The sequence below is a fragment of the Rhinolophus ferrumequinum genome, chromosome 2, assembly GCF_004115265.2.
Source record: "Rhinolophus ferrumequinum isolate MPI-CBG mRhiFer1 chromosome 2, mRhiFer1_v1.p, whole genome shotgun sequence".
Lineage (NCBI taxonomy): Eukaryota > Metazoa > Chordata > Mammalia > Chiroptera > Rhinolophidae > Rhinolophus > Rhinolophus ferrumequinum.
Genome location: NC_046285.1, coordinates 65,635,298 through 65,779,476, shown reverse-complemented (window position 1 = coordinate 65,779,476; position 144,179 = coordinate 65,635,298). Strand labels below are relative to the sequence as shown.

General features: G+C 36.1%; 1 long non-coding RNA gene, 1 other non-coding gene and 1 pseudogene across 2 annotated transcripts; 1 reads left to right on the top strand and 2 right to left on the bottom strand.

Annotated features, from left to right (window-relative positions):
• Positions 1–20,292: 20,292 nt before the first annotated feature.
• LOC117038119 (BCL2/adenovirus E1B 19 kDa protein-interacting protein 3-like) lies at positions 20,293–20,925 on the bottom strand (annotated as a pseudogene).
• A 63,105-nt stretch (positions 20,926–84,030) lies between these two features.
• LOC117038127 (uncharacterized) lies at positions 84,031–121,894 on the top strand. The gene is made up of 3 exons (XR_004425631.1): positions 84,031–84,160; positions 121,099–121,247; positions 121,567–121,894. It is a non-coding gene; the product is annotated as an uncharacterized LOC117038127 (long non-coding RNA).
• On the bottom strand, positions 84,178–84,281 carry LOC117014909 (U6 spliceosomal RNA). Its single transcript, XR_004421643.1, has one exon. It is a non-coding gene; the product is annotated as a U6 spliceosomal RNA (small nuclear RNA).
• Positions 121,895–144,179: the final 22,285 nt, after the last annotated feature.

Genomic DNA, 144,179 nt, shown 5'->3' with positions numbered 1-144,179 from the left:
TGGGTTATTGTCAGTCTTCCTAAATTGGAATCAACTCCAACAGACAGGAATTTTTGTCTGCTTTGTTCATTTTCCTATTCCCAGGACCCGTAATAGTTCCCGGCATTTACTGGATAGATGAAATGGATTAAAATTTCTTTAAAAGGACATACATACATTACTAAAGGAGACTATTGTGGTGGCTATCTAATGTGTCAACTTGGCTAGACTGAACTACATTTCTCAAAATTCCCTTTCTTATATGTTTTCAATAAGGATGGGCCGCAGTATAGCTTCTAGTGGGAGATTTGCAGGATGGAAGTGAAGCAGCAGCTATTTTATAGCCAGAACCTGTGTTGCTTACCTTCTGGCTCACTTTATTAGTGTGAAGCCCCAGCCATGTCTGCAACTGCTCTACCTTCTCCATTTAGTTTTCCCAAGTCCGACGCCAGCTATGTGTTTTAGCTCCATGACCAAGGGCCCTCGCTTCTTCAGGATATACACACCACCCAGGTCAGAGGCAATAAGAACATACAGTTTCTTATAGTTTGTTCTCATGGGCTCAAATCATGCTTGTGAATTTTAACTTGTCTTTGATCTGATCCACTTTATACCAATCTTCCCTTTCTAACTCCTTGTCTTTGACTTCAAGCTGCAGTGTCAAACTAAAGACAATAATAGCAATATAGAGACTTAGTAACCATCTCCCAGAATTGTGTAAGATCAATTCCTATTAAATATAAAAAAGTCTCTATCTATCATCTATTTCTATCTATCTATCTATCTATCTATCTATCTATCTATCTATCTATCTATCCATTCTACTGGTTCTGCTTGTCTGGATGCTAAATGAACTTTACCCACTAACTGATAGATTTTGGTATTTAGAAGTAGGATGCTGCCATAACGAAACCTAAAATGTGGGAGTGACTTTAGAATCAAGCAGTTGTAGAAGTTGGAAACACTATACGTATTTTGAGGAGAGTGTTGGTGAAATCTTTAAGTGCTTTGAATGACTATTTGTAGAATTTTGAATTTTGTGGAGGCTCACGGTGAGGACTTAAAGGAATGGGAGGAAATTCTTATTGCAAAGTGGAGTAAAGGGCAGGAATTTATCAATACTTTTGCCTGCAGTAATATGGAAAGTAGAAAATGTGGCTAATGACCTGGGGGATTTAGCTAAGGAGATTTCCAAGCAAAGTATTTAGGTACCACCTGGTTTCTTCTTGCCTCTGGAAGTAAAATGTGAACTAAGAGAAAAAGATAGGGATAGAGACAGACAGAGAGAGACAGAGAGAGAGAGACACACACACAGAGAGAGAGAGAGAGAGAGAGAGAGAGAGAGAAAGAGAGAGAGAGAGAGAGAGAGAGAGGCACTCAGGGACTATTAAACACAAAGAAGCCAGGACACCAAGACATGATGGTTTGAAAGACCTTGGGTTCTTCAGATGGTCCAAGATGCTAAAAATAAAATAAAAAAAAAGCTCTGAGTAAAAAATCAAATCCAGGACAATGCCAGGAAAACATGTGAAGGAAGATAAAATCCAGGGTGTGGCCATAGAATCTCAAAAAGATCTAACTTGGACCTTAGAAAACCTTCAGTCATACTAATGGTAAAGGGATTATGAGTGTGCCACAGAGATACTCTCAATCTAACAATAAAGCTTCAAGGAAGTTTCAGGGCATCGCCCCTCAGTCATCTCAACAGAAACCCAAGGTTTATCCAGAAGATGTTTGTAGGAGTGCCTTTTGTCTACTGGATTTGACCTCAAGAAGTTTCATAGGGGACACACCAAGTTCTCAAAAGAGATATATTTAGAAACACACACCAGTTTAGACTAAGTGGGACAGAGATAGTATAGAATGAGGAAAGACTGACCTTTGAATCCCCAGAATTTTAACCCTTTCTACCTTTTGTGAAAATGGAAAGATAATTTAGATGGTGGATCTAAACGCCCAGAGGAGAGAGCGGGGAAACATGAAGAATTATTTTAGATAGGATACTAATCCAGGAACTTCCAACAGTTGTCTAGCTCAATTTCAGAATGACTGTGGACCAGTAATTTCCCTATGTCTCCCACCCCCACTTTGAACAATACTGTCTATGCCTGTGCTACCATTGTATGTTTTTTTTCTGAGGGGGCAGACAAGTTGTCTCCTTTGTTTCACAAGTCTGCAAATAGTAAGGAAATGTATTTGAGCAATTGCACTTAAGGGTTTATGACTGACGAGGCTCATCCACACTTGGAACTGATGCAGATGATAAGATTCTAGATTTTCAGCTGATATTGTAGTGAGATGAGAATTTTGAGGTCTTTGGGGGCAGTGAGTATGTCTTACATTTGGGAGGGGCATGAATCGTGGGTTGGTGGGTAGAAGATGTACTGCAGGTAATCTCTAAGGTGGTCCCCAATGATCCCTGCTACTTGGAATTCACACTCTTTCTTGTGTGGTCTCTTCCTGTTGAGTGTGGCCTGGACTTATTAACTCACTTCTAACAAGTAGAATACAGCAGAAGCGATAGGAGGTCAATTCTGAGATTAGGCTATAAAAGACTGTGGATTCCATCTGGGAGGCTCCTCGCTCTCTTTTGAATGGCTCACACTGGAGGGAACCAGCTGCCGTGTCATAAGGCAGCCCTGTGGTGAGTTCCATGGAAGTTAGCTTGAAAGTGGACATTCTGCGGCCTGCCAACAGCCATGTGAGTAAGTCTGGAAGCAGATTCTCCCCAGTCAGTACTTGGGATGACTGCTACCCCAGCCAAAACTTGATTGTAGCTCACAGGAAAACCTGAGCCAAAACTAGCCAGGCAAGCTGCTCCTGGATTCCTGATCTATAAAAACTGTTGGATAATACATGTTTTGTAATTTCTAGCCTCTAAGTGTTGGAATAATTTGTTATGCGGATATGGATAAAAAATACATTTATTTCGTAGAGGATAGACTGTACTAAAGTTTCTAGTTGTTATTATGCAATATTTTATGAAGTGGCAATTCCAATCCGTTTAATAGGATGACATTTTCAATCAAACCTTTAGTCAGCATTTGAAGAGGGGCAACCTCAAGTTTGGTATCCCACATCTCTGCTATCTTACTTGATCTTTTGATTAATTAATTCCTTTAATTATAAAATGATTGCTAAAAAGGGCATTCAGGCGTGATGTTCCCTTGTGTCCTTGGAATCCTCCCAGGTCAGAATGCTTCAAGATAAAATAGGTTGAATTAATATGTGACAGTAGCTAACCTTTTACGGCATGCTTTATCTGTACCAGGAACTGGGAAAATTGCTTTATATAATCATTTTAGATAATTCTCATACCAACCCTTTGGAGTTGATATCATTATCATTCCTACATTAAAAAGACTTGCCCAATGTCAGACATCGGTAAGAGATGGATCTGAAATTTGAGCCCATGCCTGCTTGATTGCAAGGTCTGAGCTCTTAATCACTCTGGGCAAAGAAGATCTATTCCCTTTGCATAAACAGGCTAATAAACTGTAATGGTTGGAGTCTCTTCAAGGCCCAGTACTTACCAAACAGAACCAGGGTAAGTTTCTTTCCTTGTCTTCACAGATGTAGCCTAAGAGGGGTTTTGAATCCGAACAGGCCTCTTTGACAAACCCGAGCCCATGATGTTTTTGAAAGAGGCGTGAATGGCTAAGCTGAAATAAACTGTCACCAGGTTATAGCTTCTGCCCTTAAGAAAACTTTAATGGATCTTAAATGTTGTTCTGAATGTTGTGGGAGATATTTGAACTGGCCAGTTATATTGATTTTCAGGATCAGGGGTACATGATCCTAAGGGATCAATCTCGGTCTACAGAGACATGTGGTTGAATATAATAAAAACTCCCTGCCTATGTCTGTAACCAAAATTACTACCTCTTTGTTCCTCACTAAGTTTGCATGTGTGGTAAGTTTTTATGTGCCAGAGCCTTTACTAGATGTCTTATGCATCAAGGGTGGTTCTGACAAGTGCCATTGAATCATTTTTTTGTTCTTTTTAAAAGACAATTGAAATATAAAATACAATGGATTATTGATATTAATAAGTGTCTTTGTTTTAGAGAAAGCAGATCTTTTTTAAGAATTTGGCATTAGTACAATTTTTGAAAATGGAATGTTGGTTAAGCTGCTTAACTAAATATTTATTTTTATTTGCCTTTTCCCCTCACTAATTCTACAACATACTTAATTTCTTCGAAATTCAATTTGTTATATCTCTCACTTTTAAATTGCAGCATAATTTTAGAAAACAGTCCATGTTTTTTGGTTGAGTTACTCAGACTGCATTCAGTCACAGGGTGATGGCCAGGCCAAATTTTATCTTATCGCACCAGAGTTTTTAAGTCATTTCCAGTTTTCTTATTTTTTCTTTTCAAACTTTCTCTTGAAAGGAAAATTAATTGGGAAACACCAGCAAAGCTTTTTCCTTCCTCTTTTGGCTACTTAACTGCCAACTGCCAATTCTTTTTGAATTCTTTATCTGATGTGTACAAGATACAGGAAAGTTGTGGCTGTTTCTGGAGTTGGCAATAGTTAAATGGAATTATAGAGGGTGACTCAAACCATTTGGTAGAGTCTTTCAATTATGCACAGCTTTCTCTGAGACATAAAAACCTCTTGAAGGATTAGCTTGCTAGACAGAATTACCATTCTGGAAGATTTGTGTCACATTTCAATGATAAAACTATTAAAAAAAAATGCTCTTTGTAAATAATCTCTAAATTCTTACAAACATCCAAGCTCTTGGGGGCCCAGAATCAGGAAACAAATTTGCATAGATTAAATATACACATACACACTTGTGCATTTCAACATCTCTCAGTTGTGTTATGATCCTCTCTGAAAAGTATCATCTGTATAACTGTACTGTCTTTTCAAAAAACACTGTGACACAGACCATGAAAATACCATTGTAGAACCTTTATTTTAACCGCTGGTATATCGATCGCATCTATATTAAGGTGGCAGGTGAATCAACTTGGTTAAAATCCAAGTATGTTTTATGTACCTTTTCCTCAATACACTAGTGTGAAATATAAAGTTGTTTTTTTTTTAACACCTTAAGGGACTTAAGTCATATATTATGAACAACTTATCCTATGATAACTCTTCTGATAGGTTCTCATACTTTTTTGTAAATGGGATTTTGTACATTGCTATTGAGTTACTTACATCAAAAAATTCCCTGAGATTAAGTATTTTTTATTTTTTTACCAAATATCTGATCTGCTGGTTGAAATTTCTTGTTTTATTATGTTTCTACTTATTAGGATTTCAAGACATCATAAAGTATTAATGCTGAAAATTAATGTAGAGAGAATTTTGTGTAGCTGGTTAATTTCTCATCAGAAATAGTCCAGAGAGGTTGAATAATTTTGCACATTTAGCTGATAACAGACCACTATAACCAAGGACCAAAATGGAACTCAAATACTGACTTCTCTGTGAAGATGGAGTCCATGTCAAGCAAAAATCTGACTTGAGATAGTCTCTTTGCAAATTAGCCCAATAGTTGTCTATAAGGCCAAATGACCTCAGCACTCTGGCTTCCATCATAACATTTCATAAAGAAGAAGTGGTAGAGTGAATCTGTGCCACTCCTCCTTACCTAAGCCCCCCTTAAGCAGGCTCCCACATTTCAGCTTTTCCATCTCAATATACATTGGGATGAGACATTTTGGAGAGGTGGGTGCTGAACATAAAATGCTCTATGACAGAAAAAAATTCAGAGAATATGCTTGTGTGAATCTGAGAGCATGTGTGTATGTCTGGGATGAGGGTGGGCGAAATGGCGAGGTAGGCGGAGGGGGAGAAGAGAGCGATGATATTCCTGGAAATAATTTGCTCCCATGTCACCCCGGTAAAAAGCATCTCCCTTAAATCAAGCAGGCATAATGAATGGTGTGATACCCAGTAGCCTGCACGGTTATAAATACATGGCCTTTCATCCTGGAGATGACCCATTACCACTCACGAAAACAGTCTGTCACTGTGGTACTCTGGGGCCATTCATTTGTCATGACCCTTTTGGCGACGTGACTGGGATTTCCTGAAACCATACTCAGATCGCTGCTCAGTGAGTTTTCTGCATTAATGCCTTTCGATTCTTTTCTTTCAAAGGTTATCATGTCTTGGGTGTGTGTGTGTGTGTGTGTGTGTGTGTGTGTGTGTGTGTGTGTGTGTGTGGTGTTCCTCAAAGACAAAGACCAAACAAATAGAATAAAAACTAAGCTTGACTTTGCTGGAAACACAGCTTCTTCACAGAGTGAAGGTTGGCTAAAATTTAATCTTATGATATCAGGAATGTTCAAAGTTTACAGTTTAATGCATGTGAGGTAAGAAATTTTAAAAAGCATTTAAAAATTATCTCATCATTCTCAAGTTTTGGATTTCACGTCATGAAAGGCAAACTTTAACACAGCAATTGCAGCAAAGCAGAGCCTTCTGATTTGCTGGCTGCTTCAAATAACAGTTGTCCCTTTGATAATATTGACAACTATCTCCTTTCACAATCTAGTGCTTCTCCTGCACTTTGTAACATATCCCATCTGTTTTGGGGCCTCTGTCATAAGGAAGCCTGGAAGAGTGAAGAAAGGCCTGATTGATCACAGGGTCCTATCAAATGTCAAAGCTGGCCCTGGCTGACCTCCCATCTATTCAGAGCTGCTTTGATTTAATCTCCAAACTGGCTGCTTCTCCAGGCTGTGAGTTCTATCTGCAACCCATGTGTCAGCATTGAGATATGACCTGCTTCACGCTCCATTCATCTCATTTGAAGGACGGAAATTAAACTGGAGGGTCGAAGAGGGGAACTGCTCAAAATACACACACATTAACTGAAGCCTTTTGTGTGGGTGCATTATAGGAGTTTGAACAACCATTAAAAATTATATTAAAATGAAATTGATCCTTACTCCACTGAAATGGTTTAGAACTTTTCCTCCCTTCACCACCTGCTTAATCTATTCTTCTTTCTTCCCTCCCCATTTTGTAGTAATCATATGAACCTGATGTCATTAAGGTTCAAAGTGAAAGGAGAGAAAAATTTATAATTTTTCAGTTTCTTTAAAATGGTGTCCTTTAAAAAATTAATTTATTGCTTTCAATTTTCACAGTAAATATTTCAAAAAATGGAGATACAAAATCTGGTAACCAGACTAACAGAAAGGTAGATTGTTTTGTTTAGCATTGTTGACTTGTGTAACTTTGTTTCAAGTTTTTCATGAAAAATTCAATTAAAACTCAAACTTTGGGGATAGTCAGTCCTATAGCTGTCATTACAGGACATGTTGCTGCAGTATAAATCTGGATACCCTCTGTTCCATTTTTTTTTTAAATTTCTGAACTCTTCTTGCTCTTTTTATTGGAATTTTTTATACTATTAATCAAGGCTAGTAACTAAGAGAAAACTTGATTCCTTATAGATTTGTTTGTTATAAGTTTAAAAGTAAACTTTTCATTTACTAGAAGTGTCCCAAAACTATGAGAATAATAGAATTATATTTTAAGTATGGTGGGAAAGTTGGCTGTATTTATTTCTGTGTTTATCCATTTGCTCATACATTCATATATTTGTTACTTGAACTCTCTACTGTAATGATATTCAGGGAGGAAAATGTTTTTTTATTTTTTATTTTAAAAAGTATACTGTACAATGATAGTACAATAGTAGTACATATTAGTACAATAATAGTGCATATTCAATATAGAATTAAAAAACAGAGCAAAGACAGGAGAGAGAGAATGAGAGACAGAAAAATGAGAAAAAAACACAGAGAAGGAGACAATAGCAAATACTATTGATGAAAGTAACCAACATTAATACTTTAGTGTTTTTCCTTTCTTTCTTTCTGTCTCTCTCTCTCTCTCTCTCTCTCTCTTTCTCTCTCTCTTTCTTGGTGGGTATTTGTACTTTTCTTATTTTATTTCCCTTATATGAAATCACACTGTTTCTGCTTGGGAGATGACTACATTTTTAATTTTTCTGGTCATCATCTTTTATGACTATATAATATTATTTTGTATGGAAGTGTTTATTTTATTTTGTCAATATTCTATTGAAGGCCATTTAGGTTTTCTGAATTTTTCACTACTATAAATGTTATTATATAAAAAATATTTTTATGCTTCTTGATGTTCTCTGAAGTTCTCTAATTTTGGGAAAATGGTGTGCCTAATTTAATATTTGTAGTCAAAACTCTCTTTTTCTTCTCTGGTTCTTCATTTGAATACCCATTTGGAAATAACTTTCCTTCCTAAAACATCAGATGTGTTTTCTTTAGTACGTACTGTTTATTTGTTTCATGCTTAATATATTGCAAGACAATGAGTACTATAGTGATCTTAATACTATTGTACATGAACTGTTCCATGAGACTTAGTGGAAAAACTTTCAAACTCTGGTTATATGGAGAAAAAGGGTTTTGAGCATCTGAAGCATTTAAAGAATGCCATTTAAGCATCTAGTTTTGCAAGTGAGGAAGCAGGAGAACACAAGATGATTGTATCTCTCTTGTGCTGTTTCTCAGTAAAATCTCTCTTCCTGGATATCGTTATGTAAATATCTTATTAATCAAGACAGAAAGTGCTGAAAAAAATACACTTTCTAAGTTAATTTATTCTTTACAGTGCTGGGTGGGAAATGGTTTTGTGCTTTAATACAGTATTTTGCAATACATCTTTTTGCAGTGATGGAAATGTTTTATATCTGCTCTATTCAATATGGTAGTCACTGGCTGCATGTGGTTATTGAACAGGTGAAATGTAGTTAGTGCAACAGAGGAAATGAATAATTAATTTTATGTAATTTAAATTTAAATCAATTAGCCACATGTAGTCAGTGGCTACCTTATTGAATAACACATCTTTAATAGTTTTACCATTATTTCGAACCATTATAATAAGTTTGTGAAGCATTGTAGGTGTTTACCCATTAGTCAAATTCATTTCATTGAAGAATAACTATTAGATGATGAAGAACTTACAATCTTGGAATATAATAATAAGAAAAAAATAAAAACTGTGCATTGAGAGACATTTTTCAATTTCTTTCAGAGAATAAAATTAAAAACTTCAATACGGTGGAACCCTTAGAATAGCACGATCTGGGCTGAGGACCTGGCTTTGACACTAACCATCTATTAACCAGGGATAAGTCACTTTTGGTGGTCTTAGTCACTTGATATTCATGATAAGGGCATTGGAATAAATGATTTTCTTTGTTCTTACTGTAGATAAATTATATGAATTTTGTCTGTCTTATATTCAGAATCAAATACTATTTTCCCCTTCATATCTTAATAATGTGTTATAAGCATCCAGTGCCAGATACATTGTAGCTTCTTAATAAGTATTTGTGGAATGAGTGGATGTACTTTTGTCTGCCTGAATCAATAGTTTCCTTCACTGCCCGTTCTTAGAGTTTGATGTTTTTCACACTCAGACGTGAACAAAGTTTTTAATCATGGATGGCTTTGACACAGGAGAGATATTTTGCTACACAATGGTAGGCAATCACTGAGCACACCCTTTTGCTCTCAAGTTGCTAAAAGGGTCTACTTCCAAATGGCCAAGGAAGTGTGAGATTCCAGAACTTGGCTGACCTTCCCAAAGCAAACCACTCAGGATGCTCCCAAAGGTCTGGATCAGGTGCACCAAGGTGATGATAGGAAGGCAGGAGAGGGGCCAGAATGTAAGCCTTAATTAACTGCCTGGGACACTCATCATATATGGCTTCTCAGAAGAGGAGTTTCCATACCTCAGCGATATGAACTACCTTGATCACTAAAGTCCAGAATAATTAAACTTTCTTTAATATTCTGACACTTATTATATATTCTCTTATTAGATATTTAACATTTTACCCTCTTGGGGATATAATTAACTTTTAATGTGTTGATGTCTTTTTAATCCAATGAAACTGTTAACTTTAGTAAGGACAGAAGTGCTCTACTTCTATTCCTGGAACACCGTCCTCTGTGTCTCACAAACCCCAGCCCAGTGTACCCTACCCTCCCACAATCAAACCTATGGGGAAATGCTGTCTACACCAAAAAGTACTGTACAGACATCAGTAGGTGTTATTATGGTATTAATTGACAATGTAGGTAATTTAATAATTACCCTTATTTCTGGTACATACTCTCCTCCAGGAACACTGCAGCTGGTTAAAATTTTCCAGGCTCACTATAGATGCCCTGAAATCTTCGCAGAATTTTTAGGACTTTAATTCTATAAGAATATCTAAGGAAAATTCATTATACTTTTCGCTGAGAAGAGATGATATTAAAAATTAATGACCATTTCAGTCCTCTGGGATGTAACATAATTCAGCGCAGGGGAGGCGGTCTGTCACTTTCTTTTTCAAGGGCAATTCACAACAACACTTTGAGTGAAATAAATCCCCGAAGCTTGATGTTCTTCTCCCCGTTGTAGAATGTGAGTGTTGACATATCCTTTTAAAAGTAGCAGTATTTCATTTTAAATTAATGCATGTGTTTGCAAAAAAAAAAAAAAAAAAAAAGAAGCAGTGTGTGGTAAAACCTATATAGATGTTCATATCCTTTACTTCCATGAATTTCACAACTAAAACTGTTCTTAAAGAAATAGCTCAATAGAAAAAAGAAATCTAAGGGAATGGATATCTTACTTGTGCCTTATCTACGATAAAAACAGCAATTGAAAACAATTTAGATGCACCATATTAGGGAAATGCTTAAAAAAATTATATTATGCTAGCAAGAAACTACATTAGTAAGATGTTAACGGTTAGTATTTTAAAGCCTATACACATACATGGAAAAATGTTTATGCCATAAAGTCAAGTTAAAAAAAAAAAAAGCAGAATACAATGTTTGTACTCAGTGCATGAGATGTTTATGCATAAATGACAGTAGCATTTCACAAATGGAAAGAGTTGTTTTACCGGGTAGAAGGTGTATATTTTGTAAAGAGCACAGGCTTTGGATTATAACGAAGTTTGAATTCCAACTCTGCCACAGGCTGTGTGACACTGGCAAATTATGGAACATCTCTGAATATCCATTTTCTTATTACCTGAATTTTTTGGTAAAAATTAAATAAGCAAATCCACTTAAAGAGCCTTGGATGTCTAGGAGCTCAGCACCATTATTTCCCTTTCTCCTTACTAAATACTTCAGACTTTGTTGGGGTAAGAAATTTTATTCAGATTGATTGATTTTTATGGGAATTTCAATATTCTTGTTTTTGACCCAAATAAGATTTTTTAGCAGGCTATTAGAAGTTAATGGTTAATGTGATAACTCTTCTGTAATTGGTTAATGATCTTTATATTTGAGTGTATTTCAAAAGTATATTAAATATCCTGGATTGGAGGTCAATTTATATATACAATTGAAAATGTAACAGTAAGAATGGTATCTATTTGTGATGATTAACTGTATGGGTCAACTTGATGGTCCTCAGGGGGCCCAGATTAAACATTATTACTGGTTATGTCTGAGGTTGTATCCAGATGAGATTAGTGTTTGGATTAGAGATTCAGTAAAGTGCATTGCTCTCCTCAGTGTGGGTGGGTATCATCCAATCCATTGAGGGTCTAAATCAGCGGTGTCCAAACTGCCGCCCGCAATCCATTTTTAATTGGCCCGCAGCAAATTCCAAAAACATATTTAGTTTACTTAAATAAACCAGGTGAGGCAATACGTACTTCACCTCGAGTGAGTGGCCCGGCTGTTTGTGTATTTTACCACATATGGCCCTTGGTGAAAACCGTTGAAAAAAGTTTTCAACTGGTCTAATAGTTTTCACCTGGTCTAAACACCCCTGTTCTAAATAGATCAAATGGTGGACAACAAAGAAATGTATCCCTTTTCATCCCTTTTTCCTGCGTTAGTGTTTGAACTGGGATATCTCATTTCATCTCATCTTTTCTGGTCCTTGCGTTGGGATTTATGCCATAGGCTCCCATGGTTTTCAGGCATTTGGACTTGAGCTGAATTACACCATCAGCTTTCTTGGGTCTCCAGCTTGCAGATGGCAGATCATAGGACTTCTCAGCTTCCATAATTGCATAAGCCAATTTCTCATAATAAATCTCTATCTATCTATCTATCTATCTATCTATCTATCTATCTATCTATCTATCTATCTAATCTTCTATAGCTTCTGTGTTTCTGAACACTGACCAATATAGATTTGGGTACTGAGAGTGTGAAATTGTTTCTTTAATTAGATTTAAAGGTTCTAATGACTCTATTTTTGGTAGTAAAGAGAACACTGATGGTACACAGTGTGAATGGTTTATAGAATACAAAATATCTGCATTGGATACTCCTATTCAATTATTCGTAAGAAACAAGTAGCTAGGTGATACTTTCAAAAATTTTTGAAAAATAAATGAAAATAATGACATTGACTGATTGTTCTTAGTGTTGCTGGCAAAATGGCAAAAAACAAAGATGAGCCCAGGTATTCAAATTCCCACATCAATCGCTGCCTAAATGACCTAAGAACTTCCATTATTTGAGCCCTGAAGGACCCTTACCTCCCGTAGCCACAGGGCTGAAATTGCTGCAAATCAGATTCAAAACCTCATTATGGGACTTGTTGAACTACAATGCAAGTTGAACTTCCCAGCTCAAAGGGTGCCCGCTGATAAAGTGCAGGCCCTTATTGGAAAGAATGGGATCATACATTGGGATAGTGACCTGTGTGAAGACTTTAATGACGCTAAGGACATTGAGCCATTAAATTCTGTCATTCTTCTTTACCGGTCTCCCCATCCCCAGCATAATTGGCTTCCCCACCCATAGTAACATTGGCCTTACCACTTCTGTCTGAAGGGAGAAACTCTACATTGTCTATGAAAACTATGATGGCCTCCCTTGAGGTAGCCATGCAAGACAATGCTGATTCTCCTCAGGACTGACCAGCACCACCACCACCATCTTTGCTTCTAGACCTATATAACTAGATTCAAGTCCCAGTAGGACCCTAAAGGTGCGGTATGATGTGTGACCAATGAGAAGGTGTGTTACCCTCCAAAAGAACTACTGGAGTTTTCTATAATAATTTATACACATAGAAATTGAGGGAACATGTATGGGAAAGGATACTAAGGGTGTGGGATCGTGGTAGAAGGAACATAAAGTTAGATCAGGCTGAATTTATTGACATGGACTCACTAAGCAAAAACTGTAAGAGTTTCTTTTGTTGGCTGACTAAAACATGGATTGAAAAATGACGTACTGTGTGTGAATTAGAAATGCTGCACATGCTTTGGTTTAATGTAAAGGAAGGGACTCAAAAGCTTAGGGAGATTGGAATGTTAGAGTGGATTTGTCGTTTAAGGCATACTTACCCACACTGGGAAGGTCTGTAAGAAATATCTTTCATTAATACTGTGAGAAATAAATTTGTGAGAGGAGCCCCAGCATCCTTGAAAGTGTCTGTGATTGCTCTTGTCGTAAGATAGACTTCACAGTGGGAACTGCAGTCCCTGAATTGAGAAACCTAAATGCAATTGGAGTAATTGGATCCCAGGGTGGCCTGAGCCAAGTGATAGCACCAACTGCCAAAGGTAAGGTGGGCGTGTTTACTGTGATGGACGGCAGAGTCAAAGCAGCCTTCGGAATAATCTGACTCAAGCCCATTTATGACATTGGTTAATTAATGTTGATGTTCCTGAAAATTAAATAGATAGGAAGCCTACTAAATTCTTGCTTAATCTGTATCAGCAGAAAAATTCTAGGTCAAGTGAACAAGTCTAACCTGAATCAAAAATCAGACAGTCATGGCCCCATCAATCAATTCCCAGACTTGAACTAGTTTACAGACCAGGAACCCTTTGAATGAAGGGGAAGCTGGGTCCCCTTGAGGTAGGATCCCAGTACACTATTAAAAAATGTATACTGCCAATCTTTCTCTCAGCCTTCCATGAAGGGACGTATGACCTTTTTACCAGGGTAATGGTATGGGAGGGGGGAAATAAAATAATCAGAACTTTCAGGGATTATTGGACACAGGCTCTAAACTGATGTGAATTACAAGAGACTCAAAACATCACTGTGGTCCACCAGTCAGAGTAGGAGCTTATGGAGATCAGATAATCAATGGAGTTTTAGCTCAGGTTCAACTTACAGTGGGCCCAGTGGGGCCCTGAACACGTCCTATGGTTATTTCCCAGCTAGTTCTAAGATACATAATTGAAATAAACATACTGAGTAGATGGCAGAATTCTCACATTGGTCCCCTGACCTATGGAATAAGGGCTATTATGGTGGGGAAGGCCAAGTGGAAACCTTTAGAACTGCTCCTATCTAGCAAAATAGTAAATCAAAAGCACTCCCACGTTCCTGGAGGAATGAGGCAGAGCTCAGTGCCACGATCAAGGACTTGAAGGATGCAGAAGTGATGATTCCCACCGCATCGCCATTCTACTCTCCCATTTGGGCCCTGGGCAAAAGACAGACGGATTTTGGAGAGTGACAGTGGATTATTGAAAGTTTAACCATGTGGTGATTCCACTTGCATCTGCTGTACCAGTTGTAGTTTCATTGCTTGAGAAGATTAACACTTCCCTGGTACCTGGTATGTAGCTACTGATCCGGCAAATGCCTTTCTTTCCCCATCCCTGTCCATGAGGTCTGCCAAAACCAGCTTGCTTCCAGCTGGCATTTTCCTTCCACGAGGTATCACTCTGGTCCATTACATTGGTGACATTATGCTGATTGGCCTAGTGAGCAACAAGTAGCAACTACTGTAGACTTACTGGTAAGACATTTTATATGTCAGATGGTGGGAAATAAATCTGATTAAAATTCATGGGCCTTCTGCCTTAGTGAGATTTCTAGAGATCCACTGGTGTGGGGCATATAGAGCTATACCTTGTAGGTGAAGGATAGGTTGTTGCATCTGACACCTCCTACAGCCCCAAAAGAGGCATGATGCCTATTGTTTCTCTTTGAATTTGGGAGGCAACATTCCTCCCTTGGATGTGATGCTTCAGTCCAGCCCATGTACCAAGTGACCCAAGAAACTTCTAGTTTTGAGTGGAGTCCAGAACAAGAGAAAGCTCTACACCAGGTCCAGGCTGCTGTGCAAGCTTCCCTACCACTTGGACCATATGATCCAGGAGATCCAAGACTGCCACCTGGCCACTTGGGGCTGCTCATGCTTCTGAATCAACAGGCAAAGTGAAATACCTTAGCTTAATACAGGGTAAGGGTTTCAAAAAAGGGAGGCAAGGCAAAGGAATACAAAAGCAAAAAAGGGATTCAAAGAAGGGAGTTACCGTACTGTCTGGAGTGATAGATCCTGACAGATCCTGATAGATCCAATTTACCAAGGGTAAATTGGACTGCTGCTCTGCAATGGAAGTAGGGAAGAGGGTGTCTGGAATACAGGCGATGCCTAAGGCATCTCTTAGTATTAGCATGCCCTGTGACTGAGGTCAATGGAAAACTACAACAACACAGCCCAGGTAGGACTGCTAATGGCCCAGATCCTTCAGGAATGGAGGTTTGAGTCACCCTACCAGGTAAAGAACCACGACCAGCTGAGGTGCTTGGTGAAGGCAAAGGGAAAGAGTAATGGAAGAAGGAAGTTGCAAATACCAGCTATGACCATGTGATTAGTTACAGAAATAAAGACTGTAATTTTCATAAACATTTTCTTCTTATTTTGCCATAAATACATGTGTGTGTGTATAGGATTTCTTTCCTCTCTGAATCTGTTATCATGTAGTATAAGACGCATTGACTTTATATCATAGCGTTTAAGTATTACTAATTGTACATCATCGTATTCAAGTTACAGAATATCAAGGAGAACAGTGAACATCACTCAAGAAATTTACCTTCTCTTCTGAGGAAGGGGTTAGTGAATTGTCGGTTGTATACAGGATAGTTGTATCATGTGAGGCAGAATTATGACCTTGTTATTGTCTTTACTTGGAGATTAAGTATGGTTTAAGAAGACGTATACGGGTGCCAAGTTGATAAGGGGTGGACTCATGACTGTTAATTTTATGTGTCAGGTTGCCTGGCTGTGGGTGCCCAGATTAGACATTATTTCTGGGTGTGTGGATGAGAGTGGGTGGGCATCATCCAATCTGCAGGTTCTGTTTCTCTCGAGAACCTGATACATAACTGATCTCAGCTAAGCACTGATGCAATGTACATTCATTTCCTTCATATTATGGATGTTAAGTTTTGAAAAACTTATTTTGTACTTTCTATTAACCTTTTGGGAGTTCCTTCCCATGGACTTGAGGATGGAATGTCTCCCAAATATAAGGCTACGCAGGATACCCAGAAACTCACTACATAGTATACATTAGTGTTTAAAAGCAATTGCTCTTTTAAATGCAAAAAGAAGGGTGACACTGGACAGAGTGACTTTTGCCACTTGGCAGTAGGGGCCAGAGAAGACAAGGGAAAGATCAAGCAAGAGTATTAAAATTCTTTGTCAAGGGAGGCAATGCCTTGTACCCATGCTTAATTACAAAAGGAAGTTAGGAACAAATGCATGCATATTATTGCATGTATTAATGTAGAGTTTAATTAGTTTGGAGTAAATTAATGGCTGCTTGCAATATTTCTGGCAATTTGTTATAAGATGTGTGATTTTAAATTGGTTTCTTGAAAATGCTGGATAAAACATTTTAATTCACACATTGCTTTAGGAATTGACTTGGGGATAATAAAATATAATGAAATGTTTTACCTCAGATGGATGTAAGTTCTATTTGCTCTGCAATTTTTTTTTAACTTGAATGCAAATAATGAGAACACTGTTAGGATATTAGAAGAGCTGTAACTCTTTATAAGTTACTCATCTCTCTCACCACTGGGCAAACTATAGCTATTCTAAAATTCTATTTTCTTGTAACAGTAGTGAACAAGGAAAATCCTCTAAGCCTCTTTTATAAAAAAAAATTATGTGAAACTGAAAAGCAAGGAGATATAAAAATCTGTCGACTCAGCAAAGAAATTACCATAAGAGTAGAAATCAGGACTTTGGCCCACTAAGAAGATTTCCTTGACTTCTCAGCTAGTTTGTGATAGCAACAAGATTACATATGACCAGTTGTCAAATGGAAATGTGTCAGTTATTTATTTATTTTTTTAAAGATTTTACTGGGGAAGGGGAACAGGACTTTATTGGGGGAACAGTGTATACTTCCAGGACTTTTTTCTGTCAAGTTGTTGTCCTTTCAATCTTAGTTGTGGAGGGTGCCGTTCAGCTTCAAGTTGTTGTCCTTTCAGTCTTAGTTGTGTCGGGCGCAGCTCAGCTCCGGGTCCGGTTGCTGTTGCCGTTGCTAGTTGCAGGGGGCACAGCCCACCATCCCTTGCGGGAGTTGAACCAGCAACCTTGTGGTTGAGAGGATGCGCTCCAACCAACTGAGCCATCCGGGAGCTCAGCAGCAGCTCAGTTCAAGGTGCCGTGTTCAATCTTAGTTGCAGGGGGCGCTGCCCACCATCCCTTGCGGGACTCGAGGAATTGACCTGGCAACCTTGTGGTTGAGAGCCCACTGGCCCATGTGGGAATCGAACCGGCAGCCTTTGGAGTTAGGAGCATGGAGCTCTAATCGCCTGAGCCACCGGGCTGGCCTGTGTCAGTTATTTTACCTAACATGAAAATTAACTGCAAGTAATTCTGGGGGGCGGTGGTGGGGGGAGTGATAGTTATTCTTCCAAGGTAGCCAAGAAAAATAAAGCAAAAGTATTTCTTAGCATATTATTTTTAGATTTGTTAATATTATTTCCCTGCTCTGACAGGAAAATAATGTATCTGGGATCATTTCAAACAAAAGGAGTTCTAAGCATATGAAACCATTCAAAGAACATAGAGACCCTCCATCTCATGAAATTAGAGTGGTATTGGCTCTTCTTCCTTCCTTGCTTGTTGGATGTTCATTTCCTTTTGGCTTTTTTCATTCCAACTAAAATTTTTCAGCTTTTAGGAAGAGATTCACTCACAATTACCTCACTCTCCATTTGGAAACTTCCTTTGCTATTATTATTGTTATTATTATTTGCAGTTGATTAGGCAACATAGCCTAAAAAAGAATTGTTGACTAGGTTATGACCCAGATACTCAGAATTTATGCCAAATTACCAATCATATTAGTATTGGCAAAGCAATGTATTTTTCCTCCAAGACCTCTGTTTTACCTTTCTGTGATTTTTTCCCACGTTTTATGGATTCCTTTCTGAGTTATCTAATCTCCTTATGTCAATTCTTTTCTCTCACATTCAACCAGAAATACATTTCTGAGAAAAAGCCTTTTCTAAATCCACCACCCTTGTGTTTGTTCTCACTGAAGTTTGTACTTCTATTATAGAGCTAACCATATTATATATTGCAATTTTTTACACATGGATTTGATTCTCCCATTAGACTGTGAGCTTCTTAAAAAGAACTGCATTTTATTCTTTTTGTAGCTTTGTTATATTCATGCACACAGTAGGTACTCAACATGTGTTGACTTGTTTAAACTAAGGTGTAAATGACTAACAAAAGTCATTTTTTCACTGGTAATACATTTGAACAAGTGGTTATAGAGTTCATCTTGGGGACTTGAGCATTAGTAAGTAAAATGACTAGGTTTTCTTTTCTTATTTTGCGTTTAATCAGTGGAGCCATTTTGGCACATCTAAAATCACATCACGAGAGTATCTTCCTCTTCTGATTACCTCTAAAGCCATCTATGCATTCCTGATTTTTTATTTCCACTCTCTCTCCAGCAGTTTCAGTCCTGGTTATTAGCTGGAAACTTAGAGACCTTTTGGGAGTGGGGTGAGGTATGTCTTCTTTTGTTTCTTTTATTTGTATTTGTTAGTCTGGTATGCTTTATTTAATGAGTACATTGTTAGTTTTAAAATTAACAATCGTTTTTAAGTATTCAGTAGTAATATCTATAACATAAACAGTAATTATTTATAGTATATAAAATATATAATAGTATCCTTTAGAATCATACTATGTGTTCTGAAATCCAATAATTCTAATTGAAATAATTGGTAATCCTGCTGCTTTCTAACAATTTGGTCCTAAAGCTTCACATTTTAGAAACACAAACAAAAGGTGTATCACTGAAGGAAGTTGTTGAGGGTTCTGGAGTTTAACCTAACTGCAGATGGCTACAAAAGAAAATGACCAGTGCCTGCAGAATCACAGGAATCACAGGAAACCTTGGGAAGACCGTACAGTAAATATTAAAAAGGGAGAAATCAGAAGAAAACAAATGGCATCTTTTCAGAACTTTGTCAACTGTTCCCACAAACCAAGTCTTTTTCAAAGTTGCACAAGTGCTTGGAATAAATCTGAAACAATTATTTTCAGAGTTGAAAGGCTTCAGAGTATACGTGATGCTTCCTAAAACAAGAAGCCTGCATTTATACCATAAACTGGCCCTCTTTCCAAAATCTCTTATTAGGAAAAAAAGAAAAAATAATAAAAAAAAAAATGTTAAGAGTCATGAAAAATTCACATGCGGCTAATAAACATAAAACTACCAAACACACAAAAAAAATCTCAAAAGCAATTTCATATATTTCTAGGCCTGAGACGTTCCTTATCAGAAATAAAGAGTCTACACCATAGAAAAGACAACATTACAACATACTAGTATTAAAATCTGCTGCTGTATTTTAGTTCTTATTCTATTTCATTCCTATTATTTATATAGCCTGCTTCCTACAAATTAAAAGGCACCTTTAGGAGGCTTAGACAAAAAGTGTCTCCAAAGCTGGTTTAAAATAATTTTTTATTGCCTAGGATATATTTTTTTCTTGTGGCTTGTGCTTTATTTTTCTTGTTTTCTTTTTTAATAACTATAAATTCAAGCTTAAGGAAGCTTACCTTTGTCTTGAAAAACAAAACAAAACAATTAAACTTGTATATCATTTGCTAAACTGATCTTGTTTTAAGAGAGAGATGGGAGTTATCCTGCAAGAGTAAAATTTATACTATGAATGATGCAGGTCTAAGTCTGGTGGTACTAAAAGGAGACAATAGCATTGTGACAAAATTATTATCTGCTGGTGGCATTTGCGGTAAAGAAGCCCTCGCAAATTTCTAAAAACAGTAAACTCTGTTAGGAAATTCTAAAGTGTCTTACTGGCCAGAAAAGGAATAGGGTTAGTAAAATGCCTCAACAGAGTTTGAATAAAATGCTGGATTTAAGAGTTACTGGAGCTTGGGTATGTAAAAATAGGGTTGTAAGTTGGGTCATGCTTATAATGGTTTCAAGTTCAAATAAACTACTGTGACAATATACCACTTCACAGGTCACACGCTTTCCCAGGGGCCTTCTTTCCTTCAGTAGGTGCTGGCAGAAGGTGTGCTCAATATAGATGCCCGGTCACAAAACAAAAACATAAGAAAGGCAGACAGAAGGAATGAACACCTAAAGAAATTCTGCAGAGAAAATACCCCCTTTCTTCATGGCTCCACTTTTCCTCATGCTTAAAGAAATGGCACGTTTAGGGTGCCTGAAGTAGAACTCCTTAGGTGTAATGTTTTCAGGCCTACTGGGCCAGTCTACACTTTTCTTCAAAGCATCAGTTTCTTCTCTCTTTCTACAACTTCTTCTTCCGACTGAGAGCTACGGTCCCTGCTGGTGTGCATTTCCACATCAAACATAATTTGTCCATCTTCTTATGGGGAAGGGCTGTCACAGTGAGAGCAGCCTCTTGAACTACTCTGTCCCGATTCATGTTGTATATCCAAGAGAATCTTCTCCATGTCTCCATTGTGGATGGAGGATGAGGAAGGGATGTGTTCCAGCCCCCCATTTTCCGCACTGCCATTATCATTGCCATTGGTGCTGTTCATGGATAGCTCCACCCAGGGACTGTTGAGGCCGGCTGGCTGTGGCAAAGCCTGTTCCCCTTCCTCACAGTTGTTATTGTTGTGCAGGGGTGGCAGCTGTTCTACTAAATGAGACGACATTGTCGGGCGGCTGGAAGAACTGTGGTGGCAGCTGGACCGTCTCCAGTTCTACGGCAGCAACACAACAAGTCGAGTCCCCAGCCCCTTGTTTCCCTTTTTCACAAAGACTTTTCTTTAATACTATTTAAATACCTCACTGCCACCCTCTCAATGTGGCAGGGAAGGTAATATAATATGGTATCATTTTTTTAAAAATTAAAGTTCAGAGATTCTGAGTTCCTTGAATTTATTAAGATGGAAAACCAGATTTTATATATCCCACCTCTTCGTCCTCCAACTTCAGTACTCTTTCATCCCATAACTTTACACAGCATGTCATTATCTTAGGATATTTTCTGAGTAAGCTTAGAGGTCAAATACATGGTATTGGACACTATAGAATGGTCTAGTTCAATAATGCTGCATTTCAAATCTAAAAGATCTTCATGCCCATCAACAGACTAGGTCTACTTACCTAAGTTTAAATAGTTTATTAATTTAATTGATTTGTCAGTACAACTGATCTCTTTAGGTATAGTGATTAAAATAATTTGTAGGCGTGAAGATTAAATCTATGGCCATATTAAATTGTGCCATAATCCATAGACTCATTTTGGTATGCTTAATACCAGGTACATTTATATGACAACAGTTAAATTGGACAATCTGTGACATGTACCTTCAGAGACATATGTTATCAATGATTAACTTGAATTTTCAAGACCCATCATTAGGAGGTTATTAATAACTCCTATACTTTCCTTATTCTTATAATATGGTATCACCATGTTCTATGATAGACAACTCAATCTTAGTAAATGGACATCGTTAAGAGATTAATATATATGACACAAACAGTCTTCACTTGCATATAGAAAAATAAACTTACAGTATCTAAAAGAGATAAATAAACCAAAAGATATCAGCCACAGTAAAAAGATGAGCACCTAAGCCCAATATGGGAGTATCTACTTTTTATCTTACTGGGATCAAGATCATTTAAAGGGTAAACATAGCACTTGTTCCTGTGTTCCCATCAGAAATCTAAGGTTGATATTCAGATGTGGACTCTGAACCTTGCTTAACTCAACCAACCATATCTAGTTTGAGCCTTTGTAATCTGGCCAACCCACTGGTAACCAAACTTTTTAGGTATTGACCACCTGATCCTGGCTTGAGCCTGATTATTCCGTTTTGCTGTCTGGCAATAACTACTCGCAGTCTGAGTTCATCTCTACCCAGTCTGCTTCATTTTGGAGTGAAAAAAATGGCAATTTCAAATTCCTCTTTCTTCTCTAGACATTTGACTTTGGTCCCTTCTGGCCAATCCTATGGCATTCTCCTTCTACATTACTTGGAAATCTTTTGACTGCATTTATGAAAGCCTGATTTAGACTAGCATGAACTAGAACAGAGTGTATCCAAACCCGAAGAATAATTAGTACAGGGATATAAATTGCCACTGACATTTTTTCTCGTTTCTGCTTCTCTTTTCATATCTACTTCTTTCTTCTTTCATGTTGCAGACTTGATATCTGTTTTTAAGTTGTCATGACAAGAAATGGTTTCTGTATCACTTCCCAGGAATTCATCACTTCTTTTCAGGAGAGCAGCTAAAATAAGCAGGAATCTCTTTGACTGATTTCAGATTTGCAGAGAAGATTGATTTGCTCAGCTTGGGTCAGAGCTTACCCCAGGCCAATCAAATATAACCAGGAGTGGGGTCACATTAGACTATCCGGGAAAGCCCGATAGTAACCATGTGAATATAGAAGGATTTGATGTTTGGGGGTGTCTACCTAAAAAGAAAAGGCCAAAAACAGAGGCAGCAAGCATTTATCTAAAATTAAAAAAAAAAAAAAGTTATTCAGGAATCACTGATTCAGGCTGAAGCCCAAATAGTGTTCCGATTAGGAGACAAAGGCAAGGGGTAGTTATGAAAAAGGGAAGGGAACAACAATAGAAGGAAGGCGTTTCTACTGGTGCAAATAACATAGCATAATGATGTTAATTCTAAACAATGTTTTTAAAGTTTTAGTCTGGTAGCCATCTTCCCATAGTCATATCTGCTTTCTTGTTATCTTTGCAAACGGTTCTTTGTGACATAATGTTGCCTTAGGCCCAGTCCAAATGTTATTTTACTGTGTTTTAACATTCCAAAGGTTTGAGGCATATGACATGCAAGGCAGTTTTTCTGACATGGCAACTCTGGCTCCATTTTAAAGTGGCTCTGCTTATATTATTATGTTTTTTTACAGGGAGTAAGTAGTAGTTTCCAGAACAAATGAGACAGTTCCCAGGGGAGAGTCTGTGCCCTATACAATAGCCTCTATAATACTTCTCTCTCAACTATTACATAACTTTTCCCAAGAATCATAGGTCTTTCTAGTCTGTGCTAAAAGTGACTAAAATTAAACTGGTTTGATGCTACTTTGCTTTAAATCTTAGCTAGGTAAGATTTTGAACAACTATCTTGTCTTTTGAAAGTGAAATATTATTTTTTCTGTCTTCAGCTGTCATAATTAGTTCAAGAACATAACTTCCTCAGTTAGCATTTCTCTCTTTTAGACAGAAAAACAAAACTCAGTTTCCTGGCTGTCTCTCTCTTCCTCTGCTTTACCGTCTCCTCTTAACTGAGGAACAATTCTAAATAAACCTGTGGTCATTACTGATGTCAACCTTGCCACTGTCTCCTCACCTAAGAGTCGCAGCCTGTCACACCATGTCACTCTACCCATTTCCCTCCTTTGAATGAATGTTTCATTATCCCAAAGACAGTATATTATATGATATCTACACTTTACAATTTGGCATTTTGCTAAATATTACACTTTCATGGGGCTTTGGTCAAAACAGGGGTTCTTTCTTTTGATCTTGTATTCTTCAGTAGGCAGTGCCCTTTCCTTTTCTGAAAACTACTGTCTGATGACAAAATTTTAGTCACTCTCTAGTTGCCTTCCACAGATCATTAGGTGACACAGAGGTAGCAACACGGCCATAAAACACTAGTTTAATGATTGTTGATGGACTCTAGTTAAAATATCTTAACTTGAATTATGATTAAAGGCATAAAAACACTAAGCAACATTTCAAACACAATGGAAAATTGTATAGTTGGCCATAGTAATTAATAACAATAGAATTAATTGTTAGACTCTTCAAGCTATAAACTCTTGATAAACCGAACACAATCTTCAGGCATATGTTAACTTTCTGATTTTGTTTTGGTTCCCAATTCTAGCTGCATATAAGAAATAACTGGGTCATTCTTTAAAAACACAGATTCTTAAACTCTACTTGAGACCTACTGAATGAGAATCTTTGGGGAAGGGATTTTAATGCTCCTCATATCTTGATGGTCAACTAAATCACTGATTTCTATTGTAGCTCAGTTCATTTCTTTAGGTGAATTCCAGGAAGTCATTTTACTCACAGATGTGCCATTGGCAAAACAGAAGTCAACTTCACTGGTAAGCCTAGAGAGAGTTAGTTACTCATCTGTGTATCCCCATATCCCCAGTCCCAGGTTGCTCTGCCACCCTCATTCTTCTTTGTTTCCACTTGACACCCTTTCAGAAAATCATCCTAGAGTCAGGGCTAATGCAGGCAAGTTTGAGAAGAGAGAGAATGGCTCCTCTCCACACCTAAAGTATGGGCAGATTTGAGAGGGGAGAGCCATTCTCCACTTAGCTGCAGAGTCTCAGGAGGTGCATGTGAGAGGGGCACTGAGTAGCAGTGGCTGCCTGTCTCCTAGCCTCTTGGACCTTTTCCTGTCTTCAGCCAGAACCACTTGCATTCCTGCCTGTAGCTTTAGCCCCACCCCATTCTTTAAGACCAATCCGATCTTGGACATGAACATGGCTGGAACTTTATCCCAATCTCAGAAACATCACTTCCAGCCAGGCCCTGAAGTTGTGATCTGACTCTGATAACCAGATTTCAGACTCACTCTATGTGTCAGAGTCTCCATCTTGGCAACCTGTCTGATACTCCAGTCTTTCCAGATCACAGTTCTCAAAGCGTGATACGAGAAATTCTTCACCAGGGTCTTCTGAGTTACCTATCAAAAATATGGATTATGAGTCAACATCCAGATCCATTGAATCAGAATCTCTAGGGCAGGAGACTAATAAGTGCATTTGAAAATAAGAGAGCAGTCAAGACTTTGCATTGGAGAATCTCACAGATTCTTTAATCTAGAAATTCTGGAATTCCATACATCTCTCTGTGACTTATATTTCTGATCATTTTCATTATCATTATCATTCTGACTTTTTGGTGAAAGTGGTATAGCACAATATTTGTACATTTCTTTTTTAGCAGAGACATTCATAACGTATCACCCTAAATTTAGTTGGCAATATATTGTGCATATAAAATTTTTGGTTGCAAGATTTCCTAATACCCTAATCAAACATATATTTTGTATTGCATTCTGGGAAAAATTGATCATGTTACTAATCATACCCATCCAGAAATATTACAAAATGCAACTTACTCTATGAAGGGCAATTATTATTATTGTTGTAATTATTTATATCCACATTAAGAGAAATGAGTATGAAATATTACTACTAATAATTTAAATGACTGTAATAATATCAACAGCTGGAATTTTCAAGGCACCTTTTCTTTAAAGGACCCAAATATGATGAATGAAAATGAGTTAAGTTTTAAAAATAATTTCCTAGGTGTTTTTCTACTTACTTAGTTATAAGAAAAATATATTTACCTAAAATATGCTACCTATGTGGTAAAGCAATTGTTTTCTCAAAGCTGAATACAAATTAGAAAGTTAGGGTAAGAGCTTTATTTTATGTCAGATCAAGTAGTTGTAAAATACCTTCATGAGAAGTATTAAGAACAAATGAAGTTATGATATTGCAAAATAACCAGATTTGGCTTTAGCAACCCCCACATACATCAATATTTAAGTTATATAACAAAGCTAACATTTCTGCAAAATATCCTTTGTATCAAGGCTGACATGAGTTGGTATTGGTACCATTCAACTATAAGGCACAAATTAGAAGTGACATATATTCAGAGGTTTTAAATCTGGGAAGGAGTTTTATACCTTGACTATATGTAAAGGATGTTTCTGTTTTTATGAGTGCTAATTATCAAAAATGGTAACATAACTCATCTGAACAGCCTAGAGAAACTCACATGCAATTTCTTACCTAAGTGTGCTAGGGTAGCATACACTGATACCAAGAGTGAATAAGGTTGATTTTTTTCAAATAATTGTATTGTTTAAAGGAGATGGTGAGATTCTTCGAAAAATCTATTTGGTGAATTTGATAATGATAATGATAACAATATTTTAAATATGCCACAAACTAACTTCTTTGTGGCTGGATTGCATTGTATGTATTTATTTATAAAACAATATTATGTAGATATAATATATAGAACCATATATAAATATATATAGTCATATGTGGTTATAACAGTTATGTGAGAATATAATAGTAGATATGGAGATTTTTTTGAGGTAGTAGAAATGGTTCTTAAGTGGAATTGGGAGAATAACATCTAATTTTTGTAATCTTTCATATGCAGCATGTTTCTGTCCTTGAGACAGTGTTGATTTGAATACCTAGAATCTTTTGTAATAGGATTTTCTTTAGTCATATAGTTCAGAGACTTCCCCTAACCCTTGCGGTTACCATATTCAATGCTTTAATTAAAGAGGAAGGATCTAAAAGGGGAAGAGTTCCAGAAAACCTGGTGTATGTTCAAAGGTCAGCAGGTGCACTATGCAAATGCATCAAGGCTGAAAGACCATGGCCATTGTCAAACCAGCAGTCCTTGGAGTGGCCCTAGCGAAGACCTCCCCATTCATTCATCTATGCTTTCCTCAATATTATGGACATCTACTATGTGCAAGGCACTGTGCTGGGTGCAAGTGTTACAAGGAAAAGTGAAGTTTTCACTTCAAGGAGCACACTGACTAGAGGGAGAGACATATGAATTGATACTTCAGTACCAGATGGAACCTGTGATATAGCATCATGACTGAGCACAGACTTCAAAGCCAGACTGCCTGTGTTTGAATCTCACTCTATCATTAATTAACTGTGTGACCTTCTAGGAAACTTAATCTCTCTTTCCTCAGTTTTATCACTTGTAAAATGGAGATGTCTATGCTAATAGTTTATTGTGAAAATCAAATAAATTAATATATGGGACATATATTAATATGGTTGAACCACATTAATTAGGTTGAGTCATACAAAATTGATGGTTTGTGGTCAAAAACTGTTGAATAAATAATACACAAAAAGTTCTAATCATGAAACATTAATAAATTGGACTTCATCAAATGTAATACTTCTACTCATCAAAATGCCATTCTGAGTGTGAAATGCAAGCTACAGATGGAGGAAAATTGTCAGCGGTAGTAAGACACCAGGGATCGCCTTGAAACAGAGTCAAAAGTCCCATATGGTCAGCCTACCAGGAGCAGACAAGGGACAGCATCCCATGTAATGTGGCCTCCCTCACGCCAAGGCAAATGGGTCAGTTTCGCAATGAGTCCCAAGCCAGGCCTGCGGTTGCAGCCTCTGCGTTGGAAACAGAGCCCTTCCGTTTGTGCTCAGCCTGTGGTGAGGGCTGTCTTTCTGTGCCCAGTGTGATGATTGTCACTTTGCAGCAATCAGGGTGGTACAGGCTTGATTCCAGTCAGTCTCATCAGAGAGCAGGTGTTTGCTGTGGCCTCTACCTGCATGACCCATACACTTGATCAGCAGCTGTGATTCTTTTCCACAGTTCTCCGCCTCTAACAGGGATCTCTCTAACCTGCCAGTCTTAGTTTTCCAAGTGACAGATGAAATAGCGAGGTTACTGGCAACAAAATAAGAGACAGTAAAAATATAACCTGGGTCCTCAAGGAGATGATTTTCTAGAGTTCTGAGAATGGCCTTGAGTCCCAACCTCTGAGGAGGCCACTGCTTTCTGCCCTCTTCCATTTTGAGTTCTGGATAGCGGGTGCTGAGATTGAACAGTCAGAGTAGGGCAGGGGGTGCCATCAAGTTAGCTTAGCTGAACCATCAGTGAACTAAACCCAAGTTTTTAGAAAAATTTCCTCCCCCAAAGAGATAGCTGCTACTTTTTCATGTAAAGCCAAGATATCACTGGTACCATTGCCATTTGACCAGGAAGCTTGTTCGGCCCTTCCTTCCTTGTTTGTTATTGAATCTGACTTCAACCCCCACCCCCCACCAATGAGGCTATCAGACGAGAATTCTATAGCCTCAATTTGTCAGATGTTCAGAGGTCAGCCGTCCAGGAAAGCCCAGAAGCAAGCTAATAGCTGCTTTTCAAAAGGAGTATCTGGTGGCCATGTTGGAGAGGAACCACCAGGTAAGAGCTGCTTTGCTTTGCCAGGGGCTCCAATTGGTGAAATCATCAGTGATAGGGACGTTTTGCTCAAAGAGCTCATAGGTGCTGTGGGGCCTCAGGGGTGCAAAATGTGCCTTAGTTTGCGAGACAGCTTCCCACATAGCCTCATACATTGAGTCCTTCTTTTAAAAAAAGTATTGGTCTGCAGTTTAGCTGACATGAAAGACCAGGCAGAAGGCCCAGATGAGACACGGCCTCTCTTCAATATGCAATACAAAAGGCGCTAGCCTTTTTTTTTTGGATGGTGGGAGTTTGAAGAAAGAATATTTTTTCCTCAACTCCCAGAGGAAATGACCATTGTAAATGTACCCACATTCTCTCAAGAAACTTTGTTTGGTGCGCATGCCCCCAAATATTGTTTTGTGAGTGTCAGCTCTCCTACCCCGCTTTGCCCCACTCCCCCCACCTGCTGTTGGAGGTCCTGGCTTTTGTGGCTGAGCCTTTGATTCTCTAACTAATGGGGCATTATCTAATGAAAGCTTTGGGTAGGGTCACTAGTGCTAAATCCTGGCCCACCCCCTGGTGCCAAAAGTCAGGAGAGTGTAGGTACAACTGGGGGCTTGGAAAGCTAGGTATGCCACACTGCTACTTCTCTACGAGCCACTCTTTCTAAAATGGAGGATCCCCCCTGGCACTCAGGGGTAGTGAAGCACATAACATTAATTTCTCTACATTCAGATGTAGAAGCCAAACAACAACAGTGTATTAAAATGTATAAAAGCTCCACTCACAAGGCTACTTCAGCTTCCCTTCCCCACTGTGAACCCTGCCCAAACCTCATTAGCTGAATCTGGGTGTCTTTTACTTCCAAGAGTCTAATAAGGACCCTAGCTTGGTTGCCTGTCTCCAGGGGTAAAACAGTTTGAGTCTCTTCCCTCCCCAATCTTTGGGTCATTTTTTAAAATTATGTAGCAGGTCATCTTCATCAATATTATAAACCCCATCTAGGACAGAAAGTGCCTTAACAATTGTCAGGGCCTCATCTATGATTCCCCACGTGTTGTACCTGCCCCTCTCCTGCCCCCCAATCGTATGTGGAAGTCCTAACCCCGAATATATCCTAATGTGATAGGCCCTTTACAGGCACGTTCAAGTTACAGTGAGGTTATTTAGATGGGCTTATAATCCAATATGATTGGTATCCTTGAAAAAAGGGAACACTGGGACACAGACACACACACACAGAGAAGATGATATGAAGAGACACAGGGAGAAGACAGCCATCTATGAGCCAATGAGAAAGAACTGGAACACACCTTTTCCTCATAGTCCTCAGAAGGACTAAACCTATTAATACCTTCATTTTGGACTTCTCGGCTTCACAACCATGAGACAGTATTTTTCCGTTGTTTAAACCACCCAGCTTGTGGTAGTTTGTTATAGCAGCCCTTGCAGACTAATACACCATGGGGATTAGACTTTCTCCAGCAAGTCTTGCCAAGAGGGTAAAACCTCTCTTGTAGTAGCCAAGACCCACTGCAAAATAACTCTTGAGACCTTTTACTATTAGCTCGGAATGAGTCTGAGGTTCACATTGTAGACTGTAGGAAGGGATTGAGCCTTAAGAGACATTCTTCCTGAGTTAGCATCATCACTTAAGTGAACCAGCTCTATTTCTAACACATCACCTGTTTTCTGCCCCACATGGTCACAGATTTTCCCATTTTCATGCTCAGCACAGGCATATGTCTCTGTAGCTGTTATTTGAAAGGGGTGGGATCTTCTTACAATGGAGTGCATCAGATGAACAGAGACATCCCCCTCCCATAGGAAAAGGAGCAGCAACTGGGACAGCTGTCACTGCACTGATTTCTGGTACCCTTATACCCACTCTTTCATCTCTGTCTTATTAACAGGCAGTGAAGTGAAGGACCACTTATTACCTATTGGACCATATATGTTCAGAGTTTTCTACTGATTTCCGTGGACTTTCTTTGTATCTCATTAACTGGCCCACGAGGCCTTCATGTTTTCTACTCCAGAAAGCCTAGCCTTTGTGGACATCCCATCCTTGTTGCCTTCCACATACTTGAAGCTCCTGTTTCATAGAATTTTTTGAGAGCCTTATCTCCATTTCTTGCAACTATCTCTAATCTCTTGTTGTGCTTCCATATTTTAATCTAGTGTTCATTTGGATTTGTTTTGGTTGATACCTACAAGCACATATTGTGCTTTGAGTAACATTTGTAACATTGTGGTAACATTTCTCAAAGACGTACTATTAATACAATGTCACAACTAGGATCTTGATATTGATACAGTCAAAGTACAGAACAGTTTCATCACCATGAAGATCCCTCATGTTGCCTTTTAGGTCCATATCCACCCACTTCCTGCCCCACTTGTGCTCCCTGACCCCTGGCAACCATAACCCATTCTTCTTTTTATAATTTTATCATTTCAAGAATGTCATATCAGTGGAATCATAAAGTGCATAACCTTTTGAGATTGGCCTTTTTTAAAAAAGGCCAATCTCAAAAGGTTATGCACTTTATGATTCCACTGCTATGAGCATAAATTGCATGTATCAATAATTTGTCCCTTTTTATTGCTGAGTAATATTCCATGGTATGGATATATTATAGTTCAGTTTGTTTAACCCATCACCCTTTGAAGGATATCTGGGTTATTTCCAGTTTTGGGTTATTATGAATAAAGCTGCTACGAACATTAATGTTCAGATTTGCAACAAAACATACTTGAGATTTTGTTTTATTCAGGTACAATGAGGCTAACAGATGAGGAGACATTGCCATTGAAAAAATAGTGTATTACTCAGTTCCCAAGAGAAGGGGAACACACCATGCCGTGCAGGTCATAGGAGAGAACACTAAGGTCATCACAGGCAGATAGCAAGGAGGGCCTTTATCATAGTTTTCAAGGGAAAGAATGGGCAAGACAGCTTAAGCAGGTGAACCAGGTTAGGACTGGCTACATTGCAAAATTGCAGTGGGCTCCAGGGTGCAGAGGCTGCCTAATCACTGACCCCAGGGTGATCAGGGCAGGGAAATAGTGTCTCAGAAGTGTAAGAGCAGCCACAAAGCAGACACGCAGGTGGGGGGTTGGGGTGTTGGATTGTTTCATTGGCATATGAAAAGGAGGCTCCTGGGAGAGTGCTTTGCTACTCTATCTCTATGAATATGCAAACTATTAACTAACCATAGGAGGGGAGGTCCATCTCTACTAGTGAGCAAGGCCCCAGATGTCAAAACATCAGATACAGAAACTAGAAAATATGGTTAATTGTAAGGTTTTTGTGTGAGTTTAAGCTTTTATTTCTCTGAGTGAAATGCCCAGGAATGCAATTGCTGGATTGTAGTTGCATGTTTACGTTTATATGAAACTGCCAAACTATTTTCCAGAGAGGCTGAATGATTTTGCGTTACCACCAGAAATGTAGGGGTGATACAATTTCTTCAGACCTGTAGATGTTAAGAAGTATATTGTTCTTTGTGTTCTTAACATTTTAAGCTTTTATGTTTCATAATAATGTGTTTTTATTGAATGAGTGCAATCTGCAATACACTGAGCTGGGACCTATGAAAGATCCAAAGGTGACTGGGAAGATCATTTTATTCCAGGAGCCTTCATTCCCCAGTGGAAGCAAGCCTGTAAATGAAAGAGAAAGAATAAAAAAAGGTGGTACATGGGCGTTCAACCAATATACAGTATAGGTGTGTGTATGGGAAGGGGCCATTGATTCTGGGGTTGTCAATGGGAAGCCTGATGTAGGTAGTAACAAAAAGTAGGAAAAGCACCCAGCATTAAAGATATTCCTTGTGGTGGTAGCACTGGGGGTGCTCTGATGAGATTAGAACACTAAGGGTATGGAGGGATGGGTCCAGCAGTTAAAGTGAGAAACATACTTGAATACAGATCATGAGCAAACTCAAATGACCTATGAAAGAGCTGTACCTTATTTCATAGCTAATGGGAAGTCATTGAATTTGAGAGGATAGATACCACTTGACCTGCATTGTAAGACATTGACAAAGTTATATTTAAAAGCTGGGAGATTAAAAGTGGAGAGATTGGAGGAGAAGCTATGTATTGTGACAGATGAGGTGAGAGACCCTGAAAGCATGAACTCATTGTGTCAATGTGATGCTTCCTTTCATTTTTTTTTAAAGCCAACAAATAATTCATGTTCCTCGCAAGCAAGTCAGAAAATAATGGAAATCAAGGAACAAAAATCAACCATAATATCCTTACTCAGCCATAACTATGGTGAACATTTGGTATTATTTTGTTAAGATTTGTTTGTAATCTATTTGTATATATGCATGTATGTGTGTAATTTTGAGCAGATATTGGTCATGCTATATGTAGTGTTTAGTTTTTTATCTACTATATATTATGCCATCTTTTTTAGGTTGATAAATGTATTCATTCAGAATCACTTGATATTATTTCCATTGTATTAAAATACCACAACTTAATTAACAACCCCTGCTCCCACTGAAGGGTATTTAGGTAGTTTTGTTTTCTTTGATTTTATTTGATTTCTTGCTAGTTCTAGCAGTGTTCTTTTTGTGCAAACACTTTACAAATTTGAAATCAAGTAAGATTCAGTTTTCCTCTCTTGCCTATGCCCATGGAAGACAGAGTGGGGCCTCCAGATTAAGACATCCTGAGATGCTCAAGACCCCTTTCTACTGGCATCCCATATCAGGTGGCCTTGTCTCACCTCTCAAACCCTGAAAATAGCATGCCTTAGGTTGAGTTAGAGCCCAATACACTTGTGATTTTCTAGATGCTACAAGGTCTACTCAAGTTCTTGTGCCCCATGTTGAGTTCCCCAAACTGGACTGAGCAGTAAATTATCCAGGGTTTTTTCTATAAATTAAGGTGCTAACGACCAACCATGAAAGACTGATTCAGTGGATCTGGGGTGGAGTCAAAAAACTATGTTTTTTTACTCTTCCTCATGTAATTTGACATATAGCCAAGGTAAAAGCTATGATTCTGGACCTCTCTTTCCACACTTTTACTGGCACAACTCCCTCCACGGGCTCTGAGTTTGCTAAAGTGGTTACAGAGTGCTTCATGCTAAGTTGGAGCTGAGTGGTGATGGCTTGAGGTGCTTCTTCATGGAAAGTTCAGTATCTTCAACTGAAGGGAGCCAGATTCTTGCTGAGCACTTATAGGTTGAGAGCAGAGATAGTTTTGAGAAGAGAAGTTTTTGTAAAAACCTTTAAATCTGGGATATTCTACCAGGTGTTGGTCTTCTGTTTTCCAAAATTATTTACTGATCTCTCTAATTGCCCAATAACGCCTTTGCCATCCCTACCAAGAAGGAGATAAAAATGGACACGCAGATGTACATGAGCATCTCTTTTCTGAGCCCATATTTTACATGGGTAGGGTTGGTACTGTTATCCTGAAGGAAGAAGACAAAATGGATGCATCTCAGAGTAGAGGCAATAGGACACAGACAGGAAGGCGCAGTATACTGAGGACAGATTCTACCTACTGGGTTATTTTGGGGGCAAGGCTCTCAGATACTGCATAAAGGACATTGTCCCAAGAATCATGTAAGAAACTCTGCAAAAGTGTGGTCTCCACACCATCAACAGAAGCTGTGCCACCACTGGACACTGGGTGGAAATCCAAGGTGTGTGCCTTCTTTCCATGCCTGGCTTTTTCATTCATTCCTACCAGCTCAGAGTAGAGACATGTGCTCCTCACTCATGACTCTTTCCTTGCTCCCATTAAGATGAAGATATTCTGTAGATATCTCTGTAATCAGTCTTTGCCCTACGCCCCCAGCTCTGCTTTCCTCCTTGGATCTCTGTGAAACTGACATACATTTGCTCCATAATTCTGACTTCACTTGCCTGAGGAAACATCTCCTCCTCTATGGCCCAGATCCAATCTTTTGTGAGTTTCATCACAGAGGGCTGACATTTTCTTCTATTTGCAAAGGGGAGAACAGAGTGTAAAGCTCCAGCCACGTTTCTCCTAAACCTCTAGCAAATTGCTTGGAATAGGTTATTTTTCCCAGTCTCCAAAGAAAAATGTTAGCATTTTATAAACACTCAGTGATACCTGGAAAGCATCAGATTAAAATAAAATGGTTAGTTACACTTTAAAAAATGGAGACTGATATGCAGCATCAATCTTCATCTCTCAAAATCTGCGTGTCAATAATGTGGCATAAGAAACGAAGTTATTGCAAAAAAGGATGTTGTTACAAGAGAGGATCGATATGTCCTATTTGGGAATCAACACTGTGACTTCATCTCATCATTTATAATGTATTAGCTAAAAGGTCTAAACTGTCTGAGTCAGGAGACATGCCTTGAATCCTCTGCATGAACATTTGAAGAGATGTAAGTAATGATAGCAACATTCATTTGTTACCTATTGTGTCTAGGTATTCTGCTTAAGTCACTCTCATTTAATTTCACATCACCGGTAGGAAAGTCATAACACCCCCCCATTTTATAGGTGGCAGAAATCTCAAACAGAACCTCTAGTCAAAGCCAACACTGAGCAGAAGATATTTCCCCGGGGCCTCTGCTTTAGCCCACACACCACCATGGAGTCCCTGTGGTTCAGTCATTCACGTAGCCCCAGGTTTCTCAGTTTGCCCTTGGTGTGCCTGCAGCTGTATTGCTTTCTCTTATTCTTCTCTTCTTCCTCTCTACTTTGTATGAGATTAGCTGGCAACACCTGATGCAAGCCCATCAGCTCCCATAGACTTGATCATCAGGACCATTGTTGGTGGTTGTTGGAGAGGTGAATACTGGGACTAAAATAGGAAAAAATAAAAACAAAACAGGTGATAAGGGACAGAGGTTGATTTGGCAAATCTGAGTGCTCAGAAAGAGATGTGTGTTTACAGAGTAAAACTGAATAAATCAGGATGGTTCTATTCCCAGCACCTAACCTGCTGTGTTTTAGGAGGTCAAATACTCTTTTCTACTAAATTAAACATACAGAGAAGCATCTTAATGGCATTTTGAAGATATGTAAAAACAAACTATAAAGAAAAAAAATTACTTCTATTTCTTCCATCAACAGGGAACCATTCTTAATATTTTAGCATCTATCCCGAAGAGAGAGTGAAAGAGAGAAAGATTGTGCCAGGTAGAAAAAAGATGAAAATACTTCATAAAATAAAGATCATAGATTATACATAATTATCGTGTGCATGTGTGTGTTTAGTTTTGAGCATTTTCTGATGTCATCATCCTTTGAAAACATGTTTTTAATGACCTAATAATATTCCATTATATGAGTAAAATTTATTTAATAATTGTCCTATTTGGGAGCATTTGCATTATTTCAAACCTGTTTTCTCTCATAAATAATTCAGTGAACATCCTTGAATTTGTATTCTCATCCACATTTTGAACTGGTTCCTTATACTTAATCCTAAGCTTATGGTTATGGCGTTTTTATTTTTCAGTTTTTATTACCAGCACTTGTTATATGTCAGCAAATTACTTTCCAAGAATTTGGTGCTAATAAATACTTCTACCAGCAGTACCAACAGTGTTTAAAAGAATGACTAATTTTGTATTATTATTTTTAAAAATTGACACTTGTGAAAGCCATTATGTAATAGTTTTATATTTTCTTTAATTACTGAGGTTGAACGTTTTCCAAACATTCATTAGCAGTTATGTCTTTTTTGTAAATTACCTGTTCATGTCTCAAGTCACTTTTCTAACAGATTTTCTTCCCATTGACCTTTAAAAAGGTATTGAATGTTTGGATGTCAATTTTTTTTTTTTGCCAATTTATAATTCGTCTTTTAATTTTAATTAATAAATTTTAAGGTATATTAAAAAGCTAAATGTAAAATAAATGGAACCAAGAGAACTAGGTGAATTTTGAACTAGGTGATGAAAAATATTTTAAGTATAAAAGTTATAAAAGAAATAAGAAAGAGAAAGATCAAATAGCAACCAAGTGTAAAACATTTGCTTTTCAAAACAATTTCAAAAAACATAGTATGTGATAAGTAACTGTATGTTATGGATAAGTATGTTATGGAACTGAACATAAATACAATTGCCATATTTGAAAAACAAATATATAATGTCAAATTATATTTGGAATTAGCTATTCTAGCTTATATTTTCACTTCCCACGACACAATTATGATAATGAATCAATTACATATTATAGAGTGTTCATATAGCAGTATGGTTTGCAACAGTCAAAACCTGATAAAAAGTGTTTCACATATTAATTAAACAGGGGAAAGGAGAAATTTGCATTTTCACATCCTGGGACACAACAGATCAGTGAAAATGAATGAGTTAGAACTGCACAAATCACTATGTGTGAATCATATAAATATAATGTGAAACAAAAGATAGCAAGATACACAGAATACATATAGTGTGATTCCATTTAAATAAAGTTAGTGTAAAACTAAACAGTAAACTGCTGGGAACACATATATGTCATAAAACTATAAAGAAAGGCCAAAAGAAGGATAAATACAATACACTATTTTTTTAGATTACTGTTTCTCAATGCTGTCTGCACACTAGAAGTAACTGGAGGGCTTTTAAAAAGGTATTGATGCCCAGGCCCAACACAGAACAATTAAATTAGAATCACTTTATTCCATGGATAGCTGAGACTTATAGTAAACAAATACTTTGTGCATCACTGAGGGAATTAGGGTCATCCTTTCTCAGGATGACCTCAAGTTCTTTGCTTCTGCAATTACTCTCTTTTTGTCCTACAACTTTAATTTCCTCCTCACTTTTGGGTTACTCTCTTTGGCATATGCACATGCCTTAATGTTAGCCATCTTTAAAGAAATAATAAAACAAGTTTAAAAAATTCCCTCACATTATGTCTTCCTCTGTCCATCTACTAACCTATTTTCCCCCCTCTGGTTTTATAGCTATTGTCCTGGAAAGTATTGTCATATCTCCTCTTTCTACTTCCTTCTTTCCATGTCCTCTCAGCCATTCTGGGGATGCAGTCTCGCATCCCCAGAATGGCCCCCAAACAGCTTTCATTAAGATCAGCAGCAGTGACCTCCATCCTACTAGACCCCTATAGTCAATTCTTTGACTTCACCATGTTCAACCCTTCAGTGGCTTCTTAACACAGTTGTCACATCCCCCTACTTTTCCTCCTGCTTCACTGTCCCTTCTTGTGCTGGGTTCCTCCTCTTCCTGACCTCGACATGTTGGCTATGTCCACAGCTTCATCCTTGGCCCTGTTCTTTAACTGCCCTGTTCTTTATCCTGAGACACGATGAGATATTTCACTAGATGTAATTCTGGGCTCAATCAGGATCATAATTTCCTTAGATGAGCTCATCCTGTCCCGTGCCTTTGCGTATCATCTATATGTTTTTGGCTATTAATCATTTATCTTCATTTTTGATGTCTCTTCTGAACTTGGACTAAAATATCCAACGAGTCCACATATATACCCCTACAAACTAGTACAGATTTTAAGATGTTTGGGCTTAGAGTTTTTTGACTTTATTATGGTGTGAACGTGATATGCATTCAGGAGAAACCGTATTTTGTATGTGGAATTTTGATCTTTTCCTGGGCTAGTGATATGTGGTATGAAACTCTCTTGTGATGCTGGACAGCAGCAGTGAGCCATAGCTCCCAGTCGGCCATGTGATCCCGAGGGTAAACAACCGATACTCTACAGAGTGGTCGTAAATGCATTTTTTTATTTTCTTGCTTTTTTCAACTTACAATGGGTTTATCAGGCTGTAACCTCATCATAAGTCAAGAGGCACCTGTGTTTAATTTCAACCCCAAACTAATTTCTACCATTCACCCAGTTGCTTAGGACAAACAACAGTGACATCCAATTTATCGACACATTTTCTAGATGGGCTTTCAAATTATAAAATGAACCAATCATTCCACCATATCTATTGCTATTATTTTAAGGTAAGGCAAGTCTGCACTAATGCAAGTCTCCTAGCTGCTCTTTCTTCTTCCACTCTTCATCCCCTTATAGTCTTCCTAAAGCAAATTGACTAGATCTAGTCACTGTCCGCGCTCTCATGTCGTTTCTTACTACTCTCACCTTGGTTGTTACACTTCTGACTCACTGCCCTTCTTCCATCCCTTGGATATGCCTGGCCCCTTGAGTCTCAGTGTGTGAGTGCCAGTTCTTCCCTCCGCCTGGAAGGCTTTCCTGTTAGAGTCTGCCTTAGCGGGCTCCTTCCTCGGAGTGCTTCAGTTCTTAGCTCATATGCTGCCTCCTCCTCAAAGGGCCTCCCTTCATCGTTCCAGCTCGTAATGAGTTTGCCCAGACCCACCCTCACACTCACTCTCTATCACATTAACCTGTTTTCCCTCTTTTATAAAGTATCACTATCTAAGGTTATTTAATTTGTTTGTGTATGCGTATAGTCTCTTCCCTGCTTCATCAGAATATCACCTCCAAAAAAGTGGCGACATTGTGTTCATCTCTGGCTGTACCCTTCATATTAGTGCAGGGCCTGACAAATGGTAGAGTCGCAATAAATATTTCGAATGGATAAATAAATAATCAAGCGTACCAAACTTTCTACTCTTTAATGTTTTTTTGTATTTTATGCTTCTGCTGGATGAGATTTTTTTCAATGTTATTTGCAAGTCTTCTTGATCATTTCATAAAATGATAGTGTGACAATTCATTTCCTGAATATTAAAATTTTGATTTGCTCCAATATTATTTCTTCACTGAAAAACACATAAGTGAGGATATGCTCATAAAACCATTTCTCCCATGTCTGAGGCCCCGCATCTCAACATTTCCCTGCTTCTGGTTTTTATCACAACCCCCCATATATCTATTTCCTGGCACGGTGGACACCCAGATGTTTGTCATTCATTTGTCACCCTTGCTACACTGATACTTTCCTACTTTTCCCAAGTGTCACTCTTTTTCTTCATCATCCTTCATGAATTTTGTCTACTCTGTATAAACATGCATTTTTTTAGCATCTCTCTAAGATCTGAAAATAAGGGCACATCATCAGAAGCATTTTTGTTTCTTTCCTATCTGACTTCCCAGCTTTTGCCCATGTGGGCACATCTTTTGAAAGAAAGCTTAGGAGGTTAATATTGACAATTTGAACCAGATGGCGTGGAGATGCTCTGAGATATTTCACTAGATGTAATTCTGGACTCAATCAAGATCTTAATTAACAGCGTTGTTCTTATTTATTATACAATTGTCATTATGTGGTGTTACACCGATTATGCTTCCTACTTCAGCAGTTCTTTGGGTGAACAATTCACTTGAGTATAACTTGAGCCTAATGCAAAATGTTATTTTAAAATATAAGTGTACCTAATTTAAATGTTCCTGAAGTGAATTAAATGGCAATTTTGTGCTGTTCTTAAGAGAAAGGATTTACACCTACACTGTAAATTATAAAGCAAGCTGCAGTGTTCTTAGCACCCACTTCATGCTGTTTCTGTTAAGAATTCCCAGAAGGGTCGCTTAGAATGTACTAGCAATTAAGTGAGTTACAGTATATTCTAAAGGATTTTATAATACTTCAGGGAAATAAAAATAAAACACAAAATATGTATTTAAATTAGAAAGAAGTTATTTGAAAAATTAAAATTAGGATTTATCTGATGGTTCATTTTTCATATCAACGTGGGATTTCTGCCTCCAATCCCTATTGAGCACTTCAAAAGGCAACATTTAATGATCAAAACTGTGTTTTTCTGGGTGGCTGAATACAACATGTCAAAGACCAAATGTCATCCTTGACTCAAGTATTTGTGATACTTGCAAAAAAATAATTCGGCTGTTATTAAGGTAAAATATGATTATATTACCATGAAAATAAAAATATGACTGCAACAAATTACATAAGGAGTATATTATTGCTCTGTTGTAATAAAGTAGACATGATATAGAGTAAAGCTTCATGGTTTATTATAGCATCGGAGGAAAGGAGTCATTTCTCTGACAGCATCCTCCCTCTCTCCTCGCCTGCAAGTGTCGGTCCAAATGTTGAAATCTTGCTGAGATTTTTCAGGCCATGAGCACTGAGACTTCAGACACATTGCCCACAGCCATTGACACCTTCCTGGATTTACACCATTTCTGAATAGCACTTTTATCCCCCTTTTCTTTTGTCACTAACCATAATGTGTCCCTATTTTCCATTAGCTGATGGGACTCTTCAGCGTGGGGACTGTAGTTTTATCTTGGTATTAAATTTTCCACTCTAAGATTTGCTTGTAGTAGATCCTCCCTGGAATCTTGATGGGATTGGATTATCTCTGGGCAGATATTCTGTTTGTCTCCAGCTGCCTCTGAGGAAGGATCACAGCCCCTTTTCTCCCTCTCTCTCTCCCCCATGCTAGTTCTTAATACTATATCTACATACCTCCTTAGTTGTTTGGCTTAAACTGGTTCCTGCTAGCTGACTCATGAAACAGTGCTTGTGCCTCTAGGTAGAGTAGGTTAGGAGTTTGTGTCTTCTGAAATCTCTCATCTCCTGATATACGTCTCTTAAATGTATAGGTTCATCCTACCTTGTTTTTCCCTCCATGCTATTTGTCGAATAAACCAGGATGTTTGTCTTGTCGAGTTTCCCACAATCTGGATTTTCTGACTGTATGGCCATGGTATTGTTCAATATATTTTTTTCTCCTATAATGCCTATAAATTAGGTACTTAGTTCTGGGGGCTTGAACAGATTTGGATATGAGATTTTGGCAAGAATACTTGTTAGGTGATATTGTATACTTCCAGTAGGAGCACATAATATACAGTTTTCATTTTGTGTATATGATGTTGGTAGTCATTGATTAGAACCAATGTTTCATTAGGGTTTGGAAAATATTAATATTATAATTCTATTATTCTCTATTTACTTATTAGTTGAAATAATTAAAGAAAAACTTCCACTCTCTACTATTGGTTATAGGGAAAGCAGGAAAAATATTTAAAATTGTATTTCTTGGTTATCAAAATAGTGATTTAATCCCACAGCATCTTTCAAAGGTGACCGATGAATTATTTTCTGTGTATCATTATGAATTCATAGATTTAGGCAATTGGATATGCATCAATGCATCACAGCTATTATCCCACTAATGCTCAAATTTCCTCTTTTTGGCAAGTGGAAGCTTCTTCCGTTGGTTCCTGAATATACGTATATACCAGAGCCACAACTTAGTGACTAATCAGCCTGAGGATAATGAGTACATTTTTTCACCTTACTAAATCTACAAGGGAAGCTAAGGATAATGTGGTGTCACCCTAAGGGCTGCGGAGTTCTAACTTTTTCTGTGTTTCCATAACTGACACACCCTCTGTGAGTAAAACATTTTGTCTTTAGAAATGTTCATACAGTTAATCTGGCCTTAGTCAATTCCTGGAAGCCTAGGAGTCATTCTGTCTCTTTGAGGTAACTCTGCATATTTCTGCTCTGCTCTGCTTTGATCTCTCAATTTAACTCTCAGAGCTAATCTTATGCTCTCGTTTCCAAGTTTTGTGGGCATCGTTTTATAACTCCCTGTATTCACAAGCCTCAGAAGGAGTTTGAGTTCTTTTCCTATCCCTTTGTAAGAGTAGGCCTTGGTGTTAGTCTCTTTAAGAAAATGTCCCTGAAACGTACGATTTAACACATTCCTTCCAATATTACTCTGTGTATACAGCTACATGGCAACGATGGTGTTTCAATACTTTCAATCCCGTTAAGAGCTGTTCATGATGATTAGTAGAGTAGGTTTTGCTCCTGTAGTAGCTGTTTTCAGCCTATAGAAATAGGTAGGATTTAGGCAGTAGTTTTACAGTAATGAAATGAGATATGAATACTCTTAAATCTTTTATTATTACCATTATAGTTTTATTGAGACTCGGAATTTAAATGTGCTTTGGGCAAAAGAGCCAATTAAGTAGTAGAGAGAAGAAGAAATTATTTTTTATTCTTGGTAACCAAATGCAGTAGATGTTTTTTGATTTTACGTTTAAAGGAATTCTTTTTAAAATGGACCTTTAGATCTGGAAGTCTTGAAAGGGTCATCTGGTTTAGCCTCTCGACTCTACACATGTCTATGCCCGAACAACTATCTTTGTAGATTCTAGAGATGGAAAATTCAGAACACTCCTTATATATTGTTTTCAAGTTTAATTTCCTATCAGTGCTTTTGTCTTCAAGAAACTCAAAGCCTTGTGGAGAAAACAAATATGTACACTAATAATTAAGCACGGTGAGGCACATGCTAATCCACGGATGTACCAATTGCTATGTGAGCACAGGGTCAGACAAAGGTCCACAAGGGAAGTTTGGAAAAGTGTGGAAAAAGCTTTGTGAATTTGCAGGAGCTCCATGCACATGGCTGTATGAATCTTCCAATTTTAGCACATGTGCTGTAACACCTGCTCCTTTGATATTGTTAAGCTTGATCCTGAGGTGGGAAGAGATTTTAATTTCCTCTCATCAGTTCCTCTTTCTGACATTCCTTAGGTATATAAATACACACATACCCATGTATCTAAAAAAGATTACTTATAATAAATTTGTAGGTCTAGAAATTTTTAGGTCCGGGTCTCTGCTGGAGAGGAAAAGAAAGAAGCTTATTTTCATAAATAGGCAAATTTCAGTATGTGTCATGTTTGTTTGACAGCTCAGCAGATTATCCATGTAACCAGGCTCAATTTAGCAAGAGTTGAGTATATGAATTCCATTATCTGAAAGTTTATTTTCTTTCTTTCTTTCTTTCTTCTTCTTCTTGTTTATTATTATTTTTTTTGGTCAGGCTCAGATATGTAAATGTTTGATTCCCAAAGCACTATGACAATGATTTCTATCCTGAAAGGTCTACAGCCTTGATTTGGTTACTGATGACTTGGGTCTGGATAGGGCCATAGATTACTTCTGAAATCACCTTAAAGGCCAAGAGACCATTTCTCCAATAGAATCTTGATGCTGTATTTGAGTGTCCTAAGTGGACTTTCCTTGTGCTATTAATATAAATGGGATCATCTAGCTATCAGTAGGATACTGCTCTTTTGTACCCAAATAATTAGATCAATAAGGAGGTTAATAGAACATGTACATAAATGGTTGAATAAACAACTCCCTTGTGATCCTTTTTATCTAGTTGTCCAGTATGTTTTTCTAAGAGAAATAATGAATCATCTCTTTCTAGACTTCATAGATTTTTCTCTTAATTTTTCACTGACCTCTAGTTCTTGTTTACCCAATTATCCGTTTTTGTGCCAGATACTGCCACCTAACAATCCCAAATCTATTCTTCCATTTTAAGAGAGCCCTGATTTTTGTTCATGGTGTGAAGGTATTAAGGTAAAATCTACATCAATCACCTGGGTTCCCTTATAATAGAAGTTACTCATATAACACTGTCTTAAGTGGAAGTTGCCAGGTGACACTCCTGGGACAGCTATTATTTTCTTGATCAAACAGTATAGATTCAGCTAGCACAAGACTTATGCCCTTCACCTTCCACTACTTCTTTTTGTCTGAAGGATTAATGACCCATAGAGGGAAGTTACATCTGTAACCACAGAGATTAAGGCTACATTCTAAGGAGAATGGATCAAAAGTGATTTGAAGCCTCATTCCTTAGAGACTTCCTTGATCAACTATGCTAGGGCTGGACTGCTCAACTCTGGACTTGTTGGTCTATGTGAACAAGTCACTATTTGCTTTCGTCATCATGGATGAGTTTCTATTACCTTTAACTGAAGGCACCGCTAACAGATCGACTACTTCTCCCCTTTCTTTGGATAGGCCATTTAATAGGAAGAGAACCTTTCGAATTTAACATACCTGGATTCTAATTCCTATCCTGCCTCTTATTAGTTATGTGATCTTGGACTAGTACTTTTACTGATGAGTTAGTTTTCTTATATGTAAAGCAGAGAGTAATAATACCTCGCTCTTAAAATAACGTATTAAAAGAGAGAGTATATATCAAGACATTTTAAGAGAATATATTCATTAAGTGTCTTTTCTGGTATTATCTCATTAAAATATCATTATTATCATAATCCACAAATATTTGTTAATTCTGAACTAAAAAAGGGTTTTTGCTTGGAAGATATTTAGGATAAATTCCTAGAATTCCACCTCATTGCACAATGAAAAACACAAAAGCTAAACTGTGAATAAATGATCCGTTGCTTTCTCATAAACAAAAGTCATAAAAAAGGGAGTATAGATCTTAAGGAAATTATTTTCATTGAAGTAGATCTAGTTGATTTATATTCTATCCTTAATCTCTATTTCCTTGAAATTAATGTCAAAAATGTCCATGGGGAAAGAAATGGATATCAACTCCAACAAACCATCAAATAATCGATCTCTTTAAATTGAAATAAAATAATTCCTTTCAGAATAAGGTAAATTTTTCTTCACTATAGGAAACAAGAAGCCAGGAAGAGAAGAGTAGGAAATTTAGATTCCAGTACCCCTGGGTTTAAATTCAGTTCCATCACTCACTAGTTGTGTGATTTTGGTCAAGTTCTAGTCAGTTAGCCTCAATTTCGCTTCAATGTATTAAATATTTTAAAAGATCATACATATTGTGTCCAATGTAGTTCTTTAGCATAAAATAGGTATTTAATTTTAAATCAAAGCTACTATTATTTTAAGTAAGTACAGTAGGAGAAACAGATACATTTACACCATCGTGTACCATGGGACATTCTGAAACAACTGTGCTGCTGGCCCTAAAGCCTCCTATTACAATGGATTGTGGAACCAGTAGCTTTCAGAGTCACTTTATTACGTTGTGTTAATCAAACAGTCCAGAAAACCTAAACCTGCTTTTGAGACCATAATCAGCTGCTGATTGATGTTCCTGAAACATTTCAAATTGTTTCTAAATACTTGGCCATTAAAAAAAAAAAATCACTCTGTGGAAACCCGTTGGAATATTCTTCCCCTCCCACAGATTGATAAGAAAGAAAACGGCCGTTGGTAACCTTGAACATAATTTAATTTTAAATTGCCTAGATATTTATTTTCTATTAAAGAAGAAGGGAAGGGAGAATGGAAGGAAGGGAGGAAAGAAGGAAAACACTTATATTAGGATGATATTTTAAGGGAAAAGTGTCTACAGTGGAACTGTTCTAAAACATTGTCCTGACTGCTGGGTGGCTAAGAAGGTCCTTACTGTCGTGGGGAAATAGTCCTGATTTGCATCCCCCCTGGCTGGTTTCCTGATGGCAAACACTCGAAGGCAATCACCCATCCACCGGTACAGGCAGAGGGAACAACAGCACCATATATCACTGAGTTTGTTCCATGCACAACTACAGATGGTAAATAACCAAACAGAATGTTTGTTCACAATTATTGTCAATTACTTGTGAGTAAGGATTTTATAGAACAGTTTGTTGAGTCCAAGTGTGTCATCAATGCCAAATTATGACATCATGCCACCAAATTAAAAAAAAAAATCATTAATGGATCTGCCAGCACATTACCATTATCCAAAATCGGTGTCAATGAAGAATATTATTGATAGTCCTCATTTCCTATGGGAAAACCATATGTCAGTGTCATATTACAGGATATGATTTTATTTGGTATAGCACTTTTAATTATCTGAATAGGACACAGAACAGTATCTTGCAGATATTTGTAGAGTATTTATTGATGAATCAGATTCCATGACATGGTATAGACCCTCCCAAACAACTACAGGGGGGATAATTTATTTTGGAGCCTCAGTAAAAATAACAAAACTATGTGATAGCTGGTCATTATTTTTCTTAGAGGTCGGTACTCCCTTGAATTGCAATAGAAATTATTGCAGTTCTATAGGCTATTTTATCTTTGAAATGATTGTTTTTTACTTACAGATTTACTTACAGAGTTTGTTTAGTCTTTGATTAAATAGAACCTCCCTGACAACACCATGCTTTGTCTTTATACCTATAATGGAAATGTGTACTGAGCGTTGTTATAAACAGAGGGATAAGTTAAAAGGGCTTCGGGGAAGAGGTGCTATTTGAAGCAAGTATTTAAGATGAATTAGAATTTACTAGCCAGGGAATATGAAAAGGGGAAATACAGGTAGAAATAATGACATGTGCAGAGTCACAGAGCTATAATAGAGAAGGGCATGTTCAGAGAATGGTGAGAAGTCCAATGTCTCACCGTGACTGGAGTACAGAGGACAGCCAGGGAAGTGGAGAGACGCAAGAAAGGGGAATCCAGGAAAGGAAAGGAAATGGAGTGGAAAGACAGGCCTGTAAATTGGAAACAAGTTATCTTACCTCAGCTAATCATAACAGCATCAGTGACAACTACCACCGTTTGTTTAGCAGTTGTCCGAGTAGGTATGATTAGCACCACATATAATTTAACATTCTCAAGAACGCCATGATGACATTATTAACATCTCCATTTGATGAGTAAGAAAACTGAGCCATAGACCTTGTTTCCCTAGGTCACACAGCTAGTAAGTGATGAAGTAATAATTTATCCTACCAAAGCCCGTTTCGTTTCCTGAACTGCTTAGCATATTGCTTCCCAGTATGCCTCTGGTCTATCTCAACCTATTTGCACATTGTCCTGTAGGCATGGAGAAGTCAATGGAGGGCTTCAAACATGGGAGTGATATGGTATAGAGGACAGTATGGCAGGCAAAGGGACTGAGGCAGAAGACTGTTGCATTATCTATCTATCTGTCTATCTGAATAATCTATTGTTTGGGATGAATAAGGTAGAGTAGATGGGGATACGCCTTAGGTGTCTAAGTTGGGAGACTGGTTGGATTGTAGGGCCACTTAACTAAGAAAGGGGATACTGTAAGAGAAGCAAGATAAGGAGGAGAGATAATGAAATTCATTTTAGACACATTGAGTTGGAAATTTCTATGAAGCACTAGAGACGGTTGCCATGTGGATGTCTTTAAACTATCTTTCAGGCTCATACTCCCCAGAACCATAAAAATGTTATGATTTTTTTTCCCAAAGTCTAGACTTGTTGTCTGAAGTGAGATGAATGACAGTGTCCTTTCACATTAGGATTTTCCACCTCTGAAATACATTAGGGAAAGAATCACTGAGAGTTTTAAAACTAATGACACAGAGCATGAAAAGAAATATGGCTGCTGTCTCCCTCTGGCTCCAGGACTGGTATACGAGATGACAGAATAGGAACCAGGCTCAGAGTTCCTTAACTATGTCTTTCTGACTCTGGTAGCACACAAGGCTCCCAGGGACATAGAGGGGGTAGGTCAATGATTGGCTTTAGAATCATCAAAGGAGCTTTTAAAACTATGGCTGCTTAGCCTGGACTTAATAAATTAATCCTCTGTATCAAAATCAGGAATATATATTCTTAAAACGTTCTATAAGTAATAAAGATAGTAACTAATACTTATAATATCTAACATTGATTGAGCATTTATGGCAGTAGTTTTTTAAATACTATAAATGGATTCATACTGTTAATCTTTCTTACAACCCTAGGAGATTCTTTCTAAGGGTTCACATACTAGTGAGCTAGTTTGCTCTATCTCACCCATATCCACCTCTTTTTCTGCCATTGGAGGTGTGGCAAAATGGCCCTGTGAACATTGTGTATTTTTCTTGTACACTTAGACTATGCTAACCGCTTAGTCATGGTATAATTCTAATAGAAAGCAACCACATAATGATAATAATCCACTGCAGATTTGTAAGTGCTGTTGCCCTATATGTATCTTTACCAACATATTCAACAAAAAACATTTGTTCGATGCCTGCAATGTATTGAACAACATGCTAAGTGCTTAATATACTAAAGTAAAGTAATACATGGTCTCTCTGCCTTGGAGGAACAAAGCAAACAAACAATCTTCATTTCACACCGGCTTTTATTCTCTTCCATAATTCTACATCCCAAAAGGGTTTTTTGCTCCTGTATTGCTCATGTGAAAATCCTGCCAGGGAAGGGTTTGTGGTATTTTAACTCCTAAATGAATCCCTTGATATGATCTTTCCACCACCTACATCATTACAGTTATGGCTGCTTCTTGGCCACTGCCCCCACTCTCAAGCCCAAGACACCCCTAAAGGGAAAGGAGAAATTATAACAAGGCGTAATAGGACGAGATTGGAAAAGCTCAATCAAACAGAGTTCTAAAAGACAAATATTGATGCCAATCAACGCTGTAATCATGCCAAGTAGCTAAATCAGGGTGAGCAACTGAGAAGCAGCACTATTATGAGAGGAAAAGTCAGGAGTCAAACTCTAGTGAGGCATAATGGACCAGACACACAAGTAAAGGAGACAGGCCCTTTTATCCCCTAATGGAGGCTGAGGATAGGGACTGTGGATAAGGAAAAATGGAAAATTCTGATGCTTTCTCTCTTTGTGGCTAAATGCAAATATTCAGCTTTGATAAGATACAGAAATTGGTGTGAAAAGGTAGAATGTCAAATTAGAGAGATGATCAACTGAACAATGTTTTGCAAAATTGGATATTTCAAGTAAGAATAACCAAATGACAAGAAGCCCAAGTTGCCTCTCCACGCTAGATAATTTTTGGCTAAGTTATTTACCATAATTAACTCTCAGAATGGATAAATTGTTTTGAAAGTGTCATAATAACAAATAATTAGACTTTATTATGGAAATAGGGATAGAATCCATAGCAGGGTGCCTTAGGAAAATAGATTTCATTTTCATATAATTACAATAATAATCTTAACATGATGGCCACATTTATTAATTAAAAATATTGATTAAGTACAGACTATATAGACCAGATCCTGTTCCCGGAGTTAGGGGTACCGCTCAATATGATATGTCTGTTCTCATAGTTTATGTTGTTGGGGGACAAGGTCGGCAATAAACATAATAAATAAGTAATTTTTCTTTTGAAGGCTGAATAAGTGAGATGACAAAAAGTAGAGCAGGCCCAGGAGGATGAAGAGGGCTGAGGGCAAGGAGTGATCACAATTAAAATAGAATAGTCACCGGAGAAGATGAGGAAGCCAGCCATTCTGACTCCTGAAAAGAACTTTCCCAAGCGAAGCAACAGCCAAAGCAAAGGACCACAGGCAGAAATATGCCTGCTGTGCTTGAAGATGATTTAAGGGGATCAGTATGGCTGGAGGATAGAGAGAGGGTGGTAGAAGAGGCAATTGGGGAAGTAGAGGAGAGGGAGAGGAGGAGAGAAGGCGGACCAGGAGGCTGTGTGTTTCCAAGCAATTTGGAACGAGACGGGGAGACACTGAGGAGTTTCAAGCAGAGGAATAGTGTGATCCAACTTCTCTTTTACTAGTTTGACTGTGAAAATAGACCGTGGGAGGCACATTGGTGGCAGGAAGGCCAGATAAGAGTCCCTGAGTTTTGCTAAGCACCAGTCTCAATGCTGTGAATTTTGTATAATAGTCTATCATAAGGCTTTGAGAAATGTGACTCCATTTTACTGATAAGGAACCTGAGGCTCAGAGAAGTAACAGTCCCATAGCTGTCAATGTCTGTAGAACTCTCAACACCATGAGTTTAGGTGTTTCCCCACTGTGAATTCATAGATAAACTCATTTAATATACCTGAATCCATGGGGGTACAGGTACAGTGAGCAAGACAGACTTGGTCCACACAGAGCCTAGGAGGAGATCAGTGCTTAGAACTCTATCAAACTAATAAATATATAATTTTAAATTATGACTAATTCTTCAGAGGAAAATACAGTGTGTTATAAAAAATGCATTAGACTTAATTTAGGTGGAGAGGTCAGGAAAGAAAAGGCTTTGCCACAGAAGTGACAAGCTGAAACATGATGGAGACAAAGGAGTTATTTAAGGAAAGAAGTGAGGTTAAGATTGTTTCAGGCAGATGCATTGAAATAGCAAAGAGATTAAACTTTCCAGAAACTGAGGAAATGCCAGTGATGTGCAGAAGAAGTAAGTGGTGAGAGATGAGGTGGGAACAGTAAGTAGGCAGAGACCAGAGCATACACAGTCTGGTTTGCCATAGTGTGGAGTTTGGATTTTATCTGAAATACAATGAGAAGCTATGAGTGTGTTTTAAACAGGAGGTAGCATGACTTGATTTGGATATTTCAAGATCATTTGTGATTTGTTGAAGGAGGGTTCTTTATCCTTTAACATCATCTTTTTCTAGGGCCATTTTTTTTTCTTTTCTTTTTTCTTTTTTTTTTTTTTTTTTTTTTTGAGGTCTGGCAGATCCTAAAGCTAGGACAACAAAATTAAGGTGAGGAAAAGACAGAGATACTTATAGGAACAGTAGGAAAAGCCCAACTTGACAATTGAGAAAGTCTTCAAATTGTTGTTTACCTGCCCTCCCCACTTCCATCTCCTAAGCCTACCTAACCAGATGGGAACCTAATGGAACCAAAGGAGGATCACCCTGCATCAGGAAATGAGAAAACACAGTAGCCTGGAGATTGGGAAGACAGAGTTCAAAGGGAAGAGAAGGCATCCTTAGGGGGGTTGTTTTGTAATTAATGGGAAAGATGTGCCCCCCAGAACACACATGAAAAACAAAGACATAAGGGCCTGAACTTACTGAGGAGCCATGGAGGAGGAGGATTTGAAAGAGTAGAGGAACCATTCTGGTCTCCAGCCCATTGTTGACCATACATGGATGGGAGATTGTAGGAGACAATTAACTAAATTAAATTGAAGGTATCTCAGGGAAATAACAACTACCACAACAAAAACAGCACTGCTTAATAGTTATTATGCATCCAAAGCAATTTCCCTTATTGAGACATTAATACCCACAACACTCTGAGGTAGGCTCTATTTTTCTTCTCACTTTACAGAGGAGTTAGTGGAGGCACAGTGAGATTAGGGAACTTGTCCAAGGTCAGTAAATTAGAACGTGGTATTTATGTAAATGTCATGTTTTCTATTCTCTTTGTACCATATGCACTGCAGTTTTTCTTCCTCATTTTAGTTTCAGGATTAATGTCCAATAATGGGCTGATTTTTCAAAGTGCCACAGCCTCATTCACAACAGAGTTTAGATATAGTCAAACAGTGTAAAATTGCAGAAACTGTATCCTTCAGAGCCCTCTCTCGGAATTGCCTCCACTCCACTTCAATCAGCTGTGAGAACACTCTTGTAGAATCCCTCGGGGCTAATGACAAATTACTGATGTAATGGATCCTTCCCTTTCAGTGACCAGTAATTGTTCCAGTGCCAGGCGCGTGATAGAACTCTTACAGATGATTGTTTTAGTTTTGATTAACGTGTCATCCTATTTTTCAAAGTTTTCAAAATATGTATTTTAGTTTTTATATTTCCAAGGAACTGTACTACTCAAGATCAACTGATGAAACCATAGAAAATAGCTGCCATGAAGACAGTCATTACTGCTACTGGAAAATATAGGGCATGAATCCAAAATGAGGATTAAGCTCTTCTCTCTCTTATGGAAGCATGCTTTTCTGCATTGGTTGAATGTGTTCCCCGAGTCACTGCAAAATTGAAACACTTAATCAGTGATTTGGAAATATTTGGAACATTCAAAAAGGAAACGTATTGTAAGATGCATCAGCACTTAGTAAAACGAATATCTTTAATTTCTACAATTATAATTTTTATAATTATAATTTCTTTGAAATGGTTTTTAATATATTTAAACTCATAGCCAATTAAATATTTCTTATTAGGCATATACATACTTACCCAGGTGTTACAGTGTATACTATGGCTCTCTAATCAATATAATTCTACCAAAAAACACAGCCTCTGTAATGTGCAAAACAAATTATGCTTGGCATCAGAAAACAGAGACACAAATACAATACATGTTAAAGATGAGGTCAGAGGGCAGGTAGACCAGCAATTAGTTAGAATTCAAAACAAATGAAGTAATTCTTATAAAATAGGTTGAAGATCTGAGGGGCTGCAAAGAAGCAAGGATTAAGAGAGACTGGAGTTTCTGGAGGAGGTGCTATTGAGTAGGATTTTGAATAATGATCTGACTTTTAAGTGTACAATATCGGGCAAATATTAAGTCCTAGAGAAATGTTGGATATATGAACAAGGTTAAAATCTAGTGAGGAGGTACAGCCACTTTGGAGGACAGCTTACCCGTTTCTTTAAAAACTAAATATACTCTTGCCATACTATACAGCAATTATGCTCCTCGGTATTTACCCAAGGGAGTTGATAAGTTATGTCCACACAAAAATCTGCACATGGATGTTTATAGCAGTTTTATTCATAATTGCCCAAACTTGGAAGCATCCAAGATGCCCTGTAGTAAATGAATGGATAAACAGTGGTACATCCAGAAAACGGAATCTTGTTCAGCACTAAAAATAAATGAGCTATCATACCATGAAAAGACATGGAGAAACCTTAAACGCATATTAGTAAAACAGAAACAAATCTGAAAAGGCTACATATTGTATGATTCCAGCTATATAACATTGGGGAAAAGGCAAAACTCTGGAGACAGTAAAAAGATCAGTGTTTGCTAGGGTGAGTGGAAAGATGAGCTGGTGGAACGCAGAGGGTTTTTATAGCAGTGACAATACTCTGTGTGATACTATCATGATGGATACAGAATGTACAACATCAAGAGTGAACTATAATGTAAGTTGTAGACTTTAGGTGATTATGATTTTTCAATGTAGGTTTATCTACTATAACAAAGATATCTACTATAACAAAGATCAGATATTCTCTGATAGGGAATGTTGATCATCCGGGAGGCTCTGCATGTGTGGGGGCGGGTGACATGTGGGAAATCTCTGTTCATGCTTCTCAATTGTATTGTGAACTGAAAACTACTCTGCAAAAAAAGTGTTTTGTTTCTTTTCTTTTTCTACATAAGAAAAATCTGGTGGGGAATAAAAGAAAAGGGAAAGGTTCAGGAAGGGACAGATGGGAACAGTAGTCAGACTGAGATAGGTCATTCTCTGCATCTTTTTCATAAGAACATAAACCTGTAGTGAGACTCTAAAGGGCTTAATTGAAATACATGTTTTTGACTGTCAGAAAACGAAGAAACAATTGACTATGATTTGACACATTTAAGAAGTGTGGCATTAGGAAGGATTTGGAAGCATAATTCAGACGTGATTTTTTTTTTTTTTCCCCTATCTTTGTCTGTCTCAGGGGATGGCTTCACCATCCATTCAGTTGGGCAAGCCAGATTCCTAGAAATTGATATCTCTCTCTCTCCCAACACTCCATGAGTTCTGTTGACATTATGTCCTAATGCTTCTAAGCAGTTCACTTCTCCCCATCTACTCCACCCCCCATGTCGTCTTGTTTCACATTGGCTTCTTAAAATTTCTACTAAATGGTTTCTCAACATCCACCCATGCCCTTTTCGATACTGTGGTCCACATCACAACCAAAGTGATCTTTTAAAGGAGCCAATCTCTTCTTTGCTGAAACTTTCAAATGATTTCCCCGTAACATGGTAAAAAACTCCTTCATGATTTGTTCCCTGCCTACATATCTGTTCTTATTTCACACCATTCTCAAATATCATTATAAATTGACTTTCATACGGCAATTACCAATTACATTTATATATTTTTGTTGAATTAATTTCTCTCTTACCAGAGGAATCCATATACTGTATTGACTCTGCCTCTGACTTTGTATCCCAATTTGTGATTCTGAAAAGTTTTTAACATTTATCCATTTCAGTTTCCTCATCTAATAAATAATAATAATAATAATAATAATAATACTAAAATAAGATTATCTCATGGAGTGGTTATTCAGATTAAATGGAATAATATTAACAAGAGTTCTTAGAACAGTGCCTCGCACATAGTACATGCTCAATAGATGAGAACTGCTAGTTAGAGAATATAAATTACATCACAGCATGTACCAAAATCTGCTTGGCATGTTAGTGCTTTGCGTGATATCTGACACAATTGTATAATTGCTCAATATGTATTTGTTGAGTAAGGAAATAATGTATATATATATATATATATATATATATATATATATATTATGAATAATATATTATGAATAATATATATATATATATATATATTATGAAGTAATACACACACACACACACAAATATAAATGTAACACTCAATTACACCATGGAATACCATTTCTTATTCATAACATCAAAGGAATTATGTAAATATCTGGTATGTTGACAAGGAGTCCAGCTGATTCTGTATTTGGGTCTTACAAGATGACCTAGGTGTAAATCTTTAGACTTGCAGGCCAAGAAACACAAATTTTGTCAGTATTCGGATTGAACTCATTTGATAATGTTGGTATTCTATAACTCAAAAGGTATAGCTATAAAAAGAAGATTACTAATTTATTGATTTGGAATGCGATAGTTAACCATTCGATGTACAAGACAATTTGTATTTTGATTAGCCCATCCTCTCCTTTCTAGGCAAATCCATATGAAAGCCAAACTATTATAGAAAATGTATTTGTTAGGTATGGAATCAGAGCAAACTGAGTAGTTAGATAATGTTTATAATTAGTGACATAAAGCTATGAAACTGATCCAACAATCTTCTTTTTTGTGATACAGTGACCAATAGACAGACCACCTCCCCCTGGATTGTTCTAATCTAGTCTTCCTCTTGGTGATAGTGTATTTTTGGTGGACAATATACAGGCTACGTGTGTGTGTGTGTGTGTGTGTGTGTGTGTATGTGTTTGTTTCAGATCATTGCTTAGATTCAACTTGCTATGGCTATATTCAAGTACTAAGGGAACAACTTGATCTTTATTAGACATAGGAATTTCCTCAATCTTCTCAGTCATAATTCCATAGATTTATTTTAGGGTGGTTTTGTTGTTGTTGTCATTTATTTGTTTGTTTGTTTATGCCTTTAGGCCAAGAGTTAATCTCATTCTTTGTGTTGAGGTTTTAATGTTTTCATTCTGAAACTACTTACTTATGTCTACAATATGCCACCATAATATTGGGTAACTGATATCTCTAAAATGCCTTTTATTTTAAATTTGGACTATTTTTTATATAGAAAGGAGAGCTTAGTTGTTATACTTGGGTTTTTTTGTTTGTTTATTTACTTATTGTGATAATCAAAAAATAACCTTCCAAAATTCAATGTAGGGAAGTTTGTAACATAAGTTACAAAACAAAGGAACAATGTGGAGGCTTGGTGACAGCATTTTGGGTATACCTAAGCTGACTGTCACAGAAACTAAAATAAGCAAGAATGCTGCTTTTTTGCAGTTCACGGGCAGTCATAGAACTCACTTTTATTTAAAATAAACATTTCCTCTTGATGAATAAATCTTCACAAATTATCTTCAAACTTTTTATTTTTCCTTATTGTATTATAAAAAGAAATGCCATTTTATAGTCTTAATGAGTATTTATGTGAGAGTTGGCTTTAAAACAACTGTTAGATATGGTAACATTTTCATTTATCTGGACTAATCAATGAGGAGAAGCTAGTTTGAGTTTAATGAAAAATCTAAAATTATATTTCTTATTTTCAAATGCAGCAATAAAAAAAAATAGGCTAATTCCAGGGTCTGTTAAGGAGACACAACCAAGGATTTGAGGTTAGCATATTGATTGCTTTAAAATACAATTAATATCCAAACAAGATCTCAGAAGAAATGTTAAAAATAATTAAGGGAACAGACAGGATTTCCACTATTGATTTTTCAAGCCAATTTCCCCAGATTGTACAAGATCATATTTTGTCTAAGAACCATTTCAAATTATCACAAGTTTTAGATTTATAAGGCACAACTAAGAACTTTAAACTACATTATAAACTTTGTAAGTGGAAAGTTTAAGCCGTTATTCTTGCAAATAGGAGTTTCCTCATGTGTTTTATGATTTTTTTTTTGAGTTTTTAATGCCTGCACATCCCTAATTATGACTAGAATTACTGACTCAGTTAAAGTTGAATACATGATTACATGGGAGTATTTCAGGTAATAAGTTAGATATTTTAACTCAATAATTGCCAGTGATTAATTCTATTTTTTCTAGATTTTTTTTTTTTGGTCTGAATTTGAAAAGTTACCTTATTATTTCCTTGAACTGTAATTGCCTCTAAATTATGTACAAGGCTCTAAGTTCTGAGTTAATTATATCCTAGTGAGCTCTTTTAAATCAAACGTAGAAATTTCAAGGTGCACACATCATAAAAACTCGTTAAATCCTTTAACATGTGTCTGGGTAAAGAACTGCCATGCATGATTGATGACAGTAGTTTTTTGAAGTTCTTTCAATTCTGTGGTGCCAATCATTAAAAGCATTGAAATTCATCTCTATTGAAGAATTTATAGAGATTCAGAAAATTAAAATTATGCTAGTGAATTTCTGGTCAATGCCTTTTATCTCAACTTCTTTAGAAAACACAATCTCCTGGTCTGAATTATGAAAAAATATAGGCAAAGTGTGAAGTCATGACTATTTTATTTAACCTATGTTCATTATATATCCAAAAATGAAAAACAAAGTAGAATAATAAAAAGTAGAATGAGGCATCCTGAAGGCAAAGTTAGAATATGTTATGATGTTATCATGGATTCTTAAAATAAGCAAGTGGCTGTAATGAAATGTCCCTTTATTTACTTGCTCATTTATTCATTTAAAAGTGACATGGAGTTCTGACTTAACAGTGTAAATGTAGAATACGCATTTACTTTTCATTCCTCTGTTATAGAAATAAAACTTATTCTTAAAGTATAAACCCAAAGCAACAAAGTGAACCATGGCACAGGGTTAAAGAGTAAAAAGGGAGAGAAATAAATGCATTTCTGGAACACTGAAAGCAGTTGAGAACATGATGTGTTGAATGGTAAATAAAGCAAAGAGAGTCATAATTCATAATATATGTGCAGCAAAACTTCAGTGGAGACAGGAGTCTAACTTCCTGGGTAAAGGCAAGAGAGGCTAAGGACTTGAAAACACGGAGCTAATTGATTATGTCTTTTTGGACAGCTTATCCAGGTGGCCCCTCCCACACATCCTTCATTCATCTATAAAGGGAAAACAACATTGAAACAAACTGGTATCAAACTTAGTATTATGAACATTGGATGTTGATAAATAAAACCATTCATGTGGAAAACATTTTAAACCCTATTTTTGATGTTCAACTGAAGTATTGATCAAGGGTGAGACCAAAAGAGAGATTTTTAGATATGTAAGAATTCATAGGGTCAATTCATCAAGAAGACCTAAACATTATGAATATGTATGTATGAGTACTGTGTTCTCTAACAGAGACTTCAAATTCATAAGGAAAAACTTAACAGAATTATGGGAAGAAATAAATACCTGTTTAAGATCAGTGGAAACTTTCCACAGGAAATAAGCACATATAAAAATGTTCAACATCATTAATGATTACAAAAGCTCAAATGAAAACCACAATGAGTTAACATTATAAATCATTGTAATGGCTGAAATTAAAATACCTGACATTACCGAGTGTTGGCAAGGATGTGGATCAAGTGGAACTCTCATACACAACTGTACAAACATTTTGGAAAACTGTTCTTCAAAAATTACATACATACCCACCATAATACCTATAGAGTTCACTCCTAGACATTTACTCAATAGAAATGCAAACAGATGTCCATAAAAGACCTGTACATGAATATATAAAGAGGCTTTATTCATAATAGCCCAAAACCGAAAAGAACTCAGACCATCATAAATAGGTGAGTTAGACAGGCAGATTATCAACAAGTGAATTAGATAAGCAGACTATGGTATGTCAATGCAATGGGATACTCAACAATAAAAACGACCAAAATTTTGCATGTGTAACATGTAAAAATTACTATACTGAGTAAAAGAAGCCACACAAAGGAATATACTTATATATCATATGGTTTCATATGCTTACTTATCAATAGTGAAAACTCAGACAAATGATTGTCTGGAACTGGGGACAAAGTAAGAGATGAGGCACAAGTAATCTTTTGTGGATGATGAAAATATTATATGTATTAATTGTGGTGGTAATTTAGCAGGTATATTAAACTTCTAAACTCATCAAATTGTACTTAATGTATACAGTTTATTATTAATTAAATTATTCCTCTCAGACAAGAAATAGCTAAAGGAGTTCATCACCACTAAACCAATATTACAAGAAATGTTAAAAGGACTTATTTAAAAGGAAGAAAAACAATTAAAAAATGAATAATAAAATGGCAATAACTACATACTTATCAATAATTACTGTAAATGTAAATAAATTAAATTATCCAATCAAAAGACATAGGGTGGCTAAATGGAAGAAAACAAGACCCATAGATATGCTGCCTACAAGAGAACCACTTCAGATTGAAAGACACACAGAGACTGAAAGTAAATGGGTAGAAGAAGATACTTCAGGCAAATGGAAATTAAACAAAAAAAAAAAGCTGGGATAACAATACTTATATCAGACAAAGGAGACTTTTAAATAAAGACTGTAACAAGAGACAAAGAACGACATTTCATATACAATAACCAAGATATGGAAGCAATCTAAGTGTCCCTCTATATATGATTGGATAAAGAAGATGTGGTACATATGCACAATAGCATATTACTGAGACATAAAAAAGAATGAAATCTTACTACTTGTAACAACATGGATGGGCTTAGAGGGTATTATGTTAAGTGAAATAAGTCAGACAGAGAAAGATAAATACCATGTGATTTCACTTATATGTGGAATCTTGAAAGCAAAATAAATGAAAATTAAAACAGAAACAAACTCATAGATAAAGAGAACAAACTGATGGTTGCCAAATGGGAAAGTGATCAGTGTGAAAAAGATGAAGGGATTAAGAAGTACATTGGCAGTTATAAAATAGTCATGGAGATGTACAGTGCAGTATAGGGAATATAGTCAATAATATTATAATAAATATGTGTGAGTCCCGGTGGATACTAGACTTATTGGGGTGACAACTTTGTTAGTTATACAAATGTCTAACCACTATACTGTACACTTGAAACTAATATAATATTGAATGTCAACTGTAATTGAAAAATAAAAAAAAAATTAAATAACTAAATTATTCCTCAATAAACATGAGGAAAAAAAGCTAAATTATTATATTCAAAGAATGTAGAACAAAGATAATAAAGGTCAGAAAAAAAATTAATAGAAGCAAAATGTACAACTGAAAAACAATAAAATGTAGATGATTTTTAACACAAAATAAAATGATAAACCTCTAGCAATAATGATCAAGAAATACTAAGCACAGGAAGATACAAATAACCAATAGCAGGAATGAAAAAGGGGCATCTCACAGGTTATAAAACAAATTTTTAAATTATCTAGAAAAATAGTATTTGAAACTTTAGATGAAATATCAGACAAATTTCTAGAAAAATACCACTTGCCACAACTGACAAAAGAAGAAATAGACTACCTGAATAGACTTATATCTATTAAAGAAATGAAATTTGTCATTAAAAATCACCCAACAAATTCCAATCACAGATGGTTCCACCTGTTAAATTTACCAAACATGTCACAAATCTTTTTTTTTTTTAATTAAAGTTTATTGGGGTGACAATTGTTAGTAAAGTTACATAGATTTCAGGTGTACAGTTCTGCAATACATCATCCATACATCACATCGTGTGTTCACCACCCACATCTTATATACACTTTTTAAAAAGAAGAACACTTTCCAACATTTTTTATATATAAATAGTGGGAAAAAATTTAAATATTTTTGAGGGTAATTTGGCAATATGAAATAAGCCCCTCAGTAAAGCACATATTATAATATGGTGTAGGAATTCCACTTCCAGCACTTAATCCTAAAGTAATATTCTTAGGATGTACACCAAAATTTAGTTTTCAGAGTGTTTTTCATAGCATTGTTTATAATTGCACAAAAATATATGGAAACTACATATGTAACTAAACTTAGTTATTGAATCAACAAATTGTGATATATATTTAATGGGAAATTATTTTAACATAATACTTCCCACTATTTATATATAAAATAGACATGACTGTATTTCTAAAATCTTAACACACAGAGTATTATATTTCTTTATGTATTTTGCCATTATGTTATATTTGAAAATATTTTCTTCCATGTTCAGTTTATCTGTTTGTATACTTGTGTATTTCTGCATGGCCATACTATAAAATTTTGATTTTATATTGTTTTAATATCTAGTATAGTAAGTCACATTTATCAATCTTCTCTTTCAAGATATTCCAAACTATTCTCAATAACACACACAAAAATAATATTAAATATGCCAGGCTTTCATTAATTCATTCATGTATTCCATCAGCCATATGGCTTAACAGGAAGATGTAGTGGTGTTATGGGGTGGTTGGGATATTATCGGAAAATGGATTAAATTCCTTTAATTATTTCAGTTGTGCATAGGGGAAGGTTGATCACATTAAACAATGAACTGTAGTTCAAAATTCATATTGGGGTTATATTTTTCTAAATCTTGTCTATTATAAAATGTATTTCTATTATTTTTACACTTGACTGATTTATTATGCACAGGTCCTGTGCCCCAAACTTTTTTTCACTCAGTCCTCGTGGTGATTGATGATCCATTATCTTCTAACATATAATGCAGTGTGAGTATATATCCTCTGGAAAGCAGATGATGAGACAGAGTGAAGAGAACAAGGAATTTATTGGTGGATAAGCCTCTGAAAATAAGGGAAGGAAGCAGGATTGGGTTGGGAAAGTATTCAGACCATGATATGGATCTGAAACTTGTGAAAGGAAAGAGGGAAGGAAACATAATTAGGCAGGAGAGATTCAAATTGTGTTGCAGATCTGACAAAGTCTTTGCCAACTCAATAAGGGAGTTTCAGGCAAAGAATTCCCATTAGAGGAGTCCCAAATTGGGCAGAAATGGTCTTTTTGTTTCCCCTCTTAGTCTGTTGCTTGTTTTCTCTTTCTATTAGCAGGGTCTTTTGCAGTTTTTAATTTCGATAAAGCCAATTTATACATATATTTATTTTATGGATCATTCTTTTGATAGTGTAGCCAAGAACTCTGCCTCACCCAAAGGCCACGAAGATATTCTACTATGTTTTCTTATAGGAATTGTATAGTGTTTTTTTTTCTTTACATTTAAGCCTATAAGCCATTTTTAATTAACTTTTATATAAGGTATAAAATATGTGTTGAGGTTTGTTTTTTTTTTCTTTTCGGCATATAGATGTTCACTTGTTGTAGCACTATTTGTTGACCAATGTTTCTTTTGAATTGTCCAACTTTTCTCCAAATAAATGTTTCTGTCCTATACCAAGTTTCCATATGTGTAGGTCTGTTTCTAGACACTTCTCTCAATTGCATCAGCTTTTTTGTCTATCATTATGTCAATAAATCACTTTTAATTATCATAGCTTTCTAATGTCTTGTTATGATAGGGCAAACCTCCTACTTCATGTTTTTTTTTTCTTTGAAACTTTTTTGATTCTTCAAAACTTTACTTTTCTCTTTGAATTATGGAATCATCTTGTCACATCACATAAAAATGTCCAATCGGAATTTTTTTTTTGAAATTTTTGTTAGACTACAATTGAATTAATAGATAATGTGAAATTGATATTATTGTGATAATGACTTTTCCCATCCATACATTTTACATATTTTCCATTTATTCAGATCTGTTTTATGACTACCAAGAGTTTAAAAATACTCTCCCAAAAGGTCTTACACCTTTGGGTGGATTTATTTTTAGATACCTTATAGTTCTTTCATCTTTCAAGTCAAATTCTTTTTAAAATATCATTTTCTAAATGATTATTGCTAGTATATAGGAACACTAATTAATTTTTATGTTCATCTTGTATACAACAATACTGAAACATGTTCTAACCAGTTCTAATAATTTACTCTAGATTTCTTTTGATTTTCTAAGTGATAATTTTATTGTCATGAATACCCACATTTTCTATTCCTCTCCTTTTGTCTCTTATTTCTCTTTTTTTCCTCCTCTTTCTCCTTTTCCTTCAAATATTCCAGAAAGATGTTGCACAATAGTGATGGTGAATGTACCAGTTTTGTGTTTGACATTAGTGGAAAAGTTTCTAAAATTTCAAAATAAGGTATGCTTATTAGTATATATTTGATTGCTTACATTGGATTGACTATACAAAGCAAAATTAATTACATTTATTGTGTATAATGATAGACTTATTTTTATATTGTGTTTTCCATTTTCTTTTTAATAGGATTTTTTTTCCTTGTAAATGATATATCTCAGACCCCATTCTAGGCCTACTGAATTAATAACTGTAGGGTAGGAATCTGTATTATGAAAGAAAACTTTTCAAGGTTACACTGATTATAAGATAGATTTGAAAACTGTAGCTGCAGAATAAAGTATAAACTCCTTACTCCTTCACAAAGAAAACAAGACCTTAATAAAGACTCGCTTATTTCTCCATGTTTTTGCCCTTCCCTCTCATGGTTTATGTCTCTACGATGCTGACCTTCCTTAGGTTATGCTGTATTCTCATTCTCAGTGCTCTTCCTTTATCAGTGCTCCCCAGATATGGCTGATATCTATTCACCAATTAATAGGGAATCATCTTGGGCTCCACTAACAAAGCAACCCATCATTTCTCTCTCCTTCACATTACAGGACATCAGAAATCTCTTCTCAGGGACCCTGTCAGTTCTTTGAGGGTGGGACCAGTAGGTCCCACTGCCTGGAGTAATGCAGACATGTGGGAACCACACAACAAAAGCTTCTGAAGTGGAACTAATTCTTGTAACATAGACTGCACAGAATTGAACTTATATTTTCTGCACCATCATCTGCACTACCTGGGGCATGCTCCAAACTCTGATTATGACATTGGGTCTTTTCCAGTGCTTTTCAGTCATGCCAAATGCTTATTTGATGTACCAGTGTCATTTTCTCTCAAAGGGAGTTTGAAGCACATCTCTGAAGTCAGTTAACTCTTTCATTGCAACAAAAGCTTTGAGTGGGAACACATTCTCAAGCCAGCACACCACCTTTCCACAGGGGGGAAATGAAAGAATATGTGTCTGTGTTTTTATAGATAGAGGAACTGAAAAACTGTGGGGTTTCATTTTTTCCTGTTATATCCTAGCAGCATCCATCAACAAACATTTTGAAAAAGAGACATGTATGAAAGAATGTAACTTCAGACAAGTGGAAGGAAAATTTTGGAGGAATAATTAAAATTATTAAAAATTATCAATATTTGGCAACAGATGCCCAGTTTCTATTAGGAAAAAAAATACAACATGCTTATTACTTCGTAACTCTCTGTTACTGAGCCTAGCTGGTTTTGTTTGCTGCTCCATTCCAAACACAGTGTGAGGTTCTGATAAGCAAGACACGTAATTTTTTTGTCCCAGTGAATATGCTTTTTTTTTTTTAGATACTCATCCACAACAATATATGAATATGAAACTGATCAGTCATATTTGATCATTGTGGTTCATGAAGTCCTAGCAAGTCATTAAAATAGGAAATCTGCTCTTTAAAAGGATTCATATTAGTATTTGGTTAGGGACTTTTTAAAAGCACACAAAACTAAAGCTGTTAAATAAATACCTGTCCTGACTGATAACATTTCCCAAAACAGGACCAAGAGGGGTTTTCTCAGAGTCATTATTGGCCCTGCTACCTGGAGCAGCTCGGCCCTTTGCCTGCTGTTTCTTGCCCAGTACTGGAAATTCCTTAAAGTTACTATATAGATCTCTGCAATTGACAAATTGCTCTAGCATACATTTTCTTGGGTAATTCACTCCACAACTCTTTAATAGAACCACGGAGGCCATTTTCATAATTTCCATTTTGAGCAGTAATGCATAGCTAAGGTCCCAACAAGATAACTTGCCAGTTTGACTCAACAGCTTTCGTGCTCAGGTCCGGTGACCCTAACACCGGGGCACTTTCCATTGCATCTCCATTGAACCCAACCAACTTGTGCTGTGACACTGAAAGCAAACTCTAAAGGGCTATTTACATTTTAGATACTGTAATATAATATACTCTAAACTATTGGTGAAAAGGTGGAATCATGACTCTCCCAACTCTTTCTTGCCCTGTGATTCGTCTTGGAATTTTCACAGACTGTCACTGGTAAAACAGTTAAAGACAAACAACATGCCTCTATCAAACCTTATTTATAAGAAGGAGAACCGTGTGACACTAAGGGCTTTTTCCTTTAATGGAGACTGTGACCAAGATGAGAGCCTTATATTTACTCAGCATCATAACAGGAAAAATAGATTTACTTAGAGTTTCTGGTCTTACCTAAAAAAAAAAAAAATATGTATTTCCACTATAAGTAATATTCTCCTCTGAACACTAGCTCTGTCTTGCATTTATTTTATTGGCAATGCATGCAAATTCTGATGGGAACATTTATTTCTAGAATTAGTTTGACCAAATTATAAATGCCTCCAATGCAACAGCTTGTGCTAATACATAGATCTCCCTCTCACTTCAAAACCTACAGCTACAAGGTTTTTAAAGAGCATTTATCAGAAACCCCTAGACAATCTTGCAACTTCAATTGAACCAATTAATTTTATACGATGAAAAATCTGAAGGAAGTCTTTTGACTGCCTCTCTGACACTTTATATCCTGTGACTTTCATTTTTAGCAATAAGTGATTGAAAGCAATAGATATGACTGCTTTTTTTTTAATGGTATGTGGGACTCCAACCTACATTAAACAAAAAAAAAATGTCTTCTGCCTAACACCTACTCACACTTTGAAGTGTTACCTCAGTGTGTCACAACAATGATGTGTCATGCTTCATTTGGAAAAATTTAAGAAAGTAATCAAGTTATCTGGAGGAAAGTATAACGTATTACATAGTAGAGTCTTTGGAGATTTTTATTGACACATTAAGCCATGTGTATCTTATTTAATTGGGTGGACAGGTTTTAAAACTTAGAATAAAATGTAGAAGTTTTTATTTTTACACTATGATATTGACCCACAGAGTACATAAGACCATTTATTTTTTCATATATATATATTTATATTTATGTTTATGTTTATATTTATATTTATATATAATTAAAAATGTACTTTGCAAGTGAAACATCAAGTGAAACCTGATGTGTGTCAAATGATATAAAGGGTATTCAGCTCCCTTAGATTTTTGTCTTTGCAAATGGAATGCCTTTATTATTTGTATTGTTATGTTATGTTGTTATTATTTTATTATTATGTTATTATGCAATTGTTATTTGGCAACTTTTCCATTTTTCTTTTTTTGTTTGTTTCTTTGTTTATCTTATTCCTTTGTTGCTTTCAGTTTTATATCCCACATATGAGTGGAATCATATGGTTCTCCACTTTCTTTGTCTGACTTATGTTGCTTCATATGATAAACTCAAGATCCATCCATGTCGTCGCAAATGACAGTATTTCATCTTTTCTTATGGCTGTTTATTTTTTAATTGTCTGTCTAGTCCATTAGAAATAAATTTTATGAAACTGTGGTATATTTATACAATGGAGTATTATGCAGCCATAAAGAAGAAAAAATCTTGCCATTTGCAACAACATGGATGGACCTCAGAACATTATATTAAGTGAAATAAGTCAGTCAGAGAAAGACAAATACCATATGATCTCACTTATATGTGAAATCTAAAGAAAAGAATAAATGAATGAACTAATCAGAAACAGTCTCAGAGACATAGAGGAAAAACTGAGGGTTGCTAGATGGGAGGGTGTGTGGGGATAAGGGCGAAGGTGACGGGTTTAGAAAGCAGTCAGTAACCACAAGATTGCCACTGGGATACGAAAGTCAATTTGGGGAATGTAATCAATAATGTAAAGATTTTGTAGGGTATCCGATGGACACTTGTCTCATTAGGGAGACCACCTCAGGGAAGATGTAGATGCCTGATCACTGCACTGTACACCTGAAGCTGAAGCTGAACAATAATGAATGTCAACTACAATTTTATATTGTAGTTATAAATATATATATATATGTATATATGTATATGTATATATATGTATATGTATATATATATATACACATATATATATATGTATATATATGTATATATATATGGTTACAAGAAGCGGAGTACAGCATTAGGAATAGAGACAGTGGAAATATAATGGTTGTGTGCGATGTCAGAGGGGTAGTGGATGGCGGGAGGGGGTTGACACAGTGTGAGGGATACAAATGATAAATGTCTAACTATTACATTGTTTTGTGCACCTGAAACTAATAAAAAAAAAGGTTATGAAAAAAAGATATGGAGGGTAATAAATAAAAGTATACCAACAATAATACATGGGATGGAAGAAGTAAACAAAATTATACTGTTGTAAGTTTCTTAAATAAATAAAGACACATTAGAGCCGAAAAGTAAATAAATAAATAAAAATAGACTATGAGAACAGACACTGTAATTTCCATAAATTGCTTTGTTTCGGGTTTTTCAAATCTGACTGCCTTAAAAAAATTAGCGTCATATTGGTTTATAGTTAGATTTATTTTCAAATTCTCATTAATCATACTGTTTTTTTTTAAACTTATGGCTTGTTTGAAATTGTCAAGTTTTGGAATTAGACTAATATTGGATTTGAATATTTGAAACGGTTTCCTCTTTTTCTATATTCTGAAAAGTAAGAAAACTTGGTACCTTAAATGTTTGGTAGAATTTTCTAATGAAGCCATTTGGGCCTGAAGTTTTATTGGTTGAAAGGGTTTAACTCTGAATTCAATTTCTTTAATAGATATAGAACTATAAATATTGCCAACTTCTTCTTGAGAAAGTTTTGGTAATTTGTGTCTTTCATGAAATTTACCTAGTTTATTTTAGTTATCACATTTACTGACATAAGTTTGTTCATAATACTCTCTTACTATCCTTTAAATTCCTGTAGGATATGTGTTTATATCCCCTCTTTTATTCCTGATATTGATTTCCCCCCTATTTCCCTCACTCTCGCTTTCCCTGCGTTGGTAAGTCTGGCTAAATATTGTGAACTTTTGTTGATTTTTTTTAAGGAACTGTCTTTTAGCTTCATTGATTTTGTTGATTGGTTTTTATGCTTTCAAATCTATTTATTTCTGCTCTTATTTTTATTATTTCATTACTCTGTGTTGAGTTTAATTTGCCCCTATTTTTCCAGTTCAAAAACTGTAAATTTCTAATCTGCACATTTAAAAATAGAGATTTTCTTCTAGTAAGCATTGCTTTAGCTATATCTAACACATATTCCTACGTTAGGTTTTCTTTTTATTCAATTCAAAATATTTCTAATATTCTTTGTGGCTTTCTCTTTGAACTATGTAATATCTTGTTTAATTCCCATGTTTGAGTATTTACCATATATCATTCTGTTACTGATTGTTGGGTTAAAGCTTCATTGGTCAGAGAACATAATATTATTTCAGGTATTTTAAATTTGTTGGAGTTTGTTTTGTGACAAAAAATATGGTCTATCTTTCTGAATATTACATATATATTTGAAAAGATTATGAATTCTGCTCTTGCATGGAAATACCCTATCACTTAGATCAAATTTGTTGGTGGTGTTGTTTAGGTCTTTTATATCCTTAGTGGTTTTCTGTATCCTTGTTCTATCTATTTCTGAAAGAACTATTGAAGACTCCAACTATAATTGTGGATTTGCCTATTTCTCTTTTCAATTCTGTTTGTTTAATTTTATGAATTTGTATGCTTTGTTTTGGGGTGTATCGACATGTAACATTGTTATATCTTCTTGATAAATTATTATGTAATGCCTCTCTTTAACTCTTGCAATATTTCTAGTTCTGAAGACTACTTTTTCTGATATTAATATAGCCATTGCAGCATTATTTCTGCTGATATTTTTGTTAAATAACTTCCACATCTTTACTTTTAACTTACTATATATTTATATTAAAGATAATGTATTATAAATAAAATACAGTTGGGAATTACTTTTTTATTCAACCTGATAATATATGTTTTTAATGTGGTTATCAGAAATATTTATTTAATGTAATTATTGATGTGGCTGGATTTAAATCTATTATTTTGATAATTGTTTTCTGCAGTCTCATTAGTTCTCTATTTTTCCCGTTTTCTCTCTTAATTTGGCTTGTGTATTTTTATTTAATTTTACCTTTACTTATAAGAAGACATAAATTACATATATTTTTGTGAGTGCTTTAGGGTTTATAACATACACTTTTATCTTATCATTCTCTATATTTTAATAATATTATACCACTTCATGTGAGCATAAGAAACTTACAACAGTATAATTCTGTTCACTTCTTCCATCCCATGTATTATTGTTGGTGTACTTTTGATTCTATATATGCTAAAAACCTTACAATATATAATTTTTCTATTTTTGCTTTAGGCAATCAACTAACTTCTAAAATGAATAAAATAAGAAAAATATTTTATATTTATATTCATTTTAGTCATTTTTAGTACTCCTTTTTACATTGTATAAATCTAGTTTTTTATGTAGTACCAAACTTTCTGCCTAAAGAATCTCCTTTAACATTGCTTTTGGCACAGGTCTGCTGGCAAAGAATTTTTTCTACAATTGTTGGTATGAAAAGAAAAATTCTCATTTTACTTTCATTTTTGAATGGTAGTTTTATTGATTATGCAATTTTGGGTTGACAATTTCTACTTCTTTAAACACTTTAAAGACATCACTCTCTAGACGTCATAGGAATGGCGGCAGCAGGGCGCACTATCTGAGTTCTCCTCCAGATCTTGTTGCAAACGGGAACTATAACCCATCGAGGAAATTTTCGCTCACCACACAATATTGTGGAGAGATTCGTGGATTGCTTGAAGCTAAGAAATTCTTGGGGGTAAGCTAACTGGACAGAGCAAGGAGAGGAGGAGGAGAAGCGGCGTGGGAGCGCCCGGCCGGCAGCGGCGGGAGAGCCCAGCCCCCAGCGGAGCCTCAGCTGGCGGGGGCGAAAACCGAAAACCACGGAGCCGGGCAGGCGCGGGATCCCAGGCGGAGCGCAGAGCGCAGAGACCGGGGGTAGGCCCTTTCCCTGCGTCCCGCGGCTGATTTCTCCCGCCGGGAAGGCGGCGCGCCCTGCGGCGGACGGGGGGCGCAGTCTCCATACCTGGGCCCCTCCCCCCGCCCTGCCCTCCCAATCCTACCCCGCCCTTCCAGAGACTGGGACTGGAAACCGTGGTGCAGCCCCGCTGTGCCAGGCGCGCAGAGCGCAGAGACCGGGAGGCGGGCGCTTTCCCTGCGTCCCGCGGCTGATTTCTCCCGCCGGGAAGGCGGCGCGCCCTGCGGCGGACGGGGGGCGCAGTCTCCATACCTGGGCCCCTCCCCCCCGCCCTGCCCTCCCAATCTTACCCCGCCCTTCCAGAGACTTAAACCGGCCCCTGAACTGAGAAGTGGTATCTAACGCTCACGCTTTGGGAAGCCTGACGGGCAGCCCTGACCCAGGCAGACTGGGCAGTGTGCGTGATTTTGGCTGCGCTAGGAGAGAAGAGACGCCTCCACCCCCAGCCACCACCTTTTCTGGCCTGCGGGAAGAGGGCGACGCACGGCTGGGCTGGGAGAGTGAAGACCCCTCCATCTCCAGCCCCCACCCTTCCTGGCTTGCCTAGGGTGGGGTGGGTGCAGCGGCCGAGACACACCCGGAGATCAGCAGTGAGGCAGGCGCAGCTCTGGGCTTTCAGCAGATCAGAAATCTTCTGCCCGCACTCACACACACACACTGAAGAGGTGCCTTAAGACTCAAGAGTTTTGGTCACATATCTGGTGGTGCCACTCTCAGTGTGCATTTGTGCAGGCAAGGGCAGAAACTGCACTGATATTGTAAAAACTATCATCCAGACCCCTCAGGCCCAAGCTTTTAAGTCTGCAGTCCCAAAGTCTCTCTGGGCACCAGGTGACCGGCTCTGCCTGCGCAATAAGCAGGGGGCTCCTTGGTACAGCAGAGAACAACCTGGACATTGCTTGGTGGGCTTAGGCCGAGACTGTCGCTGCTTTTTGTATTGCTTTGTTTTGTCTTGTTTTGCTTTGTCTTTATATCTTTGATATCTTTGCCTCTGTCGAGTGGGGTTATCAGGTGGTTTTTGCATGTGAACGTATTTGATATTTTTCTTTGTTGTTGTTGTTGTTGTTGTGCTTGGTGATTTGCTTTGTTCTGAAACTGCCCTGCCAGGGCCCAGCTTGTGAGGCACGGTCAGCAGATCAGAAATCTCCTGCCCACACCCATACACACACACTGAAGGAGTGCCCTAGGACTCACGAGCTCTGGACAAAGGACTGGTGGTGCTCCTCTCGGTGTGCATACGTGCGGACAAGGGCAGAAGCTGCACTGACTTTGTGGAGACTATCATCCAGACCCCTCAGGCCCACGCTTTTAAGTCTGCAGTCCCAAAGTCTCTCTGAGCACCAGGTGACCGGCTCTGCCTGCGCAATAAGCAGGGGGCTCTTTGGTACAGCAGAGGACAACCTGGTCATTGCTTGATGGGCTCAGGCCGAGACGGTCGCTGCTGTTTGTTTTGCTTTGTTTTGCTTTGCTTGGTTTTGTTTTGCTTTATCTTGTATCTTTGATATCTTTGCCTGTGTTGAGCGGGGGTTATCGGCTGTTTTTTTTTTTTTTTTTTTCTTTTCTTCTTCTTTGCTGTTGTCGTTGCTGCTGTGCTTGGTGATTTGCCTTGTTCTGGGACTTCCCTGCCGGGGCCCAGCTTGGGTGGCACGGGACTCGGCATATCTGGGGGCCAACTCCAGACCAAATCGGAGTGCAGCCGGGGTTGACCTACAGGTCACATACCTAGAGGGGGTTCTCGGCAGGCTCTGGAGCCCATAGAGGCCAAATCACATTGGGGTGGTCAACCCTCACGCAGCAGAGTGCCCTGCGGGGGGCAGAGCCAAGTCTCACGGCAGGTCAGCCCAGGAGTTGACCCCACCTGCTCATTAGCGGGAAGCAATTAAAGATCTTCTTGAACGGGACAGTGTACACAACACAAGACTCACCTTTGGAGCACACGCAGAGGAGGACGACGTGGTGCGAGTCAAATATAAAGGACACATACTACACAAGATAACCTAGCAAGAACTAAGAACTCTAGGGGATCTACCTAATATATCAAAATAAACACAGTCAGCCAGAATGGGGAAACAAAGATACACGTCCCAAATAAAAGAACAGAAGAAGCTTCCACAACTGGAACCAAATGAAGCAGACGTAACCAACCTCTCAGAGACTGAGTTCAGAACACTGGTGATAAGAATGTTTAAGGAGCTTAGAGAAGACATAAAGAAGGATGTAGAAATCATAACAAACGAGCTTAGAGAAAACATAAAGAAGGATGTAGAAATCATAACGAAAAACCAGTTGGAACTAAAGAACACAATTACCGAAATTAAGAACTCACTTGAAGGAATTACCAGCAGGCTAGATGAAGCAGAGGATCGAATCAGCGACTTAGAAGACAAGGTAGCAGAGATCACCCAAACGGAACAACAAAAAGAAAAAAGAATAAAAAACAATGAAGATGGCCTAAGAGACCTCTGGGATAACATCAAGCGCAACAACATGCGCATCATAGGAATACCAGAAGGTGAAGAGAGCAAGCAAGGGATTGAGAACATATTTGAAGTAATAATGTCTGAAAACTTCCCCAACCTGATGAAGGAAACCAACATACAAGTCCAGGAAGTGCAGAGAGTTCCAACCAGGATTAACCCAAACAGGTCCACACCAAGACACATTATAGTTAAAATGGCAAAGCTTAAAGACAAAGAGAGAATCCTAAAAGCAGCAAGAGAAAGACGGAGGGTTACATACAAGGGAACTCCCATAAGACTATCAAATGATTTTTCTACAGAAACATTGAAGGCCAGGAGGGAGTGGCAGGAGATACTTAAAGTGATGGAAAACAAAGGCCTACAACCTAGATTGCTTTATCCAGCAAGGCTATCATTTAAAGTTGATGGAGAGATAAAGAGCTTTCCAGAAAAAAATAAGCTAAAGGAATTTATTACCACCAAGCCAGCATTGCAAGAAATACTAAAAGGTCTTCTGTAAATAGGAGAAAGATCAAAACAACCTAACTACAAATTTAAAAATGGCAATATCTATGTACCTATCAATAATCACTTTAAATGTAAATGGATTAAATGCTCCAATCAAAAGACATAGGGTGGCTGACTGGATAAGACAGCAAGACCCTTGTATATGCTGTATACAAGAGACTCACCTCAGAACAAAAGACACACACAGGCTGAAAGTGAAGGGTTGGAGTAAGATATTTCATGCAAATGGAAACGAGAAAAAAGCTGGAGTTGCAATACTTATTTCTGACAAAATAGACTTTAAAATGAAGAACATACTAAAAGACAAAGATGGGCACTATATAATAATAAAGGGATCGATCCGACAAGAGGACATAACCCTAGTAAACATCTATGCACCCAACATAGGAGCACCTAAATATATAAAACAGGTACTGACTGACATAAAGGCAGAGATCAACAGTAACACTATTATAGTCGGGGACTTCAACACACCTCTGACCACAAGGGACAGGTCTTCCAGACAGAAAATCAATATGGAAACAACAGCCTTAAATGATACATTGGACCACTTGGATTTAATCGATATTTTCAGAACATTTCACCCCAATGCTGCAAAATACACCTTCTTCTCAAGCGCACATGGAACATTTTCCAAGATAGATCATATGTTAGGCCACAAAACAAGTCTTGATAAATTTAAGAAAATTGAAATCATACCAATTGTCTTCTCTGATCACAATGCTATGAAATTAGAAATGAACTACAGGAAAAAAACGGGAAGACACACCAATTCATGGAGGCTGAATAACTTATTACTAAATAATGAATGGGTCAAGCAGGAGATCAAGGAAGAAATCAAAAGATATTTCGAGATAAATGAAAATGAAAACACGACGACCCAAAATCTTTGGGATGCCGCGAAAGCAGTCCTAAGAGGGAAATTCATAGCTTTGCAGGCCTACCTAAAGAAACAAGAAACATCACTAATCAACAGTTTATCTTCACATTTAAGGGATCTGGAAAAAGAACAGCAAAATAAGCCCAAAGGGAACACAAGGAAGGAGATAATAAAGATCAGAGCAGAATTAAATGAAATAGAAACCAGAAAAACAATACAAAAGATCAATGAATCCAAGAGTTGGTTCTTAGAGAAGATAAACAAAATCGACAAACCATTAGCCAGACTCATTAAAAAAAGAGAGAGAGGACCCAAATTAATAAAATCAGAAACGAAAGAGGAGAAGTGACAACGGACACTGCAGAAATACAAAGAGTTTTAAGAAGTTACTATGAGCAACTATATGCCAACAAATTTGACAATTTGGAAGAAATGGACAATTTTCTAGAGGCGTACAACCTTCCAAGGCTAACTCAAGAAGAAACAGAAAACCTGAATAGACTGATTACCACCACGGAAATTGAATCAGTAATCAACAGTCTCCCAACAAACAAAAGCCCTGGACCAGATGGCTTTACAGGTGAATTTTACAAAGCGTTCAAAAAAGAATTATCACCAATTCTCCTCAAGCTCTTCCAAAAAATCCAGAAGGAGGGAAGACTCCCAAACACTTTTTACGAAGCCACTATCACCCTGATCCCAAAATTAGACAAAGACACCACAAAAAAAGAAAACTACAGGCCGATATCTTTAATGAACATAGATGCAAAAATCCTCAACAAAATATTAGCAAACAGAATTCAGCAATACATTAAAAAGATCATTCACCACGATCAAGTGGGATTCATTCCTGGTATGCAGGGGTGGTTCAACATCCGCAAATCTATTAATGTGATACACCACATTAACAAAATGAAAAATAAAAATCACATGATCATATCAATAGATGCAGAAAAAGCATTTGATAAAATTCAACAGCCATTTATGATAAAAACCCTTAAGAAAGTGGGAATAGAGGGATCTTATCTCAACATAATAAAGGCCATATATGACAAACCCACAGCTAACATCATACTCAATGGGGAAAAGCTAAAACCATTCCCCCTAAGATCAGGAACAAGGCAAGGATGCCCATTATCTCCGCTTCTATTCAACATAGTTCTGGAAGTTCTTGCCACAGCAATCAGACAAGAAAAAGAAATAAAAGGCATCCAGATTGGTAAGGAGGAAGTAAAGTTATCATTGTATGCAGATGATATGATACTATATATAGAGAACCCTAAAGACTCCACCAAGAAGCTATTAGAGCTGATAGATGAATTTAGTAAAGTGGCAGGATACAAAATTAATATTCAGAAATCAGTTGCATTTGTATATACCAATAATAAAACATCAGAAGGAGAAATTAAAAAAACAATCCCATTTACAATCGCTCCAAAGACTATAAAATACCTGGGAATAAATTTAACCAAAGAAGTAAAAGATCTATACTCAGAAAATTATAAGACACTGATGAAAGGAATGAAGGAAGATATAAATAGATGGAAACACATATCATGTTCATGGATAGGAAGAATTAATATAATTAAAATGTCCATACTGCCTAAGGCAATATACATATTCAATGCAATTCCTATCAAACTGCCAACGTCGTTTTTCACAGAAATAGAACATATAATCCTAAAATTTATATGGGACCATAAAAGACCCCGAATAGCAAAGGCAATCTTGAGAAATAAGAACAAAGTGGGAGGTATAACAATACCTGACTTCAAATTATACTACAAGGCTACAGTAATCAAAACAGCATGGTACTGGCATAAAAACAGACACATAGATCAATGGAACAGAATAGAGAGTCCAGAAATAAATCCACGCCTATATGGCCATTTAATCTACGACAATGGAAGCAAGAATGTACGATGGAGTAATGACAGTCTATTCAATAAATGGTGCTGGGAAACCTGGACAGACACATGCAAAAAAATGAAGTTGGACCACCTCCTTACACCATATACAAAAATAAATTCAAAATGGCTTAAAGACTTAAATGTAAGGTCTGAAACCATAAAATACCTAGAAGAAAATATAGGAAGAAACTTCTCAGACATTACCCGGAGTAAGATTTTTACTGATATACACCCTCGCGCGAGGGAACTAAGAGAAAGAATAAACATGTGGGATTATATCAAACTAAAAAGTTTTTTCACAGCAAAGGAAACCATCAATAAAACAAGAAGGGATCCTACTGAATGGGAAAAGATATTTGCCAGTGATATATCTGATAAGGGATTAATATCACAAATCTATGGAAAACTTACTCAACCCAACTCCAAAAAAACAAACGATCCAATTAAAAAATGGGCAGAGGACTTGAAGAGACATTTTTCTGAAAAGGACATTCAGATGGCAAACAGACATATGAAGAAATGCTCAACCTCACTAACCATCAGAGAAATGCAAATAAAAACCACAATGAGATACCACCTCACCCCAGTCAGAATGGCTATCATCAATAAATCAACAAACAACAAGTGCTGGCGCGGATGTGGAGAAAAGGGAACGCTTGTGCACTGTTGGTGGGATTGCAGACTGGTGCAGCCGCTATGGAAAACAGTATGGAGGTATCTCAAAATTCTGAAAATGGAACTACCTTATGATCCAGTAATTCCACTCCTAGGTATCTATCCGGAGAAATCCAGAACTTCAATTCAAAAATCTCTATGCACTCCTATGTTTATTGCAGCACTATACACAATAGCTAAGACATGGAAACAACCAAAATGCCCATCGGTAGATGATTGGATTAAGAAACTGTGATACATTTATACAATGGAGTATTATGCAGCCATAAGGAAGAAAGAAATCTTACCATTTGCAACAACATGGATGGATCTAGAGAACATTATGTTAAGTGAAATAAGTCAGACAGAGAAAGATAAGTTCCATATGATCTCACTTATTTGCGGATTCTAAAGAAAAGAATAAGTGAATGAACTAATCAGAAACTGGGAGACAATGAGGAAAAACTGAGGGTTGCTAGATGGGCGGGGGGAGTGGGGGGTGGGGGGGAGGGTGAGGGGATTGGAGGGCAGTCGGTGACCACAGGATGGCCACGGGGTTTGAAAATTAATCTGGGGAACGTAATTTGGTGGTTACCAGAGCGTAAGGGGGTTGGGGGGTGGGGGATGAGGGTGAGGGGGATCAAATGTACGGTGATGGAAGGGGAGCTGTCTCTGGGTGGTGAACACACAGTGTGATTTATGGATGATGTGATTCAGAATTGCACAACTGAAATCTATGTAATTCTACTAACAATTGTCACCCCAATAAATTAAAAAAAAAAAAAAAAAGACATCACTCCATGTCTTCTGGCTTGCTGTATTCTTACCTTTTTTTTACATGTAATATTTCTCTTTCCTCAGTTTGCCTTCAAGATATTATCTTATCTTTGTTTTAAGCAGGCTAACTATGATTATGTGTGTGTGTTTGTATTTCTGCACGTGTGTGTGTGTGTATGTGTGTGTATACATCCTCTGAACTTTTTAGATCTGTGGTTTGTTTTCTTCCTTTAATTTTGAAAAATTCTCAGCCATTACCTCTTACCTCTTTGAATATGTCTTATAATCCATTCTATTTCTCTTTTTCTTCGGGGACCCCAGTTACATGCATAGTAAGCCAACTGATATTGTCCCACAGCTCTTGGATACTCTGTTCTCTTTCTTCTCCTTCCTTCCATTTCTCCTTCCTTCCTTCCTTCCTTCATTTCTTCCTTCAGTTTATTTCTATTTATGTTTTATTTTGGGTAATTTTTATTTACCTGTCTTCTAATTCACTGGTTATTTTTTCAGTAATATCTGGTCTGCTGATAAGCTTAATGAAAGACATCTTCAAGCTTTTGTTTGTTTGTTTGTTTTTTATTAGCATGTGCTTAACTTTAAAAAATTAGTTTCTTTCTCTCTGCTATAATTCTCATCTGTTCCACTAAATAATTTATCATATTAATTGTGGCTATTTTAAAGGTATATCTGATTATTCTAACATCTGATCATTTCCCTGGCTTTGTTGATTACTTTAACTATTGACGATGGGTCTTTTTTTTTTTTCCTGCTTCATTTTGTGCCTTGCAGTTTTTGACTGAACAATTGCCATTGTGTGAAAAAGAACTATAAAATCTGAGATGAATATCACTTATGCCAGAAAAGGACTTGCCTCTTCTTCAATGAAACCCTTCATGTGGGAAGTGGATTTCACGCAGTTAATAGTTGAATTGGGCTTGGGTACTTTCTTGGTAGAACTATTCTGGGTGTAGCATAGGCTTTAGGTCTTCCAGTGTTTGTCTTCCATGAGCTTGTCCTTAATGTGGAGCTTGGGAGCTGGAGTATCTTTCTGAGCGTTTGATTTCTACCTTGAGGACTTGGTGGTCCCTGAAGGGCTCTGCCACAGAGGGAGTTTCTCTCCCAGATCTTGTCCAATGGTACATTGCTTGTGGTTGTTATTTAGTGCTAGATTGTCTTAGGGTTAGGGGATTTTTTGTTTTCCTGGTTTGTTTTAGGTAGGATTTGTGTGTCTGGGCTTCAGGGATGGGGCTTTTTCTTCATTCTTGCTTCTCTTCATTGTGGCAGCCAAACTTTGGGTGCTCTTAAGAAGAGGTTTCCTGCCTTTCCTCCAGTAATAGTAGATTTCTTTTTGTCAAAAGTGTAGGATGCTAAGTTCAAGTACGAGTTTTGCTGCTACCTCTAACTCAGTAAGACTGGATCTCTGGCTGTGTCCTAAGGATGAGAGGCTTTCTTATCCTTTTTCTAGAAGCAGGTAGGTTTATCTTCTACTCCTACACTAGAAGCAATGCATCTTTACCCATGCTCTGAGAGTGAGAGAGTTTATTTACTCTCACTAGCGGATTAAGGCTTTTGTTTTACAGAAGGGAACAATTCAGGGAAGTAGCACAGCTTTAACCTGGTCACCAGCAGCTGCTGTTCACCTCCGGTATGCCTGTGGCACTGAGAGGGTGTTCTGCCTTGTTACTTGTGCTGCTTCCAATTTTTCTTATAAGCACCTGATGGAGGTCTGTGGAATACAGAATGTGAGTCAGTGTGAACTCTCCTTGTGTCTGGCTCTACCAGCTATTCTGAATTTAAATGTTGGACCACACTTAGCATTGAAGAATTTGTTTAACTTTAGCTGATTTATTTATTTTTTAATATTAGTTTCAGATGTATAAAACAACATAATAATTAGACACTCACACCCCTCACAAAGTGATAACCCCCAAGTCTGCTACCCCTCTGTCATCATATATAGCTGTTACAATACCACTGACTATATTCCCTATGCTGTACTTTATATCCTGTGACTGTATGTGTATATATATATATATATATGTATATATATATATATATATATATATATATATATATATATGATTATAGTTGACATTCAGTATTATTCTACATCAGCTTCAGGTGTACAGCACAGTGGTCAGGCATCTACCTACACAATCTATGAAGTGACCCCTCTGATAAGTCCAGTATCCATCTGGCGCCCTACATAATAGTATTTACAACATTATTGATTATTTTCTCCACACTGTATTTCACATCCCCATGACTGTTTTGTGATTACCAATTTGTACTTTGTAATCCCTTCACGTTCTCCCCCATCTCCCAACCCCCCCTCCCATCTAGCTAGCTGATTTATTTTTTGACCCAGTTGTTTATTGTTATGTCCAAAGCTCTGCCAAAAGTGAGTAAGTTTGTGTATCCTGACTCTTTTTGGATGAGGCTGTCCTTGTTTGGAAGTTATTTGATTGCCTTGTGACCTCAGCACTTTGAAGGGCTCAAGAAAAGTTATCATTTTATAGATTATATGGCTTTTCTCAAGGTTAGTGAAGGAGCACTGTTTTATATGTTTTAACATCTTCAAGGAAAAGTAAGCTTCCAGCTAATGCCAGTACAGTGGATGGTGCATAAAGAACTTTTGAAACCATGTTTTCACTACTTCCCTAGCCCCCTCCTCAAGCTTCTATTTTAATGTCTTGCAGAAGCTATGGAACAACTGCACAGAGGTCTAGTGGTAAATGTAGTGGAAGCCACTGTGCCCTTGCACAGGCTACAGGCTTGGAAAGACACTAAGTTTATAATTCCTGAAAAATATTTTATTAAAAATTTAAAGGTATAGTGTTTTCTTTATGTTTTGAACAATATGGTAGATAGAGTATCAATCAATGATAAATTATGTAAGTGTGAAAAGACAACAGATGGAAGAAAGCAAGAAAGCTAGATGGTGACTCCGACTCACTTAGATGAGGTAGAAGAATTTGGGAAATGAAGTTTCATCAGGTTACACAACTCTCTCTCTGTCATCAGCTTGGTAAGTATTAGAGACAGGGGTGGTATGGTAGATGGATATGTCTCCAACCACAAAATATAACAGCTTTGAAGAATAAGATATCTAATATCCAGCTCTACAAATGTGATGATAAATATAAGTGACATTTAGCCTTCTTAATAACATGAATAACACTCACAAACCTGGAGCCAGATTTTCTGCTGGAAAATATAAGTTTTGGGTTTTATATGGATTTGTTAACTCTTTGCAACTAGACATCGGGGACTCTTGGCTTTCCCAGGCAATATATTAGAAATGAGAATCCTATGTTTACCAAACCTGTTTAAATTAGGTGCCTGGTTGTGGATCTCCCAGCTAGGTCATCTGGAATCTCCCCCATAATTTTCTCTTTATCTGTAATGAGAGATTCAGGTAAAGGTTAAGCTCACCCTACAAGCAGAAATCTTGAATTGCAGCAGGAAGTCTGAGAGGATTATGTAGAGGAGGAGAAGAGGGCAGTCTATTCTTTTCTCCAAGATGATTGTATGCATCAGAAATTCAGGTCACTTTTCACATTAACTGGGGAAGCTCCTCAGCTTCTCTCAGGTAGCCATGTCCTGTCACTGCCCATTCAAGTGGACTATCTATTTACAACACTTTCCATATTCTGGGCCTGGGTTTTCATCACAATTTCTATATTCTCACTTAATGTCATAGTAAATCGACTTCTATAAAGGAACTACCAGTCCAAGAATATGGCTGTGAGCAAGTTCTTCTTGTCAAAGACATTTGTAATCATCAAGCTATTCCAGAGAAGTGATTCGTTTTCTAGGAATGTTCTGAATGTAGACTCATATGAAGAGTTCTGTGTCTTTAAAGTAGTAGGGATTTTATTGATCATCTAGTCTATTCACTGGCTGAATATCATTAGGCATGCTCATGAAAGCTTTATTTTGATATCTCATTATAAACTGACCTAAACAAACTTGGACATACAAATATTTAGGCTGCTTTGGATGATAATTGATAGCCAATAGTTATAAGTAGAAGAGGGTTAGATACTGCTCTTATACCATTTTTCTGAAAAAAGAAAGCTGAGTAAAAATGAAATTCTTCTGCAAATATACTAATTTAATAGCAAGCGTACAGAAAATAGTTTTATAAGCTCTATCCAGTCTCAGCTTTGTTATTTATTTATTTATTTATTTATTTATTTATTTATTTATTTATTCATTCATTCATTCAGTCATTCATTCATTTATCTTAGGGTGACAAGACCGTACCTAGGATGAAAGTTTCACTCAAGATAAATGCAATATTATAGCAATAGGATTCAGCTGACTATCTAGTTAGACTTGGGTGGCCAACACTCCATTTTAGTGTTTAGATAGAGGCCTCTGTAGCAATCAAATGTAGGGTGCCATTCTTAAAAGTAAATGTCAGTTTAGATTCTTAAACTGTAGTCTTGTGACAGAGTAAATGTTTCCAAAGGATTTTTAGTTTCTATTTTTAAAATCACTAATTTCAACAATGAAATCTATTTCTTATATTATTTTGTTAATCTGCTAAGGCTATGGTGTTGACTAGCCAATAAAGACACCCAAAGCACTTGCAGTAGCTGCTTCTGGGATCTCTCTGATTATGACTTAACTCTTTCCCAAGTCTTATTCTTTGTTTCAACAAATGTCTGTCAATGAAAATAGTGAAGGTGATGGATGGTGCCTAAAGGGAAATTTTATGTGTCTCAGGCTGGGCAAAGGGAAATTGAGATCAAATGTTCAGAGTGGGGATTTTACTGATTTCCTACGAGAAATCTGTGCCTTTATGTTTTTTCTGATTAATGAGGAAGTTTGGAGATTTTATTATCTCTGAACAATCTACAGTGTCATAAATGTACCTTTTCCTTGCTATAAGGGAATACCCTATGTGAGCAGAAATATATTAATAGTTTTTCAGCCTATTATCCCATTTGGAGGAGAGAGGACATAAAGTACTGTTCAATTGTATAATTGTCTTTTCCAGACCAACCTTGAATCAAACAAAGAAAAACAAACAAACAAAAACCTAGACCTGGGACTGTTTTGGTACTTTATTTTAAAGGAAGAGACCATATAAGATCCTGTTAGAGACCTGGTCAAAAGAGCCACTTTTAATTTCTTTCACGTCTTCTATAAAAATTCAAGTCGATTTCCTGTATGATCTACATCTGCAAGGATATACAGAAGTTGCAAAAGAAAAAAAAAGAAAGAAAAGAAAACCTCAGAGAAAGATTTAATTGTGTTCATTAACCTAAATTTGCATAAACCAGGAGATGGCTCAATCTATTAGGTTGGTGCAAAAGTAATTGCGGTTTTTGCCATTATTTTTACCCTTTTAAACCGCAATTACTTTTGCACCAACCTAATATTTTTGAAAGAATATTTAGCATTAAAGGTTAAACGAAAAAGAAGCCTCTGGTTAACCTTCAATTAACCATTGGTGCCTGGAACTTTTCTTATTAATCAAGATTTTACTCATTCTTGCATTAGTTTAATGACATTCAATTTTATTTGGTTTCTTCAATATATTTCTCAGAGTTAAAATAGCTTTATTTTATGGATGGAAATCAATTCAAAACGTGGAAGGCTTCCTGTGTAACCTTCATAAATTCATCTCCCTGAGGTTTTTTTCTTATGTTTAAAATGAGAGTAATGAGGTCTACTGCATTGTGCTGAGGAAGAATGTAATGAAATCATGTAGAGTTGCAGGGCAGTATTGAAATGACAAAAGGTTTGGAGCTGGGTAGATATGGTTTTCACCAAGTATGAGCTGATAACATTGGGCAAGGTATTAACATCTCTAAGCCTCCATTTCCCCATCTTTAAAGTAAAAATGTGAAATCTAATTGGGAAGTTACAATTTGGCTAAATTGATGTATGTAAAGGACTTGGTATATAAAAGGCAAAAAGAGATAGCTGTTATGGTCTGAATTCTTATGTCCCCTTAAAATTCATACATCAAATCCTATTGGGGTGTGAGGTTTGGAAGGTGATTAGGTCATGAGGGCAGAGCCCTCCTGAATGGAATTAGTGCCCTTATAAAAGAGTCTCCTAGAGAGCTCCTCACCCCGTCTACCATATGAGATTACAGAGGAAATATTCAGTCTGGGAAGCAGGCTCTCACCAGATATTGAATCTACTAGCTCCATGATCTTGGACTTCCCAGTCTTCAGAACTGTGGGAAATAAATGTTTGTTTGTTTGTTTTTAAGGAGTTTGATAGAACACATGAAGATCTGTTGTTTATAAGCAACTCAATCTCTGTTATTTTTGTTATAGCAACCAGTCTAAACAGACTAAACACTAGCTTTTTTCAATAGAGAGAAGACCCTGAATACGACTACAAAGAAATAGAAGAACCAGCAGTAGGCCTTGTGTGTTTTAATATTATCTTTTGTCTCTTCTGGAAAAGTTTCTTTCTCTTTATTTAATACCCACACCCATAACTAGTGTCTCACTTGAAAAATTCTTAATCAGTGTTTTTCTTTTTAAATTCATGATCAAGTTCAAAGTTAGGCTTCTGCAGGATCTTACCCCATACTTTTTGTTTCTCTCAGAGAAATGGCTACAGAATTTGGGCGTTGGAAAAAAAGTTATTGTTATATTCTAAAGCAGTGGTTTCCAAACCACTTTGCATCAGATTCACTGGGGTAGCTCTTAAAAATCCCCAGGTTCAGGGTCCCTATCCCTGATTCAGTAAATCTGAAATATGCCAATGCAATCCGTGTTTCTTCAAGTAATTAAAAAAAAATGAAACTATAGCAAAATACACATATCATAAAATTTATCATCTTAACCATTTTTAAGTGTAAATTTTTGTGGCATGAGTCTATTCAGTTTTTGTGCAAGCAGTACCACCATCCATCTCCAGAACTCTTTTCATCGTGCAAAACTGAAACTCTCGATATAGTAAGCAATAACTCTTTATTTCTCCTTCCCCAGCCCTTGGCAATCACCATTCTGTTTTCTGTCTCTATAAATGGACTACTCTAGTTATCTAATACAAGTAAAATCATACAGTATTTGTCCTCTTGTGAGTGGCTTATTCAATTTAGCATAATGTTTTCAAGATTCATTCATGTAGCATGTGTCAAAATTTCCTTCCTGTTAATGGTTGAATAATATTCCATTGCTTTTGTATGCCACATTTTGCTTATCCATTCAACCATCAATGGACAGCTCTCCAAGTTATTTACTTATTTATTTATTTATTTATTTATTTACTTACTTACTTATTTTTTTGTAGTTGCTTTTGCTTTTATTTTTGTTAACGCAAAGAGGGAGAGAGGAGGTGAAAGGACAACCACATCCCCCGAACAGCTTCTGACACACGTTTGTCCAGATTTGTTTTCAAAGGGCAGTTTCAGCCCATGTTTTCAAAAAACTCCCTGGGCTGTCAATCTCAGTGCAAACAGCTTTAAAAAAAAACAAAAACCAAACACTCCAGTATGTTCACAGGGATCCAACACGAGATGCAAAACAAACCTATTTGAAAAATGCCCCCCTTAACACAAGGGCAAGGGTTCTAAGGAGGCATTAACACACAGAACCTTCTACTGAGACTTCACAAAACGCACAACACCAAATAACATTTCCAGCTGTAGATGTGCTGGCTGAAAAAACCCCCAAAACAAAAAACTTTACATAAAGAGGAGGATCACAAAATGCACAGATGCACTTGTAGGGGTAAGTTGTTTTGTTTTTAAAGTATGGAATGCTTCACAAATTTGTTTGTCATCCTTGAGCATGTGTCATGCTACTCTTTTCTGCTTGTTCCAATTTTAATATATTGCTGCAAAACTGAGCACTACATATGATTTTGAAAACCACTGATAAGGCAGTTTTTCCAGCTGCACATTGGTGAGACATGAAATCAATTCAATCGAGTGACCAGTATTTTATAAAGCTATAGAATAGAAGAAAATACATCAAGTAAAAATTGTAATAATAAGGAAATGTATTATTTCAAAAAATTTGTTTCTGTATATGCGTGTGTTTCTTGTGTGGGTGGGTGGTGTGTATACTATGTCAGGACATAAAATGTATTCCTTATAATTGCTCTCAATAAAAACAATGTGAAAACCATCTCTCCAAAGAACTAGAATATAGAAAACGATTAGATGATAAGTAAATTCACATAATGCTCTCAGTTTGAAATGTGCTGTAGAATTATGATAGTCATAATTTTACTTGGAAGATATTTAAATAAGAGAACATGAAAGGAAAAATGAAAGATTGAGAACCACTTCTCTGAACTGATTTGGACTCCATACTTCATCATAGAGGTCTGAATATTGCTTATTATTGAATCATTTTCATAACACTGTCTCAGGAATTATATAAGATACACTATGCCTTTATAGACTCCAGAAGTAGATAAAGACTTGCTAACGGCAGTAATGAAGACATGTGAGTGCCACCAGCAATTCAGTATTCTGTTTCAGCTCAAGAAACATACTACCATAATCAAAATTAATTTTCTCCCCTTTGGCGTTTTTCTCAAACATATGTGGTTTTCCAATTATTGTGGTGACTTCTATCACTTTATTGAAAATATACAGGATGTATTTATCTAAGGTAAATATGATTTTAGTTGGTATGTTTTCTGAAATAACAGCACACAATGTGCATTGCAAAATAAGGCAATTACATAATAATCTGTTTGTGAATTGTATTTGGTTCTGCCAGAATTTATGGAAGATATACGCTTAACAGATGTAAATGTTTATATTAGATCATATGGAACATAATTATTCGTCTGCCTTTTAAAGAAGTGTGGAATTTCTGTTCATCCTCAGGATAGCTATTTTTATATTGCTTTTGGATGTTCAGTATGATTCCACCGAGAAACCCGTGAGTTGCCTGATGCTGAAACTGGCATTAATAAGGGAAAACATGGTATTCCCAAGTAACCTAAGTTCATCTTTGTTTCAATTCATGGGAAGATGGTAGGATAGATGGGTGGATAGATAGAAAGACAGACAGACAGACAGAGAGAAAGAGAGAGAGAGAGAGAGAGGGGGGGGAGAGAGAGAGAGAGAGAGAGAGAGGGGGGAGAGAGAGAGAGAGAGAGAGAGAGAGAGAGAGAGAGAGAGAGAGAGAGAGAGAGAGAAAGATTAGATGGATAGACAGAGAGGCAGACAGATACATGATAGATAGGTAGTAATGTATAAAAATGATAGTCTAAATGTCACATTAAACTTTAAAAATTGTAATAAATGGAGACACAATTAGGCTTTAAATATGTACATAATGAGAATTGTGTTCAGAACTATAGTACTTACTAGCTTATAAGAACATATTATATCGTATCTGTTCATTAATCCCTAGCGCTATTTGAAAAAGACGGAACTGTAGACATTTTATAGACGAGAAACCAGATGCTGACATTAACAGCCCTGCTGACTCACAGACTGTGGATGTAACAGAGTCAGAAATCAATTCCTGTGTCATGGCTTCGACTGCAGGCCGCAGCCCACTAAAGTGCTGCGTCAGACAAGCAGAATTCTTCACTACTGTTTGGTTTGTCCTTAAAATCCCCCAATTTCAGGATGAGAAACTTTCAGTCAAATAGTACAGCCCTGATTAAGAAATTATTGATAATTACCACAAACTGTAAACCAAAAATACAGAGCACAAACAATCGGCTTTTTCCCCTATTTTGCAAATATGTGTTTGCTAAGTAGTTGATTCTAAATAGTGACATTTATTACAATATTTTAAAGTGTCTTACATATTTGGCCATTCTAGTATCACCCTTTAAAATGACTTTTACAAAATTTAGAAATGTTCTGCGATTTTATGTAATATTGTGCTAATAGGGACACACAGTAAATGTGCCACAAAAACAACAGTCCAGTGCTCTGTATTCACATTTACTAGTCTTTATTCAAAATTATCCATTGTTTGCTATTGATTCAAATAGTTTCAGTTCTAGTAACTGCACGTTTATTTTTGTGGGTGCAAATGATGTTTTATGTTTCACAGTGCATGTGTTATCAACAGTCTAAATGTTTTCAGTCACAAATGTGACATTGGTCAAAACTCTTCTAGGAAGATTGGTTGTGAAACACATAATAGTAATAGCAAAATCCTTTGTCTTTGAACTAAGAATAGAAAGGGCAGTTTTTATTGTCTTTTTCTTCATTTGAAGTAATTGTAGCGTCAACTAAAATTTTCTGCAATGCTCATCCAATGGAAAATCATAAGGAATGATTTTATTCAAATTGCATTTTTCTAGAATAGATTCCACTGTCAGAGGACATGATGATAATTTTTTAATAAACATAGTAAAGCTCCCAGTTTTGTTTTTATATCCAATTTGCCGATTTCATTAAAGTAATTTGTTTTTAGGCAGGCTACATTGCATTTGTTGCTTCTAAGTTGGGAATTTAACGTGAGTATTTTTTATCCCCAATGTTTTGATCAGCAATTATAATCTTCATTTATTAAAGACATCACGTGATCCATTAAAATTTTATATTTGATCAGAGCAATTCCCTTGCTCATTGTCATTGCTTTGATTCATAATTGTTTAAATAAAAAAAATAAAGATTTTGTAATGTCCTGCTCAAACGTTATGCCATTTTGTTTACCAGAAGTCTTTTAGTTTTCATTGTTTTCATTTTTGAAAAAGTTAAACAAATTAGTTTTTTGGAGTTTTAATGTTTTCTCTACAGGGTATTTCTTTTCTCAGCCCCAAGGTTATTTTCTATTTTAACCATGATTTGATGTAGTAGTTCACATTGATCTGAAGTATTAGAAAGTAATATTAATAGTATAATTTTATTCAAACTATGCAGAATGTAAATATATTATCTGAAAAATATAAATTAAAGCAAATACAAGAGATAAAATAATTAAAGTATTCTTATGTTTTCAAATAGTTCTTTTCAATAAAATATTTAAAGTCTTATTTAAAATTAAAATCAAAATATAAATTATATTTAATGTGTATTAGAAATTCAAGTCAAAATAATTTTAACACCTAAATTTTTTAATTGAATAAATTACAAAATTTAGTGTTTTAAAATACTTTTATAAAAATAAAACTATTTGCAATTCTATTTGTCAATATAATAAATCAGAATCTCAATTCATCTATGTATATATATATATATATATATATATATATATATGCAAATTTAGAATGACAATAATTGCCTAATATTGCAAAATGTTTTTTCAGCCACTTTGTTACAAATACCTGTTACAAATACCAGGGTGATTTGTCAGTAATTTCAGAAACATGATTTGGAACACAAAGAGAGGCTGAGAAATAGACATTGACACTACTTGGAAACTGACTTTTCATTATGCAAGACTATGGCATTCATGTTTTCTGAAAGGAAGGATGAATTTGTCTTTCCTTTAACCTGAATGCTGCCACCACTCAACTCTTCTTAGGACTCTGAAGCAGTGTCTGTCTCCAGTGTCTGCAGCATAGCGATCGTTCATGGAATTAAGACCCCACTGCTTTTTATTTTGGGGCCATAGGGAAGAGATGCAGAGAAGCACTTACCTGGGAGCCTAGTGCTATAGGTTGTTCCATTTCTGTTGTACATTGCTCTTGCAGGACTTCCTAAAGTATGGGCCACAGAGCATCTCTCACCTGGATCTAAGCCCAGTGAAGGAGGATAAAGGGAAGAGAACATTAACACAATTATTTTGACTTCATAGACTTGTCAACTCCATAGACTTGTCACAGGAAATCTGATATAATCACTCGTCCATTTCAGTGGAAGCGGCCGCTAAAAGAACAGTAGGATTGTTCCCATCTCTCCATCTTCTCTCATGAGACTATATTTTTTATGGCAAGTACATGTACATGTAGTTTGAATATCTGGGAGGAAGAAATCATGTTCAATAACCAGTATTTCTTTTTTCAGATAATTAACACTGCAGTTTCCAAATAAATACACTACATTTCATTAACCAACTCAGCTACTTTCAGCACCCTTGATCAAAAATATTTGTTCATTAGGCAATGTGTTTTACTTAGCGATAAAAACAAAGAGTATAATGATGTTTTCTCTCTTTCAAAAGTTTCCCTGGCTCTTTATATAAAAGCTGAACCACTTTATTATTTTAAAGAGCTCTAAAAAGAGAAAACTTAAAAAAAAAAAAAACTAAAAACCTTCTCTATTTAAGATGTATTCGGGTAGCAATAACCTGGGAAGAAAGATTAAAGCCAGCTAGTTATTCTCCCAGGTGATTTACACAGGAAGTTCACTGATTTGGGTTAAAAAATATGACTGGAGCTCATTTCTTTCAAGTCTTTCTCTCCTTTCTAGAACTTCAAACTCTTAATTAAACACTTTCCATTTTTGAAAAGTTACAAATGAGTCAGTGCTTAAAAGAATTGACAGATCTTAATTGGGAATCAGATCACCAAGAGATCATTCATGTCCACATTCTTTAATACTGCCGACTCACTGGGTGGCTCAGTCCCCAATATGTATAATGATTTAAAATTTCTAATGATGTTCCTAATTTGAAAAAGTTAAGAATTACTCAGAATCCAAATGTGTACCAAGCATCAGTCTTCACATTCCCAGACTCCTGCTGACACACTGAGGGCAGAGGTTGAGACAGAAATGAAACCTGAAGTTAATATTGCTGTCACGCTAGTGGACAGAAATCAGGCAGAGCTAGTCCTTCCAACTGAAACAGAGGCAGGTCATAACTATTTGTTTTGCTGCTCTAGAGGCCAACAGACTGATCCTAAGCTGGGCCAAATCTTTGTGGGATCCCTTGTGGTCGTCAAAGTTCAGGCCCTTTATTCTAAGAGACTGAAGAAATTATTTCGTGGTATTGTGCTTGTCAATCTCTTGAGCAGTCACAAAACTAAGAGCCTGTGATCTATTAATGCTATAGCAATAGTCTGCAGCAAACCCCATGAATTCCCTGCAAATGTTGATTCCCAGGAGGAACTGAAGAGGCAACCAGTGTACCTGTGGTACTTTTTAAGAGAAAGCATGAAAGTGAAAGGTAGCAGAATATGACATATGCCAAAGATAGCAAAATATGCCACTTTGGCATAAGGGTGACTTTGAGTTGAAAGTAATTGAGAGGAAGCAGATACAGGAAAAGCTCTCTGCCATCCCTTTATTTGCCTAAAAGCAGGCCATGAATTTGTAAAGGTGCCTCCCCTCCCCTACCTACCAGAAAGGAGGGAAGTTAATCACTAAAGACAACTCTGGGACGTTATCAGCCCCCAAAACACCAGAAGAAACTACATAACAGACCTGGCTAAAACTAGCCTTTATCTACCATTAGTTTCCCAATATATTTTTCCTTCCCGCAATTTGCCATCTCCAGAAGTTCAAAGTCCTTTTCCTTTGTCTTCCCACTTCTCTAAAAATCTATTCTTTTGTTAAGATGCTATGTAAACCCAAGTTCTAGCCACCCTTTGAGTTACTCATTGCTAAGTGCTCCCCTGAACAATGAGCATGTTCATAAACTTCTGTTTGTTTTTCTCTTATTAATCAGTCTTTTGTCAGTCTGATTTACAGGTTCCTATGGCAGCCTGAGCACCTAAGATGGTAGAGGAAAAGTATCTTTTTCCTCTCCTTCCAAAGAATTGAAAGGGTCCAGTTCCTGACTCTGCCACGTAGCCATGTGATCGTAGTAAGTTATTCATCCATTGCAAGGCTCAGTTTCTTTGTTTATAAAATGGGAATAATAGCTGTGACCTACTTGACAAGACAATTATCAAAAGTGAGATGATGCACAAAAGAATACTTTATAAAATTTAAGTGATAAGGTTAAGTGTTCTTGCTTCCCTTCTGGAAGTTCCTTGAAGGCAGGGGTTGTGGCTTATTCAATATAAAGCAGGATTATGTTACAAGTACCTTTATTTTTGACAATTCTAGTGTTCATGTTAATCATACTCTTTTTTCGGGACCATTGCACCTCTTTATACTAATCTTTGTGCTGGCTCTTCCCATCTCTCAAAAGCTACTTTTGAGAAATATAGGCATATCGCAGAGCTATTGCTGGTTTGGTTCCATCACAATAAAATGAATATTTCAGTAAAGCAAGTCACATTAATTTTTTGGCTTCCTGGTGTGTATAAAAGTTACGTGTATACTGTACTGCGGTCTATTAAGTGTGCATTAATATTATGTCTAAAAAATGTACAAACTTTAATTTAAAAATGCTTTATTACTAAAACATGCTATTGCCTGAGCCTTCAGTGAGTCATAATCTTTTTGCTGGTCTTGTCTTGATGTTGATGGCTGCTGACTGATCAGGGTGGTGGTTGCTGAAGATTGGGGTGGCTGTACTGATTCCTTAAAATAAGACAATGATGATTGCCGCGTGGATTGACTCTGCCTTCCATGAACAATTTCTCGGTAGCATGCGATACTGAGTGATAGCACTTTTACCTACAGAGCTTCTTTCAAAATTAGAGTCAATCCTCTCAAACCCTGCCATTGCTTTATCAACTAAGTTTATGTAATGTTCTAAATCCTTTGTTGTCATTTCTGTCATCTTCGCAGCATCTTCACCAGGAGTAGATTTCATTTCAAGAAACCACTTTCTTTGTGTATCCATAAGAAGCAACTCCTTATCCATTAAAGTTTTATCATGAGATTTCAGCAATTCAGCCACATTTTCATGCAGCACTTCTAATTCTAGTTCTCTTTCTGTTTCCACTACAACTGCAGTTATTTTCTTTACTGAAGTCTTGAACTTCACAAAGTCATCCATGATGGTTGGAATCACCTTCTTCCAAACTCCCGTTAATGTTGATATTTCAATCTCTTCCCATGAATCATGAATGCTCTTAATGTCCTCTAGAATGGTGAATTTTTTCCAAAATGTTTTCAATTTACTTTTCCAGATTCATCAGAGGATTCACTGTCTATGGCAGCTAGAGCCTAACGAAATGTGTTTTTTAATTAATAATACTTTAAAATTGAAATTACTCTTTGACCCATGGGCTGCAGAATGGATGTTACCTTAGCAGGTATGAAAACAACATTCATCTCATTGTACCATCTCCATCAGAGGTCTTGGATGGTCAGGTGCATTGTCAATGAGCAGGAAGATTTTGAGAGACATCTTTTTTTTTCTGAACATAGATCTCAACAATAGGCTTAAACTATTCAGAAAACCATATTATAAACAAATATGCTATCACCCAGGCTTTGTTATATCCATTTATAAACACAGAATAGATTTGGCATAATTCTTAAGGGCCCTAAGATTTTCAGAATGGTAAATAAGCATTGGTTTTGACTTCAAGTCCCCAACTGCATTAGCCCCTAAAGAGAGTCAACCTATCCTTTGAAGCCAGGCAGTGACTTTCCAGCTATGAAAGTCCTAGATGGCATCTTCTTCCAATATAAGGATGTTTCTTCAACATTGAAAATATATTGTCAATAGCGTAACCATCTTCATTTATTATCTTAGTTTGATCTTCTATATAAATTGCTGCAGCTTCTATATCAGCATGTGTTCTGCTTCTCCTTGCATTTTTATACTATGAATATGGTTTCTTTTCTTAAACTTCATGAACCAACCTCTGCTAACTTCAGACATTTTTTCTGTAGCTTCCTCACAATTCTCAGGCTTTCATAGAATTAAAGAGAGTTAGGGCCTTGCTCTGGATTAGGCTTTGGTTGAATGTTGTGGCTGATCTGAGCTTCTATCCAGACCACTAAAACTTTCTCCATATCAGCTCAGTAATAAGGCTGTTTCACTTTTTTATCATTTGTGTTCACTGGAGTAGCACTTTAAATTTTCTTCAAGAACTGTTTCTTGTATTCACAACTTGGCTAATCCTTTGGTGCAAGAGGCCTAGCTTTCAGCTTATCTTGGCTTCTGACATCCCTTCATCACTAAGCTTAATTATTTCTAGCTTTTGATTTAAAGTGGTAGATGTGTGACTTCTCCTTTCACTTGAACACTTAGAGGCCATTGTAAGGTTATTAATTGGCCTAGTTTTAATATTCTTGTGTCTCAGGGAATAGAAGGCCCAAGGAGAAAGAGAGAAATGGGGGAATGACCCGTTGGTGGAGCAATCAAAACACACACAATATTTATAAATTGACTTTGCTTTCTTATGTGGATATTGTTCATGGTGCTTCAAAACAATTACAATAGTAACATTAAAGAACACTGATCACAGATCACTATAACAAATACAATAATAATGGAAAGTTTTTTTAAATATTGCAAGAATTACCAAAATGTGACACAGAGACAGGAAATGAATAAATGTTGTTGGAAAATGGCACCAACAGACTTGCTCAACTCCGGGGTGTCACAGACCTTAAATTTGTAAAAAATGCAATACCTTCAAAGCACAATAAAGTGAAGTACAATAGAATGAGGTTGGCCTGTATACAACGCCTGCCTCTTGTACCTTGATCATAACACAGGTGTCTCAGGCTAGATACATAGCAGAAGTTCAGTGCACAGGCCATTGGGAAGAAAAGGCCTGACTGACACTTGTCTGAGGAAAGTGATATTAACTATAAATGGTAAGCCAGGCCTGGAATGAGTATCTAGTAGTTAAAAGCAAATTAGCCTTGCCTCAAGTTAATATGCATGAGGAAGATTTCTAGCTGCTAGAATGTCAAAGCCTGGTGTGGCAGCAATAACATGTTTCCAGGTGATCCATCAGCCAGAAGTGAGAGGTTTGCTCTAGGAACCAGGTCACAAGGAATCATATATTCCTCATGGGCCAGAGTTTAATCTGTAGTGTGAAAAGTTAATCAAAGTTTATTTTACTTTATTTCTAACTTAATGTTTTGTACAAGTGTTTCTTGTCAACATGTTCTAGAGTTTCTAAATTATGAAATTTGCTATTTTATTTATGTTAAAATATTCATTGTTACTTCTTTTAATTAATAATTGTTTTCAAATTTAATGATTTTTTGCCTCAAATTGTATGTTTTATGAATTAATATCCCTCTCCATTTTCTTTTTGTATGTGTTTTGTTGATAAATATCTTACACTTTCTTCTCTTTTCTCACATTAATTCTTATTCATTATTTTTGAAGAGGCACATATGGTTTGATTTTGCTCTTACCCACTGTGACAAGTTCTGTCTTTTATGGGGGTGGTTCAACCTACTCATAATTATTATTATATCTGATATTTTGGTCTTAATTTGCTCATCTTTTCAAATGCTATATATTTCTTCATTTTATTTTATTTTATTTTATTGTATAGATTATATTTGGTACACTTTTACTTTATTCTGTGATTTCAACTGTAAGCTAGCTCTATGTTTTGTAATTCTAATAGAAGTCACCTTTGAGTATTACAAATATTGTATATTCCTATGATAATCAAACTCAAGGATTAAATGATACATTGAAAAATATTCCATAGTTAAAATGAGGAATTTATTCCACTTTAATGCTTTCTTAGTCTCTCTCATTCCTCTACCATGATTCCCTTGCTTCACTTTTTATTATCTGTTTATATAATTAGAACTCAGATAATTATTGGTAAAACACCACTCTTATATCACTGATTTTTATTTTAAGAAATCCATTGATATTTATTTTAGCAGTTTATATTAAAACTTTAATTAGATTTAGTTCTATATTTAAAATATTTGAATGCTCATCATTGCCTTTTTATACATACCCATAATCATGAATTCTTACGTTGATAATCTTTAGGAAGCTAAAATACACCTTCGATTTTTTTTTCTTTTCAGAAGGGTTGATAAATAATCTACTTTCTGAGTCCATATATGAAATTGTGTGTCTATTATCTTTACCTATGAAAAGAAGTTTAACTGCATATGAAATTCCTTTCCAAGAGATGTTTTCCCCCCTTAAACATGAGTACATACATTTTTTTTTCTTCTGCATTTCTTTTTTCTGAGAAGAAATTTAAAGTTTTCTTTCTTTGTGATAAACAGTGTTGAAATATTGTTCTCTTTTGTATTCATTTTTCAACAAATATTCAGTGACTAATATATGCCAGGTTTTTTTCTTTCCCACATAGTGGGAAAGATTATAGAAAAACGTTCCTATCCTCATCATATTAATTTTTTTTCTCTTAAATGCTTGCATGAGTTTAGATTGTATTATTGTATTTATTTTTTTGGTTTTGAATGTATCTTAAATAATTTTTTCATAAATTTCTCTTGGAAATTTAACAGGTAGCTCTGTTAAAATGTCAAAAACAAGTGTATTTTCAGCTCTGGATTATTCTTTCTACTTATGCCTCAATTTTTGAATTTCTTCCCTGAGAGAACCTAAGATTCTCAGTTACACTTTTATTCTCCATTATTAATGTCATCTTTCCTCTGATAATTTTTTATAAAGTTTTCATGTGCTTTTACAGTTTTGAGAGCTCTACAAATTATTTACATAACTCGTTATATTTCTGAGTGTTTCTATTCAATGTTGCATTTCAGGTATTACGTCTGCTATTATAATTTTAGTTTCATTGCAATTCTGCATTTCCACATGGAGACTTCATCTATCCCTATTGCCTTTTCTTTCTACTATTCATTAATCATTTCTGTACCTTTAAATTTTGTTACTGAACTAAAATAATGTACAGAAAAGCACATGTATCAAAAGCACATTTTGATGAGTTTTTACATTGTACATACACCTGTGTAACAGGCCTAAGTTCAAGATTCAGGACATCACCAGCCTCCAAAAACTCTCTTCATGGTCCTTTCCATACTATTCCCCTCAAAAGTTACCCTATTTTTTTCACATAATTTTTTTCTGTATCATTTCTTCTTCCGAATTTTCTCCTCTTCCTCCTCCTCCTCCTTATTTTAATAGATGCTATGTCTTCTTGTATCCTGGGGACAATGCAAAATGTCAGTCTAAATTTTCTTCAGGTTCCTAGCCCCACCCCCCACCACTTTTTTTTTGTTAAAGGAAACGAGGAAATATCTATCGAAAATCAGTTGCTAAGATAAGTTATTTGGATTTCCTGTGGCTCTTCCTATTCGTTAGCTGCCTGCCTATTGAACCCGTTTCTCAGGTCTTCAGCTGGTACTCAAGAGAAGCTAACCACTCTTCATCTATTGTTTTTCTGCTTCACAATGGTGAGATTTTCCTATTGTTCCTAGGGCCTCTTTCTGTGGTGTTATGAACCAATTAAGAACTCAAAAATTAGAATTTCTACTTTTACCCTGCCAAAGTTCAATTTTGTAAAATCCTACCTGTTGGTGGTATGCTTGTTGGGTCCACACATGTCAGGGTATATTCTGGCCCCTCTGCCTTTACTTTCTGTATCACCCAGCTTTTACTTCTACTTTGCTAATTTGCAGTCTTAAAATTGATGTAGAATGATGGGGTTCCTGAAATAATAGTATTCTGGCCACTTCTAAATGTGGTAGCCACAATAGAGAGAAGACTGGTGAATTTAGAAGCATGTAGGGCATTCTTTCTCAAGGTGTGGTCTTCCAACCAGAAGCATCGGCATTCATCTGGTGCGTCTTTCAAGTCAGGTATCAATCACCCAAGACTTCATAATCAGAATCTACATTTTTACAACATGCCTGGAATTCTTATGCACATTAAAGTTTGATTAGCACTGACTTAGGAAACTTTTGAAAAATATTGGTGTCTGGCTTTATTTCCACAGATACTGATTAAAGTTTTTAGGTTTTTCAAAGAGTAAAGCCATGTTTTACTGTTGTATTGCTGCTGTAACAAATTATCACAAACTTAATGGCTTACAACAACAATGATTTATTATTTCATACTTTTGTAGGTCAGAAGACCATTGGGCTCAGCTAGTTTTTCTACTCCAAGTTCACAAAGTACATATGAAATTGTAGGCAGGGCTGCATTCTTTTCTGGAGGGCCTGGGGGAGATGGTTTCTGGACTCATTCAGGTCATTGCCAGAATTCATTTCTATGCAGCTGTAGAGCTGAGGGTTACTTTTGTTTTGTTTCTTGTTTTTTTTTGTTTTTTTTTTTTTCTTTGCTATCTGTGGCTTGGGATTATATTCAACTTCCAGGGGACTTTTGTGTTCCTTAGCTAATGCCCTCTTTGTCTTCAAAACCAGTAATGGTGAGTTGAGTCTTTCAGATGCTTTAGATAAGTCTGATCACCACTTCTGCCTCATTTCTCCTGCCTTCTTTTATGCAGCATATCTCTAACTCTTCTATTATACTCTTCTTTACTGCTTTCCACGGCCCATGTATTGCATTGTACCTGTCTAATCCAGGATAATTTCTTTATTCAAAATGAGTTGATTAGTAACTAACTTTAATTCTGTCAACAAAATTCTTTCATTGCCATAGATTAGCATTTGATTAAATAACCAGGAGAAGGGAATATTGGAGGGTTGATGGAAATCTTTGAAATTCTACCTATCTCAGGCCATCTTCAAGGGCTTCTAGTGTATAACCAGGGTGGAGAATCACTATTAGGGACCTTGTATTTCTGATCTGGAAAGAGAAAAATAGGTGTTTTCCTACCTTCTATGAGAAATGTGGGAGTGCTAGTATAGGGAATGAAAAAAATACATGTAGGTATTAGGCTACTAATTTTCTTTTTCCTCAGTTGACATTAGCCTTATTGTTTGGAAGGAATGTCTTTAATGATTGCAGGTGTTTACATTTGGACATCATCGCAGACTGTGTGTGGGCATGTACCTAGAGGGAACTGGGGGAGGCATTTATCAGGCTAGCCTGGTACCAAAGTAAGCCAGAAATCTTCATCCCTTATTGAAGTGAGATGTTACTACTTTAATTCTGATTTTTCATTTTCAATCGGGACTTGAAGAGATTAAAGCCTTTTGCAAAGGCATATATATATATATATATATATATATATATATATATATATATATATATATATATATAATGAGAGGAGTCACCTCGCTTGCTAAAAAAAAAAAAAAAATCAGCCTTTAACATTTACCTTCTGGAGAAATGAGCTGTATTTTGTGCAATCTATTTTTATTTCTTTTGACTCTCTAATACAGCATTTTAACTTGAGGGGGGGAATATGTGATCCCATCTAAACTATGCATTTTTGACAGAGATGGTTAAATTTCTGTAATGATAAGGAGTGTTTGAGGGTGGTGCATTTATGACTTCATAATTTACTCTTAAATTTCAACCTCTGGTCTCACAATGTTAAATGATCTTTCTGACCCTCTCTTTTGTCACCTTGGACCTTGGCACTATTGCACAGTTTTTACTTATTTATTTCTAAGGCTTTAGTGTCTCATTTTCTTGGTAAGCATTTCAGACTCCACTTTTCATTATAACAGATCATCCCAGAATGGTGACCTGGCTTGGCCAGTGTTAAGTATTGTTTGAAAGGTGAAAGTGAGGAGATCTTCAGTCATTACTGAACAGTCACTAGAATTAATTAAAGAGGTCTGAGCTTTATCAGTTTTCTCTATTCTTATATACTCCTTTATTATTTCACTCATAATGGTCAAAATGTAGTGAGTGAGAATATGTGAATTAGAAAACAACAGTATAAATAATAGCCACACTGAGTAATTGGCTATATTCTATCTCATGTTTATAGAGATATATCCTAAACTAACATTAGTATTGGAACTTAAAAATCACAATTTTAGCACTAAAAGGGATTTTAGTGATTCAGTGACGGAGGCTAGTATTTGGTTCATAAGAGTTCCTTGAGATCCCTCACCCCCTAAGGGGCTACCACAGGTAATTAGGGTAGGTGAAAGACAGATGGATAAATGAGGGGTGAACTAGGAAGGGCGGAGAACCCTCACCCCATTTCAATAGCAGCACCTCAGCCATTATGTTACCTGTTCTGCCTATGTCAGTTCCAAAAAAGATTTCTGTTTGAAAAAGTGCTATTGTGATTAAAAAATATTGACAACTATAGCTCTGGTTCAATCTATCATAACTCACTTGAGGAAATAGAGGCCCAAAGAAGTTAAATGGGTAAGATTATGAGAAGGCCTAAGTCTCTCAGCTCCTAGGCCAGTACTCTTCCCACGGACCCCGAAACTGTGTTTTCTTAAATGGTTTTCACAAGCAATTAAATAATGGCAGTCATAATCCTCATACTTCTCTGTGTAACCTGATAAATAATATTAACACATTGTTAAACATATTTTCTAATGTTATGTTTATATAAGTTTAGAGTATTTTTCTTGAATCTCAGAAATTAATAATCATTTCGCTGTTTTTCATTCCACAAAAATTTAAGTGCAAGGTAAAGAGAATATTAAGATAAATGAAAAGTGTTCCCAGATCTTAAGAAGTTCATTTTTTAATGATGGAATTTATTTTGCGGAAATAAAATCACAGAACCCTGGAATCATAGACACTCAAGATCGAAGGCAATTAAATATAATTTGTTTCAAACAATTTATTCAATTTAATACAATTTAAACAACCTATATTACTCCATAAATAGTGTTAACACGCAATATTTCCATTTAATTATCTAAGAATCAATAACAATTTTTATACTTGTCTACTGCCTTGGACATGAAATTATAAAAGTGAAATTAAGAATATTTTAGGAGGCAAATGCCAGAATTTTATACATTTCCATTATTGGTAACTATGTCATTTTTTTCTTAACTTTTTTTTCAATTTTCTTAAAATATTTATAAAAAATAACATTTGTCTCTAAATTGCTTCTCATAGTTCCAAATATATGAGAGCCTAATCTTGAGTCAGTTGGTATCAACAGTTAATTTATGTAGTTAATTAAGAAGTACAATGAATTCACTTAGTAAAAATTTTGTATATATTTTTATATATCATAAGTATTTCTGTTACATTAATTCCTTCACTAATTTAACAAAGAATTTACTCAGATTTTGCTATTTCCGAGGCACTATGCTAAAAACTAGGCTCTTGTAGCCTAGTAACAGGTTCTTCTGTCTTATGTTTTCTTCTCTAGATAAAAATAACGAATTGTGCTTGGAAAATAGATGGTATCAACAAATTATAAATGTATAAATACATAATGAAAGAAAACACTCCCATTATAAGTCAAATATATCATGCCAGAATAAAATACACCATGAATGCTTTTTGAATTACAAAAGAGAAAATATGCTCTTTTTCTGTGCAAACATATAGGGATAAGCCTTACAAACTAATATAAGAGCTATAAAGATCCATTAAAATAACTATTATATAAAATGAAATCCTGTGTTGGATAGATTTACCAGCCTCCAAGCTAAAGGTAGGAGCAACTGAATCTCTATAATTCAAAGTAAAATCAACATATTTGCCTTCTTAGTGAAGGTGGCAAAGGGAGCATAATCGACTCATTTGCAAACTTATACATAGTGATTTCTGTTTTGATATTTGCTCTTTCTCACCTCCCTAATGTAGCATCATCTAGATTGCCTCAAGGTAATCATGCACAGGAGACCACTTTTGGGGAAGTTATCGGGCCTCCAGTGAAGGGAATCAAACCCATCAAAGGAAGGGAAGTGATGCATTGAATTGTTTCATAATGACATTCATTTCTCAGTGACTTTCCACCACGCAGTCTGATTTAAAAAAAAAAAAAAAAAAGTTCAGCACAACGTGCAACTCACTCAGTGAGTGCTAGGAGACAAAAGAAATTAGGTGTTATCAAGCAGGCTTTCAACAGGTTGTCACCTGGCCACAGATTTAGGTCATGACAGTTGAAATAACCTTGAGCCTTGGTGCCCCACACTACTGTTAAACACCAGTTAGTGTGTAGATGTGTCCTCAGCTGGCAGGTGAAAAGGTCTAAAGTTCAGATTGCTTCAGGAAGTCATAATGAAGCCACAAGAGCCATGTTCTTTATGAGAGAAATGTCAGCTCTTCGAAAGTCTGTTAAACTGTAAAGGACACTTCATTACCTAGAACTGACTTAATATACTTTGCAAATGACTTCATAACATTCAATTTTGAGAATCATTTCCATTCTTTTATTCACAGTACATAAGGAAATTAGCTGAAATATTTATCTTTGCTTTTCTCTAAGTTTTATAGCACTAGTCAGAAACTAATTAGATTCTGGCAATTAAATCCTGTATGTGTGGTTCTTTTTTTGCTCAAGGAGTTTTACTTGGTATGCAACTTCCTCTATCACAGACAGCGGCCTATTTATCCTAAAGGATTTCAGTTTAGTTGTTGTTGAGCATATTAATATTTTTCCCTATATATGTAACAGGTGCTTAGGAAAAGAGGAAATGGAGGGAGCCCATCACCAAAACAAGTAATCATGTAATAAAACATGATACACAAAGTAGGAAGGAAGATTTCATGTTGTTTCAGGTCAGATAGGAACCCTCTTACAGATGTCCCCCAAACATTGTCTTTACCCAAGAAGGCAAGGACTGCCATGGGGCAAATTCAAGTATAATATTCAAGTATAATATGAATCTGTAAATTCAGGGCAAGTATGTTTCTCTGTCCCCCACCTCTCCTGACAAAGAGTTTTAAAGTGTGTATGCCTGCATCACTGTTCCCCTTACAATTCTCCACTTTGAAATTACTTGCTCTGATTGTTGGCTTCCTCTTTTGTGTTATAGATGGGTCTTGGACTACTTCCCAAAGGAAGGGACCTTCCTGGACTAGCAAGGTTCAGCAGTGTGTAAGTTAGTTTAACTCTGCTCTTAGCCCAAAGTAAAAATGTCTCTTTCCGTTGAATCCTGGGGATTCCCTATGGCCATCTGAGTGGCAAGATCATGAGGTTAAAGATGAGACTGTGAGTCTGTCATAAATCTTCCAAGGAGTCATTTGTTTATTTGCTTTGTCTGGGTTTTAGACTAAAGGCCAAATATTTTCACTGTGCTTCGCAAGTGATTTGGTCCATCCCACCAGAGTTGGGGGGTTACATAGCAATGCCTATGGCCACAGCCACATAAAGAGTGATATTTTGCAGTAATGGGGTATTCTATTCAAATTTCCCTTGAGAATCGGATGGTAGGAAGATACTTGCTAAATATTCCAGACCTGGAATATCAAACATCTCTATTTAGAAACTTGAACAAAACAATCTCTCTCACTTCAAAATAAATGGAAATAATGAAAAACATGTTACCATAAACCACACCAGGCAAATGCTTGATTTCTCTTAGTGTCAGTCTATGTTAGTGAGCTAAAGCTGCTTGGTTATAAACACATATAAAAATGTATGAATTAGAGCTAAGATTTGTAACGAAATGTATTAGGAAAAAAAGAGGACATTGACCCTACTTTCTGTACATTGACAATTTAGTCACAGACAGCTGAATATAAGAAAAGAGAAAGGCTAAAAGTCAGAGCTAGAAACTTTGTCAAACTTAGACTACAAATTTGGATTTACCCATTTAATCATTAATCAAATATTTTGATGCCTTATATTTCAAGACACTGCATTGGTCCTGTGGATGATGTAAAGATAAATCAGACATGATTCAAGCACTTACTTATTTATAAAAGGGGATACAAGGTTTACACAAATAACAGGACTACTCTCTGGGAAATATAGTTAAAGGGTTGTGGAGAGAAGAAATAATTTGAATTAGGCCCTGAAATATGGATCAAATAGAAAAGGAGCATGAGCACTCATACACTGTTGGTGGGATTATAAATTGCTGGCAAACAGTATGGTTATTCCACAAAAAATTAAAAACAGAGCTACTATAAGACCCAGCAATACCACTTCTGGATATTTATTCAAAGAAAACAAAAACTACTTTGAAAAGATATATGAAACCCTATGTTCATTGCAGCATTATTTACAATAGCCAAGATATGGAAGCAACCTAGGTGTCCATTGATAGATTAATGGATAAAGAAAATGTGATATATATAGACACACACAAACATATGCACACATACATATGTTTCCACACATGCACACAATGGAATATTACTTAGCCAGAAAACGAATGAAATCTTGCCATTTGCAACACCATGGAAGGACCTAGAGAATATTATCATGCTAAGTGAAATAAGTCAGACAGAGAAAGACAAATACCATATGATTTCAGTTATATGTAGAATCTGAAAAAAAAAGAAGAAGAAGAAAACAAATGAATAAACAAAACAGAAACAGATCCGTAGATACAGAGAACAAACTGATAGTTGCCAAAGGGGAGAGGGTGGTGAGATGGGTGGAAAAAAAAGAAAAGAAATTCACACACACACACACACACACACACACACAAAAAAAAAATAAATAAATAAAAAATAAAATCATTATATAAATTGTTTCAATTCAACATGGAGGATTAACACATTTAGCAGGCTAAGAGATACAAAAAAAAAAAAAAAGGACAGAAAGAGCTTGATGTTGCCGCATACTGGACAGCCCCACATAGAGAAGTCTTCACCAGGCCAATGCATAAATATAAGCTAATACATAGTTATAGTTGTTATTATTATGTTAGATTTATTATTTGATGATGATGATGATAGCTAACACGTAAAAGCTGCAAAAAAAAAAAGAAAAGAAATTTATTTAAAGAGAATACACATAGAACTTATTTGTAAATGAACAGCATTAGAGAATGACAGCAAGTTTTGAAATATAGGAAGTTCTGTTTGGTTCTGCCTGGTAGGTGGGATTCTAAGATGGCCACCAAGATTCCTGCTCTCCGGGTTTGTGCTCTATATTATCTTCTCCCTGGAGTATGGATAGAGCTTGCAAATATGATGGTTGTCATTCTGTGATTAGGTTACATTACATGGAAAAATGAAAGGGTTTTTGCAGATGTAATTAAGGTCCCTAATTAGTTGACTTAGAGTTAATCAAAAGGGAGCTTATGCTGGATGGGTCTGACTTAATCACGTGAGGACTTTAAAGGCTAGTTTAGCAGGCAGGAAATCAGAGCAATGCAGAAGCTCCCTGCTGACTTGGAAGAAGCAAGCCACCATGAGTTCTACAACTGCAGGGAAATGAATTCTGTAGACAACCAGGGAGCTTGGAGGAGGACCCTAAGTCTCAGCTGAGCTTCACCTCTGGCTGACCCCTCCCCTGCAGCTTGTGAGACTGTGCAGAGGACCTAAGCTCTCGCTAAGCCCTTACCTGGACTCCTGATCCCCAGAATTGTGAAATCAAAAATGGGTGTAGGCTGCTGAAATTGTGTTGTTGTTACACAGCAACAAAACACTCCACTACACTCGAATATAGATTATATCATGGTCTTCAAACTGAAATATGCGTGCTCCTAGTGTAGACAAAGGCTTTCAAGAACATCACAGACACAGACAGTTTTAATGGAATCATTTCCCAGACTTGCAACCCTTAATGTGTCTTTTCTGAAACTCATCTATCTGAAAAGGTGCTGGTTTTTCTTTCTTACCTCCTCTTTCACAATCAACATTCTTCTATTTTGACAAAGAAAGGTCAACTCTCACCCACTCTGAAGCTCATCCTTGTTGTACTGGCCTGGGGTGAAAATACTCTGAGGTGCCAAACAGAAAACAAAACAAATGTTTTAAATGCTGGAGTCTGAAAAGTGTCCTGTAATAAAATAACGGTCAATCTGTGGTAGTGCTCCCTGTCTTTCCCCATCTTATACGCATTTGGGGAAAGGCAGAGCTTGCCTTAGCATCAGAATATCTGGGCCTGGGGCAAGACGACAGGAATTCAGAATATTATAGATATGGCCAGCTTAATTGATGATGGCACATTTTATTGAACAAGCTAGCTTCTTCCATCCGCTAAATGTTGTCAAATACTGCATTTCTTCTGAAGGTCATTTCTTCTGGTGATAGGAAGTACTAAAGTTTGTGTCATTTTTTTTTTCATCCAGGCAACAAACTCATGACAATACTCAATATACCTCTCCACCTTAAAATTAGAATAATAAAGATTTGTGAAAAGCATGCTAGTAAATACCGGTCTTTTCAGCGTGCCCTCTCTGCACTTTCGCCAGCCTCAGTCTTGAGAGCTTAGCCATTGAGTACATGTACCTGTGTCTCGCTCTGTCTTCAACCCCAGGGCGTAGTTTGCATGATTTCAAGGAAAGGGAGAAAAAGCTAAAACTTTGTTTATAACAGATTATGACATATTTGAGAAAAAGGAACACATATGGGAGGGAAATTTGTATTTTGTATTTCATTGAAAAGTTATTCATACTCACAGAAGAGTATTGCCATCGACTTTTGCCAAAAAAATTATCAGATGATTGGATACATTAATATTTACTGTTTAGTCCCTTGTGGTCACAGGGGGAAAAAAACTATGTATCTCGATAGATAGTTGTTGCAGGGACATAAAATGGAATGATCAATAAAAGACTTTGAAGCATAAAAGTACATTAGGATAAAATTCTGAGGGAGAAGAATGAAACTATGAGTTCAAGGAAAAAAGTGAGTGATGTAAAAAGTCTGACTGTTCAAGAGTATGTTCAAGTGCATTTTAAATAGGATATGGTGGTTATCAAATTACTGTTATTTAGATTTCATTGGATACCTATAAAGTAATATAATAATTATATAATAAACATTATTATAATGTTTATTAAAGACATAAATATTGAGAATTACACTTTATAACTAAACGTAATGAAAGTTTTTCAATACCAACTTAAAAATGTATGAGGGGATACATGGTTTTACAATATCTTTTTAAGAGATCTGTGAACAAATATTTCAAGACCCAAGGTGAGAGAATTGCTGGAGAGGTAATTTCGTGCTTAATTTAATCCACTTGGGTAGAGCACAGCAGTTTTATCAGGTAAGCTATACGGAGCCAATGACAGTTTAAGAAACATGATACTCTTTTATGTAGGAGTCCTGACTGAGTCTCTCTCTCGTAGGTGTCATACACTCTGTAAGGCTCAGTCCTCAGAGCCGTGCTTCAGAAAAGTCTGAGTGATGTGCGAATCAAATACGATAATCTAAGCAAAGATTTCACTACTGAATTGTCTTGGAGTAATCAATTTCTGAATCATTTTCTGTTGACTCTATGTTTGATTACCCCTATGGGTGGGCCCAACTCTTCTGAGCAATATTGAGGGCAATACTAAGGGCTATCCCATTTCAGGCCAACTGATCCAGATGGCCAGAGGAGGAACGAGCACCCATGTGCTACAATCCTGCATGCCTGGAGATAAACAGAACAGTACAGACATGTTTGATGAACAACTGCATTTTTCCTATACTGACTTGACCACGGTCAGTGGAAAAAACAAGAGGTCAACAGTACCCAGAACGGAATGTTTACATTACCCTTTTATCCAGACATCAAATTCTTACCCTTCATGTCATTCTTTGTGGCACAAACCACTCCTACACTTTTCCTTAGGCCTTTTATCAAGAAGTTCACTAGAGCAAGTGTTTCACTCCCTTTTATTTCTTGTTTATTCCACTTGCATGCATTTTTTCTCATTATAAAATTACAAATATGCTATCATCATAACATTGATGATACCCATCGTCATCACCTTAGGAGAGAACATGAGTAGTTTATCTCAGCTGGGTTTGCTGCTTCGTTAGATAAAATCTGTGTGCTTAAGTCACCCCACTTTTGTGATTGCAATCATTCTATGATAGAACCTTTCTTATTCCATCTCCCCTATAAGTCTTATTAACTTTATATGTAGCCTAGAATTCACTCTTTTACAAATTCGGTATTTACTAAACCCTTCCCTCCTTTATCCAATAATGAATTTATCCTCTGATAAATGATGCTTTCTTAGCATTTTCCAACTCTGTAAAATGAAGATAACTACAGCAGAAACCAATTTATTTATTAGACTGTGAGCTAGACATCCTACCCCTTTAAGGATTGTTGTGCTCGTCAAGGGGGGAGGAGGAATTTGGAAAGTCTTGTCAGTGAAAGCAAGTGGAAGAACTTGGAGTTCTCCATGAAAAACGAGATAAATGAGTACAGTTCCCTTGGGTAATTTGAAGGGATATGTTGCTACTCCTTATGGACCTGGAACTGAAGCATGCATCTAGAGGTTACAAAAATAAGCTGAGATCCTCTAAGGAAAAAAAAATGCTATTTTAATATGCAGTGGTATCCTCCTTTCCCAATTCTATTTATGCTTTCATCTTACTGAAAGGTTAAAACATGACTGACTCTTCAGATTTGGGCAAAAGAGCTTCTGCTTATGTAGGTCAGGACTATTTCCTGCACTGGAAGCTTTGTCAGCTGACAGACTGGTTGTTCTCTGGCAGGCCCTCATTTATTTCTTAATTTAGCACAAGTTTAAGCAAATATTGGTGTGTATCCAGAAAAAGACTTCATCAAAAGTTTGTAACTTGGTCATACTCAACTTAACAAAATAGAATTCTCTTAGCATAATTGGTTTGTTTTATCACAATTGTATATTCTTCTAGAAATTTTCAATGTCATTTGTTGTTGTTCTTTCTATTTAGAAATGCATCGATTGTCTTGTGTAGGGCTATATATATATATGCCTCAATATAGAAAAAACAAAATGCAAGAATCAGGTTATTATGATCACAATCGATGCATCATCATTTATCGAGGCTAATATTCTTTTCTGACATTGGGGTCCTAAAAGGGTCACTATGCAGCATATAACTATAGTACATTTGTATGGGTGCTTAAAAAGAGGTGTGCTACTTTTTATACAGATGCAGTCAAACTATCATTTTATATAAGGAAAATGCAACTTTTAGCAGAGTGTTTTTATACAGCCCGAATTTATATAACCTTTATTTTTCCTTGACAGTACTGAATAATGGATTGTATAATATGTTTTGATGTCTCTGTTATGAAGATAGATTTGAATTATTCTGAGTTACTAGTTCAGTAAAGTCTTATAGCATAATCTTCATTAGAAAAGCTTGATATATCTTTGTCACACCAAAATTCTGTTTGCTATCATAAAATAAATTTGTATTCCTGTTTCATATTTAATTTTGTGCATACTGTAGACCAAAGTTATGCATTTTAATTGCCTATTCATAATAGCTGATTGACTAAATAAATCCCTCGCCTCAATTCATCCCACTAATTACCCACTTTCTTGTTTGTACAAAAAGTATACATATTTATGTTGCTGTAAGAATGTAAAATGACTTATTTTCTACTCACCTGACATAAATTTGTGGCAAGCGTTATTTAGTGGAAATTACAATGAATGATGTTTTATTTTCTGAATTCTAAAATTTAACTTGTCATTTGAAGAAGAAACTTTTGAATGGAAATGCTTGGAATGGATTTACTTACAGACTTTATTAAATAAAATAACCCAGGGCTTTAAAAAAATATTGAATAATATATTAAACTTTAAGAATTGGTCAGTAACAATTAATTAATTGGTAATTACTTAATTATTTAAGAAAAATTTTCTTCAAACTAGATGAGAAATTTAATGACTGGAAAACAGTTGTTAAATTCCAATATGATGTCCTATAGGACAACAATATACATTAGAATGAAATTTTGTTATAATGCATGTAATATTGAAAATTATATAAAAAATTCTTGCATGCACATGTTGAAGCTGTGTTTATCCAATGCAAAGAAAATCTCAAAGTCAAAAACAGTATCATAGGAGAGACAATAGTTTTGGCTCCCCATTATCATTTTTTCTGGAGAGGTTTATCCAAATGGAAGAAGAAAAAAGATTTAAGAGTAATTGCTGCTTGTCATAGGTAATAAATGATTATTTAACCTTTCTTAAACACAACAGGAAGAGCATGTTGCTCTTAATGTATAGATGTATTATAGAATTGTATGCTTGAAACCTATGTAGTTTTGTTGACCATTGTCAAAAAATAACAAAATATAAAGACCCTTTCTAATAGGATATAAGCTAATATTTTCCTACTGAGGTCAGAACTATATTTTATGTATGTTGACTATGCATTTATTTCCCCAAAGTGGTAAATTATAAAGGCATACAGACTACATAAAATAAAGTTAGAAGTAGGTATGATTTTTATTTTATCTACTTCTGAGCTACTGGAAAATTTGACAAGAAACAAATACTACCTTTATAAACAGTAAAAATGGAAATAGCAACTAACATTTCTGAAGAAAAAAAAGAGTAATTGATACTTAATGGAAAAATTGAAGACCTTTAAGCACAGACTAGCTGAATTTTCCTCTCTCCTTCTGTGCTGCAATGAAATAACATACCTTTTTGTATTTTCCCTAGAGATAGCAAATGGTTTATGGACAGAGAGCGAACACTCCTTTTCCAGCAGTATTCATTGTAAACAGATGCAGAAAATATTTATTACAGATCACACATGGGTAATGTTTTACTTTACAGAACAATGTAAAGGAATTGATCTTTATTATTATTTTTTTGAATTTAAGCAGGAACTATCACTGATGAGTTCTTTGTTTTATAGTGATTATTAACACTGTGCAGATAAGAATATTTTCTTTTACAAGCCTAAACATGCTATTTCATATCCTTTTCTTTTAGGTAAAAAAATATCACCAATGAATATATGTTCTAAATAATAAACTAGGTCTCTCATTCTTTCTCTGTGCATTGGCACCTAGGAGTTATGATTGTCAACTAAAGGCATAACAATGTGATTTTTATATTTTCCTCTGCAATTATTTAAATGTATGGTATTAGCAGACACATTAACTTGTGGAAACATCACACATGAATGTTCTAAAATAGCTACCTTTCTTACATATGGATTATTTTAATATTTCTTAGTCTTTATTATGTCATGTCACCTGCGATGTGAATTAATGTCATCAAATTTTACTGTGTAGATGATTGATTTGAAGGGCTTATGTTCTGGGTAAAGATTCTAATTTTTGGACATAGGCAGATAATTAAATATGCCTAGTCATTTTTATTTAATGGAACTATATTAAAGAAAACAAATTTTATTATGTAAAAGCCCAATTTCTTTTTAAGGAAGATGAACCCTTCAATAAAATCTAAAGGTCATTGCTGACTCCGAACTGCTAATACAGCCCCTTCCTGTGGACATTTGGATCAGTGTTAGAGACCCAAAGTTGTCCCTGGGGTTGAGTTCAAAAGATGGGGCCAGAGAAGGATGAATATTATAGTGAGGGGAAGTTGGAGTTAAGAGCAGTCTGGGAGGCATGGAATGGGCAATGGAAAGAAAAATGGGGGCTAATGGAGAAGGGAGCCATATCAAAAAGCCTGCGTGCTGCATGGGGTCATGTATCTAATTAAAAATTTCCAGTTACAGGCTAAATAAAGGGGCTTTGGAATAGGAAAATTTAATATCCACTTTTCAGTTTTTGGCTTTGTGTATATAAATCCCACTTTGCACCTCTAATATTTAATAAGGACTGATATTCATATAAAAGTTTTCTACAAGTGATTTTTGTTTGTTGCCTGCCTTTTAAGTAATGACCATGATCAAGTGACATATTTGTGTGGATACAGTGAAGAAAAGGTGTAACACAAAAAAGATAGCCAGACTCTTCTTAAGATAATTCTGTAGAAGCAAGAGCTAGGGTTCAGAGGGATCCATGAAGAAAACGAGCTCCCTAGAAATTTGTGGAAATCTTTGATGGGACATTCATCTTCCCTCAAGGCGTCAATAAGGAAAGGGCTTGAGGCAATCGTCTTTCCTTCTAAAAAGTCCAGGTAACTACAGCTGACACTTGTGTTTCATAAATATTTAAAATTATAAGGACTCATGACATAAGCAGGTTTATGAGATTTGAATTCCACTCTGCAGTAGCTTCAAAAATCAATGCCTTGGCATCTCACGCTAGCACTTTCCTACAAGAACTATGCATTCCTTCATCTGTTTGTCAAATAACTATTATGGACCTGCTCCACACCAGAAATTGCGTTAGACATTGGAAATGCAAAAATGAATAAGACTGTCACTATCCTCATAAAGTTCTAGACCATTTGGAGGAAAAACACGTACATAATTACACTGCGATGTGATACAACAAGAATAGAGTTATTCTTATTTTTCTTCTTTATTATCATGAAAAATCACTGTATTCTATGCTTATTACTTATTACTGTGGTAGGATTCCAAAGGAAATAGAAAATAATTATTGCTGGGAGCATTGGTAAAAATCTTCAGAATAAAGATAAAATTTAACGGGGATTTCAGGTTCAAGGTGAGGATCTGAGCACGTGCCTTTAACTCTAATCTGTTCTCAAATCTCATGAAGTGACATAAAAAAAATCCATAATATTACTGAAGAACTGGGAAGGATGCCATTAGTAGATCAGAAACTCTGAAAAAATTAGGAAAAAAAAAAACCCAAAACATCTGTTAGGATTGACATTGGGAGAGACATAGTATTAAAAAACCCACTGAAATGTGGGTGTTGCAATTCCTAAAAGGACACTGAGATTCTAAGATTAGTTAGAACAAGCAAAGCCTGATATTAAGCACAGGAAAATGACAGGAAAATCACTGAAAGATCTTTAGTTAACCACTAATTTTTTCCAGAGTGCCTAGATTAAGTTTTTAACTCCGGACTATAGCTAGCAAATATAGATCTTTAAAGAAAACAGGGAGTTTGCCAAAGTGGACTCCTAGCCTGAGTGTTAGGGCTGGAGAAATAAGCAGGACTGGTGACTCCTGGCTTCAAGAATTCATATCATGAAACCATCATGAGCATGAAAGAAAGCTTGTCTGTGTGTTCCAGCTCCCTTCCACTATAGGGCTCATGCAGTTTTGAGTCATATTCACTGAAAGTAGAAGTGTGATTTTTTTCACAAGTGCTGAGGAAACATAAGCTGTCAAACTGATTAATTCCAGATGTTCATAAATAAAATGAAGAGATAACCAAAAATCACTTGAAGTAAAAGGAGGTAGTAGAATGAACAAACAAAAGATCTAATCTCTGAAGAAACAGTTCACACAGGAAACAAAAGAAAATTTTAAAATAAATCTATTTGATATTCTTGGAGTGTTTTATGGAGATAAGATATCCATAGAGCAAGAATAGGCTGTTTGTAAAAGGAAAAAGAAAAAGAGAATTGGAGAATAGAGAAATTCTTGGGAAATTAAAAGCATATTTTCATTTAAAGAAGTCAATAGGAAATTTAAATTGCAAAAGGGACATGACTGACAGCTAAACTATTTGGAAGCTAATGCATTGAGTACAAGTGCAATATTAAAAAAATGATAAAATTATGAAAAAAGTGACAAAGAGGACAGATCTAAAACATTTGACATCAGTTTAACAGAAGTTTGAGAAGAAAATATGTGCAGAATTAAAAAATAGTATATTCAAAGAACGTTTTCTTAAATGGAAGAAATTCAAGTCTTCTTCAGATTGAAAGAGCCCTTCAAATATTTTAAGATGATATCGTGAAAAAGGGAAAACATGATCCAATTTTGGTAAATCTTAGTAAAATTTGTGAATTCCAAATTGCAAAGAAAAAAAATCTAAGAGAAAAAAAGGATCCTTACAAATGAATTCTTAGTTGTTAAACTGGGTGCTAAAAAATTATGGGGCAATGTCTATAATTTGATCATACAACTCTATTCCAAAATATGGCTACAAAATAAAATCAACGTGCTACAGAGGTGCCTACTGGAAATGAAGTTATTCAAGGTAATGCTCCAGCAAAACCAACAAAACAACAGAAAGAATTCAAGGGAAAAGACCTTGGGTGTAAGAAGCAATGGTGAGAGAAGTATCCAGTGAAATTTTTAATTAAATTTAGATAGTTGCTGATATTATGGCTATGAAACTTAAAATTATTGTTAAGAAATAACTCCTGAAATATGTGAAGAAAAATAGACAGTAAAATTACAATCAATCAGCAGTTGGAATTTGACATAAATTTAACAAAATATGGACGACTGGACAGGGAAAATGAATGTGCTGGAAGTCCTGTTATGTAAGATGGTAAGAGTTATGCATATGACTGGTTTTGCAATTAAGAGGAAACATTTAAAATTATTTTTATAAATTTAAGATACTATATATAACATTATAAAAACAGATAGAACAGCCCTTTCAGTCAAAGAAAAAGGTAAAAGAAATCTTGATCATAATAGGAAAATGTTTGGCAGGAAAGAGTAGCCTGATTGTGATACTAAAACAAGGCAGGAAAACTCAGGGCAACCTCACCTATGAATGTAGAGGTAAAATTTTAAATGAAATATTGAAAACATATTAAGGAATGAATCAAAATCAGTAATACATTATAATCAACCATGATTTTTATTTCGGGAATGCAATGTCACCTCAACAGTAGGAAATGTATTGATATAATTTCTCCCCTAATAGGTTAAAGAAGGATGGAATCATTTATATTTCCTTCTTGGATCATGAAGACTTTTAGGCATGTACTTATGCAAAAAAAAATACCACAGGAAAGTTATATTAAAAATGATATTTTTCACAATATCATCAAAATTATAATTATAAGCTGAATAAATATTTATGATCTATATGAACAAAACTGTAAAACTATATGAAAATAATTTAAAGACAGATCTTAATTAACTAAAGACAAATATGTTGTTCCTTACCAGAAAGATTCAATATTATAAAGATAATATTTATTCTAAATTACTATGTAACTCAATGCAATTTCAGTCAAAATTACAATGGGACCTTTTCTGAACTTTACGAATTGAGCCTAAAGTTTTTTTCTGGAAGTGTAAATATTTATAATAGCCAAGGACAAATTTAAAATTCATAAAACAGATTTTTTTTTTACATTATGCATAATAGCAAAAAAATCCAACTCTAATATTGATTAGTAAATTATGAAACATTGTGCGAAGAGACTATTAACTGGTTATTGAGACATTATGAATACTATAAGATGATACAAAATGATAATTTTAATAATATGTATGAAAACAAAATGTACTCAATTATTACAAACATAAAAATATGAATGCATAAGGACAAAAACAGCCAGATGACATGAAAAAAGTGTTAGAGATGAAGATAACATTTTTTATTCTTAAAATGTCTAATACAGTTTTATCATCTCTCAATCAAACAAAAATGAATAACACGGCAAGTGGGGTCATAAATAATTTATAGACTCAGAACACATTAATCAAGAGTTTATTTTTCTTCTCAAGTCATATAGCTTTGAATGCTTTATTTTCATTAAAAAGAACTAAAGTGCTAAATAATTATCATGAGCTTATTCTCGCTTGCAGCCATCTCATGTCTTTAGCCATGAATCACGGTGGCTTCCCATGTTATCATGTGGATAAACTGCTACAGAGAAGTTAAGATCCTCTCTCATACTTCTACTGTATATGGAATCATAGATGCTTAAGTTCTAAAAGCAATGCCACAGGATTTTGTAATTTGATCTTTTATCTAACCCCTCTTGAAGATTTATGAAGATCTGTAAGTCTATTTGATGAGGCTGACTAATGATGGTTCTAATTACAGTTTTCTTATATATATTGAACCAAATCTTTGCCTCTGTAATTTCTGCTCCTGGTCCTGGTTTTGTCCTTTTGAAATACAGAGAAGTATTTGTGTGGCAGTCCTTTAGGTGTTTGAAGTCAACCTGGTGTTGTCCTTTATTTTCTCACCTCTAATTCCGACATCCTCAACCCCTACTGCCCTTTCTCATGTAACACAGTTGATCTCTCAACATTTTCTTCACCTTCCTTGATAGATACTTTACTTTCACCAACCCAAATCAAGTGTGCTCTTCTGATGTAGACCAGCCTATATAGAGGTCACTGGAAATGTAATAAATTGTACACTAATGTAGTTTAAAATTATATTTACTTTTTTAGAATAGTCTTTGGCTCGCCTGGAGCTTGTTATTCATAAATACGTGTTGATTTTTTTTTCAAACGAACTACATAACTTACACTTCATCTATTCTTCAATTGAGAAAATTATGTTTAAAGCTAATGGTGGACTTGAAATATAGCTTTAATTTAATATTACCAGTTTTTAGTCTGTTAAAATAATTTTAAATATTGATCACCACTCAACATGTTACCTGGTTAACTCACTTTTTAATTATCTGCACATTTAAATAGTATGTCATTCATATTTGCTCTCAAGTTAATAACCACAATATTGAATGGTCAGGATCCCACGACCATACCACTAGAGAAGACCAGGGTGACATGGTTGGTAGGCATGGCTGTTAAGCTAGCTGTAAACTAGCCAACTGTACTCTTGTCCAGTCCACATTTTATTATCATGGTATCGAGAATGTCATGAGAGCCTTTATTAAATCTCTTCCTGCAGGAAAATTACTTCAATAGGAAGGTTTTCTGACTGTTGTTTTCTTTTTTTTTTTCCTAAGCAACATAATTCTCTTTTTCAAATACAGTCTTATATAGAATCATAATTTACAGAACATAAAAAAGTGGACCTGCTATGGTTGGAATGCAACTGAAAGATGAGACACCTACACTCATCACCCCCATTTCTCTCTAACCCTTCCTAAGCCATGGCTGCCCAGAAACATCAGAGCTCCAAGGAAGACACTGGATGACTTGATTAGCAGCATCCCAGCATATCTAGTCAGCTTCATCAGAAAGGGAGACTAGTGAGGTACAGTATAAACAAGAGGCACACACAATCATGCTTTTGATACTTGAACTCAATACCCTTCTATTCCTTAAAATCTGCTTAACATTTTTATTAGATTATAGAATATGTAAGAGAAATACTTACAAGCTTGCTGATCTACATATTTTTCTTTTACAACAGAGGGATTATAATTAATGCAGAGGTGTCTGTCACACCCTCTTACAACTCTCAGGTAAAACACTTACAAAATTCTGTTAAGGGATAAAAATGGCAATGGCAGAGGAAACTAAAAATAAGAAAAGACCATATGCTACTGAGTGAGGAATATTTCCAATGACTTGAAACACCATTTCATTTTAGACCCAGTCCACTCACTGTACTAGAATCGCATGGACAGCTGCATCCCCAATGTCTGCTCCTAAGTTTGTGACTTAAGAATTATGTTGATGAGAAAATGTGGCAGCCAACCAAACTCTAATGCACAAGTTCAGTAGAAGATAACTTATCCAGGATCATAACACCAATACATACAATAGGGACAATCTATTGAAAGTCCTTTTTACAAATGAGCCTCTACCTATAAAATCACACCATTGAAATAATTGAAGAAAAATTTGGAGTGATGTGTGATGGTAGGTATAGGCAGTCTATAAATAAACAATTTGTGATGATACACCAAAGCCCAGAATATGATTACTATTTTGTCGGGTTTTTTCCCCCCTTTTCAGGTAAAACAGAAAAAAGATAAGTAGTCTTCAACTGATTCGGGTGACCAACTTTTTTTATTAAAACAAGCTTTCTAAAGAATGATTTTAAATTTAATTCATTCCTTACCATATTTTATATCTCATTTTCCGTATTTATATGCTAAAACTAATTTTTCATGATTTTAATTCTTTGGCATTAAATTATAATTGGAAATGGTATTAATCTGGAATAGGTCAAGTCCTTGATATTCCAGGGCAATGATTTTTTACTGAGTATAGTGTCATCCACCTACCTCTACTTTTTCCAGCAATCCTTTTTTTTTTCTAATTTCATTCAGATGTTACAGTTCCCAGCATACAATATGATTAAAAGTAGAGAAAAAAGCAAGTATTATGTTATATCCTGTACTATGCAGTTATGTCAGGAAAAGTCTTGTACGCTGGTGCTGGGCAAGAAATAAGGACTATTTAGGCAGTGTGAACTGACAGATATAATTTCTTTTAATGCACTTCCCTTGTACAAAAAGATCTATAGTACCGTCTGACTCTTTACCATAGTTAGAAGAAAAAAAAATTTCTTTGTAGACAGATGACATTTCTATCTACCTATCTTCTATCTATCTATCTATCTATCTATCTATCTATCTATCTATCTATCTATCTATCTATGTATCTATCTATCTATCTATCTATCTATCTATCTATCTATCTATCTATGTATCTATCTATCTATCTATCTATCTATCTATCTATCTATCTATCTATCTATCATCTACCTATCTATCTAAACAAAACAGAGGCTGAACACATTGTCCCATACTGAATACATTTCCCCAGGCAGGTGTAAGTCTAAAAGCAAAAATTTATCAGTTCATAGTAGTTATCTAGATAAGAATCATGCATGTACTCTGTATTCCGTAAAATAAAGCATCAGTATAGTCTCAAGGATGAAGAAACAAGATAGTATTAAATAGCATGCCATAGGATTTATGGAAAAGTTTTCCAACATGAAAGTAAAGAAGAATTATCCTGAAGATTCAGAGAAAAGATACTTCTGAAATAATTTTATATAAGAACAAATGGAAAATGAGAATATTTGCCTTACTCTCCTAATAAAAGTCTAATAACATGATCACTGTAAAGAAACAGGGGCAAGTATTAATTAGGATGACTTTGGCTGCAAGTAGCAATTCTGATGTGGGATGGCTTAAGCAATAAATACACTATTTTGTCACTTAACTACCATGTTTCCCTGAAAATAAGACCTAGCCAGACCATCAGCTCTAATGTGTCTTTTGGAGCAAAAATTAATATAAGACTGGATCATAATGTAATATAATATAATATAATATAATATAATATAATATAATATAATATAATATAATACAATACTGGGTATAACATAACATAACATAACGTAACACCAGGTCTTATATTAATTTTTGCTCCAAAAGACGCATTAGAGCTGATGGTTCGGCTAGGTCCTATCTTCAGGGAAATACGGTAAATGTATGCAGAGTAGATTCCCAGGTAAGCTCATTAGACAGGTCAGGATGTCATCAGGGCCTCTGTATCCTTCCAACCTAATTGTGTTGGTTCTTTGTTTTCAGGCTGGTTTACCTCATGGTCTCAAGATGGCTGCAGCAGTTCCATGTGTCACAGCCACACACATTAATGTGCATATGATAAAAACGAATGGCTCTTCCTAAGTCTCTTTCTTAAGAGAGAAAAGCATTGTGCAGTAGCTTCCAGTCAAATTCTCTTCACATTGACCTGACTTGAATTCTATAAATGTTTCTCAGACTATGACTGAAATGAAAAATAAAACAATTAAAACTAGCTTAGAGAAATTATCCCAGGGGGATTATGACACCCATTACAGGGACATACAGAGAGGAAAAGATGGGATGAAGTAATAAGTTGTAGAAGGGAACTACCTGAAGTAGAAAAATTAGAATCCACATTGGAAACAGTAAAAAGCAAGAATAAAATTGAGAAAACTGAATTGGTGATTAGACCCTAAAGAAGCTCTCCCAGTGTTCTGAATAAAAGGACAAAGAAATTTTGGAAATGTTAAAAAAGAAAAAATGTGGAAAGTAGAGAATAGAGACTACAAGTTGTGCTTATTATGATAAAGCAAGGGGGGAAGAAAATGGATGAAAGCCTAATCAAAGACTTGAGAAACAGCATTTCCATTGTGTAAAAATTGGCATGAGCCTGTAGATTAAGTTATACATATGTTTGAAGTAAAATGAATAGTAAGCGGTCACGCTTTTACATAGTTAAATTCTACAACGATATAGTCAGGGGAGTGAAAAATTACCAGAAAAAGGGACAAAAATTATACCAGTCTCAGACTCTCATTATATGGTACTAAATTGTAAACGACAATGTAAAATTCTTAGAAGAAAGAAAATGTACCTCAACATTTCTATGTGTGACACTATCGCCAATCTAGTTGAAAGCGAGACAATAGCTGAGTTTGAAGACTCTGAAAATGTATTTCTTGTTTGCCTTTCCTTGTGGTGAAGATATACTTAAGTGGATAAATCAAGATAGAGAAAAATTTGGTATTAATTTTTTTTGAAGTTAAGTAGTAGGTTCCTCAAGATTCATATACTCAAATGCCATTCAAATGTAAAGATAACAAGAATTTTCTTAGATAGTTAAAGCTCCATTAGACATAAGACTTAGATATTCTTTCAGAAAAAAACATTCTTTGGGCACTTTAAGATCCTAAGAATAGTAACCTTGCAATATAAAGGACTGATTGTGATATTTAAAGCAACCTAGTTTGATGAACTATAGCTAATTAGGCATGATTATTCAACTGAATGCAAAATACAAAATAAATTATTGAAAATGGTGTTTTATGTAGAACGATATTTAATAACAAGCCAGGTCCATAACTCTAATTTTTAAAAAATAAACAAAAACTAAGAAGTGGGCAGGAAAAGAATAGTATAGGAGTGATAAATTCCTTTAACAAAGTGACTTGAAAGTCAGAATTTCTTTTTGTCATAGGAAAATAGGGAAATACCAGTTTAGAAATTATAAGAAATGTTATCACTAGTAAAATTAAGAAAAATAAATCACTTCCCAAACTACTATAGAATAAAACAAAAAACAGATTTTAACAACAGTAAAAATTATTTTTAAATTTGAAGTTGTATGGAAGCACATCAAACTAGAAGATACAAAACAAATTAAGAGATACAATACCAATCATTTCAGTAATGGTTATAAATATGAAGGTTAAAAAAAATGGTTTCTGTGCTGCTTAGAAGAACGTTTCAAAGATGACTACAAGAAGATAGACCAAGGATATACCAGACAATCAGAAACAAGAAGATATTCAATTACTGCTATCAGATAAAATATCTTAATTAAAACAATCATTAATGGAGACTGAATTTTTCTTTTTTTTTCATTGATACCCTTTTCTACTCTACAACAGAATAAAAATTTTAAAAATCCTGTAGAGACATTTACCAAAACAAATGGCAATTAATGCAGAGATGATTAATAACAGAGGAAATAAAAATGGCTAATAAATATATCAAAACTCTTCTAACTCACTTTGATTCAAAGGAATCAAATCAAAATAACAAGATACCATTTTTTTTACCCTTAAGTTGTAAACTGTTAAGTAAATGTGATACTCATTTCACGTGAGGAATCCATGGGGAAGCATTTGCACATGTGTACATTGAATCGAACTCTGGAAAGCAGTTAAAGAATGTGCATAGAGACATTTTGTATATTTTCCTCAGATTATAATAAAGAAATAAATGCTAAGGCAAAATCTGAAAAAGTAATATTTATATGTAATGATGTCCATAATACTTTATAACAGTGAAAAATTGGAAACAAATATCACTGAAGAGAAGGGCTAAATAAATTATATGTGTATATCTTCATATATACATATATAGAATACGACATTATATAGTTATAAAAGAGATTTTTTGAAGAATTATCAGTGGACTGAAAAATGTTTGTGATTTAATGTTAAAGTCAATAAAACCTGATGAATAATTGGATAGTCAGTTATCACACTGTAAAAGTACATATAAAACTTCAGAAAGAAAACCTGCCAAAGCGGTAATCAGACTTGACTCTGAGAGGTAAAATTATAGGTGCTTTCTTTTGTGCTTTCTAAGACCTTTCTGTATGTTCTAAATTCTCTATTTCCGACATGTATTATTTTAATAAAGAGAAAAATATCAATAATTGAAAAGAAAGAAAAAAATTGCTTTTCTTCCACTTCCAATTTCTTTCATTTTTTTAGGTGTTCTCAAACATTTTGGTGGTTTTGTAATAGAATCTCTAGCTCTTTCACTCCCCTGAGATGTAATTTTTCTGAGACTGGAGGATTAAAAAAGCTTTATATTTTCATACTATCTCCTCACCTAGCTTGAATTTCAATTTTCCCCTAACCATATTTGCTCTCCTTTTGCCACTTTGGAGATTATTCTCCTGGTTGGAGATGAAAGCTAAATAGGAGTTAGTTGATTAGTCTTGTTCGCTTTTTTTGTCATCTGTTAGCATTGTACTATCCGTTACCAGCAGGCAGTCTTCCTTTATCTCCTTCTTGCTCTGAATTTAACAAAAGAAAAATGGTCCACAGAAACTTCAACTCACTTTGAGTATCCAATCTCCTTCTTAGAAATTTAAACCAATCTTTTGATTTATTCTTTAGCTGTGTGTCCCCTCTTCCTCCTTGAATCCCCTTCCAATATTCCTTTAAAATCTAAGCTCATCAAACAGTGTCCTTTGCAACTACAAAGAATTTTGTAACTGTGGCCCTTTCAACCAGATCAGTCCATTTACCCATCAGGTACCCTTTGGTTCGCAGATGCAGGACACAGTTGCTAACTGCTTTTTCCTCTTTGGATACCTTCTCCTTTTTGCCTGCTGCTTTGGGTTTTATGCTCTTTCCCTTGGTTTTTGACCATGGTTCACAAATTCAAAATCTGCAGTGGCCCAACTGGCAAAAGTTGGAGAACTAGAGAGGCCAGGGTACACCTTTAAAGAGAGCAGCCTTTACTCATCCACCTCCCACTGTGCTACGCAGTATGGGCTATCACCCATTGTGGTAAAATCCTCAGGTTTTTTTTAAAAGATGCTGAAAATACAAAAAGCGCACGTGTGTGTGTGTGTGTGTGTGTGTGTGTGTGTGTGTGTCTGTGTGTGTAGTTACAGATATGTGTGAAGCAAAAGACAAAATATCCTAACAGAGTTCTCTGCTCTGGCCTGGGATCTTTTGTGATCACGTCGTAAAAATTGAATTTTATTGAGTATCAAAATCTACATAATCCTCAGTCGTACCACATAGATAAGGACATAAAACAGACTCTAGGCACATGAGGCCCCAGGTGTTCAGTTGTCATGGGCCCTTTAGCATCCCTCCCACTCTGTCGCTTCCTCTTCTGCTTCAAAGTTTATTCATTTCTTCACCCTTTAGCTTTGTCTCTTGTGTCTACCCTGACCTTATACCTGAGACTTGCTGACTGAATTCAGTTCCTTCATTTTAATGTTTAGTCCTTCCTATGGACTTTAAATCACCTTCTTGTGTTTCCTTCTCTTGACGACTGCAGATGCTCCACCAACCCTGGTTCCAGTGCCAGATGACCTGGATGGTGTCATAAGCAAATATTCTGACATCCAGTGATGGGGGATCATGTCCTGAAGACTTTATTGCATCTTCTTCACAATTTTTTCAAAAATAACTTTCCTGAAATCTAAGGTATACATATATCAGTTGATATTATTATTATTAGCTTGCATTTATTGAATATTTTTATTGTGCACTGTCCTAAATGTTTTATAAGTCGTAGCTCATTTAATTGTCACAACACTCCAATGAATTACTTTTATAATTTATATTTACAAAAGAGGAAACTGAGTCAGAGTAATTTAAGCATGTACCGAAAACTATCTAGCTAGTATCAGAGGAGGAAGTTGAACCTAGCAGGTTGGGCTCCAGAGATATGCCCTTAATAACTATGTGTTATCTTTCTTCTTACGTTGTTATAAACTCAGAGATGATATCATTTTCTCCACAGGTTCCCATCACTTCTACTGCCAGCATTAGATCTCATTGTTGATCAGAATTAAGTACCAATAGCATTTGCCCTCTGCCTTTTGAGCAGTAGAACTACCAGCATGGCATGTCAAGAAACTTTGGATGCTCTACCTTTAGTAGAACAAGGCTTCCAGCAGCTGTATTGAAGCTACTTTATCTTGCCTCCGCACCCATTTTGTGATTCATTGGTAATTTACTTTCTATCTCAAAACTCTGAAGAGGGCTTCTAAAACAGCATCGATACCTTCTTTTTTTAAAGCCAGGTCATATACAGTGTTTCCCTGAAAATAAGACCTACCCCGAAAATAAGCCCCAGTTAAGATCTCAGCCAGATGGACACATTTAGTACGTTATGACGATGTTTCAGAAGATGACATGACTGTATTTGAATAAATGTAGATTGTTGTACATGAAAAAAAATGACATCCCCTGAAAATAAGCCCTAATGGAACAAAAATTAATATAAGACCCGGTCTTATTTTCGGGGAAACACGGCACTTCCACTTTATAAGTCGTAAAGTTCCACCCAGGTTAATACTGTGTTTATATACAATGTTACTTCCCTTCCCCTTTACTTCTAAGTCTCCCTAATCTACCTCAGATGCTCACTCAAGACTTCAACTAAAATTTCTATTTCTGTGTCTCAAAAATCTTTATCTCTCGGTCCACAGTGAATCCGAAGCTGCAAACAAACACGTTCAGATGACTCCTGGATGTCTTTCTGAGGCATATCCAAGGCCACGGGTTCACACCTGAACTCATAATCTCTCCCCTATAACTGCTCCTTCTTTTATCCCAAGTTCACCATCTATCCAGTTGTCCCTGCTAGAAATATCGGCCCCATATCTCTGCTCCTCTTCATAAGAAAACACATTAAAATAGTTTTTGGTAACCATCGTATCCATTTTCACTTCTCACACACTGTTCTTTAAACAGATAGATTTCAGTCCTCACCACTGAAACAACCTGCGCCAGTGAGTGTCACCGGAGACTTCCATATTGGCAAATCCAATGGGCACTTCTCTGCCCACATTTCACTTAACCTGTTAGGCACATTTGATGTAGTTATTCACGTCTTTCTTTTCTTGGTTTTCATGATGCCACCCTGTCCTGGATTTCTTATTTTCATATTGGTTCCTTGTGCTCAGGCTGTTTAGCTAACTTTTCCTTAGATTGGCCTCTAAACATTGAAAGTTCCCAGAACTGAGTCCTTCACTATATTAGTTTTTTATTGCTGCCATAAAAAAATTGCTACAAACTTAGTGGCTTAAGACAGCATAAATTTATTATCTGAAGTCTGAGACAGGTTTCCCTGGATTAAAATCAAGGTGTCATTGGCACTATGTTCCTTTCTGAAAGCTCTCAGAGAGAACCATTTTCTTGTATTTTTTAGTTTCTCAGGGCTTCCTGCTTTCCAGCTCATTGACCTCTTCCCCTGTCTTCAAAGCCAGCAATGTCAAATCTCTTTCTGAACCTACTCTCATGGTCACATCTCTCTCACACAACAGCCATGAAAAAGTTTTCCACCATGAAGACACCCTGCTCTCTTACATTGGGGCTACCTGGATAATCAAGGAAAGCCTCTCTATCTCAAGGTCTTTAAGGTAACTACATTTGCAGAATTCCTTTTGTCGTGTAAGGTAACAAACATATTCATAGGTTCTGTGGATTAGGACCTGCAAATGTGCCTAAAACATGAGCTCTCTTCCCCTTCCTCTATGGAGAAGATCCTCTAAATTCCACAGTTTCAAATGCCATCGGTGTTCTGATGCCACACACATTTTTATCCCCAGCCCTGACTTCTCTGAGATTTCAACTCATTTATCCAAATGCTTACTTAATATACACTCTCCCCAACATTTCTTCCCCAAATCTCCGTTATTTCCACAAATGGCACCATTACACTACCAGAAGATCAAGAACTAAATTTGGTGGTCGGATTTGATTTCTTTCTTGTATCCCCAACTCTACTCATCAGAAGGTCCTCTAATATATACCCCAACTTATTTAATTCACTGTTTCCACCGCTGCCACCCTAGACTAAGCCACAAGGTCAGTACCTTCCTAACTCCACTTGCTACTTTTCTTTTGATCCACTAACATTTGTTTAGCATTAAAAAAACAAACAAACAAACAAAATTCCTACAAAAGAGTCATAGTAAGATTTTCAAATACTAAATTGGATTATTTCTCTGTTTAACCCCCTGCAGTGGCTCCTCATTACCTTTAGAAAACTTATGCTACAAAGCTCCTCGTGACCTACCTGTGACTTCATCTTCTACCACTCTCTTCCCCTTTCACCAAGTTACAGGCACACCACCAGCCTTCAGTCTATCCCTGGAGCATGTCAGACACTTCTTGCCTCACTTTTTCTGGAACCCTCATTTCGCAGATCCTGGCATGGTTGGCTGGTTGTCGTGATTAGGTCTTATCTGGAGGCCTTCCCCTACCATGTCATCTAAAGTCCATTTCTCCATTCTCATTCTCTATGCCATGATTCTCTTAATTCCTTCAAAGCACTAATCACTACCTAAAAATATCACATTTATTTCTGTCATATTCACTGAAATAAAATGAAATACACATATTTTATGTACACCGTTTTATGAATTTGGACAAATACATACACCTGAATAGCTATAACCTCAATGAAGAGGTAGAACATTTTCATCACCCCAGAAAGCTGACAAATGTTCCTTGGCAGTCAAGTCCCCCCTGCCCACCCCAAGCTGCCTCTCATCTGATTTCTTGTAGCCACTGATCTCATCAGTTTTCTTGTTCCATGGCATCTCTGTCAAATAGAAATATAACGAACTAGTTGGGTAATTGAAATTTTTCTAGTAGCTCATGTAGCTTTTTTCTAGAACTCCATATACATATACTTCATACTGTATAGTGTCTATTTCCTTTTGTTTAACATAAGATTTTTGAGTTTCATCTTTATATCAGTAGTTCATTTTATCCATTAGTGAGTAGTACTTTATTTTATGAAAATATAACAATTTGTTTGCCCGTTCTTCTTTTGATATTGCCATGTTTCCAGATTTTAGCTATTTTGAGAAAACCTTCTATGAACCTTCATGCACAGGTCCTTTTAGATATATGTATTTATTTCTTTTAGGTGATACAGTAACTTAATATTTAACTTTATGAGAAACTGCCCAATTACTTTCCGAAGTGTTTGCACCAGTTTGCATTATCTTCAGATATAAGAGCTCTAGCTGCTCCATATCCTCGCAGATACTCAGTATTTTGGTGTTTTGTTTTGTTTTGTTTTAGCCATTCCAGTTGTATCCTATAGAGGTTTTTATTTGCATTTTACTAATAACTAATGATGTTGAATATATTTGCAAATGCTTATTGGTCATTTGTGTATCTTCTTTTCTATAGTCTGTTGCAGAATTTTCCCTTTTTAACAATTAAATTGTCTTCTAATTATTGAATTGTAAAACTTATTTATATATTCTGCACATGAGTACTTTTTCATATATATGTACTGTAAATATTCTCTCCTTTACTGTTGCTTGGTTCTTAATTTTCTTAAGTTATTTTGAAGAACAGAAGGTTTTAATTTTGATGAAGTTCAATTTACATTTTTTTCTTTTTTTGGTTATTCCTTTTTTTTGTCCTTTTTACCAAATTTTTGCCTACGCGTGGTGTCAGAGTTTCTCCAACATTTTCTTCTAAAATTTTAATGATTGTAGTTTTTATGTTTATAGTAGCTTCTTAACATCTGTCATGATCTTTTTCTTTCTCTTGTTCTGTCTTCTTTTCCTCATTTCTTTGCTCTCCTTTTTCTCCCGTCTGTTCTAATGAAAGGTAGAACACTTTGTCTGATCTCAGTTTCTACTTTATTTCTCTTCTTCTTTATGGCCAGTCAGCAAAGCAAAGGTTAGTAGTGTCAAAATCCTGAAACAGATGTTTCCCCTTTTGGAAGGCAGAAGGTGGAATGGGAGGAAGGGAGGATTATGTATGCTTCTACTTTTTTTTTCTTCTTTCTTTTACTTCTTTTGCACACAAAGTTACAAGTCCATTTCAGAAGGGGTAGTGCTTAGAGAGCAGGGGGCACAGAAGGGTGTGAGCAGATGGTGCAAAGCTGGATAAGAAAAGGAGGGGATGCAGACTAGAGCTAGAGAGACATTCACTCCACTTTACGATCAATAAGCCCAAGAGAGAAGGTGAGAAGGTAACATTAGAAACACATCTATATTATTTATAGCTTGTTTTTAATATACAAATCATATTGTCCATGGCCAGTACTGACCAACCTGATAAATTAAAAAAAAAAAAAGTGTAACATCACAATTACAACGTGGATGTCTTGTGCTCAACCTTTTTTGACAGGATCTCCAGCTACCTTCCAAGTCTCCCTATTTGTCTTATAGAAACCCCAGAAGTCATTTCATTCATTGGGTACGTACGGCCAGTCCTCAGGGATACATTATTTTTCTATTTTTGCTATTCTATAATAGCTCTACCTCTGCTTGGTAATGTCTGTTGCCTTTGAGTCCCTTTCAAAGTGCCATTATTTGTACTCCGTATCTATTCATGGGGATGTAAAGTACAACATAGAGAATATAGTCAATATTGTTACAACAACCATGTATAGTGCCAGGTGGATAATAGACTAATTGGGGGGATTCTTTCCTTCCTTCCTTCCTTCCTTCCTTCCTTCCTTCCTTCCTTCCTTCCTTCCTTCCTTCCTTCCTCCCTTCCTTCTTTTTCTCTTTTCAAATGAGTCATTTGTTGAAGGCAGCAGAATTCCATATTAGCCCTGTCAGCCATATGAATGGTGGACACGTTTGCCTCAATATGGAGTCATCTACCATCCTGTGAGTTGCATTTCCCTTAGTTGGTGATGGATAATTCCCATATGCTAAAATCTGTGCGTCTTCACTATCGTCTATGGCAATGCTGAAGGAAGTCAGTATTTCTTCTGAGGTTGCACTTCACCCTCTATGATGTGTTTCTTAATCTTTTTTGCATTATCACACTCCCCTTCTTGCCCTCCCACCCCACCAGAAGCCTTTTTAGTTTTATTTTCCAAAACACTTCTGCCATCCTGTGTAATATTTTAATACGATAGATACAACATTTGTCCATTTATCACCATGGCCCTCCAAACATCGTAATAATGAAGATTTTTTTTTTTTTGCTCCCTCCTAGGCACTAATTTTTACCCTTGGGACAATAGCCAACCCTATATAGAATGTAGAATGCATGCTCTATGAAAAGGATGACGTGAGTGACTACAGATCTGATAATGCTGAGAACTTTTCTTCTTCTCTTTTTTTTTTTTTTTTAGGTACGCAGTTCATTATAATAGAATGACTCAGAGAGATAGGATTCCTGGTTCTGCCATTCCCAGCTGGGTGATCTTAGGAAAACATACTTGAGCCTTATTTTATAAACAGTAAAATGTAGCAAAGTATAGTTTTTTCATGCTTTGCTACATTTTACTGTTTGGGGATTTAATTTTAAAAATCCCTGTGTAGTTCTTAGCAGAATACCTCTTATGTAAGTTCAATTCCCCAAGAATTATTTTAGTTTATATTGGTCAACTCATCAATTTATTACCCTCCATTTTCCTGGAGTTGTATTCCTCCTGGATTATTTTACACACTGTCTCTTATATTCATCTCCATAAAATGCTGTAACTTATAGAGACATTCTTGAAACGGGTTCATTCTCCCTTCTGGAAAGGAAAACAGCTTATGTTTACAGCTCTCCCAACCCAGATCCCATCAGGAAGGAAGCTAAACAGAACACGGGTAGGTTAAGAAAACATTTCCAGAGGTATGTATATTTTCTGAGTCTCAAATTGAACAATAACTTTTTGGGTTCCCACTAGAAATGTTGGAGTCTGCTCAATAAAATGCATTTTTCTTTTTATATTTCAAATAGTTATTTATAGTATTTTTATACTTCAAATAGTTATTTGAAGTAACTATTCACCAGAGGTTCTTGGGAACTTTCCTTTAAACCTTCTGTTAAACCTTCTTAATCCTTCCTACTCAAACTGTGATCCACACACCAGCAGCTCCAGTACCCCCTGGGAGCTTGTTAGAAATGTGGAATCTCAAGTCACATCCAAGAACTACTGAATCAGATCTTCATTTCAATAAGATCCCCAGCTGATCTGTATGCACAGTCAAGTTTGAGAAGCACTTTGCATAATCACTTTTCTACCTCTAACTGCATCCAATGATTATTAATCTTCTAATAACCCATAATTAATGCTATTTGCAAATATCGTTATTGCCTATTAATATGTATTAACACTATCTACTAAGTGCTAAGCCCAGCTCTCTTCAGTAAACATAGTATTATTCACTGACCACACCCATAGAGTAATTCTAAACTTCAGTATTTTTATGACTCACCTGCAAAGCCTGCCAAAAATTCAGGAGACTACCCACAAAGACTAGGATTTATTAGATCTGAGATGGCCTCTAAGAATCTGAATTTTCCACAGTCACTTAAGGTTTTCCTATGCAAGTGGTTCCTGGACCATAGTTTATGGAAATGGTGTTAAACTATAACATTAAAAACAAAAGTCTCTTAACCATTTTTATCCCCTTAATCATGCCAGTTGATGGGGGTTTCTGGTCACTGTGGAGGTATACATTAGGAGTATAGACAGCCCAGATGTGTATACAAAATCAGCCTTCACGGAACACTTCCTGGTCACACTCAGAGGTTCTTCTCATTCTCTCTGATGTTGCAACTGTGCTCAGAAAAGACCATGTGAGAGTGGCTGTGACTGCAGAAAATGTATTGCAGTGCTTACTAATCAAGAGGAGTGATTTCTATCACTATTTTCTCTTTAGTCAACAAGCACTGCAAAGATCACTAATATTTATTATAATATTTATACCTCTTCTTATAAGTGTGGGGGAAAGAAGAAGGAAAGGTAAGAACAATCAGACACATCATGATGCTTTGAGGGGAATTTTAAAGTGATTCTTAACTTGGCAGTGTTGTACACATTGAGCAGTAAATAGTTAATTCACAGCCATAGAATCCTGCTTGTCTTTCCATTAGAATTAACAAGGAAAACACATTAGAACTCTTTCAGAAGTTGATTACAAAGAAGAAAACACATTAGTAGAAGTAAAATATACAATTTGAAAAATAACAGTCTTTCTCATCGTGCTTGAGAAACAGATGCTTGAATAATCATCACCTTACACACAAGTCTCCTTCAGAAAGAATAAATGTAAATACCTATAGCTGTTACTTGGAGATGGAAATAGAAATATAATAGCAGATTGGTAGCACATATTATACGAAAGGATTAAATAACCCTCTGTATATTCAATACAGTAGAAGAGGCTTTTATGTTCAATGGGAGAGTCCATCAGGAAAGACATCTTAGTCAGTGGGGATATTTGACATTGAACCATATTAGAATTACCTCTTGGGGGCAGTTTTGCAAATTTGACTTTAAATGTTAGAGCTACTTTTAGAGATTCTTAGGCATCAGGACTTTCTTCAGCACTAGACTTAATCAGAACTTATAGAAGTAGGACTAACTTTTGAGTATATATCATCTATCTATCTATCTATCTATCTATCTATCTATCTATCTATCTATCTATCTATCTGGAGTAAATGAAGTTACTTTCGATCCAAATTGATTCACAAGATTCTATGGGGGCAGCTAGAAGCTATGTTATAGGAAATGCAGTAGCAAATAATGAATGATGTATTGTAGGGCAGAGTCAAAAAGCTGTGGGTCATGAGGAAGCAGACAGGCTACTTAAGGACTGATCTAGAAAGGAGACTCTAAACCCTGAGAAGGAATTTGTTTCATCGTTAGTTGTTAACAGAAAGCAGGTAAAAAATATCTTCTGCCACCCCAGTTCTCATGGTATGTCCTCATCATAAACACTTGCTTACTTTTTCTATAAAGAAATGGTTATAAAAAGTAAGATTACTTGAAGTACATCTAAGGTACTCCGACTGGGTTCCCCAGTCCTTGTAATGTGACCGGAGAAAATCACAGAGAGCCCGGGGAAATCATTAGATTGACAAGTCCTTAGGTGCAACTTCTGAATCAACTTTAAAGAAATTGTCTTTACTTTGGCTAAGCAAAGAGACGGTGTTTTCTTTTTATTTTCCAGTGTACATGTTTTTCCTTGTCCACATCTGCTTCCACAAAGAACTATTATTCACATCAGCCTTTTTTTGGATTTGGAAGACATGATTTACATCTTCCAAGAAACTCTCTATGGCACCCGGTATATTTATAGTCAGACTACCAGTGAGGAGATTAACAATGAGCTCTCTCAGGACCTCCCACCTGCCCTTGTACTCTAGTTTTCAGAGATGCCTAATAGACCCCAGTAGATCATGCTGACCTGGCTTCATTCAAACTGGGGATGGAAAATTTCCATAAGCACACCATGGTCACACCAGTTACATATATGAACATCTGCTGGATCAATGCAGTAGATAAAGCAAACTCTGTCTCTCTTTCTCTCTCTCTTTGTTTTTTTTTTTTTTTTAACATATGCGTAAGGTGTGAATTTAAGGAAGCCTGGAAAAGAGAATTTAAAGTTGGGTTGTTAGATTGGGTTTGTTGAGAAGGTTCTTAGAATTAGAGTGATCTAATGGGTAAAAATAAAAAGTGAGGTAAGATTGGATAGTACTCAAAAAGAAACAGAGCAGTGAGATTAAAAATTCATAGATTTAGAACACTTTGCTAACTGTTACATAGAAAGTAGCTTTTCAAAAGTAGATAGAGTTTCTCCTATGGTTATTGGCACTTTTCCCGAGTCGGAGGCAAAGAGTTCTTTGAATTTCAAGAGAAAAGGATTCTTTAAGGATATGGTTGCAATGGGACCTCTGGGAAATAAGAAAACTTACCTTTCCAAATAGCAGGTTAGAGGGCTTTGTCAGGTATTAGTGTTTTATAGGGACTACTTTCAGACACAAACATGTTGGAATGAATGGTGCTTCAACCTAAGGCCTGGGGCCTACAGGTGAAGGGGATTAAACAATTTTGAGATAGAGAAAACAGAAGCAAAGCTAAGACCGGTATAATCAACTGAAGTTATAAAAGTGCCTATGGCTTATAAAGAAATTATAAATGAAAAAGCTATTACAAATAAGCTGCATGGAAAGGCTATACAGCTCTATTAAAGAATGCAAATGTTATTAAATGCATGGAATATTTTATATAATATGGAAATACTGCACACCATTATTTAAATCTGATATTATTCCCCACATGTAATGGGTAGTTTTCTGCAGGAAGGATCAGCAGAAAATGTTTAAACTCTTTAGTCTTCAGTGAGACTGGACCATTGAAGAAAATAGTGGGTACCTTCCATTAAAATTAAGGAACTAGGCAAAGTCCCAGGATGTTTTCACTGAAAGGAACTGGAAGCATAGCTTTATAAATTAAGACCACGCTATCAAGATAGGAAGCATATTATATTCATCTTTACTAGCTCAATGCCTAGTGCAATGCATGGGACATAGTTTTTGTTTTGTCATGCAATGATTGTGTGTGTGTGTGTGTGTGTGTGTGTGTCTGTGCACGCACATGTGCGTGTACCTTAAAGATGTATCAGCAAAATTGTTTCCCGTTAATGCTAAATTGAAATCTTAGTGTAATATCCTTTCAAACACTCTACTTCTCCCCACCCTCCCTAATATCCTTGTAAACATCCTACTTCTCCCTACCCCCACCCCAAAAAAGACTACAACGGGAAAAAATGTAAATGAAAAAGAAAGGCAAATAACTTAAATCAGCAAATGAAAAGACAAGAGAAACCCCCAACAGAAATATGTTTCTGGGTAGAAAAAAAAAGTCACATGAATAATAGCAGGAACATTATATACCTAATTAAACATGATATTTAAAATTGGGGCAATGGGTTAAATTGGAACATTGATGTTTGGCAAAAGGAATTCATTTGCATGCAGAAATTGGGGTTGTCATCAACTGCTGTTGTAGTTTTAGAAAGTCTTTAAATTTTTATCTTTTCCCTTTGTACTTTTCCATTAAACACAGCATATTATAACCAGATCAGTAGGTCAGCCAAGAGCGCAGAATTTATATTTCAAAATGAAAGTCAATAGTTAATAATCTAGCAGCACAATGAAGCCCATTTCAGGTGTAGAGTCCAAGCTTTTTCAGATTGTTCAAGTCTAAGCAGTCACCCTCCCACGCCTGATGGTTTTCTCAGTAATCCCAGCTGGCCCCTGCCATGTGAGGGCCAGTGAATCAACTCTCGCTATAGCCGCTGCTGCTGGGAGCAAGGAGAAGCAGCCCTGTAGGCTTTGCTCTGTGACAGTGAGGGAGGCATTGTGTGGGGACAGAGTCCCAGAGAGCAGTTTCCAGGCTCTTGGCCTCACGTGGAAAGGTGCTGGCTCAGGTAGTAGATGGCCATCGGCTGTGACTGGTTGGCCATCAGCGGTAACCAGTTAGCTACTGGCCACTGATATAGCTGCCATGGCTGCATTGGTTTGTTACTTGGTTGGCAGGCAGAAAAGTGGACGGGCGGATTGCGCATCCGTGTGGATACTACTTCCTGTGTGCGACTCAACCGGCCGCCAGCGAGACTGGGGTGCAGGAAGACCCCTTGTTGGGGTACTGGTGGATGTTTGCTTTTGTATCTTCAACCCAGCCGCCAGAGAGAATATAGTGGTATGAACCCCCCTATCCATGACTCCGTGAGTGTTCCTTTTTGGCCTCACCATATCCTATGTTCTTATGTGGGGAGCGGGACAAGAGTCCTCACACGACACACTGTATACCCAATTTAGCTCTCAGCATGAATCCATTCATGGAGGATGTGGGTACATTTAAATCACGTTTTCTTATTATTAACAATGATAAGCCAAATCCATGTTTTAAAATTAAACATTCGCCCTAATAGCTAGTGAAGTTGAGCAGTTTTTCAGATATCTGTTGGCCATTTGTATGTCTTCTTGGAGAAGTGTCTGTTCAGGTCCTCTGCCCAGTTTTTCATTGGATTGTTTGTTTTTTTGTTGTTGTTGTTGTTATTGTTGAGTTGTATGACTTCTTTAGGTATTTTGGATATTAGCGCCTTACTGAAGGTGTTGTTTGCAAATATCTTTCCCATTCGGTTGGTGGCCTCTTTGTTTTGTTGATGGTTTCTTTTGCTGTACAAAAGCTTTTTTGTTTGATATAGTCCCATTCATTTATTTTTGCTTTTATTTTCCTTGCTTTTGGGGTCAAACTCATAAACTCCTCTCTGAACCCAAGGTCCATATGTTTAGTACCTATGCTTTCTTCTATACAATTTATTTTTTCAGGTCTTATGTTTACATCTTTGATCCATTTTGAATTAATTTTGGTATATGGGGATAGAAAGCAGTCGAGTTTCATTCTTTTGCATGTGGCTTTCCAGTTTTCCCAATGCATATTGAAACCACAATGAGATATCACCTCACAACTTTTAGAATGGTTATCATTAACAAGGTAAGTAATAACAGGTGTAGGAGAGGTTGTGGGGAAAAAGGAACCCTTATATAATACAATGCTAGTGTAAACTGCACAGCCTCTATGGAAAACAGTATGGAGTTTTCTCAAAAAATTAAGAACAGAATTACCATAGGACCCAGCAATCACTCTTCTGTGTATCTACCCCCAAAACCTGAAAACATTAATCTGTAAAGATACATATACCTCAGTGTTACTTGAAGCATTAGTCATGGTGGCCAAGACATGGAAACAACCAAAGTGTCCTTTGATAGATGATTGGATAAAGAAAATGTGGTACATAAATATTACTCGGCCATAAGAAAAGATGAGATGCTGCCATTGCAACAACATGGATGGATCTTGAGATTATCATTCTAAGTGAAATAGGGCAGACAGAAAATTGAGAACTCTATGATTTTACTCATATGTGGGATATAAAACTGAAAGCAACAAACAAAGAAACAAAAACTCATAGACAACAGTTTAGTGGTTACCAGAGGGTAAGGGGGCCGGGAGGATGGTATAATAGAAGAGAGTAAAGGGGGGTCAAATATATGGTGATGGAAGAAGAACTGACTCTGGGTGGTGAACACACAATGCAATATATAGGTGATGTATTATAGAATTGTACACCTGAAACCTATATAATTTTACTAACCAATGTCACCCCCATAAATTTAATAAAAATAAAAAAACATAAAAATTAAACATTTTGCCTTAGCATAGATAATTTTATGTTTTCTTGTACACTGGAGGGTGCAGGGAAGAGAAGTGTGGTAACTGAGAGTGAAATTCCTTGTAATGACAATAGGTTATGTTTATTAGGTGCTTTCTGTGAGCAAGGCATTAGGTTAAGCTCTTTTTGTGCATTATACCATTTAATCCTAACAAAATTCTAATGAGTGAGATACCATTATAATTCTCATATTAATGAAAAAGAAAAGGAGGTTTTAAAGGTTAAATAACTTGCTTAAGTAGCACAGCTGAAATTGAACCCAAATCTTATCTGAGTCCAATTCTCATGTGTTTTCACCACAGTATATTGGATATCCTTCAAACTGTAAAGGAGCAAGAGAGACCTAGCATTTGGTACAAGTGTCTCTCCGGGCAGTTTTCTAATGTCTTGGGTAATATATCTTGCTTCTTGGAGAATTTAGTGAAGCTAAAACTCATTTTGTAGACTCCGTTCTCTCCCTGCATGGAAAGGAAGAGACTGGGGATGAATGGTCTTCCACAGCAAACGATTGTCCTCCTGGCCTCTCAGCATTTGACACACATTTTCAGCCTCAGGCAGATGTCGTTTTCCCTGAGTAAACTTTCAGAAGCACCCTCACCTGCAAAGTCAATATTAAGCATTCTTTCCCTGCATAGTCCCTACCACACTTTATGCATATTATTTCCTCTGCACTTCCCTATGGATGTCTACAGGGCAATGTCTACATCTTATCTGTGGTTTCATTTCCAAAGCACAGCACCCCGCCGAGGAGAGATTGTCGAATGGAGTTAAATCTCATTTAAAAAGTTCTGCTTCAATTTTATACATTTAGATGCTTTTATTTATAATTTTAAAGCGCCTAAGAAATGGGAGAAAAGAATGAAGGCCACTTAACTGATCAATTCGTGTAAGATAATTTGAGCCCTTACCAAGTGCCTTTATCCAGGTCAGTGTTTTGTTATATGGTTCCCAAGTGAGAGTGCTGTACTCTGATGATTCCGTTCAAATTCACAGTGGAGTGGAGAAGTTCCACAGGCACAAAGCTTGCTGCTGCTCCCGAGCCCTCAACGCGTCTTTCATATTTGCCAGAATTCATTCAAGCAATCATCCAAAAATCATCATTTGCATATGGAACACTAAGTTGGATAGGGATCAGAAGACGGAGGTGGTTATCAGGAAGGGAAGTTACAAAGGTAAACACAATGGCAAAAATCTTTGTTTTCAAAGGACTCATTTTCCATTAGAGAAAACATGCAAATTTTGCTCCTACCTATATTTAACACTATTTTGTTCTGACAACACAAAAGCAATTTTTATTTGCATAACACTTGACAGTTTACAAAGCACTGCGACACTCATTCAGTGTTTCATTTTGTTTTCAAGATAGGCCCCCCAAAAGAATCATGGTCATGCTGAAGACCAAGCATACTTTGTTATTTCTTGTATCCAGTTTGTGGGAATTAGAGACAACCAATGGAAGGTCATGCTAGTTTAAGATCATGCTGATGGCATAGAGAAAAGGTCATTCCTTTGTAATAGACATTAAAGGCGCATGTCCTAGACTAGACTTCTATATTGTAACAAATCAGTCCCTGGTTCCATTTTTAGCTCTCAGTCTAAGGGGAAAAAAAATAAAATATTCCCTATCTTATAAAAGAGCAGCAGTGAAATCACAGCAACTCTTTCATGTTAGATCAAAACTTTTCATTGTGATTCTGTCTTCTCATTGAGATGCTGCACAATTGTAACTAACTGTCATCAATAAAATCAAGAAAACAAGATTTTTATTGTGGTTGTTGTTTTGTTTTGTTTTTATGAAGGAAAAGCAGAGGCAAATAACTTTGACAACCAGAAAAAAAGCTTTTACAGGTAAATGGCATGTTTACATGCATTTTTTTTCTTTCATAAAAGCCCTCAAATCAATTTCCCTCTAATTGATAAAAGTTGATTGTATTTGAGAGAATAGCACATGGCTTCAAAGATGAGTTGAGTAAATTTTATTAGGGACCAAAGGGGTTTTAGGAGAGTCACGTTTCCTTCCTGGGACTAGCTGTGTTATCCTCCTCCCAAGAAGGAAATATGATATAACTCATCGAGACAAGATGAGTTCTTCAAACATTTGGACCCTGACGGTCACACCCCTAGTGACAACATGGTCAGTGCCAGGATGTCCCACCTAATAATCGTGCAGTCTTCAATTTAAGGATGGCTCCAGGCACAGTCATTTCTCTTTTGTAATGGCAACTGACTCTAAGCCTTGGGAAAGAAAGAAAGGTTTCGGAAAAAACCCAGAAAGTTAAGGCATGTGTTTGCTCCACAATGAATATTCTCCTCCAAAATAGAAATATTCTGTCAATACAATTAGCATCAAAATATTCCCCACTTCTCAAGTCCTACAAAAGAAGTAGAAATACTAACAAAGGAAAGGGGGCTCATCACCGTTCGTTAAACAAACAGCTAAAAGTGAGTATCCAGGCTTTTGATTGGTTTGTTTTCTCTTTCCAAGACCAAGCAAACTAAAGAGATTATGAAACACTGTCATTTGAACAGATGGGTCAGATATTCAGCTCATGAAATATCAGTTAAAAGCAATAATTAAATTATTTTAATAATTAAATTATTAAATTATTAAATTATTAATATTAAAATATTTAATTTATTAAATTATTAAATATTAAATAATTAAATTATTTCTGTTTTAAAACATCGTTTCTTGAGGAGTAATAGTCTAAGGATGGTGATCTTTTCTCTATCACTAAGTTCAGAGCAAATGAACTGGTAGAGCATGAGCTATTTAGGTGAGGGTAAGGAAGACTTTCTTGATAAGGAGAGACTACCAAATGATTGAGAAAAAAAATCATCTCATAGTCTCGAAAAATAGTCTATGTTATCTGTTGGAATGGGTCCAATTACAGTTCTGATTAGGTAGTGTTGAAGTTTTGCTTTTTTTTTTTTAGGATCTTTGAGCTTCATAACTCTTTCTAAAATTAACTTTTCTATTTTGAGGTAATTATAGGTTTGCTTGCAGTTGTAAGAAATAATATAGAGGTACCAACCTTTACTTGTGTCCTCAAATGGTAACATGTTGCAAAACTATGCTACAATATCACAATCAGGATCTTGATATTGATACAGTCAAAATATGGAAGAGTTTCATCACCACAAGGATCCCTCTGTTGCACTTTTATAGCCACACTTATCAACTCTTTTCTCCTTGGCCCTGACCCCTGTCACCTACTAATTTGTTATCCATTTCTAAAATTTTGTGATTTCAAAAGTTGTGTAAATTGAATCATACAGTATGTGATTTTTTTTTTAATTAAAGTTTATTATGGTGACAATGGTTAGTAAAGTTACATAGGTTTCAAGTGTATAATTCTGGAATACATCATCTATATATGACATTGTGTATTCACCACCCAGAGTCAGTTCTTCTTCCATCACCATATATTTGATCGCTTTACCCTCATCTACCACCCTCTTCCCCCCTTACCCTCTGGTAACCACTAAACTATTGTCTGTGTCTATGAGTTTTTGTTTCACCAATCCCTCTCCTGGGTATCTCCCCAAATAATCTGAAAACATTTATCCGTAAAGATGTATGTGCTCCAATGTTCATTGCAGCTTTATTTATGGTGACCAAGGCATGGAAACAACTAAAATGTCCTTTGATAGATGATTGGATAAAGAAGATGTGGTATATATACAAAAAGGAATAGTATTCTGCCATAAGGAAAGATGAAGTAGTGCCATTTGCGACATCATGGATGGATCTTGAGATTATTATGCTAAGTGAAACAGTATGTGATCTTTTGATATTGATGTTTTGCACTCAGCCTAATCCCTGGAGATTGTTCCAGTTAATGTGTGTCTATTAATTGTTTGCTCCTTTTTTTTTGCTAATATTGTGTGGCAAGGTTGTGTCACAGTTTGTATAACCAGGCACCCATAGAAGGACAGCTGGGTTGTGTACAGTCCTTGTCTATTATGAATAAAGTTGTTATGAATATTCACATGCAGGTTTTTACATGAACATAAGTTTTCATTTCTTATAAATGCCCAGGAGTGGAATCGTTAAGTTGTATAGCAGTTACTAAGAAACTGCCAAAATGTTTTCCAAGGTGACCATACCATTTTATATTCCCACCTGCATTTGCTGCTGTTACTAGTTTTTATTTTAACCATTCTGATAGTTATATAGTAATATCTCAGTGGGGTTTTAGTCTGCATTTTTTTTCTAATGGCTAATGAAGTTGAACATATGTTCTGCTTATGTGAATGTCATACTCGTATGTATAACCGCTTTGGTGAAATGTTTATTCATGTTTTTTTTTTTTTTTTGCCCACTTTTTAATTGGATTATTTGGGTTTTTATACTGCTGAATTTTGAGAAATCTTTATATATTCCAGTTACTAATTGTCTGTTAAATACATAATTTGAAAACATTTTTCCCCAGTCAGTAGTGTATTTTTTTCATGTTCTTAACAGAGTCTTTTGGAGTTCACATGCTTTTAAATTTTGTTGAGATTCCAATTATTATTAGGTTGGTGCAAAAATAATTGCAGTTTTTGCAATTATATTTAACCTTTTAAATCACAATTACTTTTGCACAAACCTAGTAATTTTTTAATGGTTCAAGTCCATGAACTCTTTGTGTAGCTCTAGATCCTGAAGATTTTCTGAGTTTTTTTTCCTAAAAGTTTTGTAGTTTAACATTTTACATTTGCCTGTGACTCATTTTGAGTTTATTTTTGTATAAAGTATGAGGCTTCAGTGGGGATTTATTTTTATTTTTTTGCCTATGGATGTCCAATTCTAATACTATTTGTTGAAAATACTATATATTTTTCATTGAATTACTTTTGTAATTTTGTAAGGCCATAACTTGGACCACCAAAAAGACACAAATTGAGCTAAAATTCCTTATACCTAACAAACTAGTTCATGCTTAAAGAGTACTCATTTTGTGCCTAGGCATTGTTCTTAGCTTTTTCCCTTTTTTTACCTATTTAATTGCCTCAGTAACTCATTGTCTTATAACTATATAACAGAGTGAAATGCTCAGACTGACTCAATCTTATTCAAGCCTGCTTCGCTCCCATGGCCTTCAAGTAAATAGCTTCTTGCATATAGATATGTTTGCATATAGAGGATTTTGCTTGTGGCTTGAGTTTTTGGAAAAATGGCCCTTACCAGAAGGTGCCTTTCCCAAGGAGATAAGAGAAGTATATACAAAAATAATGATTGTTTATCAGAGATTCGCAGGAACCTTATGAATGGATTCACATCAACTAGAGTCAATGGACTAAGAACAAAATAGTTTTGCGATCTTCCTTGGACGCCTGCTGGCGCTCAGATGTCTGTGGTCCTCAATAAACTCTTGCCCCTCCCATTTCCCTTTCCCTTGATATAAAAGAAGCCTGAACCCTGCGCTTTCTTAAAATGGACTTGAGGAATCACTGAGTCTCCCGTCTTCTCAGTAGGCACCTTCTAGGTCAATAAACCTTTCCTTACTCCAAACCCCGATGCTTTTAGTTTTGGCCTTTTGAAGCATCTGGCACACGGACTTTGGTCCAGTAACATGACTCTTTGAGGTAGGTATCATTATTGTTCCCATTCCACAGATAAGGAAACTGAAACTTTGCCAGGTTAAAGGATTTGCTTAAAGTCGCAAAACTAGTAAGTTGGGAAGCCAGGATTTGAACCCAGATAATGTGCCATTAGTGGTTGTGCTCTTAACTTTGTGAGAACTGCATTATTTACAGTGTGCCAGATGTTAAGCAAAATATTGAACATTTTGCCATTTTTCTCACTGTCATCCCAAAGCATTTCAACTAGTGTAGGAATAAAAGACTCTCCACACATTCCTCTTTGTAGGTTTCATGTGTTTGATGTTTTATTCATATCAAAACCCTCATGTCTATAAAAATACAACTTAAGAGTCAAAAAGCATCAAATCATTTTCTAAATTTGGAGTCTGTTTCACAAGTTGAAGCTCTCAGTTGTTGACACCTTGAACTTTTTGTTGCCTGCAGATCAACTCTCAGCTCTTCCCCACAGGGTCTAATAAAACACGTGACTCCGCTGGGAAATCCCAGCATTGTTATCGTTAGCCAGTGACAGAGCTTGTGACTGTTTACGAGAATCAACTCCTTTTTTTTTTTTTTTTATTTAACATTTGTCCTTTCAAGTTTGTTTCCTGGCCTCTTAGAATAAGCACAGCAAGTATTCATGAAAAATGAAGGCAATGTAGAAAGTAACAATGCCAGCAAGGCTGTCAGAGAAAAATGAGACAAAAATGGCAATGCAAAATTCCCAAAATGGTAAATGCTTTGTTTCAAATGCAGGAAAGAAAGTACAATTTTAAAATATAAACAACAGATTATTCAAAAACTTATACTCTCAGTTAAAAAAAAAAACAAAATACCTTATTTTACTATAAGGGCATTTTGGAACCTTTATTTCAATAAGCTCTTCTAAAGTTGCAGAATCTGACACAGATGAAAGAGTCAGCAGCTCCTTCTTACAAGGTGAAATCAAACTGACTTGGGCTATAAGGGAGATATTAAACTGAGTTTGATTCTGTTTATCTATTCATGAAGTAACTTCTCATATTCTGCTCTTAAATGAGAAGCACTGTTCTAAGAATGTTGTTTGTGGTATTTTGCCTTATTGAGAACAAGAAGATGGGATAAAATCTAGTTGGAAGGTACTTGAAGTCTCAATATGAAAACTACTTGGTATGATCTGACAAAATATTCAACATTTTGCTTAACATCTGGCACACTATAAATAATGCAGTCCTCACAAAAGTTAATAGCACAACCCAGGTACATTATCTGGGTTCAAATCCTGGCTTCCCAAAGTACTAATTTTGTGACTTTGAGCATATCATTTAACCTGGCAAAGTTTCAGTTTCCTTATCTGTGAAACAGGAACAATAATGATACCTACTTCAAGGAATTATAAGGCAATTAAATGTTATGAGTTATCGAGGTGATTACATGTGTAAAGAAATGCAAAGAGCTAAGAACAATGCCTAGGAGCAGAATTAACACTCTTTAAGCTTGAACTATTACTTTTGTTAGTATAAGGAAATTTAGCTACATTTCTGTCTTTTTTGATGTTCCAGGATGTTTTAAAGTTGTCATCTTGATTTTAAAATATGTCCCCAAATGATTTCCAAACCTCCTGAGACATTCCTGTCACTAAAATTGGATAGGCTGTGCACGTTATATATATATACTTGATTGTTTAGAAATTGCAGGGTACTATGTCTGTAATTGATGAAGCTGCTACCAAGTAGAGGTGATGCAGTTTATGGAATATAAACCACATAATTGATTTCTTCTAAAATCATATATAAATTATATGAAATACAGCACTTTAGAATCTTGAATCTATTTCCTGCCCTTCTTTTTCTATCCCCTTCTCCTCAATCTCCTCAATATTCTCGGTCTTTCTTCTACACTTCTTTGTTCCCTGTCTCATTTTCCATATGTGGAGAATTCATACCATGTATTAGAATAATACTAATATTTAATTAAACTCTAGGTTTTTAAATATTTATATGTAAGGGAAATTATAAATTACAAATCCATTTAGTGTAAGCGTCCTTGGTGAAACAGAGAAAGTGAGCATTGTATTTTATACTTTTTAACCGATTCCCAGAACTGTAAATAAAACAAAGTCAAAGTTGTTCTTGTTGGCTTAGGCTATAGAGAATCTGAGGCATTAGGAAAAGGCCAGCTTTTTAAAAAATTAGTTTTTTTGTTTTCCTTCCCTGTAGATAGAGAGGCTCGATATTGCAGCAAGACATTTAACTGTATAGATCATTTGTTTTGAATTTCATTATAAAAATAAAAAAGGGCAAAAGTAGAGTGTAGTACGTGGAATTGTCAGTGTCTCTGAGAGATTTAATGGTGAGATAAATTCAAGATAAAAAGTAAATCTGATAATATGCCTTTTTTTCTATAACCATGTACAATTATGACCTTCTCCATAACCTACTTGCTTTGGCAAAGTCTATTTTTCACAAGATTCTCTGATAATGCTTTTGAAATGTAAACCAGAGCGTGTCAACTCAAAACCCTCCAAAGGCTTTCAGTCTCACTCAGAATAAAATCTAAAGACCTTTCAATGGCCTCACAAGGTCCAATGCTGTTGGTATCTCATGCCCTACTGATCTCCTTTTCTCTCCTTAGCATCTTCAAATCCACTCATCCTTCTGTCTGGACTGCTGTTCCCCCAACACATCCCCATAGCTCATTCTCTTGTCTCCTTCAGGTACTTGGTCCTTGGCCATTTTACACAACCACCCTCCATCCTGACTCCTAGAATTTTTCCTTTTCCTTTGCTTTATTTTTCTCCTTAGTACTTTGCAAAATCTAACACTGCATATATTACATATGTATCTTGTTTTATGGTTGTTTTGTTTTGCCTTTTTTATTCCCTACTAAAATGTAAATACAAAAAAATGTAGGTATTTCTAGCTTATTAATAAGGTAATACATTTCAAACATATAAAACAGGTCCTGGCACATTGTATGATCTTAGTAGACACTTGTTAATGAATGCTTAATAGATGATCAAGTCACCTTTCAACAGAGGCTGAAAGAAACCTGCCATTTCTCACTTGTTATTTATGAAGAACTATGGACTGATAGAAGCAGAACAGGCAAGGTCACTGGTTGGATATCTACAATTACATTTTCCTAAAAAAAGTTATTCATGTAGTTTCCTAGTTGGGGTGTAATTATAAGCGAGGTCTACAGGTCTACCTAAATCAGTTAGTCAACTAAATTGAAATTTCTGTTTCTATTTTGCTGTAGGATGCAACCAGTTGCAGTGTCTCAGCCCATAAAATACGGCCAACATTGATTCAATAAAACAGAATTCAGTTTGGAGAAAGTTTGGTTCCACACATGCGAGATGAGAAAAAAACTAGGCAGCTTTGAACTTAGTCAGGCTTGGGTTTGATTCCCAGCTCTACCAATAATTATCCACATGAATTTGGCTAAGTTGTGGATCCTTTCTTAACTTCGATTTTCTCTTCCTTAATGAATGGGGACACTAGAGGTGTTGTTGTATTAGTTTCCTGTGGCTGTTGTAACAAATTACAACAAACTTGGTGGCTTAAGAAAACCCAGAAATTTATTCTCTCACCGTTCTGGAGTCCAGAAGTCCAAAATCAGTATCATTAGGCTGAAATCCTGCCAAAGGTGTTGGCAGGATCACCCACCCTCCAGAGACTAAGACAGAATCATTCCTTGCCTCTTCCAGCTTCTTAGGTCTGTCTGTTGGCATTCCATTGCTTTTGGCCACATCACTCTAATTTCTGTCTCTATTTTCATACTTGCTTCTCTCTTTTTATCCGTATAGTCTCCCGCCTCTTCTCCCTTATAAAGATACATGTGATTGCTTTTAGGGCCCGCCCAGATAATCCAGAATAATCTTGTCATCTCAAAATCTTTAATTTAGTCACATCTTCAAAGACCCTATTTCCAAATAAGGTAATATTTACAGGTCCAGCGATTAGGACGTGCATATGTTTTGGGGTATCATTTTTCAGCCTACTGCAGGTGTCCTTTCAGGATTGATAGTATAATACCTGGCATATTTTATAAATTCAGTAGCCTTCCCTTTCCTTTGCCTTTTCCCTCTCCTCCTCCCTATCTTTACAACTATGCTCCACAACACCACCTCTCACCCCCAAGCTAGATAAGACTATGAAACAGATTATGCCTGCCTTGGCATCCCTGCTGCCTTTTAAGGTCTTTCCTTTCATTAACTAGTCAAAAGCATTTATTTAGGAGTTGAGAAATGCAATGCCCTAGACTTTGGGGTATTATAAAAAAAGTAGAGGAAGAAAAAAACATTCCCTCTCCACAAATAGCTCACATTCTAGTGTGGGAGATGGATAGTTAAACAACCACTTGTAATACAAGGAAGAAGAGTATATGATTTACACGGAAGTATCTGTAATGCACAGTAAGGTAATAAAGGAATTCATAATTGAAATTGAGAGGTGGGGGCTAGAGAAAATATCTTGGAGCCGGTGAAATTTGAACTGAGTCTTGATGATAAGAAGGATGTCAATGGATTAATAATAATGGGAAAAATTTTAAGATACGAGAAAGGCACAGCAGAGAGAGCTCTTTTATTCCGCTGGAAAATCAGTATCTTTCCACTTCCCTCAGTCTGCCTTAAACATAGCTCTTGGATCAGCCCATCCAAACCTGCTTCATCCTCAGTGCACCATGTGGGAAAATATCCTCTTCTCTCACTCCCCCTCCAATTAGATGCTTTAATCTAGGTGTTGAAAAGAAAAGTATACGATTAATCTAATTTACTATATGGTGTGTGTGGCTGATAGCTCCTAAAATCTCCTAAAACAAAAAGTGGAGTTTCTTAACA